Consider the following 144,179-nt stretch of genomic DNA (forward strand, 5'->3'; position numbering starts at 1 on the left):
TAACTCAGCTTTCCAAAAATTTTTTTCAATAATAAAGGAGGGCTCCATGTTGGACACAGTTAAAACAACTAAAACAGTGTAAATTTTGTTTTATGACAAAATGGTTTAAAATGGTGTTTGTTTCACAAAGGTGACATTCTGTTAGAGAATGAAAAAAAAATGCATGAACAAATAAACACCATTAAATGGCTTATCCAGCTTCTTGAACATTATACAGTTCTTACTTAGCAAAAACTTTGATGAGTTAATTGTAAACGAATGTTTCCTTCTGAAATGTACGTGGGTTTAAAATTAAATGGAAAAAGTCCTTGGCAAAATGCATTTTAGATTTTATTTTACCCAAAATGTTTGAATAATAGTTCAAGACGTTCAGTGAAACCAAAACACAGCTGGGTTCCTCCATCCTTAGTAATTATGTAATTACTGGGCATGGGATGAAGCCGTATCTTTAGCAAGCATTCATCAAATATCCAATGAGAATACAAATAGTCAGATAATAACTAGATTAAGCAGTTTTTAGTGAAAATTGCATTCCTTTCATGCTTGAAGTACCATGAAATCAAATTAATTTCAAAATATCAATGGCACAGAATATTCAGGGAACTTATTAGCTAAAGTGTCTCATATTTATGCAATCATATATTTAAACGGACACAATATTTATAAAATTTTATAGCAACTAACACTTTTGTGAAGTTCTACTAATTTCAGTGAGACCTTGAGAAAATGAAGTCATCGTAGCCTCCCTTCCATGAAATCTTGCTGAAAGCTTTAAAACAAACATCTCAAAGGCCTGGGAGGAGGTTTTTTTCATTGTTGCTTCAGATATCTTTCCTATTCTTAAGGTTTTCATTGATTATCCTTAATTATGCATAAATTTGTATTATAGAGTCCAGAAAAGAAGTATTGAGACAAGACTGTTTACTTACCAAGTGTTTAAATTCCCACTGGATGGGAGTTTCTTTATTTTTGTATCCCTCACACCTCATACCCTTGGGCATAGAGAGGTTGCTTAGATGACATAATTGCTTAGACAAGCACTGTCCAGTAGAAATAGACAGTGAGTCATTATGTAATTTTAAATTTTCTAGTATCTGCATTTCAAAGAACACTCAAAAGCAGATAAAACTAATTTTAATAATGTATTTTTAATCTAATAGATCCAAAACATTATCATTTCAACATGTAATCACTATAAAAATTAAGGAGATATTTTATCTTTTCTTTGGTCAAAATCTTTGAAATTTAATGTGTATATATATATATACTTTTAAAGTTTACTTATTTATTTTGAGAGAGAGAGAGAGCATGCAAGCAGGAGAGAGGCAGAGAGAGAGAGAGAATCAGAAACAGACCCTGTGCTGTCAGCGTGGAGCCTGATCCGGGGCTTGAACTCATGAACTGTGACATCATGACCTGAAACCAAGAATTAGTCACTTAACTGACTGAGCCAACCAGGTTCCCCAAAATCTAGTGTATATTTTGTACTTACAGTGCATCTCAGTTAGTACTTATCACATGTCAAGTTCTCAACAGTCACTGTGGCTAGTGATTTTACTACACTACTCAGCTCAAGCTGAGATTCAAGTCTCTACCCCACTTATCTGTCAGCTGCTGATACATTTCTCTTTAGCTGTAAAATTATTTCAAATGGGATTTTTCTCTCAAAATTTTCGTCAATTGGAGAGAATTCTCTCACAAATTGCTGTTCGCACTTACTCTCCACCACTTTAATCCAATTAGTCCTTTACTTCAATTGTTCAACCGAAGCTGCTTGGGTCATGGTCATCGTTAGTTTCATCCACATTGTTAAATGAGTGGTCACTTCTCTGTTCTCTACATATTTGACCTATCAGTAGCGTGAAACACAGATCGTGAAATCTTTCTCTTTTACACACTTGGATTCAAGGATGCGTTCTGTCCTGCCTCAGTGGATGCACCTTTTCTATCTCCTGGGCTGATTCCTCCACTTTTTTCTTCTCTCTTAATGTTAAGAGTCTCCTAAGACTCAATTCTTAGACCTTCCCTCCCTGTACTCACTTCTTTGGTGGTCTCATCTAGTTTCATTGTTTCAAAAATCACCTATATGGAGCTGACCAGAAAATAGAGTTTTCCCCTGAACTCCAGGCTCATATAAGTAAAATTTCCCTTGGTTTCTAGTACGTATGACATGAGCATACCCCAAACTGAAACCCTGAGGGTTTCCCCAAATGTTATTCACCTGCAGTCCCTCATCTTTTTTTTTTTAAGTTTATTTATTTTGAAAGACAGAGAGCATGAGTTGGGGAGGGGCAGAGAGAGAGGGAGAGAGAAATCCCAAGCAGGCCCCACGCCATCAGCACAGAGCCTGACATGGGGCTCGATCTCATGAACCATGAGATCATGACTTGAGCTGAAATCAAGAGTCAGACGCTTAACTGACTGAGCCACCCAGGTGCCCCGCAGTCCCTCATCTTAATAGCAAATCCGTCTTTTCAGTTTCTCACGTCCTCCTGACTCTTTCTCAAATTTGACTCTTCTCTTTCCATCTCAGGCTACATTCAATCAGGAAATGCTTTTGACTAGACCTTGAGAATATGTCTGGAACTAATACACTTCTCTCCAACTCCACCCTTATCAACCTAGCCAGTCTACCATCTTCCCTTGCCCGTGTTATTATGGAGCCTCTAGCTGACTCCCTGCTAACTGCCATTCATGCCCTTTTGTAATCTATTCTCAATAGAACCCTCAGAGGGCGAAATAAAGATTTTTACAGTTAAATAAAATGGGAAGAACTTCCCCTTAAGGGCACTTCTCTAAAGAAACTTCTCAAAAAGATATTTAACGTAAAAAAAAAAAAAATCCAAACAATATTTTCTGTATCAAAAAAAGATGGTGGTGTTTAATTTGTAGGGTTTAAAAACAAAGCACACTGCAATATTGAAGCTAAAATTCTCTAAAATATCTTATTGTTTTTGCAGTTGAGTCTTTTTTTTATTTTATTTATTTTGGACTTTGGACATTGTCAAGTTAAAATTCTTGGTAAAATTTCAAAGGTGACCACACACACACACACACACACACACACACACAGAATAGAAATGGAGTTATACATTTCAAGCAAGTACAACAGTAACAACAACAACAAAAAAAAAATAGGGAAAAGAACAACAACCAAAAAAATCATTTATTCTTTTTAATGGAAGAAAGAGAGGAAAAAAAAAAACGTAATAATCTGAACAAATGGAAATCAGAAGTAAGCAAGTAGAAAAAAAGTTCAAATATACTCATGGGGTAAGAGAGAATTTTTCAAATTTGATTCTTAAAAAAAACAATTCTATGTTGGCTTTCTTGTCTATTTCAAGAAATAAACATAAACTATAAGTACAAAAAATTGAAAAAAATAACTGAAATATATGTATCTGGCAAATATCAAGAAGAAATGAGAGCATATTTATTTTACTTCTGAGGAAAATTGATCTTAAGGCAAAAAAACTTCCCCCAAAACCTTTAAGCATGTTTACTACATAACGCTAGAAATGCGATTCACTAATAAAATATGATCCTAAAGACTCTTACACTTAATAAAATAAACTTGAAATATGAAAAACAAAAATTGCTAGAGACTTAAGGAAGAAATTGACGTATCTACCATTAAACTGAAAAAAGTCAATACATTTCTGAATTTTTAATGGGTTAAGCAAACAAATATAGCAGCAAAGGTGAGGAAGATTTAAATAACACAAATAAGAAATTTGATCTAACAGGCATATGTAAAATTCTGCATGCCATTATTAGAGAATACACATTCTTCTTAGGCAGTTGCAAAAAGTGCCCAAAATTCACCAAGTAGGAGAATACAGGTTAGTCTCAACAAATATCAGAAAATAGATTTCAAAAAGATCGTGCACTGTGATCACAAGGAAATTTTGTTAGAAAGTAATAGGAACAGATAAAAATATTAAAACTCCCAAAAATTTGAAATTAGATAATACACTTCTCAAAATCCACATATTAAAAAATATATATCATAACAGACAATTAAATATACTGATAACTGAATAAATAATATATATATATGTGTATATATATATATATATATGTATATATATATATATATATATATATATATATATATATATAGAAACCTGGGGTGGGTGGTACAGTGCAAGTTGTGATACAAAGGAAAACTGTAGCCTTAAGTACTTAAAGTAAAAAAGACTGAAAATTAATAAGCAGTCCTACTTAAGAAGTTAGGGGAGTAAAACAATAAAGTAAACTCTAAGGAATTTGAAAGCAGGAAATAATAACTATATGATGAGAAATCAATGAAATAGAAAACAAAAAAATACATTAGAAAAGATCAATAAAAGTAAAATGGTGATTTTTCTTAGACTTCTCAGGAAAAATATAAATAAAATGTTATGACTTTGTTAAATTAACATTGGTTAAGTGGAGCACACGGTGCCAGATGGTGAGCAGACCAGAAGAAGAATTAAAATAGAGCAGTTTGTTACTCACAGGTCCTGGAGGAAATGCACATCCCCCTTCAAGGGGCAACTGAGAGAAGTTAATGCAAAATGTAGACAAAGAGGCAGGATCTGGGACACATGTCTTTTATTAGAGTTAGTCAATTCCAACCAGAAGAGTCGGGGTGCAGTTAGCTCCACTGGGGTCTCAGATAAGAGGTGCATAAACATTCAGGTGCTGGGAGGCAGGGAAGACAGCTGATCTGATCACAAGGGCTGTTGAAGAAGTCATAATAGGAAGTTACATTTGCTTGTGACTCTGTGGCTGCTATTCAGGGGCTAATGTCAGTTCAAGGCCCCTGCAAGTCACTTGTCCAAACAAAATGGATGCTGAGGCAGCAGTGCCATGGAGTAGCTTAACTGTGGACCAAAGGTATAAATGAGTAAGATTATAGTTAAAAGAAGGATATACAGATACAAGAGATTAAACAGGCAATGTTATTGATCAATAGCTTGGTAAATTAATTTGAAAGCTTAGATGAAGCTTTAGATTCATTAGATGAAATGAATACATTTATAGAAGAATATGACATCAAAAACTGATTTAAGAATAAGTAGGAAACTCGAATAGTGCCATAATTATAAACTTGAGACAATAATTAAAATCTTTCTACAATGAAAACACCAGGATCAAACCATTTTATGGGATACGTTTATTATTGTCAAGTAACAGATTATTCTAATCTTAGATATATTCTCTAGAGAACAAACTAGGAATATATTCCCATGTTTCCAATGAAGCAAGAACTAAAAAGGAAATCTGAAAGCCTGTTTCATTCATAGCAATTATTAAAGAAAAGCTTAACAAAATAATAGCAATCTGAAACCAGCAAGTGGATACACAAAGATAATAAACCAAGACTCAGTTTATATCCAGAATACAAAGTTAGTTTAATTTTAGAAAATCTGTCTTCAACCAGATCAACAGATTAGAAACAATGAAACAGAAACAACAGAAAAAAATGTCTTCAACCAGATCAACAGATTAGAAAAGTACATAAGATTATCTTATTAAATGAAGGCAAAAAAAATTGTTACTGTTTAGTGTCCATTTATTATATATTTTTATACATCTATAAAATCTTTAAAAATCATTACACATAATAACATAGGTCAGCATGATAGCTAGATATAAAATCAATATACAAAGGTCAATTATAGCTTTATACAGTGGGAAAAAATACAAAACATAATTTAAAATAACACCATTTACATTAGCAACAAAAACAAAGTATCATACCTAAAGAACATACCTAAAAAAAGAGTTGCAAGACCTTGATGAAGTACAGGATAAAATTTGACTTAAAGGAATTAAAGAAGACTTTAAAAAGTGGAGAGTTGGCTCATGTCCATGACTAGGAAAGCAATACATAAAAGGTATCAATTTGGGTGGCTCATTCAGTAACATGTCCATCTCCTGATTTCGGCTCACGACATGATCTCACAGTTCGTGGGGTCAGGTCCTGAGTCAGATTTTATGCACTGTCAGCTTGGAGTCGGCTTGGGATTCTTGCTCTCCCTCTCTCTGCTCTCTAAATAAATAAATAAATAAATAAATAATTAAAAAAAAAAAAAGGTGTCAATTCTCCCAAATGTCTCACAAATCCATAGAACGCCAATTAAAATTTCAATAGTATTTTTCATGGAGTTCAGCATGCTTTTTTGTAAAATTTATGTTGCCAGAATATATCTAAACTAAGTGTTGCCAATTAAGTGTTGCCAGAATATATCTAAACTAGGGGGAAGAAATGAAATAAAGACTTCCAACCAGACAGCTGGCCCCACTGTAAATTATAGTAATTAGGTGAGTGTAGAACAATAAATTACGATTAATAAATTAATTAATTAAAATAAATCAATAAATTTATTAAGAAAGAAAGAAATTAACCAGTGGAAGCTAGTAGAAGGACCCTAACAGATCTAAAAATAGAAGGAATGTTAATATTGTCAGAGGTGCCATGGAAGATCAGTGAAGAAAGGAGAGGCTATTGAAATAACTGAGCTGGGAAAATAGTTAACAGTGAGAGGGAAACAAAAATGTGCCTTTATCTCACTGCTTACATGGATGTTAACTGTAAATAAATTTTGACATAAATATCAAAAGCAAAATTTTTAAAAATTAGGGAATGTGTATCTAATCTTATATAAGCTATAAAAATTGCTACATATAAAATAATGGCAAATTAGACTACGTGAAAACTAACAACTGTTAATCAGAGAAAATGTTTAAAAGGATAAAGCAATAACTAAGATGATTCTGAAACATCAATAACCAGTACAAAATGGTTGCTATAGACGACATACTGAGTTCCTACTAAGCAACTTAGAAGGAGAAGGAGAAACGATAGGAACATTTGTCTTAACAGTAAACAAAAAGGGGGTGCCTGGGTGGCTCAGTTGGTTAATCATATGACTCTTGATTTTGGCTTGGGTCATGATCTCATAGTTTGTGAGTTCCAGCCCCATCGGACTCTGCTCTGGCATCACAGAACCTGCTTGGGATTCTCTCTCTTTTCCTCTCTCTCTGCCCCCCTCCTGAACGCACTCTTTATCTCTCTCTCAAAATAAACAAATGAACATTTTAAAAAGTAAACACATAAACCAATTAAAATCTAAAGAGTTCAACTTTAATTCAGTTTTGCTAAATTAGCAAAATTCAAATCAAAACCACAGTGAACTACCATTTGATTATCGTACAAAGTTTAGCAATAAAAAATTCAAAGGAAAAATAAATCCGTGGTCTTGCTTATAAATTACTAGTGGGAGTGTAAATTGGTACAACTCCTTCAAAAAAAAAAAACAATTTGGCATTTTCTTGCAGACTTTAGTATTTACAAATCCTATAACACAGCATTCTTTTTCCCAGTTTTATAACTGAGAAGACATGTGCACCAGAGGACATGTATGAATATTTATACCACTATGTCATTAAAAAACAAAAGCTGGATATAATTCATATATCCATCAGTAGAAGAATGGATAAATAAATTTCAATATATTTCAAATTAACGATTTTACAAAAGGGAAAATTAATGAGCTATAGCTATATCCATATATCCACTACTAGAAGATTGATACAATATGATACTACTGAAAATTCAAAAACAAAGCTTTAAAAAAATATTCTCTCATATAAATGATAAAACTTTTTAAAAAGTAAAAAGACAAACATGAAATTCAAGATAAAGGTTACTGTGGAATAGAATTGGTGGTAGGGGTGAAGGAGGAGTCAGTGGAGGTATAACTTATTGGTAGCATTCTAGTTCTTAAGTCGAGTAGTAAGTTCCCAGATAATCATTATAAAATTTTAAAGAAAAAACAGAGTCCTACATGGACAAATTGTTATAATGTGTTATAAATGAAGGACTACAATTAATTTAACTGCCTAAATTCCATAACATTATAAAGGGGTGATTTATTTAGTTACAATTATGTTGTCATAAGGCAAACATAATGGAAAACTTTCCTTATTATGAGAGATGTTAAAACCTAAAAGATACTAATCAACGTTACTTAGAACATGGCTGGCTTTTGATGTCACCAGTTCTAGAGACAGAAGGCAAGACGTTGAGAAACTATTAAATGCTTAGGCTCAGAAACGGAATTTCCTGGGTCAATTTGACTCCTATCTACTTGCTGTATGATTTTGCACAGTTTACTCAGTTTCTCTATGAAATAAAGATGATAACAGTCATGGGTTGTTGTACAGTTTAAAATATGCAAAATGTTCGATAGGTTTTATTGTCAAATTAGTGACAGATTACTTGGAAGGCTGTGTCTGTCAACAGGTCTCCTCCTCCTCCTCCTCCTCCTTGCCACGTGTAGACCAGGACAAATGGTGCTCAGCTGTGCTTTCCTGGTTTCCAAAATGAGTATTTCACAGAGTGCCTGGACAGCACTGTTGGGGTTCCTTAACGGGGCCTCAAACCTAGGGTTTTTTCTGGGTGTTCAGAGGAACAAAATGTCTTTCTCTTAAAAAGTAAACCTTTCTAGGGTGCCTGGGTGGTTCAGTCGGTAGAACGTCTGACCTCGGCTCAGGTCATGATCTCACGGTTCACGGATTCCAGCTCCACATCAGGCTTTGCACTGACAGCTTGGAGCCTGCTTGGGATTCTCTGTCTCCCTCTCTCTCTGCCCCTCCCCTACTTGTGGGCGCGCTCTCTCTCTCTCTCAAAAATAAATAAACATTTAAAAAAAAGCCAATCCCTTTTCAAAACTCTCTGGATCTGTGGGAGGGCAACAGGACCCTCTTCTCTTTTTTAAATTATGACTGTCAAACACAGAAAGTTAGGTATAACAAATCAATGCAAGTATCCATAAATGATCATAGTTCTTTGTCAACATGGAAATGAAAATAACCTGTTTGCAGGCAAGAGGTGCTGTGGAACAAATGGAAAGGACCCCAGGTCAGATAACAGTCAGAGTCTGACTTAACTTGTCTGAAACCTGTGTCCGCTCCTGCAAGGTGGGTCTGAATTGTTCTTCCAAGGCACGTCTGAGCTCTAAAATGCTAAGTCTCCAGGAACAATAGAATGTCATTCCTCAGTGGATTGTATTTTCACCATAGACATAATTGTGCATTCAGTGATCCCTGCACATTTGTCCTTGTGTTCACCAAAGGCTCTGGAAGAACAATAGCTAGTGGTGAGAGAGAGAGAGAGAGAGAGAGAGAGAGAGAGATAGGAGTGAGTGTTTAAGGATGGACAGTTGGAAAAAAAATCCTCATTGGACCAGCCTGCAGCTGGTTTAACCCACAGGAATAGCTGTCCAGGAGTACAGATTAAATTATTTATTTTTCCATTAGCTGTCTGAATACAAGTAAAGTTCATGTGGTGGATAAAACCCCATGGTGTTAGCTCAGATATGACATTTTAAAAGAAGCCTCAGTGCTTCCTTAATAAACACCATGAAAATAAATAGAACAGAATGGAGGAACTCACCCTAATACATTTTTAAATGTGTGGTATTTTTCGTTGTTAGGGTGAAGAATAAATTCTGTATCTACTTTGCACACAGCCAAATGTGCTATGAAATATTATTTATGTACTTGACAAATTCCCAAGTATAGCATCAGCCTTGCTAAAATACCCGTTGGCTCGACATTGCACTTCCAAATTTAGCATTATGGTTGACAGCATTTTTCTTGGTCTCTCAAAAAATGACCAGCCAAAATTTCACTGCACTCATTTCCAAAGGATCTGATATTGATTTTCCTCTTTGCAAAAAGTAAATTCCCTGATTATGAAACCAATAAACTCAGATACAACTTTTAACCTTATCAGGTTTTAGCAGAAGAAAAAACTTAGGTTTTAGAAAAGGAAAAAAAAAACTGGAAGATCATCCTGTTACATGTTAAATAATAATGTCACTGAGAGCCATTAAAGGGACATAAAGTTTAGCTTGAGAAAAATCAAATATAGATAATCCAGACGACAAGCAATTTGGGAATTAAAATACCTTCAGTAATTTTATGTAATAATAGCCACCACACCCTTATGTAACACAGGGTTTTTACAATGTCTCGTGCTCTTAAATTTTTTATGGGGAGGAAGGTTGAAAGAGATAAATTATTTGAATAGCATGATTTTTAAGGATATGTTCCAAAATAAAGTCATTAAGAGGCAACTGAAATTGAAATTAAATGCACTTATGAATATTCCCCATGCTGGAAATCAAACTGACATTGTTTCATGTGATAACAAATTTTAAAGCAAATCTTTCAATGTGAAAAAAAAAAGTGAGCAGGGGAATCCATTGACATTTGAATGTCAGCCTCTTGGTCCTTCCAACTGGATGCAAACTTTGTTTTGGCTCAAAGTGTCCATTTCAGTATCTACACTGTCACGCTCGTTTTTAAAAATAGTAACATAATGTTGTGCCAAGAAACAAGGGCAATGCCAAACCTAGAGAAATCTATAAACTCATGTTTAGGAAAGAACCAAATTGCTTATAAATGTCAAAAGCTGTGTGAAAAGTAGTAATTAAAAATGATCACATCAAATCTACTGCTTTGCTCGGAAGATTTAAAATACCCTGAAGCCAATGTGGCCCAAAATTGAAGGTTTAATAGCTTAAAATCAAAAGATCCATCTTCACTCACATTTATAAGCAAATACTGGTCTGTGGGCTGAGGCAGTGTTTCGACCTGCGTGTGTGGTGCATGTGATTTTAGGTGTCACATTCAAGAATACAACGGTCACTAGCTCTATGCTGTCCACTGACCCGTCTCTCAGGACTCTGGTCTGTCATGGCCCATGACTCTTCTCTTAGAGTACAGCCTCAAGAAGTCACCTGAGCATCTGACATCTTGTGTGGACTGTGCCAGCTGCCCATCTCTGAGCCTAAGGCAAGTTATGAGCCTTTGGGGGGCTTTAGGTACACGAGAGAGAACATTGCCCTGAATTACAACCCTAAAGCAGACCAGGAAAATTCCTTCTTGGCAGTGTGAAGAATACACAAGTTTCAACTTAACACAGAATTCTGATAACTGTCTACTTGCTAATAAAGTTCATTTGATTTTGATCTTTACATTAGCATAATAGGAATGATAATTCATATTAACTACCATTTACTGATATACATTATGTGCCAGATATTGTGCTAAACACTTAATATGAAGTACTTCAAATTAATCCTTATAGTAACCTTTTTCATATGAAACATCTGGGGTTCAGTCTTTAAGCTATTTGCCTAAGTTCCCATAACAAGTAAGTGATAGAATTGGGATTCTAAGTCAGTCTGTTTGATCCCAATAAATACTATGAAGCGTCTCCTGTTAGATTTGTGTATGGCATAAAGTGAGATCTTATCTTATCTTACCTTCCAGCTTTATTGAGATACAATTGACATATAACATTGTGTCAATTTAAGGTATTGAACAAGATTTGATATATAACACATTAGCAAATGATTACCATAGTAAATTTAGTTACTGTCAATCACCTCACACAGTTACAAACTTCTCTTCTTATGATAAAGACTTTTCAGATTTACTCTCTTAGCAACTTTCAAATACACAATACAGTATTGTTAACTATAGTCACCATGCTGTATATTACAACTCCAGAACTTATCTTAAAACTGGAATTTTGTATACATTGACCATGGTTATACTTTTTCCTGACCTCTGGCAACCACAATTTGTTCTCTCCAGAGGAGTTGTTTTTGTTTGGTTGTTTGTTTGTTTGTTTGTTTGTTTTATTACACACATAAGTGAGATCATACAGTGTTTGTCTTTCCCTGCATGGCTTATTTCACTTAGCATAATGCTCTCAATTGGCTTATTTTATTAATTAGTTTAATCTACACAATTATTATCTAGTATTACCAAGTTAGTTGAACAATACCAGTGCCCCGTGCATATGCCTGATTAATACTAATCAATATTTATTATGTGTTTTGGACTGAATTGTCTCCTCCAAATTCATACGTTGAAGCGTAAGCCCCACGTGACTGTATTTGGAGATAGATGTTTAGGGAGATAATTAAGTTTAAATAAGATCATAAAGTTGGGGCCCTAATCCAAAAAGACTGATATCGTTATACAAAGAGTAGGAGACACCAAAGGTCTTCCTCCTTCTTGAATTCCCTCTCCCAGGATAGACATCAAGCAAAGGCCATGTGAGCACACAGTGAGAAGGCAGCCATCCGCAAGCCACGAGAGTCTTCACCAGGAACCAAACCTGAAGGCACCTTGATCTTGAACTTTTAGTCTCCAGGACTGTGAGAAAATAAATTTCCATTGTTTAAGTGACCCACTCCGTGACATTTTGTTGTGACAGACCAAGCTGACTAATATATCACTCTTGATGGGGATCTGATGATATCAAAGAACAATGATATCACATGTGCAAAATCATGAAAAGAACAGATTGCATCCATAAGGCAAAACTTAGACCTGTCTCAGATAACTGACACCTTATGTGCATCCCTAAAAAATGACAGGAAAAGACTGGTATACCTTGCAAATCAATTTAGATCTCCTCCTTTATAGCTCCTCTCCTGGGCACTTTGTCCTGAGGCTGTCAATAACGAGATAGTTGTGACAAAGAAAATATTTGGGGTGATATCATGCTTAAAATAAGGAACGGAGTCATAGAAAAGCTAGCTGCTAGACAGCAGAGGCTCTAACTAACAGTACATTGTCATGTTTTGTGCTCCTACCGTTCTGTTCTCTTCCATCTTCAACTCCAACTAATTACTTCATTAAGCACTTGAAAAACCCAGGACTCCTATGGTAGCAGGAGGTCCTGGGAGTTGGTGGGGTTGGGTGCTGCGGCTGAGTGCTACTGTCCATAGCTACCTCGATAGGACTCAGCTCCTTGCCCTAACCGTTTTCATGAGTGGAGGTTTTAGGAGCCTCCAATCGTGTTTCACTATTACTGGTATTGCACTTGTTTTTCTTGCATAGTGCAGTAACATTAAAGTTCTTCAAGAATCTAAGCTGGGTGGTTTGGGTTTCCAAATATTGGGAGATTTTGTTAGCTTTGGTATTTCTAAACCATTGGGGATCTCTGGAGTGATCACTTCCTTGTTCCCAAAGCTTGCTAAAGTGTGAAAGGAGCATTTCTCTTACCCCACATTCTACGTCTGGACATCCATACTATCGAACATCTTTAATTTCTGGAATATTTTTTTGTCTCTCTCTGACAACTGTTGAAGTCAAGGATAGTACATTCAATTGTCAGCTACCAGTGAGGTCTGCTGCTGGGAGGGTGGGGAGGGGTTCTGCCACCTGGGCCATTTATGAAATATCACCATGCCCAGGAGCTGTCATGCACTTTAGACGGTACAGAGGATATTTTGTCATTATACACTGTCATGATTCTAATCGTGCAAACATACAGTCCAAAGGGCAGGTACCTTTTTCTTGCTCTCTTCTAATAACAACAGCCAAAAAAAAATAATAATTATTTTGTGTGTTAGCCTTCTGGCTCTTTGTGGGGAGAACTTTTGTATTCTTTTTTTGTCACTGATGGTTATCTTTAAAATTGATTTTGCGCAGCATAGACAACACCTAACAATTAACTGTGACAGGGCTAATTCACTTTATGGAATTTGCGCTTTAATTTACATAATAGATTTGTACATTAATTCGCATAATTTCTTAATTATGTAAATATGTATATTGATTACATGAATTTCTTAATTTACATAATCTACCTAAATTCTTTTTACAAAAAACAAGCTTTACAAAACAATGTACAAAGGAATCCCTTGATAAAAACTCGGTTTATTATATGCATATATGTAAATCTATGCATACATACTACATGCCCTTTAACTCATTAACCACATATTAATAGAAGATGCCCAATAGACACCTATTGGTGACAAGGATAATTTTGTATGCATTCTGTGCCCAAAAAATACCAGTGAAGTGTGGATATTTCCCATGGCAGTACATATCTGGCTCCAGTTTTAAACAAGCAGTGGTTAGCTTTATTGAGAGGACTAGACAGAGGTCACTCGAGGAGTCAGCCAGAATTTGGAAGTGGAATACTTGCTGGCTTTCAGCCCTGTTTCTAGTAACTACCCCACCCTGTTGTTCCCAAGAGAACAAATGAACACTTGATAGCTGAGCAGGTGGCATGGGATGTAGTAATAAACAGCTCCTTTCCTGTAAGGGAGCAGTGGACTAGGTTTATGGATCCATGAACTTTCCTGTGGGGAAGCCATTGTGTCCAGTTAAAATTGTAACTGAAAACATCCGTCTCTATCAACTTCTCAGTAATTCCACTCATACGTAGTCCAAAGTCCCTCAGCACCGCTCCCATCGTCGGTTCATTTGACCACATGTACAACCAGCTTCTAGGATGAAAAACAGCATGAGGACAGCTAAAAGTTATTTCGTTTGTCTGTATGTGATGAGAAGTGGCTATGGATTTGGTCCACCTGCAAATTAATGTCAGGGAAAGGAAGCCACTTGGGAGTGAATGGTTCTCTTTCCCTGTTTTCCATGTGTTTACTTCCTCTGCTTCCCTAATGAACTCCATAGCTTTGGAATCCTAAACCATTAAATGGAATTAAGAAACAGGCTCATTATTTGGAGTCAAAGGTTACAATCAACTCCTCTCCAACAATCAACCAGTATCCCTTTGTTTACTTGAAATATAACAGGAAAACACTACCTCGTGCTTAAGTGACTTGGAGCGTTATTTTCATAATTGCTTGCTGAATTTTCCTAATTAGTCAGAAGTCTTTGGCACAAAGAGTCCACCTATGGAGACTTGAGATACAGGGCCGGCAGAAAATTTGTCAGCAGAAATTGTCTTTTGTGCAATCTATGTGCTACCTGGCACAAAAAAGTACTTTGTAAATCTTGATTATGATTGCAACACAATGGTTAATTAGCAGGGCTTTTCTTTATCCTTACAAACTTCTTTAGACTCTTTGACATTAATGAATTGAGGAATGAGAGTTTCCCTACAGTTGTATGCAAAAAAAAAAAAAAAAAAGGAGGGCGAGTTTGCGTTGTTTTCCAAAGGATATCCCTTGTGCTGACAGTATTCCATGGCGTGAGCCCTACGGTACCACAGCCAAAGATTCAAGCTGGCCAAAGAAAACGCTGACCCTACTGGACTTGAGTAGGTCAAGAAGTTTTATGGTGAATGGAGAGTGACTGTAAAGTTAATCTCCTATTTATGTTACACTGTGATAATCCTGCCGGAGAGTAACAGCAGCCACAAAAGCCAGGAAGTTAAAAAAAATTAACAGAAAAAAACTTTTTTCTTAGACCATCTTTTTGTTTTGACAGTGATTGCTATGAACTTGATGGAGGGTTTGTTTGTTCAAAGATCATTTTTTGTAAGCATAACTAAATGCACACATTTTATAATAATGTAGATTTAAATGGTCATAACATAGGATATTCTGAATTATAGAACTGTAAATTAAAAAAACAAATATATGTAACACATAACTTAAACATTGGGGATTAAGCGAGAACCTCCGTTGGAAAGCATTCAGAGTATCTCAGAAATGATTTAGGATTCACTATTTAAAAAAAAAAAAAGTTGAGTTAGATTAAAGAAAGTTGGCAAGGAGTAGTTTAAAAAATGGTTTTTCAGTTTACACAGGTTTCTTTACAGACATTTTCAGTGACGACATAGTAAAAGGAAACATTTAAACATATTGTGAAATATTCAGGTTAGATGAGAAATAATTTCCTGAGGGGATTTAGTCATTGGAATAAGTCACCAAAAGTAAGCTCTAAAATCATTTTCTCTAGGGGTCTTTAAAACACGATACATTTCATATCTTCAGGACAGCTCTGTGTGTGAAGACGGATGGTCACAATACATGACTTCAGGGTGAGTATGAATTTTTCTGACTACGAGTAAGATTTTTATTTCTTTAAAAAATACCTAAGATGGGAAAACCCATTAATTAGATTCCAATAGAACAACTGGGAAAACAAGCAAAGTTTTACAGAAGCTTTCATTGCTTCACAGAAAATAAACATCTTCTAGCATAAGTGTTGTTGCTGCAGGCTCTGTAAAATTGTTAGCTTACATTTTGGCTCTTTTTCTACACGAATGTAACAGTCCATGAACTCATATTTGGAATCCCAAGCAATTACATAACTTATTAATCTTGCCAAGATCAGTACTATTTCTTGTTGTTGAATGTGGTTTATGAGAAATAGTGATCATATATCATACCAGAAAAGGCCCTGGAAAATGAGGCTAGATATTAAAATTGCCATGGGACAATTTTTAGAATAATTTCACCGATGAGAAGATTTTTCACTAATGAACAAAGACAGGTTTAACTCCTGTAGTGTAATTTTATACTAATCTCAGAGATGCAGTGCAGTCTTCCAAAGGATTTATGTACCAATAGCCATGCCACTGTTTCCTGATGAGAAAGATCCAAGCAACTTACAGGTACATTGCTCATTCCTCTATGCATCTCTGACACAAAAGGATATGTGTGACAAAGAAGACATTGTTAAAAAAAAAAAAAGAATGGAAAAGAATTATAAAGACAGAACTTAAGACACACGTTCATATAAGAGAAGACAAAATAAAGAAATGCCAACTGAACAGACGGGAATGGTCCCAGCAGTGTAAGAAGCAAGACAAGATGACAGTGCCCCTGAACCAAGAGAGAAAAAGTTTCAGGAAGGACAGGGGTGCACACCTGAATCAAAGGCTGGAAAACAAAACAAAACAACAAGAAAATGAGCACTAAGTAAGGCCATTAGATTTGACAGTGATGGCGACCTTCCTGATCAGACTGAAGTGGATAGGAGAGGAGAGGAGAGGTGGTGACAAGGGAAGAAGAACAGCAATCTAGATGTTTTGTTGGATTATTTATAGTTGCTTGGGGATAGTGGAAGCATTCCTAAGGAGGCAGAGAACCAAAAGAATAAAGGATGCTCATATCAAACAGAAAGGAAAGCTTCAACACTGCACAGCAGGACTGTGTAAATGGACTTGGAATAAATCCTCTTCCGTTTCTTCTCCCTGAGGTCCAGAACGCAATGGCATGTTCCTCCTCCCAGCAGTATCTGTGGCGTAATTGCAAAAGACATTCATATTTTTCAGTGTGATTTTAGATTTATTATTCTTCTGAATGGAAACACAAAGCCAAAGACCTCTTTATTAGGTAAATTTTGCTAAGTTATGCTGATGTAATAAATAGCCCCCACATATCAATAGGTTCTAATGACGGAGGTTTCTGTCTTTTATACGTTACGTGTGAGCTCCATGTGGGTTCTTAATTCATGGATGCAGAATGACAAATGACCCTTATCTGGTCATGTCGTGCTCAGAGCAGAGAGATGAGAGCAGTGACAGAGGCTCACAGTGGTCCCAAAGCTTCTGCTCAAATGTAGCAGACATCACACCACACACATTTAGTTGATCAAAGCAAGTAATCTAAGAGATGGGGTGCGAAAGCACAATTCTTTGACAAGGAGGACAGAGAATACTCGGTAACACTTCAATCTGTCACAACTTTGAACTTTTGGAAAGCATAAAATATGGAGAAAAAACAATGAAAAATTTCTACATCTTTCCAATTGGTTTGCTGATGGGATCCTAATAAGTAGTTTGCATCCTAATTTTTAATTGAAATTACATTATACATATTCCTCCATGTCATTTAGTATTCTTTAAAATATGATTTGAGAGGCTGTGCATTATTCCACTTGTCTGGATGTAATTTTTCAGCCATTCCCTTGACTTTTGCTCTTTCGTTCTTTGTTAATATTCTGCCATTCAGTAGATTAAGACACATTTTCTAAGCTACTCTCTAGTGCGCATCGTGAAGGATGTTAATGACTGGAAACAAATGCTTCCATACCTTTAAAGATGGCTGCTTTATTTTCTCCTCTAGAAGAATTCATACTCTGCTTAGAAAATAAGGTTGGTTTTAGTCCCAGTTGCATTTGAACATTTGCCTGGACAAAATAGCAATGCTGAGGAGTGCTAATATACTTTTGGTGTTTCATTCCCATGATTCAATTCATTGTGAAATTGTCTGGTGGACCAATTAACCCTGTTTTCCAGTCATAAGAATTTATTTCAATCATATAGCAAGAGAGTTAACTGTTCAGATATTGGCCATTTAAAAATCTTTATGAAGAATATAAATTAGACCAGGAAAAAAAAAGAATATAAATTAGAAGTTTTAATTTAAAGATTAAGGGACTTTCTTGTAACAATCTGAAATCTAAAGACATAAATATTTCAGTGATGTAATTGACACTTGTTTGCCTACTCATTATTGCTTTCTCCCTTTTTCTTTCCTTTTTTTTTAATGTTTATTTATTCTTGAGGGAGAGAAAGAGACAGCGAACATGAGTAGCCGAAGGGTAGAGGGAGAGGGAGACACAGAATCCGAAGCAGGCTCCAGACTTCGAGCTGTCAGCACAGAGCTCAATGCGGGGCTCAAACCCACGAACCATGAGATCATGACCTGAGCTGAAGTGGACACTTAACCGACTGAGCCATCCAGGCATCTGCCTTCTTTCCTAATAAAACCTTCCCACTAATGTAAGTGCTTCAGTGGAAACTGACACCATCCTCTGATTTCAGAGTGAGCCCGAATGTTGCAAGATTAACCCTCATCTCCTTGCCAATGACCAATTCAGGAATGAGCACTGTTTCATCCTGTCAATAAGACAAGAACGATGTCTGCCTTATAAGAAATGTTCCCTCTATCCTAGAGAAAGTCACAGGAAAAGTCATTCCTCTTTTCCGCCTGGTATTTTCATGTTCAAAAGGGATATCTGGAGCAGCTGCAGTTTCCCAAAACTTTAGGAGGAAGCTAAAAGTAAGGATATCAGACACAAGAGGTGAAAAAACCTTGGTCTTTGATGACCTTGGTGAGCATTGAATTAACCTTCCTGGAAATTTGCCTGAACTTTTGAAGTCCTTTTATTAAAAGTTAGTGATTTTTTTTTTTAGCTGTTTAGCCAGTGTAGATGAAACCTCAGGATACTTGTAGGAGAAGGCATTCTAGGTTATACAAGTCAGGCAGAGATGCAAGACTCTGTTCTGAAGTGTCAAATGAGTAAGTCAAAATCATCATTGCATTTCTTTTATTTTTATTTTTATTTTTATTTTTATTTTTTTAGAGAGAGAGAGCACATGCAAGCTGGGGAGAGAGGCGGGGTTGGCAGAGGGAGAGAGAGAGAGAGAAAGGGAGAGAATCCCAAGCAGACTCCACACTCAGGGCAGCACCTGATGTGGGGCTTGATCTCACAAGCCTGGGATCATGACCTGAGCCAAAATCAAGAGTTGGATGCTAGGGGCACCTGGGTGGCTCAGTCACTTGAGCCTCTGACTTCAGATCAGGTCATGATCTTGCATTTTGTGAGTTGGAGCCCCGCATCGGGCTCTGTGCTGACAGCCCAGAGCCTGGTGCCTGCTTCGAATTCTGTGTTTCCCTCTCTCTCTTCCCTTCCCCTGCTTGCATTCTGTCTCTATGTCTCTCTAAAAAATAAAAATAAACATTAAAAAAACTAACAACAACAACAACAACAAAAAGAGTTGTTGCTCAACTGGCTGAGCCACCCAGGTGCCCCATCATCATTGGATTTCTAAAACATACTTCTGTGTGATACACATGCACATTACACACATCTATATGTGCTTTCTACCTAGGACTTTGATCCAATTGCTGGAAGGTTTATACGTCATGCTCACATGCGCTATGAATAATGGAAGAGAGGGCAAGTTAAATTTCACACTTAAATCTTGAAATGAAGAGGAATAAACAGGATGATTTCATTCTCAAAGTGAATTCATTTTCTTTAAAACAAATAAAAAAATTCTAGCTCATACACTTATAAATTATTTCCCACAGGGGCACCTGGGTGGCTCAGTCGGTTAAGCATCTGACTTCGGTTCAGGTAATGATCTTGTGGTCTGTGAGTTCCAGCCCCGCATCGGGTTCTGTGTTGCCAGCTCAGAGCCTTGAGCTGCTTTAGATTCTGTGTCTCCCTCTCTCTCTCTCCCTTCCTTGCTCTCTCTCTCTCTCTCAAAAATAAATAAACATTAAATTTTTAAAAATAAAATAAAATAAATAAAATAAATTATTTCCCGCAGATGACCATAATTTGCATTTGCAATAGATCACAGTGTTCATTAAAAAGATGGTGTTGACAATGTTAACCTGTTTCCCATAGGGCAATTAAACAGAACTAGAGAATCACACTTATGAATTAGTCATACAATCATTTGATATGAAATACAGTTTTACCTTATTTGTGTAGAAAAGATATATGAAGAACTTTGGTTGGTGAAAGTCATCAATGACGAAGTAAACGTAGTAACATCTAATTTCCATCATTGGCTTTAAATTCCTTCCTTCCAAGTTTCTTATCCAAGTTTGTGATGGCATATTCATTGACATGTAGTGCCTCTCATGTTTTTGCTTTCCATTATCTAAATCTCATGGAAGTATAAATGAAAAGAACTGGCTAAAACTGAATAAATTTGGGGCGCCTGGATGGCTTAGTCAGTTAAGCGTTTGACTTTGACTCATGTCATGATCTCTCAGTTCATGAGTTCAAGGCCTGCGTTGGACTCTGTGCTGACAGCTCAGAGCCTGGAACCTGCTTCCGATTCTGTGTCCCTCTCTCTCTGGTCCTCTCCTACTCATGCTCTGTCTCTCTCTCTCTCAAAAATAAATAAATATTAAAAAAAAAGTAAGTAATACATTTGTGTCTATAGTTTAGATAACCAAAATAAAATCCTGTAGAATTAAGTCCTAATTAGAAAGCTACACAAGATCTGTCAATAATTATACACATAGTCAACATTTTCTGATTTTCCAACTCTTTCAAGCTTTCCTTTTGCCGTATGTAAACATGTTATGGACAAAGGTCACAATCCATAATCTTGTTTGCATGAACATTTCAACTGAAGAGAAAAAAACGTATTTTGGTTTTTTGTTTTGGTTTTACCTCTGACCATTATAATGAGCAAACTGGAACAATGAGTTAAAGAATTTTTTTTTCAAATGTATATATGTATGTTATTTTCCCTTAAATTTTAACAAAATCAATTGATAGCTATGTCTGCATATAAAAATCACTTGTCCAGAGAATTAAATTAATTTCCAGGTTTTTATTGTCCCAGACCCCTGGTAGAGTCAGAGGAAAACGTGACCTGTGAGTCCTACAGAATCTCTACAAATTAAGATCAAGAAAATACAAGTTGAAAATAAAAGTATCACAAAGAGTTAGAAGAAATAAGCCACAGGGGTGCCTGGGTAGCTCAGTCAGTTAGGTGTCCGACCCTTGATTTTAGCTCAGGTCATGATCTTGTGGTTCGTAGGTTTGAGCCCCGTGCTTATGGTGTGGAGCCCACTTGGGATTCTCTCTGTCCCCCTCTCTCTGCCCCTTCCCCACTTGCATGCATGCATTCTCAGTCTCTCTTTCTCTCTCTTAAAATAAATAAATAAACTTAAAAAAAAGAAGAAGAAATAAGCCACAAGAGTAATGGCCAGCAGATGTCAGAAACAATTGTCTTTAAGGACTTCAGATATTGAAGTAGTTAGATATGGAATATATAATAACTATACATAAGTTTTCTATGGCTGTTGTAACAAATTACCACTAACTGAGTAGTTTGAAAGGAGACAAATTTATTGTATTATAGCTCTGGGGGTCAGATGTCTTAGAATTTCTGTGTGATGGGGTTATGTCCCTTTCTCAAATTTCTGAGGACGAATCTATTTCCATGCTTTTCCCACCTTCTAGAGAGCACCCATATTCCTTGGATCATAACCCTCTTTTTCCACCCTGAAAGCCAGCCATGTTGTACCTCTCTGATATTTCTGTTTCTGCCGTCACATCTCTTCCTCTGCACCCATTCTCCTACATCCCTTTCCCGCTTTTAGTGATCCTTATAATCACATTGGGCACACATAGATAATCTGAGACAACTTCCCTATCTGCTGATTGGTAATCTTAATTCCATCTCCAACTTTAATTCCCTTTTGTTATGTATCCTAACATATTCATAGGCTCTGGTGATTAAAACATGGGTGCTTTTGTAGGTCATTATTCTCCTTACTACACGGTATATCATAAATGCTTAAGAAAATAAGATGCAGAGACACAAATATGAGTAGGTAATATACAACCATCAGTAACGGTCAGAAGACTTTACAAAAACAAAATGTGATTTCTTTAAATGAGTAATACAGTTTTTGAATTAAAAAAAATCTCCATAAACTAGGTAAACAGCTTTTAGACACAGCTAAAGAAATAATTAGTAAACTGAATATATATCTAATGAAACTACCCAGAATGTAGCGCAGAGGGGAAAAAAGAAATACAATACGTAAAAAAAGAAGTTAAGATACATAGAAGATAGAAGTTGAGAAGCTTCAAGACATGTATAGTTGGAAGCCAGAATAGAATAGAATATGGACAGTGGAAGGGAGGAAACATGTAAGTAGATAATGGCTGAAAAGTTGCAAAATAAATGAAATTTTGAAATTTGCAGATTTAGGATGCATAATGAGTCTCTAGCAATATAAATAAAAGAAATCTACACTTAGATATGTTTTGGAAAAATTGCAGAACAGCAGAACACTCAAATCAAAGAGAAGCTCTTAAAGCATCAAGAGAATAAAGACCTATTGCCTAATAAAGACTGAAAGTTAAACGGCAGAATTCTCAACAATAGGTACTAAACGAATCAAATCTTTTCTACCCTGAAAAATTATTTTTCAAAACTAGAAGTGAAATAGTCTTTTTTAAATAAACAAAAACAGAGTATTTACCGCTTTTTTTTTTTTTTTTTTTTTTTTTTTTTTTTTTACTGTAGGAACTCCTAAAAGATATATTTCAGCAAACAGCAAACTATTACAGAGGGACATTCTGAGATGCAAGAAAAACATAATGATAAAATGGCAGACATATCTTAACCTAAACAATAGCGTCTGCATAAAGTAATAAAAATAGTGTCCGATTTTTGCGGTTTTATTTAAATGGACAACTCTAAAATAGTAGACAAAAATAGAATGTCAGAGGGGTGGGTAATCAGTGTTATTGTGTTCTTACTGCTTGATAAAATTCAAACAGGAGTTTAGATACCTTTGGACATTGTAAGTTAAATATGAGTGGCAAAAATTTCTATAACAACCACTAGAAAAAGTAATATATAAATGCTAACATCAAAGAGGGAGAAATGAAATAAGAACTCAATCAATTAGGGGTGCCTGGATGGTTCAGTCAGTTAAGCATCCAGCTTCAGCTCAGGTCATGATCTCGCAGTTTGTGGGTTTGAGCCCCATATGGGGCTCTGTGCTGATCCAGCTCAGAGCTTGGAGTGTACTTCAGATTCTCTCTCTCTCTCTCTCTCTCTCTGTCCCTCCCCCGATCACTCTCTCTCTCTCTCTTCCTCTCTCTTTCTCTCAAATATAAACATTAAAACATTTTTTTAAAAAAGAACTCAATCCGGGCGCCTGGGTGGCTCAGTCGGTTGAGCGTCTGACTTCAGCTCAGGTCACGATCTTGTGGTCCGTGAGTTCGAGCCCCGCGTCAGGCTCTGGGCTGATGGCCCAGAGCCTGGAGCCTGCTTCTGATTCTGTGTCTCCCTCTCTCTCTCTGCCCCTCCCCCGTTCATGCTCTGTCTCTCTCTGTCTCAAAAATAAATAAATGTTAAAAAAAAAAATTAAAAAAAAAACTCAATCAATTAATTAAGAAAGGAAAAAAAGAGCATAAAAAAGTGTGAAACTAAAAAAATATATGGGTAGTAGGAATATGTGAAAAATATATCAATAATAGTAAATCAGTAAAGTCTTCAATTAAAAGACAGACTATTTTATTGGATTTTGAGATATAGCTCTATGTTATTTACCTGTAATATTAGAACATGGGAAGGCCAAAGTAAAAGGATGCAATTAGCTTTTACCTTCTATCTACCTCACTATCAGTATGTATTTAAAACTTAAAGATTTTTTTAAATTTTTTTTAACGTTTATTTATTTATTTATTTATTTATTTTTATTTTTTTTTATTTTTTTATTTTTTTATTTTTTAATATATGAAATTTACTGTCAAATTGGTTTCCATACAACACCCAGTGCTCATCCCAAAAGGTGCCCTCCTCAATACCCATCACCCACCCTGTCCTCCCTGCCACCCTGCCCTCCCTCCCACCCCCCATCAACCCTCAGTTTGTTCTCAGTTTTTTAACAGTAACAGAAACCCATGGGGGAGGGGAAGGAAAAAAAAAAAAAAAAAAAAAAAAAAAGAGGTTAGAGTGGGAGAGAGCCAAAGCATTAGAGACTGTTAAAAAACTGAGAACGTTTATTTATTTTTGAGACAGAGAGAGACAGAGTATGAACGGGGGAGGGTCAGAGAGAGGGAGACACAGAATCTGAAACAGGCTCCAGGCTCTGAGCTGTCAGCACAAAGCCCGACGCGAGGCTCGAACTCGCCGACCGCGAGATCATGACCTGAGCCGATGTCGGCCGCTAAACCGACTGAGCCACCCAGGCGCCCCTAAAACTTAAAGATTTAAAACAAACATGGAGTGTTTTACATTTTCTAAGGATCGGGAATTCAGAAATGGCTGAACTGCATAATTCTGACTCAGGGTGTCCCAAGAAATTGTAGTCAAGATGTAAGCTAGGCCTACAGTTATCTCAAGGACTGTTTGGGGTTGAAGGACCTCTTAGAGGCCTAGTACCCTCAACACATGGCACTTGGCTTCCCTCAGAGTAGGTGACCCAAAAAACTATGGTGTCTTTTGTAAGTTGGGCCTGAAACTATACACTGCCATTTATGCAATATCTTAATGATTATGTAGGTCAAACCTATTCACTGTGGGAGGGGACTATGCAAGAAAGTGATTACCAGAAGTTGAAGACCATTGGGGGTCATCTTGAAGACAGGCTACAATAAAAATACACCAAAATAATAATGTCAAAAGAAAGATGGGGTAGCTAGGTTTGTATTAGATGAAATTAACTTTAAAATCAAACCATTGTTAAAGGTTAAAAAAGATTATTAGATAATGATAAAATTTTAATTTATCAAGAAGATCTAACAAATCTAAACTCAGATCCCTGTGGAGGGGAAAATAGTCTTAAAATATAGAAAGTAAGAGTATATTGAGCAAAAGGGAAGAATTGTCAAATCTACCATCAGGGGGAGAAATTTCAACACATTTCACTCAATTATTGACAATTGAAATAGTCAAAAATTAGTAAAGACAGAGAAGATCTGCACGATAGGATTAACAAGTTTGATTTCAACACATAATAATTAGAGAATATTCATTATGTAATGTGTGTATAAAGCACTTATAAGAATTAATTATACATTAGGCCCAAATCTGGTCTAAAGTAATTTAAAAATCCATGTTATAAGAGCATGTTCTCTGGACACTGCAATTCAGATATGATTACAAAAAACAACATAACAATATTTGGAATCTAAAAACACATTTCTTTTTTTTTAATATAATTTATTGTCAAATTGGCTAACATACAGTGTATACAATGTGCTCTTCGTTTTGGGGGTATATTTCCATGATTCATTGCTTACATACAACACCCAGTGCTCGTCCCAGCAAGTACCCTCCAATGATTTATGGGTTAAAAAGACACATCTTAGTGGGAACTTCAAGGTACTTAGAAATCAACAATTATACAACTACTACATATCAAGCCCTGTGAATTGCTGTGAAAGCAGTACTTTGAAGTACAGATATACAGTATAGCTGCAAATTTTATATTCAAAGGAAAATGAAAATTAATGAGATAATCATCCAGTGTATGAAAACAGAAGAAGAGAGGCCCCTGGGTAGCTCAGCTGGTTAAGTGTCTGACTTTGGCTCAGGTCATGATCTCACAGTTCGTGAGTTTAAGCCCCACATGGAGCTCTCTGCTGTCAGCTCAGAGCCTGCTTTAGATCCTCTGTCTCCCTCTCTCTCTCTCTGCCCCTCCCTGACTTGTGCTTTCACACCATGGTTTGTGAGTTTGAGCTCCTCATTGGGCTCTGGGCTGACATCTTGGAACCTGAAGCCTACTTTGGATTCTGTGTCTCCTCCTCTCTGCCCTTCTCCCATTTGTACTCTCTTTCTATCTCTCAAAAATAAACAAACATTAAAAAAGGAAAGAAAGAAAACAGAAGAAGAACAGAATGTAGAAGTTAGGAGATAGTTTTTTAAATGTAAGAAGTAAGTGACCTAAGAGGATCAACTAAACCAAAAGAAAATCTTTAGAGGGATTGTTCAAGAAAAAGGAAAGAAAACACAACCAACTGGCCCATCATAGGAATTAAAAAGATAACAAAACTATAGTTATAGCAGAGATTAAAAGAGAGTAAGAAAATACCAGGAAAACCTTTAAACTTTTTTTAATGTTTATTTATTTTGGAGAGAGAGACATAGTGCTAGTGGGGGAGAGACGGAGAGAAAGGGAGACACAGAATGTGAAACAGGCTCCAGGCTCTGAGCTGTCAACACAGAGCCTGACGTGGGACTCTGACTCACTGACCGCAAGATCATGACCTGAGCCAAAGTAGGACAGTTAACCAACTGAGCCACCCAGGCGCCCCAAGAAAACCTTTAAATTGTAGAAAATATACTAAAATGAACAAATTCTGAGACAAGTAGTACTTATAAAACTGATTTGAAAAAGAATACTTTAAATATATGTTAATAATTGAATCAGTAGCTAGAATGTGCATAAAATAAACACTAGGCCCAAATAGTTTTACAGCCAAATTAGACAAAACTTTTAAAGTGCCAATTGTTTGATCATATATGCAATATTCATATTATATTATATACATACATTTTTAAAGATAGTTGATGAGACAGAAATTCTCCCCAACCCTTCCTTTGACATTACATTAACCTTGACACCAAAATCAGACTAGAACTATATGAGAAAGGAAAATTATAGACTTGTTTCAATCATGAATAAAAATGTAATAGGCCCAAAATGAATACAGCAGTGGATAAAAAACATAATTCACAGATGACCAAGTTGTATTTATCTTAGGAATCCAAAATAGTTTAGCATTCAAAGATCTATAAATATTAGTTATCACATTCAAGATCAACTATATACAGAACAAAAATTTGTTAAAACGCAGCATTGCAAATGATAAAAAATTTTAGCAAACTAGAAATAAATGGGAATTTCTTCAGTCTTAGAAAGGCCACAGAAAGGCTAAAAGAAACACCATGGCTAATGATTAAACATTAGGAAAATTCCTTTTATAATCATGAACAAGTTAAGGACACACGATCTTACTGCACTATTCAACATGGTACTGGAGATCTTAGCCAACATAGTAATACAAGAAGAAGAAATAAATGTTATACAAACTGAAAAGAAACAAACTTGTCATTATTCTCAAATGATACAATTGTTTGTAAACAAAACAAAACAAAAGAACACCTCCCCACAAATTTACAGATTATTAGTAACACAAATTTAGCAAGCTGGCTAGTGTTATGACCAATTGAGCTGGCCATTGTATTTCTGTATGTCAGCACCAAATGCTAAGAAAATCCAATTTTAAGACTATTGCCATTTACTATAGGAAGAAAAGAAATTGTATACTTAAGAATAATTCTAACAAAAGTTGTGAAATATTTTATTCAGAGAATTGTAAAACTTTTTTGAAAGGTATAAAAGTCAGTGTAACTTCCCCTTCCTCACGTTTGCTGCAGCATTCTTTACAATAGCCAAGACATGGAAGCATCTTGTGTCCATCAACGGATGAATGCATAAAGAAAGATGGGGCATATATATACAATGGAGTATTAGTCAGCTATGAAAAGGTTGAGTTCTTGCCATTTGCACCAACATGGATGGGCCGAGAGGGTGTTATGCTAAGTGAAATATATCAGACAAATGCAGGATCATTTCACTTATATGTGGAATCTAAAAAACAAACTAATGAGCAAATAAACAGAAGCAGACACAGACCTATAAATACAGAAAACAAACTGATTGTTGCCAGAGGGGAGGGGCAAGATGAGTGAAGAAAAGTGGGAGATACAGGCTTCCAGTTAGGCAATGAATAGGTCACAGGGATGAAAAATACAGCACAGGGAATACAGTCAATGGTATTTGGGTTGGATGGTAACAGATGGCAGCTATACTTGTGGTGGGCACAACATAATGCATAGACTTGCCACATCATTATGTGGTACTCTTAAAACCAATGTAACATTGTGTGTCAACTATACTTCAATTAAAAATAATAGCCCTAGGGGCACCTGGGTGGCTCAGTCGGTTAAGCATCTGACTCTTTATTTGGGCTCAGGTCATGATCTCATGGTTGGTGAGATTGGGCCCCATTTTGGATTCTGTGCTGACAGCCCGGAGCCTGCTTGGGATTCTCTCTTCCTCTCTCTCTCCCCCCTCCCCTCTCGCATGTGTGCACTCTCTCCCTCTCTCTCAAAATAAATAAATCAACTTTTAAAAGATAAAAAAAAAAATAATAATAGACCTAAACAAACGAGGATAAACAGCACTTGTTGCTAAGGGGACTCAATATCACAAAGTTTTAATTGTCATTCAAATGTATCTACAGATTTTATGTAATTCTCATCAAAATCCCTTAGAGTTTTGGGTAGAGTTTGACAGGATGACTTTAAAATTAATGCATAAGAGCAAACAGCCAAGAAAACAGACATTCCTGTAACAGAAAACTGAAGTAGGGGAACCTGCCTCATACTTACTCAGATTTACTCATAAACTGTACTAATTTGGAAAGTGTGGTGTGGCATGGTAATAGATCAATTGACCAGTGAAACAGTAGATAACCCAGAATCAAACCCTTGCTTATTTGGACACTTACTGTATGAAACAGGAAGTGTGTTTAATAACTGTGGAAAGGAAAGATATTCAATAAATAGTGCTAGGACAGTTGGGTATCCATGTGGAAAAAATGAAATTGGATCCCACTCTCACAATACATATGAAAATAATTATCAGATAGATTAAGGATTTAGCTGTGAAAGACAAACTTAAAACTTTTAGGGCAAAAAACAGGAAAATACTGTCATGGGAAAGTCCAATCTTCTCAGAGCAGTGAAGGATTTCTGAAAGAGGTCAGAAAAAGCACTACTATAAAATTAAAGACTGGTAAGTTACACTACATTAAAAATTAAGAATTTGTATTCATCACGAAAGACCATAAAGTGAAAAAAACAAGCCACACTCTAACCAATAAATAGTTAGTATGCATAATATATAAGGAAGTCCTACAAATCAATAAAAGACAGAGTATATGATAGAAAAAAAATTGGAAGAAAATATTGACATGCATTTCTCAGAAGAGAAAATAAGAATAGTAAATAGATACATGAAAAAAGTATCCAACCTCATAAATGATCAGGGAAATGCAAATTAAGAACATCATGAGATTCTATTTTATTCTCCTAAATTGGGAAAAAGAACTTTGATAATAGCAAGTATTTGGTGAGGATGTATAAGCAAAAGATTTAGAAAAAAAAATAATCAACATTTCTTAGTAAAATTGAAGACATTTATACGCTACAATTCAGCAGTGCTTCTAGATAATTACTTTAGAGAAAGACTTATTCATGTGCACTGGAAGTAAAAGAATGCTCATAGTATCAGTTTACAATATCAAAAAGCTGGGAGATGCCAAATGTTCATCAGCAAGTAAATAATGGTTTATGCTTACAACCAAACACTGTAAATCAGTTATATACAACAAAGATTACTCTTAAAGATATAATGTTGGGTAAAAAAGCGAACCTCAGAAAATCGTGTGATATTTTGAAAGAGATGAAGAATAAACAAGATGATGTTTAGGACTGTATACATATGCAATAAGACTAAAAAAGGTGGGGGAGATGACAAACAGAAAATTCAGAATAGTGGCTATGCCTAGAGGGTGAGGCAGGACATGGGGTAGGAAAAGAGCTCATGGTCATTCATTTTATTAGTATGCTTTATAAATTAAATCGATGTCACATGCATTCTTTGGAATAACAAATACTGCATGGAAAAGAAAAAAGAAAAATTAAAATACAACAGTGTTAAGAGCTGCTTAAATGGAGGTGCCTGGGTGGCTCAGTCAGTTAAGAGTCCAACTCTTGATTTTGGCTCAGGTCATGATCTCACAGTTCGTGGGTTCGAGCCCTGCACTGTCAGCGTAGAGCCTGCTTGGGATGTTCTCTCTTCCTCTCTCTCTACCTCTCTCCCTGCTTGTGCTCTCCTTCTCTCAAAACTAAATAAACAACATTAAAAAAAGAGCTACTTAAAAAGATCAAAAAGCAGAATTTAAAATGGAGAGAATAAAACTGGTCTGAGTCTTTGTTTCTCTTCTTTGTGTTTTCATGAGAATTTTTGTGGAATGACAAGGGAAACAAATCAGATGTCAATATCCATATTATAATCTAGATTCGTAAATATCAATTATCTTAATATTAACTTGCATGTATAGTGTACTTATTATTCATACTTAACATTTTTTGTATTTTTAACATGTATATGAAGTAGAAGTCTTTTTTAATTTTTATGAAAAAAATGCAAATGAACACGAGTATCTACAAATTAAAAAAATTAACAAACGTGCACACAGATACAGACAAATTAATTATATATATATATATAATATTCTAGGAAACTTACCTCTTAAAATAAGATGATATAAGAAGTATATATTTTAAAGGTAATTTTAGTTTTCATCTGGAAAATTTGAAGAATTGAAATCTAAAGCCTTGGGTCATTTAACCTAATAGGTGATTCTGTAGCTGTAGCTATTGAATCCATAAATCTTAGTAATGACTTTCACAGTGTTTAGGAACACTTGCCATGTGACAACTTTTCTTCAGAAATTTGGTTGGGTTTCTAGAATCTGGTAGTTGACTCATCCCGTGTGTAAATGGATGTACACCAACAAATCCCTTTCTCATTCTTGCATGTTTTAGAACTTACCCCTCCTTTTTATCTACAAAACCACCCACTGAAGAGCTTGAGGCATAAATGTGGGTAATTTGCAGGGTTTTTTTTTTTCTTTTTTTTTTTTTTTTACCGTTGGGGAATAGAGAGAATATGTGTTATCTGATCCTCATACATTGGTGCCTGTTGTGAACAATATTTGTTTGTTTGTTTTTACAACATCTATTCAACATTGCCAACAGCCCAGTACTTCCTAAAGGATCTGTTCATAGGGCTTGACTGAAGCAGGTGGCTGTCACAAGACACTTTAAAGTAGTGTCCCAATAAATATCATCATTAGCAACCATTTCTCCTGGACTCAAGGATATTCTGTTTATAAAATCTTGTGATGAAATATGTTACTGCAAATAATACCATTTAAGTTACCAGCCACACACCTCTTCCAGGCTATTTAATAACCAGCTCAGAGTGAGGTCCTTTGGCTCATGAGAGGCCTTGGGGGCTGGGGCCAAACAGATGGGATAGACAGAGGGATGGGACCAAGGTCAAGTTTTATCTATGTGATAATTGTGAGAGTTCTTAAAGTTATTCCAAGACAAAGTATTAATCTCCTCTTGTTATTACCTGGAAACAAAAAAGAGTATATTCAGAAACTATCTCAGGAAATCAGATTTGCAGATTAAAACAAAAAGTAGAAAGTTTCTAAAAGAAAAATATTCCAAGCATTTCACAGGACAGTCTTGGGAATCTCGGGATAGAACTGGAATCAGAAATTTTCATAATTTCTCCCTTCAGTCAATTTGTTCTAATTGCTTCTAAACACAAGGCGAAAAATCCTGTACTCCTTTATCTGATGGCCTACTTCAAAGAAAGACAATAAAAACTTTTAAAGGGCATGCTAATTTAAAATGTTATCTTTCTGGTAATGGAAAATAAATATGATGATAAGAGATCTAAGTTTTGAGCTCAAAGGCTAAAGAGATTTTTCCCAGTTTTATTGAGAAGTAATTAACATACATCACTGTATTAGTTCAAGGTGCATAGCATGATGGTTTGATTTATATATATTGTGAAGTGAGTACCACATAAGTTCAGTTAACATCCATCATCTCATATAGATACAATAAAAAGAAAAGAAAATAATTTCTCCTGGTGATGAGAGCTCTTAGGATCTGTTCTCTTAACAACTTCACTATATATCATGCAGCAATGCTAGCTGTAGTCATCATGTTAGATGTTACATCCTAAGGGCATTAAAAATATATATTTATTATTTTCATTTGCATTTTTAAAATGGATGCCCAAATGTATTCCTAACTATTTGACATGATCGTGGTTAGACTGCTTTTTCAACTTCATATTTATCTCTAGGTAAGTCAAATTGTAATTTGAAATGCCCATTTGGCTGCTTTAAAAAAAAAATTCTAACTATAGTTTCAATTTGGTGGGGAGGAGAGCTAAAAACAAAAACTAATAAATATATCCTAAGGCGTGTCTGTATATTTTGTTTTGATTTTAATGAGGCGATCATGAATCAGAATGCTGGGAACTTGCTGTAACAAACCAAGGTTAAGAAGATTCTGAGTAGTCAAATCAACCTTATGACATAGGAAATTAGGATTTCCCAGCATGAGGTCTTAAAATAGAGAGCATGAACATGAATCAGAGGCGAAATGGATGTATTCTGAAAAATAGCAGCTCCTCTCAAGGAGAAAAAGAAAATGTGTTAGTAAGAGAAAATGCCAGGCCATCCGTTCATTCATTCATTCACTCATTTAACAAATACTGCTGTCCACATGCCATGTGCCAAGCAGGATATAGAAAAATAATTCCTAATCTAGGGTGTGTGAAGAGGATGAAGGGAATTGTGTTGAAATAGGAGAACTAACAAATTGTGGGTGAAACCCGCGAGCCTTGTGTATGAATCTAGGTTCTCGTGGAGTCATGAGCTGTAACTGGCCTTGCAAAAAATGTTACAGACAAGAGGTTTTGTGCTTGTTTTTTTTCTTTTTTGTCCTCTGAGTTTAAAGTGTAAAATAATCAAAACCATATGCTGTGAATTTCACAAAGGATAATATTACTTGATGAGAAAATATAAGCTTGTCCTGCTAACCAAAATAAAGTGAGGTGCTCGGCCCGAGTCCATTCTCTGATGGGGAAATTGGGAGGTGGGAATAGGGGTAGAGGCTGGTGGCATATATCCTGGTTCAGAAGATCTAAAAGCACAACTAGATCCCATTGAGAGTTCTCTGAATCTGCCCTTATTTTTGACCATTGGCCAATAGAGTAGAGAAAACCAGCTGTAAAAAGATGGTCTTCCTGTGACAGCAGTCTGTATCAGCCAAGAGCAGGAAGTTTTTCCACTCTACCCTTCTTGCCCTTCATGGAAATCTCAGTCTCAGCTGACAATCCAATTCATGATATATATAAAAAATTCATTTATTTGTCCATTAAACAAATATTGATGGAGCACTTTATATGTCAGGAACTGTGGGTAACATTAGGGATACGATGGTGAAGAAAACGGTACCAGCTCTGCCCTCATGGACATTATAGCCCGGTGTGGAATATCATTTGTCAAATATTTGTTTCATTCTTTTAGGTTTCTTGTAATTTGGAGGCTATAAAAGAAGCATGACATCTCTGTCTTCTAGGAGTTCACGGTTTGCAGACGCATAGACACCACGTTTAAAAATATAAGTCAGCACATAATTAACAGCAAAACTGAATATGACCAAGGGCTTGACTGTACAATTATATAACAATTGATACTTCCTCGGTGACAGCTACTGCTTCTCAGCATGACATTCAGAGCACCAACCAGGTAGTGTCTTTTGTCAGACAGGTGGTGCCTTCCTCTGCCATCTGTCCCTGGAGTGCATGTAACAGAGAGGCAGAGACCCTGGAACTTGTGAAAGAAGAAAGCAAGAAAGAAAGCAAGAAGGAAAGAAAGCAAGAAAGCAAGCAAGCAAGCAAGCAAGAAAGCAAGAAAGCAAGAAAGCAAGAAAGAAAGGATTATACTAGTGTGGATAATCGCCAGAGAATCACAATTTTTCATTTAGAAGCCAAAAGTGATTCAGCTGGTATTCAATCAATGAGAAAAACTAAGTGACCGGCTTAGTTAAAAATATCAACCAACCCTAAATCAGCAAACAAACAAAAATACAAAATAATAATAGCAAAAAACAATTTGAAAACAACCATACAACCGATATATTTTCTCCCTCTCTCTCACTCTTGCTCGGAAGCTTAGTGAAACTAAAACAAAAGGTAGGGCATCTTTTCAGGCCTCCATTTACTGTCACTTACTATCTTTTCTCTTCTTCTTACAGTACACTGTGTCCTTGAGTCAGACCTGCCCAGAGAACCCTGCCCAGGCCCTCTTGCCAGAGAAGAGTCCTTCCTCTGTCAGAATTATGTTAATCTACTGTGTGGGAATCCAGCCCTGCTTGTGACTCTTGCCAGTTACATTGGAGCTGTTGATTAAGAACATTCTTCGCCACGTGACTACATAAAACAGTTGGACCATTTTACCCCTTGGTTCAAGTGATTTTTTTTTTCACATTATACAACTATCAGTTTATTTTATTGTTCATGAAGATAGCTCTCTCCTCACAGAGCAGGAAATGTGCTCTGAAGCTGACAGGGAAGGAACTCGCTTTAATAGTAGCAATGACAACAACACAATAACAAGTCTTTTCAAAAATAAGCAGTTAACCACGTCCTCTTCCATCCCATTTCCCCCCACCTACACGTGGCTTCCATCTCCTTCTGTCATTCCAATAAAAGCAGGTTGTACACTGCTCATTACTGAGAGCCCAGAATCCTAATCCTTCACACCTTGGTCATTAGCCAGTCTAATAATAACGTGAGAAATCCAAAGGGCGAGGATGACTGTCACACTTTCAAGCAGCTGTGCTAACTGTCCGCAGTCACCAGGCACAGTTACAGTCTTCTTAATTTGATATTTAGATTTGGGGTTTTGTTTATTTTCTTTTATAGATTGATAAGCTCATTTTCCCCCAACATGGTCAAAATAATGACTCAACTATACTTCCGAAGATGACAAAATAAGGAAACAACCCATAATGAAATTTATTCTAAAGGAACGCAATTGGTGAACACAAATTTTGTAGATTGATATTTGAAATATATTACATGTTAGTTCTAATTAATACACTGCGAGCTTTTTAAAAAATTAGTTATTTTCCATGAGCCAATCATTATACACTCTTCGTCGTGTTTTCTTAAGTCCCAGTATCACAAGGGTCATAGTCAGATTTGAGTTGCTCCTATTCTGTGCAGTCTCAAAGACTATGCTGGACAGAGCTTGAGAATTCTTGAATGAAGCAAAATATGAACAATGAGAAATTATTTCATTTTGCAGTGAGTGACTCTTTGGACAACACTATATATTGTTTAAAATATATCTTGCTGATTTTTAACATGAAACAAATCACAGAAAAATCTAATGCTGGGTTTTTTTTAAAGAAAAAAATAATATTTTGAAACAAAACAAAATAAAAACTGCTTTATCTTTCAAAGCCAGAAGTGTAGAGGTAGTGGCATAGTGGCTGACCCCAGTTTTTAGTATATTCTCCGTTCTAAGGACATTGACAGGAAATGGTCAGCCTGGAGATACAATGAAAGGAAACTCAGCAGTGAAGGTTTCACTGATAACATGTGATTTGAAGTCAGTGAACAGACCTAACGGTCACTCACTCACTGCGGCCAAAGCGTATAATAATCCAAAGGTTCCACTAAAATCTTGTCATAAAAGCACGGGGAGGATGGCGCTTGACAGGAGGCAGGGCAGAACATTTTCCTACTGATAGGTGGGTTGCAATAACTGATATCGATATTAAGATATTATTTCACAACATTCTGTTTATCAAATCTATATTTGTCCTAAATTTCCTTACATTACACAATAAGAGATGACTGATTTTTAACGTAAGCTCCTTTATAATAAAACTGACTAACCAGCACACAGCCCCTATTCTTTCTTATCTCCTATTACCTCTCTCCACCTGTCACTGTTGTCCCCTTGATCTTAGGTGAATAGCTGTTCTTGGTAGACAAAATCACTAAACTTCAATGTTTCCTTTTTATAATTTCAGATAGAACTCATCCTATGTTTTCTTAAATGGAATATGCCCTATAATCAATCACTTAGCTTTTCTTAGATCAATTATATTAGACTACAGAGGGTGTATCACTTTTGTTCCTGCACAAAGCAGGAACATGTTGCCCTCTCCCACAACTTAGATGTGTTGTACTATCTTACCTTCATAGTATTTTTTCATAGTATTCTTTGTGTTGTATTTCTTATTGCCTACCTTGGTACCAGGCTGCCAGCCTCACAAAAAGTGAAGGAGTAGGAGTTTGAATTCTCAAATACGTGTGCTTGCTATTGGTTACTTTGCTCAATACTTGCAGTAGACTTCTTGGAGTTTAGAAAGTAAATAGGGAAGAGACTCCCCGGGTGGCTCAGTCTGTTGAACGACCGACTTTGGCTCAGGTCATGATTTCACAATTTGTGGGTTCGAGCCCCGCATCAGGCTCTGTGCTGACAGCTTGGAGCCTGGAGTCTGCTTTGGATTCTATGTCTCCCTTTCCTCCTTGTGCTCTGTCTCTCAAAAATAAATAAACATTAAAAAAAAGAGAGAGAGAGAGAGTGAATAGGAAAATGTGTTAAACTGTGGATAAAATGAGAGAAAATGAATGTTAGGTAGCAACTTGAAGACTTCCATTGAGAAAGCTTTAGTATTTAGATGTTTATAACAGGTTTTTATTACCCAAACTTTTCTCTTTTGTGGAATTCTGAGGTTTCAGTTCTTTTAAATAGGTAGCAGATAAGTGTAGAGCTAATTTGAGTTAGGTGAAGTCTTTTGTATCTGTGAGTTATAGTAAGGAGCAGCACCCTCCAATGGAAATATATTGTGAGTCATATATTTAACTGTAAATTTTCTAACAGACCCGATAAAAAAGTAAAAAGAAACAGGTGGAATTAATTTTATTTTTATTTTTTTTCAATGTTTATTTATTTATTTTTTTGAGAGAGTGCAAGCAGGGGAGGGGCAAAGAGAGAGGGGGACTGAGGACCCGAAGCGGGCTCTGGGCGATGCGGGCTCTGGGGTGACAGCAGTGAGCCAGGTGCGCGGCTCAAACCCTATGATCATCACCTGAGCCGAAGTTGGACGCTCAACTCACTGAGCACCCAGGCACCCTAGAATTAACTTTAGTACTATGTTTTACTTAACCCAATATATCCAAAATATCATTTCAAGTATAATAATTATTGAGGTGTTTTTTCCGCTCTTTTCTTTATACTAAATCTTTGAAATCGTATACACAGTTTGTAGGTACAACATCTCTCAATTTCGACTAGCCATCTTTCAACTGTTCCATAGTCACGTGCGGCTGGTGGCTATCATTTTCGATTACACAAGTGCAGAGGATTTTTTTTTTCTTTAATCTTTGGGTCTCTGTGCATCTAATCGATAGCCTTTGTAAAAGTTATGAGGGGTTTAATGGAAAGTCATTCTATTTACACAGGCCTTGTTTACCTAGATCTCCCATGTTTAGATTTTTCTATTTAATAATATCTGAAGTGGCTCTTCAAGTCAGCACTTCGTGAAAACGTCCCAAGTATTCACGGAGAATGGCTGAACCCTCTCTCTATGGATATTAATTGTAATTTACAATGCATATTTATATGCAATCAATTTGCCTAATGAATCCTAGTCATGCATTTCTGTGTGACAAGCTTAAGTGTAGAGACCTGAAAACTTGCAAAACCAGACAGTTTCTGCCCTCAGGGAGTACCCATTCCAGTGAGTGAGAAGGAGATCTGAATCAAATAAGCGGGTAAATAAATATAAAATCACAACAGTGGGAAATGCCGCAAAGGAGTACAGGGTCTCATGAACAACACACAAAAAGAGGTTTGACCTGGGAGCCAGGTCAGGGAAGACTTCCTTGAGGAAGTGGTGTTTGAGCTGAGATCTAAGGGACGAGTGACCCTGACCCAGTAGAGAGGAACCGGGAAGGCTACCCAGTGGAGTTTGATATCCATCTCTAGTTTTGTCCAATGAAGAAACTGACGAAGAGAAATGTTTCCCTGTGGCCAAAGGGATAGTTCTCAGCCAGACTGAATTCTTGGCTTTTCTTCCTGAGAGTGTGTCATGAGCCCAGCACTGTCTTTTCCTGTGACTTCGGTGCCAAGCTAGGAGTCTCTGGTGTTTCAGGGATTTTCGTGCTCTTGTTTCCGCTTGGGGATTTAGGACACTCCAGGACTCCTTTGGATGTGCATTTTATTCTCACTTTAGAGTGAAATATATGAAATACATGTGAATGGGAATTTCTATATAATTCATTCACCAAGCTTTGGGTAAAAATGTGGTAAAAGTTTTTGCAACATATTAAAAACAATGTAAGATAAAGAACTCTTACAAAAAAAAAATCCCACAAATAAAATGGACAAAGGACAAAAACAGGCAATTCGGAGAAGGAATGCAAATGACAAAAGCACATAAGCCTCAACAGTTATCAAAGAAAGGAAAATAAAATGGTGTCTGTTGATTTTGTTTAGTTTATCTTATTGAGAAAGGTGATAAAGAGCAGGATGTGTCTCTAAGAAAACTGGCATTCTGATATACTACGAGGCAGAAGAGTTATTTAGGGTCATCTTTCTGGAGGACAAATATTCAATAAAAGACTTAGGGCATCTGCCTACTGACAAGTATTTTAATTCTCAGAATTTATACTGAGGAACTTATCAGGCAAGTGGTTAAAAATAAATGTATCAATTTGGGGCTATACTGGCTATAAAATGCCTGCTTAAATATCCAACAACTCAAGACTGGTTAAAAATTATGTTAATATGCATAAATATATTGTAAAGTCTGATATATATGTGTACTTATTCATAGAGGAAGACATTCACAGATTCTAAGAAGTGAAAAGAAAAACAGAGTATAAAGCAGTATGAATAACATGATCTGGTATTTTTGGTCAAAATTTCTGCACACGTACGCAGTATATGATGTCTTTACGCTGGAAAAAGTCTGGAAAATACAGAAAAGTTTTAACACACAATGACGCGATTATGTATAATTCCCTTTATTTTTATTAATCTAAATTTTCTCCTTGTAATACCAATTCCCTCTCAGACTTAAGAGACAAACATTCTGTTTTGAATAATTTATTCTCATTTAGAAAAATTTATCAAAAGCTATTTTTAAAAGGAAAAGGCAACGAAAAACATTACCCTTTGTAGTACCATCCAATGACCACTGCATTAATGTGGCAAAGTGCTTACCTTCAATTTTTTAAGTATAACTTTTTTGAAATACTCTTTTGATCATATTTAATTGAGCTTTTAAGACCAGTGTTAAACCTTGCCTGAGGAGCAAGCTTTTACAGAGGATTTTCTTACATCCAATTACAGGGTTTTTCCATAATAGGGGGATAACAGTTTATAATTAGGTTGGCTGGATTTAAGCTTTACCCAGATGCCTTCATGAGACACCATCTCTTCTCAATCTTGCTGCATCCAATTCACTCAGATGTGCGTGTGTGTGTGTGTGTGTGTGTGTGTGTGTGTGTTTAAGCCAGTAAGTCTCCTTAAAATTTTTGGCTGAACTGGGTGAAGTGCCTATTAACAGTCACACAGGATAGTCCTGCAAATACCCAGAATCAGCATGAAGAATAAGATTATTACCCATCCCTTATTAAGGGGAGCACTTGTTGTGATGAGCACTGGGTATTGTATTTAAGTGATGAATCACTAAATTCTATACATGAAACTACTATTACACTGTGTTAACTAACTGTGATTTAAATAAAAACTTGGAAAAATAATAAATAAATAAAAGTTTAATAAATCAGATCATTAGGAGTCTTATTAAAGAAACAACGTAACAGGGGCTCAGAGGATGGACCCTCAAGCCAGGTTGCCTCGCTCTGCCTGGCGAATTCTGCCCGGCAAATTTGCAAATTCTAGCTCTGCCACTTTCTAGCTACGCAACCCGAGAAGAGTTATCTAGCTTTTTGCGCCTTAATTTTCTCTTCAGTAAAATTCGAAAAATGAAAGCATCTGCCTCACAAATTGTTGGAAGCATTAAATGAGTTCTTACACTTACACAGTTGAAACACTTACAATGTGTGGCACAAATACCAATGCCCAGGAAATGTTAGTTTTTATTATTATTTAGAAACCATATCGACGTGGAAATGCACATTGGCCAGGTGCACATTGGCTGGAGGGTGTAGGACCGTGTGTTTTGACGTCCGCAGCACAATCCAATGAACAAACACGTGCCCTGCATGGTAGAAGGTATCCTGCATATGCCATCCTAGCAGGCCTTAGATTACACTTTAAAGTAAGTGTTGTTTCTATTTTTAGGATTCCGAAACTGGGATCCCTAAAGTTAAGTAACTCCCCAAAGTTACAAACAGTTAAAAAGAGACAAGACAGGGACGACTGACAGGAGAGGTGTCCTGCTGGCTTTTGCCTTTTATTTATTAATTTTTGGACTAGGAAAATCTAAAAGGCAGAAATAAAGATGCCATAATTTTTGTCCACAGTTTTTCCCTCTTCCTTCAGTAACAGAGAGTTTCTTTTCATTAAGTCAACAATATTTATGGGGCACCGGCCATGGGCCATGGTTTTAAGAACCAAAGCTACCCTGTCCTTTAAGAGTTCATTTTCTAGATGGAAAGACAGGCAATGAATAAAGAGTACGTCGGTTATTGGGCTATTGTCTCCCATCTCCAAACCACCCTTCTACACCCAGCCTTGCGATGGTGGGTCACAAGCTCATCCCTCCTCAGCCGGCCCTGGGTATCTGTTGTCTGGCGTGAGCCAGGGGGGAGTGTGCGCCTGCTCGGCCCTGCGGATCCAGGGAGCACCCTTCCCCCTCACCCCACCCCAATTCCCCCTCAATTTGCCAAAAGCCAGAAGCCAGAAGCCATAGGAGCTGATGAGAGAGAGGATGAACGCGGAGATGGGCAGAGCACAGCTGCCAAGATCTCCCCAAGGTAGAAGCACAGGTAGGGCTGAAAGGTGTGTGCTTTGCCCGCTGGTTCCCCTTTAAACTCTGCCAACAGGGGGCGCTACAGGGAGAGCGGAAGGCTGGAGGCGAAAGCAGCTTCCTGAGAGCTGCCTACCTGCTGCTGCTTGAGCCCTGAACTTCGCCCAAGAGATGCAAGTAGCGGTTTCTTCCCGCAGCAGCAGGTGAATCCAGTTTGCAGTTTCGAAGATTAGAGAGCCAGCTTCATCATGCTTCGCCTCAATACATCAGTGTCGACTGGCTGGGCTGCCTTTTCAGAGGTCTGAACTTCAGGTAAGATGGTAGTAAGGAACTAAGTTTAGTGACTTCAATTTCTTTTCTTTGTACCCCCAGCCCCAGGGGCGATAGGTGTTTCCAGCAGTTAGTACCTCTGTGATACCTTAGAGTTCTCTTTTTGTCCTTTCAGTTAACAATGCAGTATTTCAATGAGTAAATGTACCATTAGTTACCCAGTTATTGGCCCTTGTTGAACAACTACTATTTCTAGATTTTTACTTCTAAACATTGCTGCCATGACGATGAAGCATAAAGCTTTTTTTCCTTCTTTTTCAGTATTTAGGACTATTTCTTTAAGATAGATTTCCAGAAGTGGAATTACTATGTGAAAGAATATGACTGTTTGAATACTTTCCATGTATATTTATACTCACTCACATATCTAAAAAGGCATTTATGTGTGTATGTATCTTTCCAAATGTTTTTGCCAATTATTCTTCTCCGAGAAATGAAAGGCAATATTTATATCATTTTTCCTAACCAGTTCTCGATAAAATTATATATTAAATTCTATCTTGTTTCATTTAATATACTTGTGCTGTATTACTTGTGTGGTCTAGCACATTTTCATGTTATTACATACATTTGAGATGGTGAGTTAATGTTATTTTCAGTCATTTACTGTTCTTCTAAATGCTTTATGTCGGTAGTCTGATGGATTTTATATTTTAAGTCATGCCCACGATAGGAATGAGTAAGACTCTGGAAAGAGGATTTGATTCCTTTTAGCTCTCAGAACTCCAGAAAACAATAGTCATAATTTAAACAGTTCCTTAATGGTCCCAAGGCATTTTCAACAAGTGATCCCTAGAGAGGAAAAGTATAGATTTTTAATAAATGAAGTAGAAATTATAGCCACTTATTTTCTCCTAAAAATAATGTAAGCTTTTTATTGGGTAACAACCAGTACTGCAAACTCCTTAATAGAGAAAATTGTGTGTAACCAGACTTTCTACTCTTTACCAGACTTCTTAGTAAATTACCATGCACCCAGTGACTGCTGGTAAATTCACATTTTCGAGTTCTAGGTCATTGTTTTACTGCCATCATACAGTATTTTGAACGACAGTAGATAACTTTCCATTTTCAACGGTCACCTTCACTAAACTCAATTTGTTTTCTCTGATTACTTTTTAATCAGAGGATTAAATTAATCAGTGATCCTTTTTAATCCCTGAGTGGGGCATTGTTTACATGTAGGGTAATAGTTTGGAGGATTATGTAGATACTGTCCTTAAAAGGAGGGAAATTCTATGTTCCTTTATGGGTGAGTGGCAAAAACAATAAGTTATAAGCCCCAATCCATTCTCCATTTCTGCTTCAATAATTAGTCTCGAGTTTTGCCCCTGTGGTGATAGGTGGCCAAGAGCCTACTTTTCCCATGCACTCTGGCAACTAGGATGGCCTGTGAGATATAGGTGGAAGCTGTTGGGTGGAACTTCTGGAAAAACCTTTCGGCCTTTCTCTTTCCCCTGTATGCTAACAGAAACAGTGAGCTCCAGAAACCACTCTGTGCCTGGGAAAATGGAAAACGTGTGCTGAGTACCGCAGAACAGAAAGAAAGACCCTCTTTCCCTATATATAGTGTGTACACTATATATGTATAATATATATAACATGCTTTCCTCAGCCGTGTTGAGCTTCCTAGCTTCAGATTCCTTTAACATGCCACTGAGCTATATATCTTTTGTTTAGACTACTGTCACTAGTACTAAAATATAATTCTTAACATCTTTTTAATGATGAAATACTGACATCGCATGCAAACAGATACGTTAGATTTATTATTATTTTTCCTCCTAGTTTAATTGGTTTACAAGGATAAACCTGAATATATTTATTTTATGACACAAGTATCTGATAATTTATCAAAAATATATCTCTTAAATATTCTAAGTTATTTGGATCTTTAGATTTTACCTTAACATCATTGGATAACACCTGCAAAAGCAGTCATCAAACATTTGTGAAGTGGAGATAAGAAGAATATCTTCTTTGTAAGACAATATATATGTAAGCACTCAGTAAACATTAAAGGAAGATAAATATTGGCGGCTATCCAACCATATAGATCCCACAAAGCCGAGGTTAATTCATGATAGCAAAAACTAATGACATTAAAGATGAACCAGTGAAAATAATTCTAAGAAAAAAGTAAATATTTCTTATATTCATATGCTTGGAAACACAGTTTTTCCAACAAATGCCTTTATATTATTTGTTTTTGAGAACCCTACCATTAGATGTGGAGGATTGATTTTTTTCATCAGAGATGTAAGTATTTTGTAAAGATTAGACAATCAGCACTGGCTCATTTTTTTAAAAGCCTCTGAAAATATAGCGTATAGAGTCTCATAGGGCTACATGCTGTGCTGTGAAAACAGCAGGGAAGTTTTATAAAAAGTAACTTCACTCACATTTTCCAATATTAAAAAAAAAAGTTTGGTTTCACTATCGTCAACCTGTACCCCAGCTGTTTGTGCATATTTTTGTGTGACTCTGCATTTTCCTTGGAGATTAAGATAGACAATTTGCCTTTCAATACATTGCGTAACATATGCTCCAAAGGAAGTAAGGGAGCATGAGCCGAGAAGAAGACGGCTCTGCAAAGTCCTAGGACCCAAGATCTGCAGGGGAGAAGCTGAAGGTAGGAAATGAACATGCATGAATTTATATTCATAATTATTTAAAGCAGTTTGTATTTTGTACAAAAAAAAAAGCCAGCATTGTTTTGAGAGTTATCAAAACTCCTCCTTTCAATTAGGCTTGGACCATTAAACACACACACACATTCACACCAACTCACTCACTCACTCATCTCACGCACAAAACCTATGAGCCTAGGTCATTGCATAGAACACCAAATTTTACATAATGGATAAATGTGGGCATTCATTCTTTGCATTGAATATAGCAATTTTTGCTGTGCTTAATAAGTTCCATCGATGTGTTAGTAGAGTTGCTTCATTTATTTCTCTTTGTGTCCAATTTTTAAATTAATTATATCAACCAATTTTAATACCTACCTGAAAAAAAACCTCTGTGGACACAAAGGGAATAAAACCTAACCTCCAGGCCATTGCAGTCCATTAAGAGAACGTATATACATCTAGCCACCAGCCTGGCATAAGCAAAACTCAAAGGTATGGTAGTTCAGAAGCAAGAGAAGCAACCAGGCAGACATGCTGAATTGTTGCCCAGACTCGTGTTGTATCCGACTCTCCCATCAGACTCCACCAACCTGTTCATTTCTAAAAGAATGCAGCTTTTACAGAGATCATAAAAGTAAAGTTTGGACAATGAGAAAAGGGGACATGTTACTACTATATTTGAGAAACCAGAGAAAACTTAGTAGATGTTTTGTTAAACAATTATTCTCTTTAGACCTTTAAATAACTATCCTAAATATGAAAGACACATTCATATTTTGTGACTTTGAGGACTTTTGATTATTACATGCCTGCTTATCTTAAGTGAGATTTTATTATGCCTCATTCCCAAGGAATTTTCCAAAGAAATGCATATTTATTTTAAACTCCTTTGAAATAAAACCTAGCATTTAACATATATGTTGGTCCACAGGCAAGATTTCAAGACCATAACTTTTGTGTTACATAAAATATACACATTCCCATCCTGTGTCTATATAACAAAGAACTCTGAATGAGTCAAGTTTATCTAAGTAAGTCAATTTTAGATACAGGACCCAAAGAAATGGGGATATAATTATAAGTAATACAAGACTTTTGTCCTCTAGCTGCCTGCAATATACTGTAATATATAATTAATTTTTAAAGACCACTATGGCACCAGTGTTGAAAATGGACCTACAGGTTAAGAATGGATGAAGAGATAGCAGTTAGACTATTGGATGTTTTCAGATGAGAGTTGGCTAGGACTAGGGTTATGTTAGCAGGTATTCATTAATCCAAAAAAGATTTACTGAATGTCAAATATGTGCCAGGCACTGTCCTTTCACTAGGGGAGCAAAACAAGTGAAAGTCTCTGTGCCCTAAAACTAAAATTCTACCATTGAAGCTATACTACTCCTTCTGTAGTATATTTATCCATAAGATAAATATGGAAAATATGTAGTATTTTACAGAATGATAAGTCCACAGGGGAAAAAAGAAACCAGGGGAGGGAAATGCTATGAGTTGAAATTTTAGGTGGAATGTCCAAGGAAGGCCTCCTCGAGAAAGTAACTTTTGAGAAGATGGGCATGAGGAAGCCTGCCTTCAAGGTTTCTAGGAGAGGATTTCATGCAGAGTGAGCCCCAAATGTGAAGGCTGTGAGATAAGAACATGCCTAATGTGATCAACAATGAGCAGGGAGTCAGTGTGGAAAGAACAGAAGGAGTAGGGGGAGAGGAATAGGAGATAAAAATGGAAGGTTAACAAGGGACTGAGTTATGCAGAACCTAGAGATCATTGCAGGTCTTTGGCATTTACTCTGGGTGAGATAGGGAGCCCGTGTCAGCTATTTACCTATTTTCTTCAATACTCTTGTCTACGGTGCTGGAGCTGAGACTGTAAATTACATTTCCTAGTTAGTCAAATAGCTTCCTATTGACTTTTGTCAGTAGAAGGCAATAGAGGGAGATTGGAAGGCAAGGGGAAAAGAGAAGAGACACACTCTTCTGTTCTTCCTGTCTCTCTTTGTATTGGTTGACAACAGCCGATGGCTTCAACTTTCACCTTTTTTGAGCACTTCCAGGACCAGTCCTGTGGCACCTCCTCAAAGGTTCCAGCAGCAGCCATTTGGGACCCCTTTCTCTGAGGTCTGAGGACCAATGCAATAGGGCTCCTCCTTTAATCTTCTACGTTCTGGTCATTTTCCCACCTACCCCCAGTTCCCAGGACCTAAGAATGGAAGTTCCCTCCTCAGTTATTAACATCTGGGTTACTACAATGTTCCTTTTTTTTCCCCCTTCACTTTCAAACACCTATGTTACAAATTCTCTGTTTAAATGCCCTTTGTTAGGGACACTTGGGTGGCTTAATCAGTTAAGCATCCAATATCTGTTTAGGTCATGATCTCACGGTTGATGTTTTTGAGCCCTGCATCAGGCTCTGCACTGACAGTGCGGAGCCTGCTTAGGATTCTCTCCCCCCTCTCTCTGCTTCTCCCAGCTCTTGCTCACTCTTGCTCTCTCTCAAAATAAATAAATGAACTTAAAAAAATAAAATAAATGCCCTCTGTTAAAAACGCTTAATGTGGTTTCTGTTTTCTTGATGATTACAGTGTCAGGTAACAAGAGTAATCCCAGGAAAGCCTCAAAGTTGGGATTATAGAATTGTTTTAGATATGTCCTTGACCTTGAATTTAATTAATGCTAAGTTCCTTGTCAATAGAAAATGGGATACTGATATTGCCATGGCATGCACTATTTAATTAAATTACCACCTGCAGTTACTTGGGATAAAGTGCTTATTGAAATAAATATCTTAGGGGACCAAGTGGCTGCTGCAGTTGACTGATACAGTGGTAATGATAACTATGATGACTGTGGGGTAGAATGGTATTTATGACTGCACTAGGGATCATATAAAAGGAAAATGACATGCTCAGGGGTTTAACAATCTCAGAACTTCTCCTGTGATCCTAAAAAAATCTCTGATTTTTGTATGAATGCATTTATTTTAATTTGTATATAAAGAGCAGATAGGGCTGAAAATTAAACTCAACATTTAAGTATTTGGGTTAGATATAGAATTACAATGGAAGGTCTATTTTGCAGATTCTCTAAGTGTCCTAAGTGAAAATTATGACACTGATTGGGAAGGAGTTAGGGATATCTGGGTGGACACAAATAAAGCTGAAAATCTTGAATCTACTCTGAGCCTTCCTTTCAATGAGATGCTTATTCTCCTCAAGATACACCATTCCTATTGTGTCTAGTCCTACAGCTAGAGAAATCTGAGCACATTTTAATAGAGACAAGTGAAAAATTTGGCCCAGGGAGAAACAGGTTATACCCCAAAAGCATTAAAATATTTTCCTAAATTATATTGGCATGAATCTAAGGGTTACATGTGAGAATATGTCATAAGGGTGTTAGAACAAGATGGATGGAATGTGACACTGAATCAGGACAAAATAGTCAACATAGGTGTTCTTATTCCAGATTTAATGTGGTAGGTTGACCAGATGAAACTTCTGTCCTAACAGTTTTTTTGGTTTATTTAATTCAATGGTGGCCCTTTTTCAGTAAGGTTGGATGAGAATTTACTAACCTAATATAAAGAAAAGGCTTAGGGATAATATAGGAATATAAAAGAGGACTTGTGAAACTTGCATAAGTACCACCTCACCACATGTCTCAGGGGAGCCCAGGGGATATTGCCTTCACTAAGGCATGCGCCAGTATCCTTGTAAAGCTCTATAGTCGCTATCATCTAAAAAGGCTGAAGATGACAGCGGGAGGTTCTATCATGGAACAGGAATCCCTAATTTCAGTAGATCATGGGATCATAGAGTAGCAGAAGTTAAGTAGCAACTTCAAGAATCAAGATTTTTATCCAAGGAAGGGTTGGAAATCTGAATATCTTGCCTTGCAGGGGTCTTTCACTATGGCTACTTGATTTCTAAGCATGAACTATCCTAGGAGTAAAATATAGGGATAGATTTCTAAAGTGTTAATTAGTCAATATAGTAAATTCTAGGTAGGAATCTAGCTTGAGTATTCACAGCTTCTCACCCACTTCCCAAACCTAAGCCAATTCATTGACCTGGAGTTCTGTGATTACAAAGAAGACTAGATACTTTTGAGAAAAGACCCTACAACGTAGCCACAAGTATAAACTGTAAAACCTTTCCAAGCTTTCTCAAAACATGATTGCACACATTTAATAGGTAACTGTGCACTAGATGTAAGTTGATGCTAATTTATATAAGAACTCAAAAATTATGTTGGACCACTGTTCAAAGTAGATGACTGGGCAGTGAGTAAAAAGGTCCATCTCACAGTAGGCCAGTTGAGGGAGAAGATGTAGTGGGTAAAGTAGAGCTATGTATGTTTCCTTCCTTGTTTTACGTAGCATAGGGCAAAATAGCAATTTCCACAGCCCCTCCCTTCGAGGTAGAGTCTATTTTTCCATGTCTTGAAATGGACTGCCCTTGTGACTTCCTTTGGTCAATAGAATATGGCAGAAGTGACTGTGTGAGTCTAAACTTAGGTCTCATGAGATTTGTATCCTTCTGTTCTCTCTTTTGGAACCCTGAAACTACCACATAAAAAAGCCTCTCCTTGCCATCTGGAAGTTAAAAAACCACATGGAACACGGACAAACCATTACAGCCAAGGCCCCAGACACACAAGAGAGTCCAAAGACCAGCCATCCCAGCTGCTGACCACAGACAGATGAATGAATCCATCTGAGCCCGGAGGAATCACTGATTTGTTTCATCTTTTATTTTATCCCTATTACTTTATGTAAGGATTTTTAGTGAGATTGTAACTGAACAAGATGATTTAACATCCCCCAGAGATGGGACACAGTAAATGTTAAGACTTGAGTCTCTTGTTTATGGGGAAAAGTGCAAGAGTGACTTCATTTGGATAAAAGAATTTGACCCTGCTGGGTGGAAGCATGAGATTGTTTTTTGTTGTTGCATGGAAGTTAAAATATGTGTAGAGGAGTTTTTATGAGTGCTGGGTAGCCAAAATGGATGTCTTTATGGTGCTGAGACTAGGGATGGAATTTTGCAAATTATATTTCCCAGTTACATTTGCCAGCTGACTTCCTTTTAGATTCTACCTTCAGGATATGTAAAGAGAAGACAGAGGAAGGAACTTCCTTCCTGTTTTCCTTGTCTTTGCTAACATTGCCCAGAAGCAGCAGTTGATTCCTGCCTCCAGTATGTTATGACGTTTCTAGCAAGTCCGGGGGCATGCTCTCAGAGAAACCAGCAGCACCCTGGCAGTAGTTCCCCCCTTAGACATATGAGAAACAGCTCTGCAGAGCCCTCCTTCTAAGTTCCTAGCCTCTAGTATCCTAGCTCTTTTCTTTTTGTTCACAGGCCCAACGATGGCATTTGTTGCTCACAGTTATTAATTGCTGTGTTACCCATTCAGTCTTTAAGTTGTCCAACACTTGCCTATGTGAGGGTCCCCTCAGTTTGAAATGTCCAGTGTTGTTTCTGATTTTGTACTATGCCCTCACTGATAGAAAGCCATTGAAGGACTTTGAGATCTGGAATAATTTGTCTTGCATTTTAGTGCGATCACCCTGGTGGCTGTGTTGGAAAAGACCGAAAGGAGATATCAAACAGGAGACTATTTCAGTAGAAATATTTGAACCTGACTGTGAAAGAGTGGTTAGATTCTGTATATATTCAAAATATATTTGAAGGTATTGACAATGGGATTTGCAGAGAGACCAGGTGTAAGTTTTCAGATGAGAGGAAAAGTGTGAATTATTATCAAGGAGAGTAGAAGACTGAATAAAGCACAGAAATTTAGTGTTAATGTCAGGTGATTAGTGATCATGAATTTTAAAGTTACACCAGTTAGCACAGCTTGTATTTTCTACAGACATGATTCTATGGTGGTTCTATTTGTTAAGGTAATAATAGCTGCTGCAACAGATTAACCCTGAAATCATAGAGGCCTAACACAATAGAAACTTATATTTCAATAAGCTAAAGTCTAATGGGTAGTGGGACATAGCAGTGGAGGTAGAAGCCGAGGTGGTGCAAATGTGACTTTCAGTGATCCTGGCTAAAGCGCAACACATGTTTTCCAAGGTTATCCTCGATGTTGACATCTAATTGTAAAATTGGGGAAGGGAGAAAATGGAGGATTTCAAGAAATTTTATTTATGCCAGGCCTGGAAGTGGTATGCAGAATTCTCACAGTTCATGGACTAAAATTCAATGCCCTAGTTCTATCTTAAGTCAACAGAGGCTGGGAAATATTGTCTAGCTTTGTGACCAGATGGAAAGGAAAATAGTTTTGGTGAACTATTAGCCAATCTCTGTGAAAGAAGAGACAAGGTCCGTCCTGCAAGCAGAAATTAGGCAAAGAGTTGGACCAGGTTTGTCATTTTGCAACAGTACCACAAAGGTGAGAGGAAGGCAAAGGTGTTCAGAACATATGCAAGGAATGACTGTGACTGACCATAAATTTAAACTGGATAAGGAGAAAGAGAGGACACAAGGAGAGAGCAAAGATGTGAGGCTTGATGTGCTGAGGTGCCAGAGTCATGAAAGGATTGTGAGAGCCTCCATTCTAGTGGGTATTAGCTGGCAAGACAGGAGGTACTGGTTGAGAATGTATTGCTTAAATTGGAAAATTTTCATGAACTATAGTGTTTTGTTTTGTTTTGCTTTTGTTAACAAAAGCAGGACCCTGAAACTCTGAAGTTTAGTATCTGAGATAGGGGGCAAGAAAGATCACTGGGAGAGAGAGACAGTCAAGGATTTAGAGTCTATGATATTGGAAGATGAGCTACACAGATATCGAAATGTTAAAGACAGTGGCAGGTGCTGAATCTTTGAGGAATGAAGAAATGTGAAAATAAGAACAGTGGAAGATTTAGAAAGCTATTTAGTGGATCAACAGTAACCAAATTATAGGGGCGCCTGGGTGGCTCAGTCGGTTAAGTGTCCACCTTCAGCTCGGGTAATGATCTCATGGTTTGTGAGTTCGAGCCCTGCATCAGGCTCTGTGCTGACTGCTCAGAGCCTAGAGCCTGCTTCAGATTCTGTGTCTCCCTCTCCCTTTGTCTCCCCATTCACACTCTGTCTCTCTCTCAAAAATAAATAAAGGTTTAAAAAAATTTAAAAAAAACAATAGCTAAATTATGGAAAGAGTCCAAATGTCTATCAACTGATGAATTGATAAAGTAGATGTGGTATATGCATATATATATATATATATATATATATATATATATATATATATTTGCACACACACATATACACATACACACAATGGAATATTACTTGGCAATCAAAAAGAATGAAACCTTGCCACTTGCAACAATGTGGATGGAACTATTATGCTAAGCGAAATAAGTCAGAGAAAAACAAATACCATAGGATTTCACTCATATGTGGAATTTAAGAAACAAAACAGATGAACATAAGGGAAGGGAAGGAAAAATAAGATAAAAACATAAAGGGAGGCAAACCAGAAGAGACTTTTAAATACAGAGAACAAGTGGAGGGTTGCTGGAGGGGTCTGGGGTGTGGAGATCGGCTAAATGGGTGATGGGTATTAAGGAGGGCACTTGCTGGGATGAGCACTGGGTGTTATATGTAAGTGATGAATCACTAAATTCTATTCCTGACATCACTATTGCACTATATGTTAACTAACTTGGATTTAAATAAATTAAAAAAAAAATAGTCCAGAAGAAAAATGGTGGCAGAGGATGGATGGAACTTAATTGGGAAAGGTTGATAATTCTGGGGGATGTACATGTAAGTTAGTGATAATACTCCACATGTGTGTATTATTGAAATTTTCCAAAATAAAATTTATAAAAAAGAGAAAAAAATATGTATAAAGCTATTTAGTGGGTAAAAAGTCAATATTTGATCATTGGTTATGGGCAGTGGAGATGAAGGAAGTGTCAAGAGTCAATCCCAGGTCTGTCACTTATACAAGTGAGTGGATAGCTTAGTCATTTACAGAGGAGGAACCTCCAATGTAACTATCTCTAAGAGATTAATGATGAGTTTATTTTTGGATATATGGAATTTGAATGTTCTCTTTTGCAAATATCCAAGTGGAGATTTTTATGAGTTTGTTTGAAATATAAAGTCTAACATTCTTAAAATATTCTCATGTGTATTCCCTAGGTTTATGTCAACATAACTTAGACAACTATTGCAATCTTTTGGAGTGTAAACTATTTCTTCCTAGGTTGGGCTTTTTACATTGGGATGTATTCAGATCTTTCTATTAAAGGTCTGGACACAATAAGGATGGTAGGGATAGGTCTTGAGGAGAATCAGCACCCCACTGAAAGAAAGTTTAAAGTAGATTCAAGATTTTCATCTTTGTTAATGTCTACCCCAATATCCCTACTCTTCCTAATCAATGTCCTATTTCTTACTTAGGGCACTTGGATAGTCTGTGCCTACACCTTACATTTTGATCCTATAACTAACTAAATGTTACCAGATACTAAATGTTGAGTTTAATGTTCAGTCGTTTCTGCCCTGCCATTTACAAATAAAAATAAATACGTATATACAAAAGAATGACTTCTATTTAGGTTTACAAGAGAAGCTCTATTTGAATTGACATTGTTAAACCACTGAGTATGTTGTTTATTTATTTTTTTATATGGTCTCCAGGGCAGCCATTCTACCAAAACCAAGAAAGTGTGAAGTTTAGTTGCCAAAAAAATAGAGTTATTCAAGAAGAAAGGAGAGGTCAATAGAATTAATAGTAGCATTTATTGAGAACTAACTAGGGGCCAAGCTGTGTTCTAAGAACTTCACATATTTTCATTTACTTTATTCTTACAACATACCTATGAAGTAAGTATTATTTTTATCTCGATTTTATAGAGAAAGAGACTGAGGCACAGAGAGATTTCTTTTTTAACTAATTGCTTTCAGCCCCAGCTTGTAATTGGCAGATCTGGGAATCTATCCCAGCCTGTTTGACTCCAGAGCCCACAGTTTTAACAACTACTTTATACTAACTTCTAACCAAAGTGGTCATAACTACACAGAGAAAAGTAGGCCATGAAACACAACATTGATTTTTGGATTTAGTAGCATGAAGGTCATTGTTGATAATAGTGAGAGCTGTTTCAGAGTATGTTGAGAAGAGAATGGGAAGGTAAGAAGAGGATATAATGAAGGTTCTCAACTGTGTCAAGAAAGTTGGCTGTCAAGCTCAGGATAGGAAGAGAGATAAGATGATACAAGTTAAACAGGGTCAAGGAAGGTTTTATTTTTGTTTATGTTTTGGGGTATTTTTTTGTTTTGTTTTTAAGATGAAAACAACTCTTCAAATATTTATGGGAAGGAACTGTTTGAAAGAAGGAGGTTGATTACATAGGAGAACGATGGGATAAGAAACATTGCATGCTTCCTGGGAAAGTGAGAGGAAACTGAATCTAGGGCACTGGTGGAAGGACGGACCTTAAACAGGATCAAGGACAATACTTCCGTTTGGATGGGAGGGGAGGAGAAGTGGATAGGTGCAAATGCAATTAGGTTTATAGGTTGAGTGGTTGGGAAATAATGGTGTGCCCATCTGATAGCTCCTATTTTTCTTGTCTAGGAATTCACCTGCGCTTGAAAAACGATGAGTCTGATGTGATGTAAATAGAGTCTGAGAAAACTATAGAATGTGTGAATAATTGAGGCCAGTGAGAGATTTGGTAATGACCTAGATGAAGTTGGTGATGATAAATTCATAGTGTTACTTTGCTCTGTTTGTTATTTCTTCCGGTATCATTCGCTGCCCAAGACACAGAAAATGGATTCCTTTAGAATTTAGTTTTGCTCAATGAATGCAATGAAAAAAAAAAAAAGGAAGGAATTGGGGTTTACAAGGAAAAAAAGAGTAATTTAAATAGTGGACCATGGAATCTAAACTAAACAGGAAGGCAGAAAAGATAAGGATTATGGTTATGGTTATGGTCATGGTCATGATTGGAGGTGGGGTTGGGATAAAGTAAGGGTAGGGTAGAGCGTGGAAGGGTCAAAGGACTGAAGGCCCTGCAAAGGTTGATGAATGGTCATCATAGATTTAGCTGAAAAATAAACTTATTATTAGCTTCAGGCTATGGCCTTGTCAAGATTATGGCTTCAAGAACGGATGTCAGAATGAAGTAGAAGAGAACTTTGGAAACAAGTAATTAGAGTCCTAAATGGGTTGGCCATGGACCTGGAAATCTTACAGGATAATAGCAGAAATCTAGGGTGGAGGGGCAGTCCATTCGTGACTCAGATGTCAAGGTGTTCAGTGAATCATGAGGAATTATTGAGTGGCTGATAGGTGCTACCTGTAAAGTATGTGAGTGTGTGCTATGACTAAGTGGCGAGCCTCAGAGCAGTAGGAGCCCTCACTGGACAGTGGGAAAAGCAAATGTCTGAAATCTGCTAACATTACTGCTTGATGTCTAATATATGGAGATGACAGAAAAATAAAAGTTACATCTTGAGACCTATAAGTGAAACTGAGTTCTCAAGAGAGCCAGGATCGAGTTGAAGCAGAAGTGGGAGGAATGTTCTAAAAAGAAGCTGATGTTGTAGGCGGACTTTTATGTTATGAAGTAGATCTTTTAGGGGGAACTTTTGTATGGGTGGGGAGAAAGGAAGAGGAGGAGGGGCTAGAAGAAATTGTCTCAGGAAGATAAACAGCATAATGCGGTAGGAAATAGATTGTTTTTTGCAGTAGGTTATAAATTCTTTTAAACAGGTCATTGAAACTTTGAATACTGAATAAATTAAATAGGAATTAAGAGCCTGGGAATTCAATAATTTAGTCGTGACAGTCTCTAAAGTGTGCAGAATTGACGGATTGATAGTTCTTGGCTCACCTAACTTGAGGCAATGTTGGTTCGGCCACAGGAATCTTTGAGCAGAACACAGGGATTAGGTGGTGTAATGGCCCCATCTCTATAAACCCAGCATGTTTATTATTCATCTAAATATTTATTACTTTGACTATAATCTGTTATTGCATGTATCATTTTGCATTGCCTTTGTTTATTTACAAACCTCCCCTGTTAAACTCTGGGTTCCCAGAGGCAAAAACTGAGTCTATGTTTTTATCCTTAACACTTGGTTTAGTGCCTGTTCAATAAATATTTGATCCAATGACTTTAAACACACTATTTCTAGTCCAAGTTCATTGCACTGTCTACTAACCAATATAGTTTATCAATGCTATGCATTGCTTTGGTAGTTCATGATTACTTTCAAAAATTTTTCAAGTCTAGATATCTAGAGAGGTTGGATACAAACAAGAGGAAGAATGTGGAAGCATTAGTTTGTATACGGATCAGTGATAAGACAGAGAGGAAACCAATTAGCATTCTTTTCATTATCAGTTGTTTTCAATTGTGCTATGATGACCTGGATAGGATTTCCCATAAGAACTGAGTAGTGAAAAATAAATAAAAGAGGAATAAGTCAATTGCTTAACTGAATTTGAAACCGAAGTAATTAGCCTGAAAAAATTATTTCAAAAATAAATGGCTTACTGGATTCTAGTTGATTATTTCTAGCTGATATTTTACGAGGAAATACCCTCCCTCATTTGCATCATCAGATATTATGGCCAAACTTTCTTCAAACGAGTTAAATCTCATTCACTATGACAAAATTCAATCAGAGCCTTAAGTTTTTAATGATCCCTAGTTATAATTTACATCTTTCCTTATGAGTGAAAATTTTCTTTCCTTTTCTAGAATTCTGAACCTTTTTTATACTAGTTAGATTGTAATTCCGGACCACAGGCTTCACAAAGGATTTTTTTTTTATTTTTTTAATCTTTATTTATTGTTGAGAAAGAGAGAGAGAGAGAGAGAGAGAGCATGGGAGGAGCAGAGAGAGAGAGGGAGATACAGACTCTGAAGCAGGGTCCAGGCTCTGAGCTATCAGCACAGAGCTCAACGTGGGGCTCGAACTCACGAACTGCGAGTCCATGACCTGAACCAAAGTCGGTCGCTTAACCGACTGAGCCACCCAGGTGTCCCTAAGATGTTTCAAAACAGCAGACAGTGTGCAGTTTCATCAAATATAGCTCTTATCAAATATAGTGCTTGCCAAATTCCGGTGGTGAAACATGTAATAGTCTTTCAGGGAGAAGCAGAATAGCATTTTCATAAGATGAAGTTCTAAGCTGATCTCTGACATAATTATACTTCTCTTTTTAATCAATCATAGATTTTGATGTTAAGGTCTTAATAATACTGTGATAAACTTATTATTATAATTACCACTTATCAAGTGCCTACTCTGTGTTGGATGATTGACAGTATCTCACATTATCCTAAAAACAATCCAGAAAAGTTTTCTTTACAGCTCTGAAATTACAGACGATAAAGCAGGCTCAGAAAATTTAAATTATTTGCAGTCACAAAATTTTTAAGAGAGCACCTGAGATTTAAGACCAGAGTTACTAATTCCCCATCCCAGGCTCTTTGTACTATATCACATTACCTCCCATACCAGACCATAGTTACCAGTGTTTCCTTCAGAATGGAGGCAAATGTGTAATACACACACGTGAATGACAGTAGGCACATGGCCAGCATATGGGAGGCGTAAGACCCAGTTGAATGAGAACTAAGCAGTGATTCTAATGAAAAATCTAAATTTTCTGTCTTCAATTCCATGTTGAGCTTTATTATTTTTCATTTTAATGAAGAAAACTTATTTTCCATAGAAAGATTTTTCATTTCATGTAGCTTTATGATACAGGTACAAATTTTAAAATGAAAATAAATAGTAGAAGGATGTTTCACTCAAGTAAGAAACATTATTTCATCTTCATAGTAAGGCTGCTAAACCAGAAACTTTATCTTCAGCTGGGATTATCTTTTCCACTGAAAGAACAAGGCCATGATTTTAATGTTGGCCAAGATGTCTATACTTGATAAAAGTAAGCAGTTTATCGCTTTATCACTTATATAACTTTGAAACACAGCAGGCATATTCTTTGTTGAGCCATTTTATTAATTACTGGTAAATTGAACTACAGACAGTATTTTACTTGCAATTCCAAAATCCAAAACACTTTAAAAGCTGAAAGTTTTGAATGAATGTGGTACTAGAACTTATTTGGCTTATACACATGCCTTAAACTGACATTAACCTCCTTTATATGAATTTTCACATGCTTCACTACAAAAATATTAACACTTCAACGGATGCTGCACCTAGTATGTAATATATGGTATATACACCACATTACTGTTCTAAAATCCAAACAATTTTGAATACCAAAACACATCTGGCCCCAAGAGTTTTGGAGAATGACCTTTCAAACCATGCATTTCTCTTTCATGTTCAGCTCTGTTGCAATTCTATAAAAGCTACCCTAAGTTTATATAGTAAAGTTTCACTAGCTCAATATATTTTAAATTAGCCTGAAGCATAGGACATATTTTGTAATTAATTTGTTAACGTGTGAATAAGTGGACTCCCAAGGAGAGGGCACCCACTCTCTGAGGAGGCCAATGTGGTGTTTTTTCTGTGAAGTTGTAAAAGTTCAACACTCCAGATATAGGACATCCCCATCACACCAACAAGTCTCTCCAAGCCCTTTTTCAGTGAATCCCCTTTCCACTGGCAGCATGGCCAACCATTTGGCTACTAGAGAGTAGAATTATACAATATGGGCTCTTTTCCGCCTTGCTTTTTTCACTCAGGTTGAAGATTTGGGGGTTCATCATCTTCCTTCAGGTATCAGTAGTTTGTTTCTTTTTACTGTTGAGGAGTAGTCCAGCATATGAATATTTCATGATTTGTGTTTCTGTTTACCTGTTGGTGGACATCTGGGTTGTTTTTTTTTTTTACATTAGGGCTATTTTGAGTAAAGTTGCTATAAACATTCGTGTACAAGTGTTTTGCGGGCATATATTTTCATTTTTTCCTGGGTAAACATCTAGGAGTGAAATCTATGTGTCCAAACAAAAAGGGTATATATAACTGTAAGAAATTGCCAAACTGTTTTCCCAAGTGGTTTACCATTTTACACACCTACTAACAGTATATCAGAGTTTCAGTTGGTAACCATATTCAACACAAGTGTTATTAAGGTTTCATTTCAGTGTGTGTGTGTGTGTGTGTGTGTGTGTGTGTGTGTGTGTTTATTTTTTTTTATTTTTTAATGGTTATTTTTGAGAGAGAGAGACAGAGACAGAGTGCAAATGGGGGAAGGGCAGAGAGAGAGGGAAACACAGAATCTGGAGCAGGCTCCAGGCTCTGAGCTGTCAGCATAGAACCCAACACAGGGTTTGAACCCATGAGCCGTGAGATCATGACCTGAGCTGAAGTTGGACGCTCAACCGACTGAGTCGCCCAGGCATCCGTGTTTGTTTGTTTTTAATAATTTCAGCTGTCTAATGGGTATGTAGTAGTATCTTATGATGGTTTTAATTTGCATTTCCCTGATGATTTAATGAAGTTCAACATCTGTTTCTGAGCTTATTAGCCATTTGTATGTCTACTTGTGAAGTGTTTGTTCAAATATTACTCCCCTTGTTTGGTCATCTTATTGTTGAATTATGAGAGTTCTTTCTGTATTCTGGATTCAAGTCCTTTATTAAACAGACACATGTGTTGTGAACATTTCTTTCAGCCTGTGACTTGGCTTTCATTTTCAGTAATGTCTTTTGCTGAGCAGATGTTTTACTTTAATTAAGTCCAATTAAAATTTTTTGTGTACTTCATGCTTTTTTTTTGTCCTAAGAAGTCTTTGCCTACCCTAATGCTGCAAAGATTTTCTTTGATTATAACTGTTCAAAAATAATACTAACTCTCCTTTTTTAAAAAAATATATTTATTTTATTTTTGAGAGAGAGAGAGAGAGAGAAAGAGAGGAGAGCATGAGCAGGGGAAAGACAGAGAGAGAGAAGGAGGCAGAGGATTCAGATGATGTGGAGCTCTAACTAATGAACCTTGAGATCATGACCTGAGCCGAAGTCAGACTTTTAATTGACTGAGCCACCCAGGTTCCCCCCAGCTCTTCTTATGCTTTTGCTTTTTTTTTTTTTTTTAATTTTTAATGTCAATTTATTTTTGAGAGAGAGAGAGTGCACGAGCAAGCCCGCAAGTGAGGGGGTGGGGGTCAGAGAGAGAGAGGAGACATAGAATCTGAAGCAGGCTCCAGGCTCTGAGCTGTCAGCACAGAGCCTGAGGTGGGGCTCGAACTCTCAAACTGTGAATCATGACCTGAGCCACAGTCAGACGATTAACCGACTGAGCCACCTAGGTGCCACTGCTTTTCCTTTTTTGAGTGAGAAGTTGGGCCAGATAAATGTTAAACTCCTTCTTAACTAGTACTTTTTTAAAAATTAGTTCCTGAGATTTTCTATGAAAATCTATTTCTATGTATTAGTAATTTTTCTAAATAATATAGATAGATCAGAAGTCAATATTTACAGTTCTTAGTGAATATGCACTATATTAAGAGAAATAAAAGAAGCAGAGGTCAAGGGTGTATGTGTTAAGTGCCTCAAGAACAATATAACCATATTTTTGAAGATGTCCTAGGCACCAGAGGATCACTGCTGACTGAGCAAGGAAAGCTTGATGGAAAAGGCAGCACTCAACCCGGGCTGTAGGTGATGGCAGAATTTTGATGAACATGATGAAGATAAGGCATCAAATATAGCATGGCATAAACAGGAGCACAGAGGTAATTTTTTAAAAAATAGGGAGTGTTCAGGCCATAGTGGGCCATGCAGTTTGTCTGGAGACTAGTTCCATTTTAGGTGGATAATGAGACCCAAGACTGGAAAAGTAATTCGGAGGCTTTTCCAGATGGTTCATAGTGTGTCAAGTGCTGCTTACCTAAGTCGTTCTGGATTCTTTCTGAAGGACACCCATGGATGATTTCAGGGTGGTTTCTAGAGTCAAAGGGGTGCTCTAGAAAGGTTTTCACGTACCTTTGGTGACAGTTGTTCAAGGGGCAAATACACTGAAGAGAGAGACACAATTTAGGACTGTAAAGGACTGGCCTTTACTGTTAGTACTATATTTCTCCTTTACTTATTTTCACACATTCATATTCTGTCTCTCCATTGTGATTATGAGAGATTCTGTGTTTCTTTGTTTGTTTGTTTTTTAAGGACATGGCTGGGACTTACTCCTCTTTTCATATTCTTTAGCCTGTAGAGTAAATCACACAGAAGTGTGGATTGATACACAGGTAGCCAAAGAGAGTGTAGGAGGATGGCAGACAGAAAATAGAAACTGCCAGTTCCAGGGAAATATTAATCCTGGTCTCATAACCACCATTGCCTTACAGACATATATCGTGTTGTATCAAAATCTCAGTTGTTGGGGCGCCTGGGTGGCGCAGTCGGTTAAGTGTCCGACTTCAGCCAGGTCACGATCTCGCGGTCCGTGAGTTCGAGCCCCGCGTCAGGCTCTGGGCTGATGGCTCGGAGCCTGGAGCCTGTTTCCGATTCTGTGTCTCCCTCTCTCTCTGCCCCTCCCCCGTTCATGCTCTGTCTCTCTCTGTCCCAAAAATAAATTAAAAAAAAAAAAAAAAAAAAAAAACGTTGAAAAAAATCTCAGTTGTTTAGAAACCAGTTTTGCTTCTGGCCATGTAAACATAGGAAGGTAACATTTACCCTAACTCGCTCAAATTCGCTTTCACTATCTATGAAATGAGAGGTTTAAATGAAATAATTATTAGGGTGCCTTTTATCTCTGAACCTTTAAACACTGGTACAAAATCAATGTGTTATTTCTTTCTTAAAAATTATTTATGTAGGGGGCTTAAACGTGGTCATTTGTGTTCTAAAAAAAAAAAAAAAAAAAAGTTATCCCAGACATAGAATTTAGAATAAGCAATATAGTAAATCACTGAATTTAATATGTAAAGGGTATTTATTCCTTATTTGGTGATGGAGTGATTTTTGTAAGCATTTCTTAGGCTTAATTACATGTTAGCTTTTATCATATGGTACATTGATCAAATATAATATGATCGTTGTACCAAGGTTTTAAATTCTCTATTTCCTTCTCTTATAAGTGACTAAAAACATGCATCTTGCTTGTGGATTTAGAAGATAGTGCTTACCACATATTACTTTCCCACTAGGATCCTCAACCCATCAACATGAAGGAAAGAAAGGAAGAAGAGAAGGAAAAAAGGAAGGACGAAAGGTGGACCGCTGGTCCACAGGGTATTTTAGGGTTGAGAAGGAGGAAAGGACAAAACACAACCCTGCTAGAGCCCCTAAAAACTGGAAGAGAACTATGCTTTCATTCACTGCCCCCACTATTACTTTTCTGTAAGCCTTGAGAGTTACATCCCTCAGCTGGAGAAACTGATTTAGCGTTTAGTTAATAAAATAATTTTTCCAGAAATATATATCATGAGAAATGTTAGAAGCTACAACATTTATGTTAAAAGGAAAGCTGGGTAATACAAAAATATGAGAGAATCTCATGTATGTATATGGTAAAATGATGGAATTTTAATATGTAACTCATTTGCACATTTCTGAATACCATTACCCAAGGAGTTATGTTGAACTTTATTAATTTCATAGCAAAATATATATTCTGTTGTGCATAAAATAATTGCCAAGCTGATTGCTTAATGATTTATACAAATTAGCTTTTATCTTAAACTTAAGAAATTCTAAACTTTCAACACTTCAAGCATTTTATTTTGCTTTTGATAGAGAAAGAGAAATAAGAAACTCTCCAGAGAAAATTTCTGTGCAAGCAAAATGTGTTCCAAAAAGGCTTGTGAAACTCTATTTGATATTGTTATCTACTAAGAGAGAGAATGAAATTATCATTTGATAAAGCCCAAAGAAAACTTGATGGTCTCAGATCAAGTGAGTGATCTTTGCAGAGGAAAAGTACTTCACAGAAGCCGGAAACTGGGATACCAAAGGGAGGAAACTGGTACTAGAATATTTCACTTAATGACTGTATGACAAGTCCATCACAGGTCATTATTTATAGGTCATTTTCCTGTCAATTGTAGGAATCCTGGCCTTAATCATTTGTGTCAACACACACTTCCGTATAAAAACTTCCAACATGATACAGATAATTCTGAGAAACACGATATGTGTTCTGACAATTTTGTGCTTTCCTTTTGACTCTGAATTTGCCAAGATATTTCCTGTTAACTCCTTGGCATGAGTGTTTTTAAGTGTCTGTTACTAATGCCAGCCCTGGGTGTCATGCTGGGAAAATCCAGTGTTTGAAAGGAAAATTACAAAGCATTGTGGTCAGCGTTAAATTTAAAGGAACATCACTAATACTTGTAGAGACACTTTCACAGTTACGTAAACCATTATTTTTGACAGAATTTCTTTTTTACCATCTTTACTGAGGTATAATTAATATACAAAGAACTGCACATGTTTAATGTGTACAATTGGATGAGTTTGGACACATGCAAACACCTACAATACCATCACCACAATCAAGGTAAAGATCTATCCAACACCTCCCAAAGTTTCCTTATGTCCCTTTGTTTTGTTTTTGTTTTGTTTTATTTCTACCTTCTTAACACATTTTTAAGTGTATAATACCATATTGTTAACTCTAAGCAACAGACCTCTAGAATTTATTCATCTAGCATAACTTAAACATTATACCCATTGAACAACTCTTCATTTCTTCTATCTGGAGCCCCTGGCAACTGTCATTGCATCCTCTGCTATTACCAGTTTGATATAGTCTCACTTGTCTATTTTTGGCTCTTGTTGCCTCTACTTTTGGTGTCATATCCAAGAAATCATTTTTGAGATCAGTGTCAAGAAATTCCCCTTCCCCTCCCATGTTTTCTTCTAGCAGTTTTAAGTTTCAGATCTTACATTAAGCCTTTAATCAATTTGGAGTTGGGGGTTTTTGTGTGTGTATGGTGTAAGATGATCCAATTTCATTCTTTTGCATAGGGATATTCAGTTTTGTTAACACTATTTGTTGAAGAGACTATCCTTTCCCCATTGTGTATTCTCAGCATGTTATCAAAGATCATTTGACTGTACATGTGTGGATTGATTTGGGGCTCTCTATTCTATTACAATGATCCATATTTATGCCTTTTTGCAAATGCCATACTGTTTTAATTACTGTTGTTTTGCAACATCTTTTGAAATCTGGAAGTAGGGTGTTTCTAGCTTTCTTCTTTATCAAGATTGTTTGGGCTATTCTGTTTTTTTTTGTGTGTGTGGTTCTATATGAATTTTAGGATTTTTTTTCTATATCTGTGAAATAAAATAAAATCCATGTAGAGTTTGATGGGGATGACATTGAATCAGTATTATGAGCCTGTTAACAATATCAAGTCTTCAAATCCATGAACAGGATGTCTTTCCATTTATTTGTACCTCCTTTAATTTCTTTTGTCAATGTTTTATAGTTTTCAGTGTCCAAGTCTTTCTCTTCCTTGGTTAAGTTTATTCTTAGGTATTTTGTTCTGTTTGCTGCTATTGTCAATAAAAGTTTTTTTCTTAATTTTTTTCACCTGGTTTCTTCTTTGTGTATGGAAATACAGCTGACTTTTGTATGTTGATTATTTGTATCCTACAACTTTACTGAATTTGTGTATTAATTCTAACAGTTGGGGTTTTTGTGTGTGTGTGTGTGGTGTCTTTAGGGTTTTCTACATATAAGATTATATCATCTACAAATTGAGATAATTTTACTTCTTCCTTTCTGGTTTCAATGTCTTTTATTTATGTTTCTTGCCTAATTATTCTGCTGAGGACTTCCAGTACTATATTGAACAGACATGACAAAAGTGAGCATCCTTACCTTGTTCCTGATCTTAGAGCAAAAGTTTTCAGTTTGTTGCTGTTGAGTATGATATCAGCTGTGGATTTATAATATATGTCCTTTATTATGTTGAGGTATATTCCTTCTATACTCAATTTGCCGAGAGGTTTTATCATGAAAAGATGCCACATTTTGGCAGATTCTTTCTTTCTCTTTCTTTCTTTCTTTCTTTCTTTCTTTCTTTCTTTCTTTCTTTCTTTCTTTCTTTCCTTTGCATCTGTTGAGATGATCATGATCCCCCCACCACCATCATTCTGTTTTGTGGTGAATCACCTATATCAATTTGTATGTGTTGAACCAACCTTGCATCCTAGGTGGGGATTAGATATCTCCCACCTAATCACAGTGTATTTGCTGTCGATTTCAGTTTGCTAGTATTTTTGTTGAGTACTTTTGCATCTATATTCATTAGGGATACTGGCCTATAGTGTTTTTTTTTCCTTGTAGTCTGGATTGGTGTCAGAGTAATACTAGCCTCATAAGATGATTTTGGAAGTATTCCCTCCTTCTCAATTATTTAGAAGTGTTTGAGAAGGATCCTTTCTTAGATGATCGTAGAATTCCTCAGTGAAGTCTAGGCCTAGGCTTTTCTTTGTGAGAAGGTTTTGATTGTTAACTCAATCTCTATACTGGTCTGTTCGAGTTTTCTTTTTCTTCATGACTGAGTCTTGGTAAATTGTATGTACCCAGGAATTTATCCATTTCTTCTAAGTTATCCAATTTGTTGGCCTACAATTTTTCACAGCAGTTTCTTATGACCCTTTTTATTTCTGTTGCATCAGTTGTAATGTCTTCTGTTTCATTTCTGGCTTTTTAAATTTGAGTCTTCTTTATTTTTTTTTTTCTTAGTCCATCTGAAGGTTTGCCAAATTTTTTTGATCTTTTCAAAAACACCCAAGTCTTAGTTTTGTTGATATTCTTTTGCATTTTTTCCTAGTCTTTGTTTTATTTCTGTTCTTCATTATTTCCTTCCTTATGCTAACTTTGCACTTAGTTTGTTCCTTTTTTTCTAGTTCCCCAAGGTATGAGTTTAAGTTGCTTATTTGAGATCTTTCTTCTTTTTAATGTGGGCATTTATTGCTATAAATTTCTCTCTTAGTACTGCCTAACCACATCCCACAAGTTTTGATCTATTTATTGTGTTTTCATTTTCATTTGTCTCAAGATATGTTCTGATTTTCCTTTTGATTTCTTCTTGGGTCCATTGGTTGTTTAGGAGTATGTTATTTACTTTCTATGCATGCATGGAATTTCCAATTTTTTTTTCTGTTATCGATCTCTAGTTTTATACCGTTATGGTATAGAAAAGAAATTTGGTGTAATATTTATCTTCTTACATTTGTTAAGACCTTGTTGTGGCCTGACATGGAGTCTATCCTGGAAAATGTCCTATGTACATGCATGGGGAAAATATGCATTCTGTTGCTGTTGAGTGGGATGTTCTGCATATGTTTCTTATGTCTATTGGGTCTATAGTGTTCAAATCTGTTGTTTCCTTATTGATTTTTTTTTTTTTTGTCTGGATGTTCTATCCATTTTTAAAACTGTGATATTAAAGTAACCTATTGCTATTGCACTGCTGTCTATTTCTCCCTCCAGTTTTGTTAATATTTGCTTTATATTTTTATGTGCTCTAGCATTGGGTACTGATATAATTGTTAGATCTTCCTAATGAATTGGAGTATATACTTATATATCATTTATATCTTTTATTACTTTATAATGTCCTTCTTTGTCCCATGTGACAGTGTTTGACTTAAAGCCTATTTTGTCTTATATAAATATAGCCACCCTGCTCTCTTTTGGTTACCATTTGCATGGAATATCATTTTCCATCCCTTCACTTCCAGTCTATGTGTACCTTAAATCTATAAGTGAATCTTTTGTAGGCAGCATACAATTTGGTCTTGTTTTATTATCCATTTATCTATCCCATGTCTTGTGATTGAAGAATTTAGTCCATTTCTTTTTAAAATAAGTAAGACTTTTGCAATAAGAAAAGACTACTATTGCAATTTTGTTAATGGTTTTATGTGTGGTTTGTGGTGCTTGTATACCTCTTTTCTTCTCTTGTTTTCCTTTGTGTTTTATTGATTTTTTTGTAACAATGTTCTTTGATTCCTTTCTCTTTTCTTTTGGGTATCATACATATAAGTAATACCATGAGGTATAAATGGTTACCATAAAGATTATATAAAACATCTTATAGTTATTACAGTCTACTTTAATTTTTTTTTTAATTTTATTTATTTTTGACAGAGGGAGAGACAGAGCATGAGTGGGAGAGGGGTAGAGAGAGAGGGAGACACAGAATCTGAAGCAGGCTCCAGGCTCCTAGCTGTCAGCACAGAGCCCGACACAGGGCTTGAACTCACAGACCATAAGATCGTGACCTGAGCTAAAGTCGGACACTCAACGTACTCAGCCACCCAGGCGCCCCGAGTCTACTTTAAACCCATAATTCAATTGAATCACATACTAAAAGTTAACATTTTACTTCGTCCACACACGCTTTATGTTACTGACAACACAGTTTGCATCTTTTCATATTTTGAATCCAATACAAATTTTTATAGTCACGTTCTTAATTTTGTATCTCATAACTTCTATTCTAAAATTGAAAGTAATTCACACTATTATTGCAATATTGTGTATTCGTTTATATTCTTACCTTTATACTTTTGTGTTTTCATGTTACTAGTTAGCATCCCCTCACTGCAGCTTGAGGAACTCCTGTGCCATTATTGTAAATCAGGCCTAGTGGTAATGTACTTCCTCAGCTTTTGTTTGCAAATGTCTTTATCTCTCCTTAATGTTTGGAGGACAGTTTTGCCAGGCATAGTATTTCTGACTGGCAGTTTTTTCTTTTAGTACTATGACCATATCATTCCACTTCCTTCTGTGCTGCAAAGTTACTGCTTCCTCTAAGGAAGAAATTACAGACAGGGTGGATCTCTCTCTTAGCACCGAGCTGTATAAGCTAGGGGGAGGGGTTGACCTGAGCAAAATGAAACTGCTTTACTTAACCATTTCAAGGTGCTTTTTCTAAATTTTGTTCTCACTTGAGGTATTGTAACTTCTTGACTAGATTCTGGAGTTCTTATTATTATTGTTATATCTATGGGGTAACGAGGCCTGGGACATCCTATTCTGCTATCTTGCTGACATCGTAGTGCAAATTACTGGAAGTTTTCTTTCCTTGCCTTTTTTCCTTCTGTGGACATGCCTATTCCCATTCAGCAATTATTTCATGAAAGAGATAAAACTATTGCACTGCTATGTGTCATGAGCTTTCACTATAGGCATCAAGATATCTCTTGAAAGCAACAGCAACACAATTTTCTGTATGATCAAGGTGGTTAGTACTCTAAAAAGTCAATGTATTTCATTTAGCTATGTTAGGTATTTGGAAAAGGCTGCTTCAGATGATAAAAAAAGGGAGTTCCTCAAAGTAAGTTATCTTTAGATAAAACTATAGAACTTCATCTGCAAAGAATTCACACAATTTCATTTTTCTATATTATAATCACTCAAATTAAAAATTTAATGGGAGTAGTAATCTTTCCCAGTAATGCTTTTGAAATTTATTTTTAAGATCCATAAGAAAAGAGATAAGGAACTCTTCCTGGTTCCTGCCCTGTCTGGACTGAGGGGCTGAGGGTGTGGGTGGTGGATCAGTTAGCAATTCAAAGAAAATTCTCATTCTAGGATAAACTAGATTGAAATTTTATTATCAATATAATATTTTCTAACAGAGAAATTGATAGGATTATAAGTGATTATGTCAACTAGAAAAGTCTAGTTTTCAAATTAACATAATAGTTTACAAACAAAATAAGATATAGATACATTATGGAAGTCATTTATAAATCAAGAACTTTTTTGAAAAAAGAATTGCCACTTCAGTGGAGGAAAAAAAGAAGTCAAAGAACAAGGAGATAAATATTTTCACATAAATTTAATAATTTATGAAGCACAAAATACGAAAGAGCCCTAACTGGCCAGCTCATGATACAAATTAATTAATTTCATAAAAATATAATGTAATTTTTTATAAGACCCCTCAATTAGAACTGCAGAAAAAATTAATCAGAATAATCCATGAGGATTAATTAAATAATCTAAAGATAAAATTGACATAGGATACAAGGTTGTAACTGTAATCTAACCGAATGATTAATTGGTTGATCAGAAGTACCAAATGTCTTTGCTGGCACCAACATTGTGAAAACTACTCTGGGATTTAAAAATTATTAGGCAAATAATCTTAAATATCTTAGAATAGGAATTCAAATTCATTAAGCATGCATTAAATATATACTAAATGGTAAGCACTGTACTAGCTGTGGAATACATGGATGAGTAAGAAGTGGTCCTCATCATGGAAGAATTAATGACACAGTTGAGGAACTAAATACAATGCAATAGGAAGCTTTCATAATAATAGCAAAGAGGGAAAAAAGATATGAGAGGAATTTCCCAGAAAGAGCTGACGGGTCTCAGTGACTCTAGATCCGTGTTTCTCAACCTTAAATTTTATGTGCTCATTTAATTTCATTTGTAAATTCCAAATGTATCAAATAATATAACAAAAATTAAAGCAATGGCAATTTTAAAGTGCCCTTACACAAATTACACTTATACTTCTTGAGATTTTGGTATGTCTTCCACAGAATAATGCCCTTTGCTCAAGAACCATTGCACTAGATTCAGACTAGATTTGAACAGATAAAGAAAAGAATTAAGATACGGAGTATGCTGAAACATAAATTAATCTTATATGCGAAAATGGATCTCTATTCGCCAGTATCACCTACCTCAAAACCACAGTCTAAAGAGCTTCTTTATCCCAAAAGTTAGAGGTTGGGTTGTAGGCCAATATTTGACAAGTAGGGTTCCTTGATATTATGATGTCTTTTGGCTGTAGCAACCCTCAACCTCAAATGATTTCTGCAGCATGCTAAGTACTCAATAACTTTCTGTCATTGAACAGATTTTTTTTTATTATATGATATTTATTGTCAAATTAGTTTCCATACAACACCCAGTGGAACAGATTTTAAATTAATATCATCCCCGTTTGCAAATCTGACATTGTAACCACAACAGGAAGGCTTTACCTGGTAACCCACATGGACAGGACATTTTTCAGGAGTCTGTGAAATACTTGTCCCATCTAGCTTCAGTAGGTATATTTGTTTCTTATTGCTGCTGTAACAAATTACCACAGACTTAGTGGCTTATTACCTTACAACTTTATTATCTTACAACTCTGGAGGTCCAAAGTCCAACATGAGTCTTAGGGGGCTAGAATCAAGGTGTTCACATGGCTGGTTACTTCTGGAGCCTTCAGGGTAGAATCTGTTCATTGCCTTTTCCAGCTTTTAGAAGCTGCTGACAAACCTTGGCTCATGACCACATCACTTCAACCTCTGCTTGTGTTGTTGTATCACCTTCTCTTCTGACTCTGACTTCTCCTGCATCCTTTTTATCAGGACCCTTATGATTATAGTGGGTTTACCCGGATAATGAAGGATAATCTCCCAATCTCAAGGTATTTAACTTAATCAGACTACCTTTTGTCATGTAGGTTAACATATTCACAGGGTCAGGGTATTAGGCTATGGACATTCTTTATGGGCCATTATCTTATCTACCATAGCAGATGACTACAAACATTCCTTTATACTCTGTCTTGAGTTGAATTTTAAAGAAGTCTTTCTCTGAGAGAGGATCTTGCCTTTGGAGGAGGAAGGATGTGGAGAAGGTAAGATGCTATTTGGCCCATGTCACTTTAGTCTCCTAAAGACAGTACCACCGTGCCCCCAAATCTCTGACCAGGGCTGTCGGCAAGATAGTTTCCAATTTTATTTTTGCAATTTTCTCTAATTATGAATGTTCCTGAGAAACACAGTTTAATATCTAAGTTAAATATAGAGTGGTCTTGACTTCTTACAAAACAAAAGCAAAAAAAAAAAACCTCTTAAGTTGATTAGCTGGACATTTCATCAGAACTTTTGGTTTAAATAAAATGTAAATCAGTAAGTTCTCTTGCTTAGGAACGGCTTTACACCGTCTATAGCTACTTGAAAGATTACCTGAAAAATATTAGGCTTGAAGGCTCATGAACTTTATTGTAACAATAGGCAAAGGTTTACTTCACATAGTGCTTTGTACTATTGAGAAAGAGAACAGTGACGTCAGTACTGTGAATTATGTATTAACAGCTGACTTCAATTTTAAAAGTCATAATTAATGTGCTTCAAATCAAAGAAAACCTTCCAAAGAACTCGTTTAAACTTGTTAATAAAAAGAACAAAACGCAAGTTCTGCTCTTCTCAGTATTATCAGAATTTAGATTAACCTCTCCAGAGGAAGTGGTGGAAACAGGTAGGACAAATGTTCCCAAAGAAAGAATGACTCATCTGGAAGTTTATAATTAAAATCTGGGCCAGGCATATGAAACACTCTTACCAAAGCAAGCTCAAGAGCAGACGTTTTCTTCAGAGCAATAGACTGCACAACGTTGCCATGTAAAAAGTACCTTTTCTTGTAAAAAGGATGAATATAACAATCTTTCATTCACAATATCTTTAAGAATGTTTCCATTTAGTTGATTTTTTGGTAGAAAAAGAAGCCAGATGCACTGCAAAAGGAGGCAACAGATTCACTGAGGCCATCAGTTGGTCAACATTTAATAAATGTCATCATTCATTAATTAAACAAATAATTACTGAGCACTTAACACATGCCAAGCAGTGTTCGAGTTATAAAGATAAACAAGAGAGGAAAAAGACTCACCCTCATGGGGCTTACACTGAGTGGGGATTTTGACAATCATACCTAAATAGCAATTAATACCTAAATAACAAATTAATATTTATATTACTATCTTATGAGAAATTATTACATGTACAGTGTTTTGTATACACTGAAAGAAATTAAAGCAAATTAAGCAGATAGGTTGTGATGGATGGTGTGAGGGTATTTTAGATAGAGTGGTCTGGAAAGACTTTTCTGAGGAAGCGACATTTGTCCAGGGACCAGAACCTGGACCTGAAGGAAGTGAAGCCATCAGCCATGTAAAGATTAGGAGAAAGGACATTCCAAGCAGAAGGGACAACAGAGTGAAGCAAGCTTCTGATGTGGGAAGGAGTTTGACATAATCAAGAAAGAGTGAAGCCAATGTGGTTGGCCAGAGTCAGCAAGAGGGAGAGTGGTAGGAGGAAGGAAGTTCTGTATAGCCTAAGACTATGGGGTTTAAGTTTATTCTGAGGACAATGCAAAAGCTTTGGAGTGTTTTCAGCAGGGAAATAACATGTCAAAGGTTCACTCTAGTGAACTATAGTGAATGACATGGTGGAAGATGTGGGACGCAAGAGTAGAAGCAAAAAGACAAGATAGATACTGTACCAGGTGCAAAACAGTAGTTGTGGACCAGGAGGTGCTATTGGAGTGTGAAGAGGGATTGAAGTTCTTTTTTTCTGTGGGGTGGGGGAGAGAGTGCAAGCAGCGGGGAAGAGGGCCTGGGGGGGGGGGAGAGAAAGAGAATCTCAAGCAGGTTCCACTCTGAGTGGGGCTCGATCCCACAACCCTGGGATCATGACCTGAGCTGAAATCAAGAGTTAGACCTTTAACCGACTGAACTACCCAGAGACCCCAAAGAGGGATTGATGTTCTGAGAGCAACTTCTCCATGATTCTGATGGAACGCTTTTCTTAACGAAAAACTTAAAAAACTTAAAAAAGGATCGTAGCACATATACATTTACCATCAAAATTGAGCAAGGGATGTCCAAGTTGATCACCTGAATGACAAACACCTTCCTCGTTGCCCCTGTTGTGTATCAACAGCTGTTCTTCTCCCTCATGATCATGGTCAATTATCTCTGCCATGATGTTAACTCCTCTTCTTGCCTGCTGGTCCCTTAGCCTAAGAATCCTAAAGGGCTTGAGTAGAAATGAAGCTTTAAGTTTAGTGGAATGCGTCTATGTTTCCTGCTGGAACTTGTTGGGAACCAAGACCTCTAAACGCACAGAATCTAAGAGATTTAGGGAAGGGAAGCATAAATTCACCAATAGGATAACAGAGAGTGATGGTTCCCAAACTCCTGAATTCTATCCCTTGGAAACATACCACTATATAACAATTATAGATTTAGAACATGTACACCATCCTGAATGCAGTGCTTTCAACAAGTTGTTTTGTTTTGTTTTAATTTTTTTAAATTTTATTTAAATCTAAGTTAGTTAACATATAGTGTAATAATGATGTCAGAAGTAGAACCCACTGATTCATCACTTACATATAACACCCAGTGCTCATCTCAACAAGTGCCCTTCTTAATGCCCATCACCCATTTAGCCCATCCCCACACCCACCTCCCTCCAGCAATGCTCCGTTTGTTCTCTGTATTTAAGAGTCTTTTAAGGTTTGCCTCCCTCTCTGTTATCTTATTTTTCCTTCCCTTCCCCTGTATTCATCTTTTTTGTTTTCTAAATTCCACATATGAGTAAAATCCTATGGTATTTGTTTTTCTCTGACTGACTTCACTTAACATAATATACTCTAGTTCTATCCACATTGTTGCAAATGGCAAGATTTCATTCTTTTTCATCACTAATATCACTGTCTCAGCCCAACAGCTTCTCAAGGGTGTGGTATGAGATACAGTCACTAGATCTCATGTGCCTGCTGTCTCACTTCCTTTGCTATAAACTGAGTCCCCCCCCCCCCCATGTGACTTTTGGAGCGAATGAAGGGACTCACATTGGGATATCAATAGTAGAGGACATGAGGCTCCCAGAGGCCTGGGCTACACAAAATAAGGACTCCTTAACTCTATATTTTGCAACTGGTATTTCAAAATGAAGTCCAAAACTGTGTACTTTTTACTCCTAATTAAATTTCCTCTTCTTAGATTTGGCATCCTGTTCCAGACTATAAAGGTATTGAAACCTGGTTCCTTGATCCAACCTAGTACTCAGCTGTGAATGAACTATAAAGAGCACTCTGCTAGTGTGAGAAATGTTTTCAAGTCTTGACTTTTACCACTTATTAGCTCTACTGTGTAGGAAGAGCTTTATCACATTAAATCACTGGAATTCTATTAAGATTATGGAATTAGAGACTTCAGCAACTTCATTATCATGCTAATTTTAGTGTATGCATACTATGTTAGCAACTATCGGAAATGTCCTTTAGTTTCAGTAATTAACCCTCAATTATACAAAGAAAAATAGAAATCCAAGGACTTTCGGACCACTTACCTGTAAGAACAAAAGGAAAGGACTTGCAAGTCTGGATGCATGTTAAACCTTTCAGGGAAGCTTCCACAGCCCTCTGGTGGACCTTGAAATACATGTTGAGGGACACATCTGACTTCAGTCTGTTAATCCATGTTTTGAATGTGGTTGCCTTGTCATATAACCCACATTTTTTTTCCATTTCATTCAAAATGGTATCATAAAACACCTCTTTCTTCCTTCTCTTCATCTATGATCAGAAAGAGTTGCTCTTGGCTCATGTCTGGACCTGAGAAGCAACTAAGGTAGCCCAAGAGAAAGAAGAACCAACATGGGCTCCTGTGAACCTCCTGAAGGCTTTGACTTCACTGTGTGCTCCTGCCTGTTTGTCCTAGTAGATGTGACAAATGCCTTCGATTCTGAATATTCACTATCTCAAATACCGCCACTAAAGAAATACATTAGGGGCGCCTGGGTAGCTCAGTCATTTAAATGTCCAACTGTTGATTTGGGCTCGGGTCATGATCTCCCTGTTAGGAGATCAAGCCCTACTTAGGGCTTTGCGCTGAGTGTGGAATCTGCTTGGGATTCCCTCTCTCCCTCTCTCTCTCCCCCTCTTCCCAACTCACACACATGTGTGCACTCTCTCTCAAAATAAATAAACATTAAAAAAAAAGAAATATGTTAATGAATTACACAATTATAATGATGCTAAAATTAGTATCTAAACAAATGGTACAATAGCTGATTTCTCCTGTTATCTTTTTTGTTTTTAGTGTAAACTGCCATTTCTCCATAAATCACAGTCAACTTCATGTTATTTCCTAAACAAGTCTTTGCCCAGCATAAGCTTTGTTGGAAAGCTTTTTTAGTTAGTCTCGAAGGCACATAGGCACTACTCCTGAGCCTACACATTCATAACAAGGATGTTAAATCATTATACGAATTAAAACAGGCCTGGAAAGCTCAGAAAACTTAGCAGTCTCTATAACTCTCTAAGGTGGATTTTACTGCTCAGAGAATACATCTAAATACACCTAAATTGGAATGTGTGTGTATGTGTGTGTGCGCGCGCGTATGCGTATCTATTATGTACAAGTGTGTCTATGTGTATGTATTTTATATACATGGAATATCTATATTATTTCAAAAGCCAGACCACTTTGCTTAGACTTCTTTATTTCAGAAGAGGAAATTGATACAAAGGCAAACAAAAGGAGGCAGATTTTTCTTGGCTCCTACATTGCTGATGATAAAGGAGGGTGTCAAGGGTTCCCACCGCCCTCTTTTGCTTCTTGCTCTTCTCTTGAAATAAATCCTGATGATACCACCATGATCTTTGTAATTAAATTGCTTTACCCAAAACAGATGTTCTCCGGGAGCATTTTCCCTTTTGCAGCCTACTCGTAGTTTCTGTGCTCATTTATCTTGTTAACTCATATCTAAGAGAACACATGGAAGTGGCGTGGTCAAAAAGAAATTGGATACATAGAGAAAGAGTTTAATTGTTGCTATTAAACTAAATTATTAAACTGCAAGTTATCTGAAATGGCTAAGACTGAAAAAGACATAAATCAGCCACCACCTACATATTTTAATTCATGACCTTTTTTTTTTACTGTTTTAGTATCTTGTTCAGTTTGAATAATGAAACAATTAATTGATTTCAGTTTTAAAACAGTGCTATTATAATCACATACCCAAACTGAATAACATTCTGAAATTATATTTTACAGGTTAAAATATATTTTTTAAAGGCAACTCTAACATTTAACACAGTGACATCTCCTTTCCTGTATACCTGAATGCTTTTAGTATATTTTAACTTCCACTGAAATTATTTCTCAGAAATCTTTCTGTTAGGTTTTAAAAATATTTTTCCATTTAGATTTTAAGAAGCCAAAATTGTGATGTAAAATGTAAGAATACTTTAAGTATAAATTAGCTTAACATAAGGCTTAAAATAGCCTTAAAATGTTTTTGAGCTTGGGATATCTGACATTAACACTCTTTGCTCTTGATATTTGAAAAGAAATGCTTTTCTGAATGTGCAGTCATTTAGATTTAAAAACATGCCTTGACCATTTTAGTTCTATCTAGAAATTTAAACTAAAGGCAATATATAATAAAAACATAAAAGATTTTTAAAAAGTTTCATATTAGATTATCTTACATTCTTATGTGGCTTCCATGTACTGAAAAGAGAACAGTCCATATTTTGATCCCAACACCACTGAAAGTTTTATGATTCACTTGGATTTACTCATGGTGAAAATAGCCTTATTCTTCCTTTGAATCATTCCCAAGTTACTCTTAACTAGTATATATTTTTTAAAATTATTGATTTTTATGGCAAAGACTTTTCCATCTGGAAAATAAAATATATACTACTGTGATATTCAAGGATGAATAATACATAATTTGAGTTTTGCAAAGCAATGACATGAGATTTTCAGAGGGTTCTGCAAGGAGGAGAGGAAAGAAGGGCAATGCACAAGGTTGTGCATGATCCTTTTAAGGTGGTCTCTCATGTCCAAACCAAAGTTGAACACCACTCAATGGATATGTTGCACTAGAAGAAAAATAATCAACCTTCCAATGCACTTGTGGGTACAGAGGTCCTGCTACCTACTGGGACAAGTCCAAGAATGGGTGCAATTGAGAAGTCTGTTCTCCATGTTGTGCCTTGCTTATTGACAAAAATTTATTTTCTTTTTTCAATTTACCTAACATTAGCCATAGAGTGACTTTTCCTTAAAAGTTTAAGATTTTCATCACAATATTTACATTTTTCTGAAGAGATAGAGACTAGCTAGAGAAAAATAGAGTTAACTGAAAAACCACACATTATTAATTGCTGTATCCTAAGATTTACTCTCATTCTGTTCTTAGAACCACATGATGTTCCATAACAATACTTATAGGTTTGCTGATATAGAAGAGCTAGCATGGTATAATGTACGCAGGACTGGAATGGGGGACAGGAATCTTTGGTAGCCATTTTGGTTTTGCCATTAACTAGCCGCATGGTCTTGCAAAAGTCAGTGATCTCTCTGGGCCTTGGTTCCCTCATTTATAAAATGAAGAGCACAACTAAATGATTTTTAAAATCTCTCCCAATTCTAATAATTAAGGCTCCTCATTCCACTGTGATTCCTAAAAGCAGATTTTAAATTATTTTCTAGTCCATTTACACAGTTGTTTTGAACTAAGAAAATTGATTGACTAACATATATCTTCATCCTTGATGTGGAAGTTTGTTCTGTAATTACCTTCAATATAGTTTTCTCAGATGATGCTCTCCTTGAAACACAAGGGGTACAATTAAAACTAGAATACAATTACGCTATCTTAATACTGGAATTTATTTTAGTACACTCAATAAATTTTGTGTTGTATCTTTAAAAATCTTTTGCCTCATCAATACTGATTATTAATAGAAATACTACTTTTTAAGGGAGAGTCTAAGAAAAGTTTTGAAGAGAGAAGAAAAGAACAAAATTTGGAATCAAATGGAGGAAATATTTGAGAAAGCACAGACTGAACATAAGAAAACCAAGTCTACAAAAATGAAGTCTGATTCTCCTAATACTTGCTTTTTTATTCTGCAGGATAAGGACTTCACAGTCTCCCATGCCTTTACTGGAAGCCCTATTTCTTTATTTTTCTTTTGCCTTTTAAAAACCTATTTTGGAGGACTGAAATTCATGAGACTGGTAATACTAAGATTGAACCCATCAAGGCAAAGCAGTTTTGTATATGTGTATGTTTGTACCCTAATACTAACTTTTATTGAAAGCATTTTGAATGTGACAAGACACACAGGTTTCCTCCCTGCTTAACCAAAATTTTTGTCAAGTCCAGCTGATAGTTACTAATAAAACCTTCACAAGACCTCCATCACCCAATTCTCTAAAAATAACCTTGTATTTTTTTAATGGTTTTAGTCATCTAATAAAATTCAGTGTTCTGTCACATATTGAAGTTTCATTCTATAAAAGGAATACTGTGAGCAATAAAGTATGTTCTCACCAATGGTATTTTAAACAATTATTTAGTTATATCAAAACTTCAGAGAGAGCTCAAGAACACATAATAGGGTTACAAGATTTCTTTCGTCATTGTTGGCTTATTCATCTTGCTCATAATTTGTCCACTTTTCCCCTTCCTAAACACAAAATGGAAGGTAAGATATGAACTGCAAGGTAAATAATAACACAATGTAATATAGAAGGTTCTACCTGCATAAAATGCATCTGAAGTGTCCACAACTACCAGCTTTAATTTTTCTCTCCTGACTGAAATATTTTTCTCAGGTATTCTTTCGTGTTTTTGTCTCCACGTGACCAACCACTGCAAATTTAATTGAGGATTTGAAAATATCCCCCACCCCTGATAAACTCTGACAATTTGTTTCTCCCATACTATCTGAAACACACTATGACTACAGCACTGTTCCATGCAGAAAACCTTTTAACGGCACAACAAAACAAACTGTAAGAGAGATAAATGAGGTTTGAAGAGCACACACTTAATCAGAATGGAATTCACTTTCACCAAAGGGTCCCTATTTTCAGGTCATTTCTGTCCTAGTTTAGAGTTAAGAGTCTTATGAAAACATAGCAATAAAAACTTAAAATGATCCTTTCAGGAAAGTTTTTCACTGAGAATAACTATTTCTTAAGACACTTAACCTCCTATAATTTTCCAAAGGGTTTTGTTCCATACACACTTGAAGATTATATTCAAAATGTTTTGGTCCAGGTGCTGCCAGCCAGAACCTGCCCAATTAGAAGTGACGGCCAGTGCAGAGCCCCTGGGCACCAGACTTTCCTTCTTCAGGGGACGGATCTGGGAGGTGAGGTGATGGGAGCAATGAGGGCTCAGGAGGTTGTTTGCCAACTTCTTTGAAAATATTACCATCATTTAACAGTCATTCAGCTAATAACAACTGAGCTGGACTGGTGCATTCTCTGCCCTATATTAACTAAAAGTGTATCCTTCAACATTATTCTCATAGGACACATATTGGAAATTTAGACATTTGGATGTTTTGTTTATCAATTCAACAAATGCTTATTGAGGACACAGCAGGTGCCAGGTATGAGGCTAGACCCAGAAGAAAAGACTAATAAGGCAATCCTCTGCAGAAGTTGCACTAAATGGAGGAAACTGTATAGAAAGTCTAACAGCTAAATTTCTGACTCTTTTCTGCCCATACTGGCTTTTATTACTCTTCATCTTCTGGGAATAAAGAAGGACTAATCAAATGTTACCTGTCTTCTCGATGTAAAATAAAGCCAGTTTAACTCTCCTAATTTGAATGTTTCAGGTCTTCTGAATGCATTTCCAGACGGATCTGCTGAATTTTAGTAAGTTTGACCCACAGTCTTTCTTAGATTCCTTTTCTGTTGTCTCTGTCCCATTGGAAGACACTGTTGGAAATAGTCAACTTTGTCCAGGCACTCTGTGAGCTGCCTTCTTGTGACCAGAGAAGAAAATGTTCAGCTCTCTCTTTGTGGAACATTCATCTTTCCTGACTGGTTAGAATCATAAGGAGAGTGAATTTCTCTTGAATGAAACATTTCCTACCCAGAGACAAGCATAGTAGTTTAGGTGATATTCATCCCCTCTGTTTTGTTCTTCTTTTATACTATGTTTGATGAAAGTTAGGGTATTTGCACACACAACAGCTTTCTGTTTGCTCCTATTAGGCTTACGTTTCCCTACAGGTATCAGGAAGCCTACCAGACCTCCAAGGCCTGACTACTCAGAGCTAAGGCAATTCACCTGGGACCTAAAGTTCAGGAAAACATCTCAGAAGTAGACCCCACTTCTTCTAAAATGCAGCAAATTAAACCACAGTCGTCAGTAAGCCTTAGGATGGAAGTGGACACCCTTACCGGAGACTGGTCTACATGTCATGTGGTCTCAGCAAGCATTTTTTTTCTAAGTGTCAGTAGATACAGATTGTCCACCACCCAGTTAACAGCATAACTGGTGCTCAAGCCCCAAACCAGTACTCACCTGCCCACCACCCTAATAGCAACATTCAATAAAACAGAAAGAACACAATTTATCTGTTCTCACCTCTCTGTTTTGCAGGTTGAGGAAAAACCTGATGAGTCGCGTGGAGCAAATCTTAGCATTGTGGTAAATATGTATGGCCCTTTAAGTTTGTGGAACATTCACCTCTGTGCAGGAGAAGGCATGGGAAGGGGAACAGGGGATAGAATAGGGTAAAGATGCAACGACAGTCACCTACTTGGCAAAAAGCAAAAATTAGAATCAATCAGAATCACAACCAATGGAAAATTGTGCAAAAGTGTCTATAGTGTTGGGGCACCTGAGTGGCTCAGTCGGTTAAGCGTCCAACTCTTGATTTTGGTTAAGCATCTGCCTCTTGATTTCAGCTCAGATCATAATCTCATCGTTTGTGGGATGGAGCCATGCATCAGTCTCTGCACTGGCATCATGGAGCCTGCTTGAGATTCTCTCTCTCTCTCTCCCTCTCTCTCTCTCTCTGCTTCACCCCGGCTTGCACACTTGTGCGCACACTCTCTCTTTCTCTCTTTCTAAAAATAAATAAATCAGTAAATAGAAAACATTTTTAAAAAGTATCTGCAATGCATATTTTAACTCATAAAGAAAAATTGTATGGGATTTAGAAAGTCATTTTGTTTTAAGAAATTATATGGCTCAAAGGAATCTCAGTAGATCTGAAGAAGGAAATTCTCACCCTCAAGCCCTCTATTTAAGTCTTGAACAATTCAGTCCAACACAGTAGTCACTAGCCACAGGGATTATTAGGCACTTGGAATATAGTGGGTCCTAATAGAAATGTGCTGTAAATATGAAACATATCATGGATTTCAAAAACTTAGTACAAAAGAAAAATGTAAGATATTTCATTAATAGTTTTATATTTATTATAAATATTATGTAATAATATTTTAGATGTATTAGGTTAAATAAAATATCTTATTAAAATTAATTTCATCTGCTTTTTAGTTTGTTTTGTTTTGTTTTTTGGTTGTTTTTGTTTGTTTTTACTTTTTTAAGATGTGCTAGTAGAAAATTTAAAATTACATGTGTGGCTCACATTTGTGCCTCACATTATTATATTTCTGTTACACGGCACTGGTCTACATTATCATAGTCCAGAGGAAGTTAGCCAATTGTCAACTGTTTACTGAAGAGATAGTGGGGGGTAGTAGAGTACTGACCAGACTGTGCCAAGAACCCCTAAGCAGGCAGTGATTTCTTCCTGAAAAGTAGGGACATTTGCTTTAAATCTTTGGAATTCACTCTGGCTTTGGACCAGATACAGCGTTAAAATCAGCACATGTAACTTCTACTAGTCTCTCAGGGCAATATCAGATGACAGATCTGGATTGAGTTAATGGAGGAGACCAAAATCATTCTAAATTCTATTCCTGTGAAGGACCAACAGGGATCCTTTAAGAATGAAGATTCTGAGCTTAAATTGCGTTTGAGGAAGCTAGCAGAGAAAGCTAAACATTTCAAGAGAATGAGAAGAGCATTAGAGATTATTGGATTATAACCAGAGTTGTGTGAAAGAGAAGGAAGTCATTCTTCCCAAAGGCCTGACTTTATGTGAGGTTGGCAGTCCTTTGGGATCTGGGCCCAGGGCAAGTTGTTCTTTGGAAGTAGGGTGGAACTTTGGGACCGGACAGGTAGGGGTGAGGAATGGTCTCTGGCTCCACATTTTTTCACTCTCCATTTTCTCTCTGATTCCCATTCTGCGGCCTTACAGAAGTTTCTTTATACGTGAAAGAAAGATTCTTGGCTATTGGCCATGAAGCACAGAAACAAGTTACCTCCTACCCTGGAAATAAACCTGACCTAAGGGAGAAATTCAAGAATGACACTAAGTTTGTGCTTCCTTCTTGGAACTGTTAGAAAAGGGCCTTGGAGAACAGTGACTTTCCCCTGACCCCTGTCCTCACTATCCCCTCATTGTTTTCAGTTAGCTTCACCTGTATTCCTGTCGTCAAATTAGATTGGAATTGACAGTAACCAGAGAGAGTGAGAAAAATCAGTTGAGGCTGGGAAAACAAATTTTCTCAAGTTGTTTGTCCCATTTTGGGCACCATATATATGTTCTTTCAGTGAGTTGTTTGCTCTTGCTCTCTCCATTCCTGTGGACACCACAGTGGGAAACCATTTTGCAGGGACTTTGGACTTTGCATCTTGCTCGGCTGTCTCAGTGACTTCTTGGACTTGGTTATTCACCAGGCCATTGAACTATTTCCGCTCTGACACTCAGGTTTGGTCCCTTCTGCTTTTCTTGGCCTGCCTCTTTATTTTCCCCCTTAAATCATTGCCACCCTACATCTCTCTATATAATGAGATTAAATTGATAAAATAGCCCCCTTTTGCTAATGGAAAAATAGGCCTGCATGTGAAACATTTAATTTTCACTTCTCCTTGTCAAATAGGTAACATAGATCTTCCACACACCTGTTGTATCTGTGCAAACATGTAGTTTATTATTAATTACAGAGCTTAAGATTTTAGCTTATGCTTCAGGACTTCAAAACCATGGTTCCTGCTTCATCTGTAGTTATAAATATTTAAACTTTGGCAATGAATCTTAAAGAAAACATAGAATGATTTATTCTCTGAGAAGAGGCCACTGTTAAGAAGTTTGGCACGAAGCATTTTTCTTAGCATTTGTAAGACAAGCCAACTTCTCAGCTCATGCACATTACTGGGATGAATGGCATAGGGCTATTGTGACTCTGCATAAAATTATTACTAACCTCATAGATCTTAGAGAAGCAAGCCTGTGAAGGAGTGAAGTAAGTGCACTAGCAACATCCAAAATTAAAGACAGATAGAGCCTAGAGAAATGTTTCTGCCAACATGCCGTATGATTTATTACTGGAAATAGTTCCCAAATCTGGAAAAAAATATTTTGAATCTGCACTTGAGGTAAACTGAGGGTCCACTTAAATCGCGTAGTTACTTTGAGAGTGACGGTTTCCTATTTTGAGACAACGATAGTGTGATATTGCATATATGCTACCCCAAAATATGTGCATAAAAATTAAGATGGGATAGCATTGCCACATGGAGTTGTAGGTATGTATGGCCTATAAGACTCACTAACTAGTGAAGTAATTAATGTCCTGACTACCAGGCTTCAAAGAGTAGTCTCAACACAATTACAAATTCCATATTCTGTGGATCTTTACGATCATTCACAATGCTAAAAATGTTAAATCCACAATTAAACATAAAAATAATTTTGCCTCTCTTGAAAAATCACCCCAATATGATATATGAAGGCAGGAAAAGTCTTGGTTATGGGTCAGGATGACAAAGAGAAACGACATCCAGCACCCTACCGTGCTTTATCAATATCCCTCATGATCTCAGTTGACACCATGGACTAGATCTTTGAAGCTATGAATGATTAGAAGATGGAACCTTTTCCAACAATGTTGGGATGAATTGTCAGCAGAGCCATTTACTATATGCTCCTAAAAAATTTTACTATATGCTCCTGGAAATAATTTTCCAGTTCACCATTGGGAATGGGGATGCTAGTGTGACCTCAAGAGAAGCATGGGGCTCCTGATGTGGGTCCCAAGAAAGTACAAACTTAATTCAGTGCAAGTGCTCTGCAAAAGTTTTTAAATGCAAAAAAAAAAAAAAAAAAAATCCAACTTGTCCTGGCTAATTTTAAGTTTTAAGCCTCCATAATGGGGGGAGGGATTATACCCCCAAATTTCTAAAGGCTTAAAGTAAAAGACTATGGATTAATAGGGATATATCAGACTGGAGAACAGAGATTGCAACACAAGAGTTGCTTCTCATCGTCTCCAAGGGATTATTGTCAAGGGTTGCCCAATCTAGTAAAATTCAAGGGAAGTCAAAACTCCAGATGATTTTTTATGTGAAATTTCTCTATTACCAAAATATTTTGTTGTTAAAGAAAAGTACACCTGTTTTCTGTGCATCATCCCTCTCTGGCCCGCTGGCTCCCAGTCCCCAACCCCGGGGAATATAGATTCTTAGAGTTACTTATCCTCTATGTTCCCTTATTCATGTTGTAAAGCATTCCAAAGCAATGTTCCCTTAATCCCCAGGACCTCAGATCATGAACATCTTTTTGAAGGGAAAATTCACTTTCGAATTCTTATTCTTCAAGGGCCACAACCACTCTCTTTGGCAGTATCTAACTTTGCAGTTGTGCCTTTGAATGAGTTATAAAACAGAAGTGGCAAACTTCATTTAATTCACATGCGTTTACGAAGTAATTTCTGTGCACCAGGCAGAAAGCATGTCTGTATGGAAAGATTGGAGAAATATAATTTGGTTTGTACATTGAAGGAACTCACAATTCATATTATCATTGTGGACTTAAAATGCTGAGAGTATTATTGGCAAATATGTAATGCAATTTGTCACCAAAATAGGTGAAAACTCATTTATGTTCTGACTTAGCAAGCATCCTGACAATTTCAGTGAGTTTGTGCCTTTTTCCCTCTCAGTTGCCCATTATCTGATAGAATTCTACATGGACAGTGGGAAACCCAAAACCTTGACTGAAAGGTTGAAGAGAAGAGTGAGGGCTGGGAAAAAAAAAATCTCGAATAATTACCGCATTTATACACAGAGACTCATTAAGGTCTCATTGCCTTCCCTGCAAGATGAAAACAAAGATGTGCTTGTTTGTCAGATGTTAGATTTTGCTAATTATTACCAGCTAGTGTTCAGCACTGAAATAACCAATTCTTTCTGAATTACCAGGTCTCTTCAATTCTCTACTTTACTTTGAATGAAAATACCTGCTCTCTTCATTACTACTGCTGAAGAATTCCTGGGAAAATGTTGAAATCAAGTCTCTGATGAGATAATACTAGTCCTAACTCTTAAACAAAATCGAAGCTCACACTTAATGAAGTTCCAATGATGTGTTCTCAGAAAAAGACCAAATAAAGAAGTTCCCAGATGAGTACAACATGCACTTGACTTTTGTCTATAAGAGCAATCACTCACTGAAACGTTTTCCACATGTTTAGGTATTTCCTCATCTATCTATAGGAAAGGCCTCAAAGGAGTAAGACCCATAGTGTTCCACGGCTCGATATATGTGGTAATGATTTGCTATTATAATGATAATTATATATGGAACTGTTCTGCTTCCGGTTCAGGACTGAATGCTATTAAAATACCCATGATCTCATTAGCATATTTGTAAGATCCTGACAGGAAGCTAAAGGACTATTAATCCTTCTAGTGAAAGAAAATTTCCATATGACAGTTACTGGAATGAAAATTCCATGAAGGGTTCAAAAGCATACAAACAATAAATTTAATGTAATCATTTCAAAGAAATTTCTCATTTTGTTAAAAAAAAAAAAAGAGGGTTTTTTTGTTTTGTTCTGTTAAGACGTTTGATATAGTGGAATCGATTGTGTTAGAATCAAAACTGTGAAGTAAATGACAGAGAAACTATTCACCAAAGCATAAGGACACTCGACTGCTTGCTTTTCCTTTAAGGTAAGACTCAAGGATCTTCACAGTGTGGGTCAGGTGGTTGGACTGTTCTCGCGCATCAGTGAGGGGACAGGGGCACAAAAGAGGAAGTGGAGGACGTAGGAGCTTCCGGTACTTCTCCTTGCCCTGGAGGGTGCAGGGTCCACACTGACTCCAGGCTCCGTGGGCCACAGCAGCAGCGGAGGGGTAAGGCAAAGCACCTCTCTCACAATAAAGAGCCCTAGGTCAAATGACTGACCTGGTGGTAGTTAACAGGATTTCCTCCGTGTGTCCATATGGTTCCAGTCCCCAGGCTCTTTAAACCACAGAGTCTCATTAGAACTGTTGGCAGTTCCTGACGAGGTTTCTGGGGCTGGGCCTCTTAGACAAGTTTTGTTTGGCCAGAGTGGTTTCCCCCTTTTCTATCATTTGCCTACAGTGATAGATGGGAAGGGCCTGGAGACCCAAGTTCCTTCTTACCCAGTCCCCCCTACAGAGGAGAACCAAGAGAAAAAGAAGACTCGAATGACTTCTCAAGCTGTCACATTTTGCCTCGAAAATTGTATTCAATGTGGTAGCAACACATTCCAAAATGAAGGCGAAAGAAATGGAGGACAGTCTCCCACACTTTGACATTATCATCCATAAGTGTATGTGACAGAGCAAGCCAATTCCACCCCCCCCCCAAAAGTTTAGTTGCTGTCATTTAAGAGTATCCTAATTATGCCGATTTAAAAATCAGTTTCCTATTTTAAACGCTGGTTGTCCTTTGACATAAAAATAAATGTAACTTGACAGGAACATTAACCAGCTCTTTTGTTGGCAGGCGTGGAGAGCCCCCCTGGCCTACCGTACTGGTCCTCCCATCTCAGCCTGGGTAAGACTCAACGAAAAAACTGAAAAAATGCTGATTATCAGACCCATCCGTAGAAATTCTGATTCAGTAGGTTTGGGCTCTGGCTCAGGAATCTCTTCAACAGCAAAACCCAGGTAATTTGAACGTAGGTGGGCCATGAATCTCTCAAAAACACTGGCCTTAGAGAATGTATTCTCAGAGGGTAGATGTGTAATTATAGCTCTATCAGTGTATAACCTTGGCAGACCATATGTATATAGAAGCCAAAAAACCTCAAGTGCCTTGCTTATGAATCCTCACAGAGCAACGATGAGGTGGGCAGGGGACAGGAAATAATATTCTAGAGACAAGGCTAAGTAATTCACCCAAAGCGACTTAACAAGTCTGTGTTTGAACAGCTGCTGGACCCAGAGCCTCCAGCCTCTTGAGCCCCGTGAGTGCTCCTTTGCCACAGTCAGGGAACACGTGCTGCATTGCATGCTCTCGGTCCCTCAGAAATAGTAAATGATACTTCGAATACATCTATCATAGCTACACCTCACCTCGAGTGCCGTTATCTAATTTGGAAATGTTGTTTTATTGTACAGGCACTTGTCCGTACTTGCCGCCGCGGCCTCTGGCTGCATCCACTCCTCACCCTTCAGCCCTCCAAACCCTCGTTCCTTCCGCCACTTCGTTAAACAGGCTCCCACCGAGGTCGCTCGCGGTTTTCTTGTTGCAAAATCCTAAAGAGAGCATTGGGGTCAAGGCTGTGGAAGAAATGGAATTTTCTATCTCACTTCCCACAACACAATTCTTGAGAAGAGGTGAAGACTTCTAACAAAGGATAAATCTACCATTTCATTAAGAAATGAGGAAGCACGGAATAAGTAAGTCAGAAAATCTGAGGAGCTCTTGAAAGATTAACAGCAAGTGGAGAGGCTTGAGGGAGACTAAGAATGGAGAAGCAGGAGTCAAACCACCACGCAGAAGAAAAGTGAGAGAGGTTTCGGATACTTCAAAGCGAAAAATTAAAACAGTTGCCTAAGAGCTTTGCCTCTATTGTCCCTCTCCACTCTTTCACTAAGCTGTGCAGCACTGTGTATACGGAGGCTAATACCTGAGAATTGTTCTCGAAATCAAGTAGGTAATCTTAGGGGGGTTCTCTTTTAAGAATAATGGGGCCTAATTTATGTCAGCATTTAGATAACATAAATACCAATTTATGTCATCACTGAAATAAAAACATAAATAACAAGAACTACTAATGCTAATAAAGTGCCTACTATGTGCCAGGCCCTGTTCTAAGCAGCTTATGTGTATTGACTCATTTATTATGCACAATAACCCTACAAGGTTGATCCTGCTACTTTCTCCATTTCAATGAAAAACAGAGACATCAGGTGGCCTGCCCGGGGTCATACGGCTACTGCATGGCCGAACTGCACTAAAAGCTCGGGTTGCTACAGAGGTCTGTGTGTTTAGACAGAGGCGCTCCAGATCTCAAGAGCAATCACAGATGGGGAAAAAAAGGCAAAACAGGTAGGCCCAGGAGGAAAGTACATGAGATGCTGTACGGTGTGGACCTTTTTATTCTGGAAATTGGGTGGAGTACTGTTTGGTCCCATTATACATCCCAAACAGTTGACAAAATTCATGCTCACTACCTATCCCAATTAGCCTAGTCCTTCATGCAAAAATGTAGACAATAAAAGACAACATATTTTTGAGAAAAAAAAAAAAAAAAGGAAAAAACAAAGATCAACACACTGTATACCTGATCCTGAAGAAAAGAAAAGAATACAGAGAATAGAGAGAACTTTAAAGTATGTAAAAGCACCCACAGGGATACAAAATAATATTTACTTCATAAAAGAAGAAAAGTCTGCTAATTTAAAAAAAAGCAATCAGCAGGGAGTTCTTAGAAATTAAATATATGATTACTGAAATTGAAATATTCAGTACACAAGACAAATTTTAGAATAAACATCCCTGAAGAGTAGATTTATAATCTAGAAGATAATTTTAGGTAACTTTTTGTAAAATATAGAGCAAAAAGACAAAGAACTTGAAGAACTAAGGGACACGGAAAACTAATAAAAGTTCAATGTCTGTTTAAAGAAACTTCAGAATGATAGAACCAAGACAATAAAATAAAAAATAATACACAAATTTTTCTAGGTTATCTAAGTGCATAGGACTCAGATTGAAAAGGGCCTATCGAGTACCGAACAGTAAAATAAATTCTGGTAATGGGGGAAAATAATGACAATAACAAAATAACCTTCAAATACACAAAAATAAATCCAAAAATCTACTGTGCAAGATATAATAAAATAAAGTTGAAAGATATAAAAGTAGTCCTACATAGATAAGAAATTCCAGTGTCATAAGGTAATGATTCTTCTAAAATCGATCTATAATTCAATGCAAATCTGATAAAAATCCTAAGAGGAATATGTGCAAAACTTCAGAAGATGCTAAAAAAATCATATAAAATAATAAAGGTCCAAGAATAACTAAGATAATTTTGAAGAAGTTTCTGATCAGCTATTAAAATTTATTATATAACTAGAATAATTAAGATTCTCTGGAATTGGTACAGAAGTGGATGATGATGAGTTAAACAGAATAGAGAACCCAGAAAGGTGGATAATGGTATATTACAGAAGTTGGATAAAATCCAGTGTGGAAAAGATAAAAATCAATACATCTTTCTAGGACAAATGGTTTTCCATGTTGAACAAAATAGTGATCCCTGCCTCACACAACATAGAAAATTAATTTTAGATTGATTAAAAATAAAAATGTGCCCAGTGAACTTTAAAACTTTTAGAAGGTAACACGTTGGATGATCTTGAACACACGGTAAAGTTGATTGGATAAGGATGATCTTTGACCTAGCAATTTCATTTCTAGGTATGAAACCTAGAAAATTTTGCACTCATATGCACAAGGAGGCCTATACAAAAATGCTCATTTTATAAGTCCTTGCAATTGTAAAAGACTAGGAAAAAGGCTAAAATAAACAAATATACTGAAGTATATTATACCTCTGGTGAAAAAAGAAAAATAAATAAAATTGCACTATATAAAACTATATACTAAGTATATAAATATTTCCAACAATGTCATGGAAAAAATGCAGACTGAGATATATACAATATTCTTCCACATACATAAAGTTTCAAAACACTCATCATGTCATATTATTTATGTATATGTATGCATATAGTGAAAATATAAAATCATGCATAAGGAAGAAACAAACCAACCTTTAAGAGAGAGGCCCCTTCTAGAAAGGGTAAAAGGTGAATGAATGGGACCAGGAAGAGCAATACAGTCTTCCATTAAATCTGTAATATTTTATTGTATCTCTAAGCATAATGGATGTTATATTATTTGCTGTACTTTTATATCTGTTTATAACATTCAATTAGGAATTTAGCTATTAAGACAAAAGACACTGTACTTATTAAAATGAGTAATATGTTTTCTCATAGCAAGCAGTCAACTTCTCTAGCACCTGGGAATGTCTCAGCAGGAAATGTCTAATAGTAATTCTTCACACAATGCTTTAATATGCCCAGAACGAGAATATAACCTCCTATAATGATTATGAGTAAGCACTTTATATTCCAAGGGCCTCCTGAGAGCAACAAAGGAAGTTCAAGTGGAAAGCCCCATCCAACTGTCGGGCCCCTGTCCTCTCAGGCTATCTGCTACTCTGAGTAGTGAGGGGCAATTACATACACCCTCACAAAGGACTCAGACCATCTTTGGTCCTGTACTTGGATTAATTAATGGAACCATTTACTGAAAAACCTATTCCAGACACCGGCACCGGAGGTCAGTGGTGGGAAAGTGGGAGTCAGGGAGAGTAGTGTTCTCCTTTGAGGTTTGATACATTTCTCTTCTACTTACAGTAAATGTGACGGAGTCACTATCATCCATAGACACAGACAATGCTAAGAGCACACAACTAAGGTGTCAGATGACTGGTGCATACCAAGATGGGGTTCTGAGACCCAGTGAAATGCAGGCCACCTCAGGATTAGTTCTGCACATCTAGTTACAGGACTGAGATTCTGTGCAGCCATGGAAAAGAGACCCCAAGAACCTCATGGCTAATCATCTTTAGAACTGACTTCCCATAGAACAGCCCTGCTCTTATCAAGCAGGTAATCACGTTATGGGTCCCAGAGAATGCTGACTGTGGGACTCACAAATACACATCTAGGGAGGGACATTTGCTGCTGTTCTTGTATATCAGATTGGATTTAAAACAATGCTTTGTTCTCTTTATATGTAAAATACAGCCTTTAACTTTTAGACAACACTTTCAAATTTCATTTCATTCTTACCCACTTTGGTTGGTTGTGCACTGTGGGGAAAAACCACAAAGGCTGATGGGGGACAAGAATAGGGGTTCCAGGATAAGGTGCAGAAACAGAATTTTCAGGAGCTGCGATGCTTCCAAGGGACATTCCTTGGCTTCTGGTCAAGATCTCAGGCACTACCATTCCTTTCTAAAGTCATCCCAGAAAATGGCCTATCTTGTTGCCCCATCCATAATAAAAGGTTGCTTCAAAACTTAACTCAGGAATGGGGCACCTGGGTGGCTCGGTCGGTTAATGATCTTGCAATCTGTGAGTTCATGCCCCGTGACGGGCTCTGTGCTGACAGCTCAGAGCCTGGAACCTACTTCAGATTCTGTGTCTCTCTCTGCCCCTCCCCTGCTCATGCTCAGTCTCTCTCTCTCAAAATATAAATTAACATTAACAAAATTAAAAAACTTAACTCCAGGAATTAATTATTCATTTAATACAGAAGAAAATAGTCTCACAACTTTCCCCAAGCTCTCTAGTAAAAGAAACACATAGCCAGCTCCATTAAGGCTTTCTAATTATGTTACATTAAAAGAGAGAAGATTTCTATCTTGATTCCTATTTTCCTTATTTTGGCCCTATAGGCCAGTATTTCCCAGTGCAGCAGGAGCACTGGGCCGCCTGCCTCCGGGTCATTTGTGGTACGTGCTAAAATAAATATAGATGGACCACATCACTGGGGATTCTCATTTACTAAATATGAGGTGGGGCCCTAAAATCTAAGCTTTTTCAAAGTTCCATTGGTAATTTTTAGGTATATGTAATTTGGGGAATGATCACAGAAGAAAAAGACAAGGCCTCTGTAAATAAAGTAGGGGTTCAAGGTGCACATAGGACTGAAGATTCACCTATATTTCAAAAAAGTTTATTATAAAAATTTCAGCAAGGCTTCCAAATGAAGGGATTTGAAAATGAGATAGCCTTCACACATTTTTATTTTGACACTCAGTGTTATGTTGTAAACAGTGTGCTGGAACTGGCTTATACAGCTTTGTTAAGTTTTCAGGAATTTTGCCATTCAGTTGTTAAACTGTTGATAGCTTGAAATCAGCTATGGTGGAAATATTTACACCATGGAAATCAGGAAATGCTACAAACCGGGGGATCTGACCCCCTGGGGTACTTGTTACAAATTTACCATCCACCCCCACTGGTTTTAGAGGATGTAAGGAATAGTGTGCTATAAATATAAACATCTCTGCAGTACTATTTCATTGCTCTTTTAAATGTATCCAATTAAATCTAATACCAAAAATATTTGATACTCACTGGCCATTACCCATGTAGAAAACACAGGACAATCTCTTTTTTAACAGACCGCAATTTCACACTATTCCATTTTTTCACTGAACTTTTATTCCTTTCCACATGTACTAGAAAATTTTATTTAAATATTATTTTTTAAGCTTGAGACTCTTTTTCATGCTATCACTTTGCTCTGTATAGAATATGTACAGAAATTGAAATTAGAGATTTTTAAACTTTTCTATGATCATAAGGCTGTAAGTTTTAAATGATTTTTCTTCTGGATTGAGTTATCAGTACTATTAATAGTAGTAGACAATTGATTAAAACAATATACATATTAATAATGAATACATAATTGCTAATTATAAAAAGCATTTTTTTGGAAATGCATCTTTTCATGAAATGGATGGGACTGTTGAAATTAGCTTACATGTTCAAGGATAAATATTATTTATTGCTGGAAGGCCTGCAGCCGCTTTATTACTCTTTCCTTATTTAACAAAACACTGGGAGAAAAAAACTCATTAAAAAATAGATAGGAATGAAAAGAATTCAGTAGTGTTCCTTAATTCTCTAAATTCCTTCTCAGGTACAGGCCAAAAATCACATGGTACATCTAGTTACAAAAAAATAATTCTTTGATGTAATATAATAACTTGATTACGTTCTCTTTCAGTTGTGTTGTAAGCAAATACAGTAAAACCTTGGTTTGTGAGCATAATTCATCTCGGAATCATGCTTATAATCCAAAGCCCTTGAATATCAAAGCAAATTTTCTCATAAAAAAAATAATGGAAATTCAGATAATTTGTTCCACGACCCCCCAAAAATCCATATAAAAATGATTATAATATTGTAATATAATACAAAATAATAAATAAAATACAAAATATAAAGAAAAATGAACAAATTAACCTTCGTGGCTAGTGTGAGGGAGACAAGAGAGAGAAGTTATTGTGTAGGACGACTTTCACTACCACTAACGGAATCACTGCTATCTATTGGCTCAATGGAAGCTTTTTCTTTCCGTGCAACTTTAACAAGGAACCTATCCAATGACCTAGAATGAAGCAAAGTATTCCTAACCTTATTACTCTTGTACGGAAAAGCAAAGGACTGTCCATAGGTGCTTTGAAGTGACAACAAACACACTTGTGCCAGTTGTGGGCACTTTCCAATGTTCTGGAAATTCACTGTTTTCTGCCAAGCACCATGACCTGAGACCAGCATCCGAGCATGGGAGATGATCACCCACAATCCCCAGTGAGAGAAAGAGAGAACAATTGGCTCAGTTGTGATCATGTGACGTTTGGCATCATGTACTGCTAGCATTGCAAGGCACTGCTTGTTTATCAAGTTAAAATTTATTAGAAATGCTTGTTTGTCTTGTGGAACACTCACAGAACAAGTTATTCACAATCCAAGGTTTTACTGTACTTGGAAAACGATTACATTTCAAAGGGTTTGACCATACCAATTTATCATTCCCTTTCTCACTACCAACGGCTTTGTTGCTGTTCCTTCAGTCCTTCATTTCCTTCTGGAGATTCTCCCACTCTGGACAGTTCACCGTGGTGAGAATAGGCATGGGCGAGGACTATGCCCCTTTTTCCTTTTTTGGTGAAGTACAAACTGGGTGACTGTGAACAGACAGGCAAGAAAGGGGCGTTCTCAGACTGGCCCACATTAAGAATGATTAATGAAAATTGAAGATTTGGATATTGATTTCCATAAAACTATAGACGTTCTCTCATGCCCTTGAGATAGTCATCATATACACTCAGGAATTTGTGGACCACTCTGAGGACTGTGGCTGTGCAGCCTACCAAGGGTTCAGTCATGCAGCCAAAACCCACCTAATCTCAATAACTAGGCAGCCTGAGCCAGCCACCCTTCCAGCTCTCTCTTTTCAGAGGCACTGAGTAACCTCACTTCTGTGACTTCCTGCGTGTTGCACACAGCACTTTTACACTTAAGTGTTAGCAGCTGATTCAGGTCTGGACTATATAAGTTACAGAACTAACTTCCTAGTAAATAATTATAGACAAGTTTAATTTTATTGGCCACAGAGATAAAGCCTAATTTCCAGGATTTACAGGTCAAATTGGGTGGTTCCAATAAATATTGCAATCTTAAAAATTCTTCATTGTCATTTACCAGATTCTCCTTCCTTTTTTCCCAAATTTCCATCTATTTCAACAGGGAAAGGAGTAGAAAAATGTTGCTGTAAGTTCTCTGAAGTAGTGGAAATATTTTTGAAATATGTCCCTTTATTTTTAAGCAGTAAATTTTCCAACTATTTAGAGCAATAATCCTTAAACTTTCCCCCCCAAGGAATATGATAAGAGACTGGACATTTGGCCCTTTTAAAAATGCATGTTTGCAAATACACATGAAATGGGCCTTCAGCTGCAAAGGAATTTGTTGATTCCGTGAAACTTATCCATGGGCACTAGTTAAGAAATTATTTAGGCCATACAATAGGAATACTAGAATCAGATCATCTCTTAGAATATATAGTGTACAACATTTCAAATAATTAAAATATGTTTCAACAACAAAAAAAGTTTTGGTAATTACCCACAACAAATTGGGTAAGATTTCTTTAAAAGGTCAATTTCTATAGTACATATGCAATTTTGCAATACGTAGTGGCTGCTTGCTATAGAAGATAAAGCATAGGACTTGGAGTCAAATATACTGAAATCGTGATTTTTGTGCCTCATTTTATTGCCTCTATCCCTTTATATGCCTCTTTATGACCTTTCTGAGCCTTTCACATTACTTATTGGCTAAATGTGGATAATATCCCCATCTTGCAGGGCTGCTGTGAGGATAAAGTAAAGCAATCAAAAGAAATGTCTAGTGCCATTTCTTGAATGTGAGAGTACTCAATAAGTGGTAGCTCTTACTTCAAAGAGGCCCAGAGACTCCTTGGTAGATGTTTGGAATCTGGGATACTTATTTTTGGATCTTATATTCTCGTGGTGGAACTAAAGCCACACTGGTGAACTCTGATGGACATGAACATGCCAAGATTTACTCTGACACTCATGCAATAGGATGCCTCTGCCAAATTCTTGTAGTACTTCATGGGAAAGATTGATATAAATCTTTTTTTCAGATCAATAAGAATAGTAAGCATCCTAAAAGCCCTGGTCCTTAGGCAATAGAATGAATCTGTTGTCAATTTAGTGTTATGTAGTCAAGATTATAAACCAGGGTATAGTTAAAAACCCTCATCCAGCAGAGTAGCTTTGGTATAAATTTTTAAGAAAATTGACCTTCTCCTTTAGGTCACTACTCATTCCCTCCAAGTGACACAATGGCAAAATGTTTATACACTTAATAATCTGAATCACACAAAAGAGAAATAGGAAGACTAAGTAGGTCTTATTTCTTTCCCCACACCCTGACTCCAGTGAAGAATTATTCACCAAACAGTATTTCTGAAAGTTTTGACCATCCTAGATTTTAATAGAAAAACCAAATATCTCTGATGATGAATTTTAAGCCAGTGGAAAATTGAAAAGATCAAACTTCAAACCTCTCAGCAAGACAGTTATGAAAGGAAATGCTAACAGACCCACCGCTGGGTGCTGCTATGATAAACAGATGAACCCTTCTGAATTTACCTCAATTCCAGTTACACCCATTGGCCAGAGCCATTATTGGCCAAATCCTGCTGCTGCAACTGCTAGGCACTGATGAGAAAGATGCCAGAAATAATAAGTTGGGGCTTAGGCAAAACCCAAGAGGAAACACTTGATGTCAGATATGAGCTTGCCATTGTTTTGAAGGAACATGGATGGAGGAAGGAGTAAATTCCTGTGTGTTTCAGACTCGATGTATATATGCTGACTGTCAGAATGGAACATATTTTCCCTGGCCATTCACAACTGCCACGAGATCATCTTTTTCTGGTATTTAATGGTGACATTCATTTCTAGGCTGCTATCCAGACCTATTCTAGTGTTAAGAATGCTTTTTTTTTAATGAGAAATAATAAAATATCACACAGATGTTTATCAACATTAGCCAACTCATTTCATATAATTGTGACACTATCCACTCGTGGGGAATTCATTTTGCTGGAGGGGACAAATAACTTCATATACCTCTCATACTTATACTCCATTTTTATCAAGATTAGGAGTAGGGAGGCAGCAAGAGAAGAAGTCTCACAAAATACATGTAGACCCACTGTCTGTCTATGTCCCCATGGTGTCTCCACAAAAACCATAGTTGAATCCTACAGAGAAGGAAGAGACCAGTAGTCTCTCTTTCAACAACCAAAAGCCATATAGACTTTGGAAAGCCAATAAGTGTTAAACTAACCTAGTAGCATACAGTTTCTGGACTGGGATTTTTCTATTTAGCAAGCCACAAGGCAATTTAACTTGCCATTTATTAAGACTTTGTTCAGTGGAGAAATTCCGTCTGAACTGTATAATAATATTTATATTACCATAGTGCCAATGAGAACCATGGGCATTTAGAGCCAGAAGGGACCAAGAAATGATAATAGTGAACAAATACAACTCAATAAGTGTTCAAAAATTACTTAGTGTATATCTGTTATGTACCAGACTCTGAAACTACAAAAATAAATGTCATTGTCCCTACTCTTAGGGAGCTCACAGTCTAGAAGGAAGAAAGGTTCATACAGAACAAAATTATATTACAATATGACCATGTTCACCAATAGAGAGGCAGACATAGGAACACAAAGGCGGTAATAATTAATTTTTTTAAAGTCAGTTACAACTTTTCAGAGAAGGTAGACTTTTGTTCAGGCGGGAAGTATAAATGATATGTCATCCAGCAGAAAGGTGGAGGAGAAAGATGCAGGGAAGAAAGCAAGAGGGAAAAGACATCCCAATAATAAAAATCAGCATGAAGAAACAAACACAGAGGTGTCAACCCACATGTTGTATTTATGTAACGTGAGTAAAATCTGAGTACGCAAAGCATAAGACAGGTGGCAGAGAAATGCCACTTGACTGCTTTGCTAAGAAGTAAACAGTGAAGAACCACAGATGATTTTTAGCAAAGGAACTACATAATTATATCTGGCCTTTAAAACATGAACTCTGATGATAGCGTTAACGGATGAACTGAATAGGGAAAAGTGAGGAAGAAGCTCTAAGCTTACCTAATGAGAATGCAAACTATACAGAAAGTACCAATCAATTCTAAATTGGAGCAATGAATGAAATCAGTTAACAAGGGGCAAATGAATCCTTACCCTCAATAGGATCCCAGAGGTCCTGTTTTCTGTCTGGTTCTACACACTGATAAAACATAATGTGGAAAGTTACCCAAGGTTCGAGTCAAAGTGCAGGACGATTATTTAAGAGTATAAGTTGCCTCATTTGGCACTCTGGCGCTCCATCTGTCTGAAGTGTTTGTGTTCAAGACCCACAGTCAGGAGCCATGTGGGGCACTTGAGGAAAGACGTGTCATGGACAGCCATAGGAAGACATGATGAGGAGCTGCGGATGGAAACTGTGTTCAGCAGGACTTCAGTATTGTGAAATGTTTGAATAAAAACTTAGTCCCATGAATTCCGGGTATTAAACGATTTGTCAGATACCTGGTAGCCAGCACAGCTGGAGCAGTGATATGACTGTGGCTACCTGGGCCGGCTGCTGCCGGGCTCTTGCACTTCCTGCATCCACTTGTAGGCCCCAACAAGGACCTTTCTTCCAGGGAAAAAGGATTGCTTCATGATTGAAGGACTCTTAGGTTATCCCCTTGTACTTACCCTCTAATAGTTTTGTTCACCATCCTGCTTGCCTGCCTGGCTCCTGAATATTCCTAACCTGACACCTAGTCAAGCCCCCTGCCTTGCCCACATCTGGCTCTCTCATTTGGAACTTCTTAACCCAGACCCCAATCTAGAGTTGTCCGGAGTTCCGATATAAAAAACTCAAATGGCTTAGAGATAAAAATATAGTTCATAAAGTGAATTTTTAGTGGTTTGATTTGAATTAAAGGCAGTTAAAGACACAATTATTGTTGGCTTTTACCTTCGTTTTTCCAGAGTCATACTCAGAAATATTTCTAGTTGTTCTGAATGTTTTGCTAAGTATTCACTGCCTCTATTATAAAAGATATATCTACATTTTTCTTTTCCTTAGCTTAATAAAATTAATGAAAGTGATTTATCTGACATAAATAACAAATAAAAGATTATTAAAGATTCTACAGTATCTTAGAATTGTGAGATTAGAGGCCATCAAGGATGATCTATCTCCTAAGATATAAATATTACCTATGAAATCACTGGTAGGTAATTCCTCAGTTTCTTCCTGGACACTATCATCAACAGCAATTCACTTCTATTTAAAAAACCCCTTTCCATTTATTACCTCTGATGGTCAGTGAGACCTCACTAAATGGAGCTGAAACATCTATCTCCCAACCATTGATCCGGTTCTGCCTGTTGAAGCCATATAGAGTGAGTCTGCTCTCCCATTAATAAGATATAGATACAGATATTGGTGTATATATAGAAATAGATAGACGTATATGTATATATCTGAAGAGTATAACTACAATCACCTAAACTTATATTTTTCTGAGTTCTATATGCTCCATCCCACCAACCATTCTTCAGATGATAAGGCTTTTAAATCCCCCCACCCTCTTGGTCACCCCTCCTGCAGAAACTCATCGTCTTGTCAATGTCCTTTTAGTATTTCCAGAGTATTGTGAGAACATCTGGAGATGATACTTCTGTTAATGCTATGTAAGATCTATTTTTTCACCATCTGTGTCACACTGTTGACTCATTCTAAGCTTGGGGCCAAATGAAACCCTTAGGTCAACTATTTACCAAACTATCGGCTCTTAAACCATATGCTAAATATTTCTCCTAGTAACAAACTACTGAGAAAGATTTAAGGACTGGGAAGGAATTAACTCATCAAAGCAAGACTCACAAATTTCAGGGAAATATATTTCCATTTGAAATTCTCTATTTTTAAGGCAATTTATTTTTTCCATTTGGCAACATCATAAAATTGAGCAAGATGGTATTTGGTAAAGTGGTTTGAGTTCTGAGTGACATTACAGTGTGTATCATAAATATATAGCTAATAGGATTAAAATTATTTAATTTTTGAATAAAATTTATCCGAATTTTTTTTTGAGAGAGAGAAAGAGACAGCGTGTGGGAGAGTGGTGGAGAGAGGGAGACACAGAACCCAAGCAGGCTCCAGACTCTGAACTATCACCACAGAACCTGACACAGGGCTCAACCCATGAACTGTGAGTTTATGACCCGAGCTGAAGTCAGATGCTTAACCCACTGAGTCACGCAGGTGCCCCAACTTTATCAGAAATTTTAATTGAAAATTGCTACACAAATATTTACTAGGTAAAACTGAAACCTGTGAAGCACCCTGATATCTTCCATTCACTAATATACTGTTTATTTTGCTTCGTTCAAAATTGCTATCCTGGGACCAGGATCAAGGCTGCTGAATGAATCTAAGAGAGTGCTCTCTGTCCATTGTGTGTTAAAACCCCATTGGCATACTCTAAAAACTATTCACATCTCACCATCCTTGGAGTGTGCTCTTTGTGGGACAAATACACATTTTACTTTGGCTCTGTTCTTTAAGTGCAAATACTTTGATAATATGCATGGGAAAAGAAACTCTTTTCTGCAATTGGCCAAAAACATCATCTTTTCCCAATCAAAAGAAAGTGTCTATTACACTTATAAACCTAAAAGGAATAGTTCTAAAAGACAGTGCTGCAATGGTTTCCCACTTTCATTTCCTAAAAGTATATTGAGTCATTATGCATGAAAGAGTTGTAGCTACTGAGTGCTGTGATTTCCATCATGACAAAGTATCCCATGGTGAAGGATAGATTATCTCCTTCCATGTCCAATTCCCATAGCATGTGCTTTGAAAAGATTCATTAATTTAAGTGTTGAGAAAATACTGTGATTTACTATTTGGCTCCGTAATCTTCAGCACTCTGTTAAAACATTTGGCCCATTTTTGAAGCAGAATTTCTTTGAAAAATCTACTTTCTTTCTCCAGGGGGGGAAAAAAAAGTCCCTTCCCAATATTACTTTCCTTTTTCTGAAAAAAAATTCTTTCCTTTGAGAACATGGGATCTCTGATGCTCTCATGCCCCTGGTAAGTTCCCTGTCCAATTACCTATCATCGCCCAGCTGTGATTCACACCCTGAACTTAGATTTAATGGCTAAAAAAAAAATCACATCCAGAATAGTTCAAATGAAACAGGTCAAAGGGACAGAGCACGGATAATTCCTAGCACACAGATGTTCAGCAGAGACAGTTCAGAAACCAGCATGGAGATATCAATGCATTTGTAACCCCAGCACACTAAGTCATTAAACAATGTGTGTTCACCTGTTTGCTCTGGCCTGCAACATTGACGTTCACTGTGTGGTTGTTTTTGTCTCATTATGCCACAAATTTACCAACTCAAAACTGCTACGGATTGCATTTTAGACACTGAAAAATCCATCTGGAAAGGGGATTCGCTGAAGATTTAACAATAAAAAAGAATGTAATGGAGGTTCCTCTAATGGGTCCTAGTAGTTTACCATAACACTCTATAAAAATATAAACTTGAAGACAACAGCCTTCCCACCAAAATTAATCTCACCAAAAGTAACTTTAGAGTTAAAAATGGCAAAAGGAGGAAATAGAACAAAGCAGAGGAAATATTCAAACTGGTTACAGAGGAAGGCTGTGTCAAATGAGTGTGAAGTCAGAGTTCACCAGAGCGACTTGTGAGCAGAAATCAAAGGTAACCTTTCCAGGCTGAGGTCACACATATTACTTAAGCTCTGGCCAGACAGTGGAGATTCTGGAAGACCTCCACCTGATAGTCATCTTCAGGTTGTTAGCCTCCACAGGACGACAGACGTTTCATACATCTAGCCACTATGCAATATTGATTGTATAACTTTATCATTCTAGGTGCTCTAAGAAATACAAAGATGAGCCAGATTTCTGTTTTTTATTTAATTTTATTTTTTTAAAATTTACATACAAATTAGTAGAACATCCAATATATTATACCCAATATATTACATCCCATATATTACACCCAATATAGTGCAACGATTTCAGGAGTAGATTCCTTAGTGCCCCTTACCCATTTAGCCCATATCTCCTCCCACAACCCCTCCAGTAACCCTCAGTTTGTTCTCCATATTTATGAGTCTCTTCTTTTTTGTCCCCCTCCCTGTTTTTATATTACTTTTATTTCCCTTCCCTTATGTTTATCTGTTTTGTCTCTTAAAGTACTCATATGAATGGTCATATGATTTTTGTCTTTCTCTGACTAATTTCACTTAGCATAATACCCTCCAGTTCCATCCACGTAGTTGCAAATGGCAAGATTTCATTTTTTTTGATTGCCGAGTAATACTCCATTGTATATGTATATCTTCTTTATCCATTCATCCATCGATGGACATTTGGGCTCTTTCCATACTTTGTGTATTGTTGATAGTGCTGCTATAAACATGGGGGGGTGCATGTGTCCCTTCGAAACAGCACACCTGTATCCCTTGGATAAATGCCTAGTAGTGAAATTGCTGGGTCGTAGGGTAGTTATATTTTTAGTTTTTTGAGGAACCTCTATACTATTTTCCACAGTGGCTGCACCAGCTTGCATTCCCACCAACAATGCAAAAGAGATCCTCTTTGTCCGCATCCTTGCCAACATCTGTTGTTGCCTGAGTTGTTAATGTGAGCCATTCTGACAGGTGTAAGGTGGCATCTCATTGTGGTTTTGATTTGTATTTCCCTGATGATGAGTGAAGTTGAGATTTTTTTCATGTATCGGTTGGCCATCTGGATGTATTCTTTGGAGAAGTGTCTATTCATGTCTTTTGCCCACTTCTTCACTGGATTATTTGTTATTTTGGGTGTTGAGTTTGATAAGTTCTTTATAGATTTTGGATACTAACCCTTTATCTGATATGTCTTTTGCAAATATCTTCTCCCATTCTGTCAGTTGGTTGCCTTTTAGTTTTGCTGATTGTTTCCTTTGAGGTCCCATAGTTCATTTTTGCTTTTGTTTCCCTTGCCTCCCGAGATGTGTTGAGTAAGAAGTTGCTGCAGCCAAGATCAAAGAGGTTTTTGCCTGCTTTCTTCTCAAGGATTTTGATGGCTTCCTGTCTTACACTGAGGTCTTTCAACCATTTTGAGTTTATTTTTGTGTATGGTGTAAGAAAGTGGTCCAGCTTCATTCTTTTGCATGTCACTGTCCAGCTTTCCCAGCACCACTTGTTGATGAGACTGTCTTTGTTCCATTGGATATTCTTTCCTGATTTGTCAAAGATTAGTTGGCCATATGTTTGTGGGTCCATTTCTGGGTTCTCTACTCTGTTCCATTGATCTGAGTGTCCATTCTTGTGCCAGTACCATACTGTCTTGATGCTTACAGCTTTGTATTATAGCTTGAAGTCTGGGATTGTGATGCCTCTTGCTTTGGTTTTCTTTTTCAAGATTGCTTTATCTATTTGGGGTCTTTTGTGGTTCCATACAAATTTTAGAATTATTTGTTTTAGCTCCATGAAGAATGCTGGTGTTATTTTGATAGGTATTGCATTGAATGTGTAGATTGCTTTGGGTAGTATCGACATTTTAACAATATTTGTTCTTCCTATCTAGGAGCATGGAATCTTTGTTCATTTTTTTGTGTGTGTCTTCTTCAATTTCTTTCATAAGCTTTCTATAGTTTTCAGTGTATAGATTTTTCACCTCTTTGGTTAGATTTATTCCTAGGTATTTTATGGTTTTTTGTGCAACTGTAAATGGGATCGATTCCTTGATTTCTCTTTCTGTCGCTTCATTGTTGGTGTATAGGAATGCAACCAATTTCTGTGCATTGATTTTATATCCTGAAACTTTGCCAAATTCATGAATCAGTTCTAGCAGGTTTTTGGTGGAATCTTTTGGGCATTCCATATAGAGTATCATGTCATCTGCGAAGAGTGAAAGTTTGACCTCCTCCTGGCTGATTCAGATGCCTTTTATTTCTTTGTGTTGTCTGATTGCAGAGGCTAAGACTTCCAATGCTATGTTGAAGAACAGTGGCAAGAGTGGACAGCCCTGGCTTGTTCCTGACCTTAGGGGGGAAGCTCTCAGTTTTTCCCCTTTGAGGATGATATTAACATCAAGTCATTCATATATGGCTTTTATGATCTTAAGGTATGCTCCTTGTATCCCTACTTTATTGAGGGTTTTTCTCAAGAAAGGATGCTGTAGCACTCTCAACAATAGCCAAATTATGGAAAGAGCCTAAATGTCCATCAACTGATGAATGGTTAAAGAAATTGTGGTTTATATACACAATGGAGTACTACGTGGCAATGAGAAAGAATGAAATATGGCCCTTTGTAGCAATGTGGATGGAACTGGAGAGTGTTATGCTAAGTGAAATAAGCCATACAGAGAAAGACAGATACCATATGTTTTCACTCTTACGTGGATCCTGAAAAACCTAACAGAAACCCATGGGGGAGGGAAAGGAAAAAAAAAAGAGGTTAGAGTGGGAGAGAGCTAAAGCATAAGAGACTCTTAAAAACTGAGAACAAACTGAGGGTTGATGGGGGGTGGGAGGGAGGGGAGGGTGGGTGATGGGTATTGAGGAGGACACCTTTTGGGATGAGCACTGGGTGTTGTATGGAAACCAATTTGACAATAAATTTCATATATTGGAAAAAAAAAAGAAAGAAAGGATGCTGTATTTTGTCAAATGCTTTCTCTGCATCTATTGAGAAGATCATATGGTTCTTGTCCTTTCTTTTATTGATTCAATGAATCACGTTGTTTTGCAGATATTGAACCAGCCCTGCATCCCAGGTATAAATCCCACTTGGTCGTGGTGAATAATTTTTTTAATGTATTGTTGGAGCCATTCGGCTAATATCTTGTTGAGGATTTTTGCATCCATGTTCATCAGGGAAATTGGTCTATAGTTCTTCTTCTTAGTGGGGTCTCTGTCTGGTTTTGGAATCAAGGTAATGCTGGCTTCATAGAAAGAGTTTGGAAGTTTTCCTTCCATTTCTATTTTTTGTAACAGCTTAAAGAGAATAGGTGTTAACTCTTCCTTAAACGTTTGGTAGAATTCCCCTGGAAAGCCATCTGGCCCTGGACTCTTGTTTTTTGACAGATTTGTGATTAGTCATTCAATTTCCTTACTGGTTATGGGTCTGTTCAAATTTTCTATTTCTTCCTGTTTCAGTTTTGGTAGTGTATATGTTTCTAGGAATTTGTCCATTTCTTCCAGATTAAAATATTAGCATATAATTGCTCATAATATTCTCTTATTATTGTTTTTATTTCTGCTGTCTTGGTTGTGATCTCTCCTCTTTCATTGTTGATTTTATTTGAGTCCTTTCCTTTTTCTTTTTGATCAAACTGGCTAGTGGTTTATCAATTTTGTTAATTCTTTCAAAGAACCAGCTTCTGGTTTCATTGATCTGTTCTACTGGGTTTTTTTGTTTGTTTGTTTCAATAGCATTAATTTCTGCTCTAATCTTTGTTATTTTCTGTCTTCTGCTGGCTTTGGGTTGAGCCAGATTTCTGTTCTGAGTCCTACACTACTGAAAGTGTCTAGAAGGGGACATAAAACAGATGCGTAAGTAATAGTAATACAGGGTAAAATCTGCCTAGAACTATGAAAGAGGCATACATTGATGTGGGAATTTTAAAAAGGAAAGGGACCACTGAAGCAAGAACGAAGGGAGAGAAATATGGAAAAGGCCAGTGTCAGTTTCTGGGAGGAGATGGCATTTTCTAAGTCTGGTAATTCACTGGTTGACCTATTCATAAGCCTTTAGCATTATTCTCTGGATTGTTTTGGTGGTCTCTTCATATTACAGTGAGTAAAAGCAGAATGCAGGCTTCATCAATATAGTGCATTGTTAGGTAATATGGTCAACACTTCTTGATGGAGGTATAATTAAACTTAGCTAGTAAAATGTGTAAATCCTTGCTAACCATCTAGCTGCACTGTCCAGTGTGATAGCCAATGGCTGTTCATATCCAAACTAATTCAATTCAGTTAAGTTCTTCAGTTGCGTTAGTTGAATTGCAGTGCTCAGTAACTCTAGGTGGCCAGTGGCTACCATATCACACAGAGCAAATATAGAAGAGTTCCATCATGGCACAGAGTTCTACTGAGCACTTTGTCTTAATGATTTCCGGCATCTCCACATGAATAGTTAAAAAATGTCGTAAAGTATATTCAAGTTAGATATAAATACCATGAAAAATATCATGGGGGCCTAGAAAAATAGTGACTGGATCTATTATGTAATATGATTTAAAATGATTAAGACTGAAATTCTTTGAGTTTTCAAAACATGCCTTAAGACATTTACCTTTGGCAATTTTTTAAGGCAGGAAAATAAATATAACAGTATCCAAGGATACTGGATAAGGAAAGGAATCCAGGATAAGAGATTAGGAGTAGGGGGGAAAGCAACTAAAGAAAAAGCAAGATCAGTAAGCTGAGTAATATGAATTAGTGAATAGAAGAAAAGGGGCAATAAGAAACACACTTTAGTTAAATGTCAAAAGTGTGTGTTTTTTTAATGGAAATGATAGAAACAGAAATACTCTGGAGGTAGAGAAGAAATATTTTCTGAGTGCGCTATTCACATTATCTAATTCTCTGGATATACCTAAATCATCTACAGGAAGACCACTTCTGCTACATGAATTCTCTTGTATGCAAAAAGTGCTTGCTATAAATTTGTCTGATTATTTGTTTTAATTAAAAGAATATCTATATGTAATTTTAATGCTGCTTTGAAATTAATCTTTTAACCTCAACATTATAAATTACAGTTGTAAATCCCCATGGGATTAAAATATTATGTCACAGATCAGTGGAAATTTTCTTAATGATACATAGCAAAACATAACCACCTGAAACTAAGCAAAAGTTTTCTAATGGGAATTCAAAGAAGACATAATAGTTTGCCCCATTTATATCTCTATCCTAATTAAAACAAACTTTGAAGGAACAGTCTAGGATTAAAATATATTTTAGGCATGGAATACTTTTGTTTCCCTTATTTGTGAAGCTGAGGAATGTGTATTTAACGTTTCTTTTAAAAAGCAGTAAATTATCTTGCTAAAGGAATTAACTAATTCTCATTCTTATTGATAAATTGGGATTAAAGAAGAAATATGTGCATTTAGAAGAGAAAACCCAGGACACACAAACTCTAGTGACATATTTCATGTTTGTTAATCAATGGAAGTGAGATTTATTCAAAACCCGAGTTTACAAAGAAGCTCACATTTTAAGTTGTTTGAATAAGAAATAAAAACATATTTTGAGGGGTGCCTGGGTGGCTCAGTTGGTTAGGCGTCCAACTTTGGCTCAGGACATGATCTCGCAGTTCGTGAGTTCCAACACCATATCAGGCTCTATGCTGATAGCTCAGAGCCTGGAGCCTGCTTTGGATTCTGTGTCACCTTTTCTCTCTGTCCCTCCCCTGCTCACACTCTCTCTCTTTCTCTCTCTCTCTCAAAAATAAACATTAACTTTTTTTAATATTTTGATGTAAAGGATCATAAGTAATGAAGAAAGGTTATGGTTTTAAATATTATTTAAGGTCATTTATTATTTCTTAATGTATGTTCTCTTATAACGGGATATTTTCACATTTAAATGTAGGATCATATGAATAGTCAATAGGAAAATAGTGTTTCATGAAAACTTGGGGGGCTAAAGACCAAATATTACCACTGTTATGTATTCCATATTTAAATAGTGCTGCCAAGTTTTCAAATCTCTTTTTACATACTATTGCTTGCATTTAATCATCACAAAAAAAGTATCTGGGAGGAATTATTATGTACTTTCTATAGATGGAGACACTAGACTTACAGAACCATGGGAGGTAGTAGGATCCCCCCCCCCCACCCCAAATCAACAGAAAACCTTCCTAATGGGAAACCCAGTGGTTTGAGCTAAAATGGAACATTGGGATTGCTTCTCGGCCTTTTGGCTGAGATCAAGTGTAAAATGGAACATTGGGACTCTGATGAATCTGGGGTTCCACATTTTCTGTTCACAATTCTATTGTCGTAGATATTTACCTGCCACTCAGAGGTATGTCCAGTTTATCTTTTTCAGAAACATGGAAGGTTTATACTTTGTATCCACCTTTCAAAGCCTGACACGGCCACATAAGCTAGTTAAACCAACGACATGGGAGTGGAAGTGATATCACATCCTGGCAAAAGCATTTAATTGCCAACACAAGACTTTATTCCATGGAATACAACTATCCTGGACCCATGGCAAGAACGAATTATTCATTGTGTGGAGTCTCTGAGATATTTTAATTGTATATTACCATAGCCTAACATGGCTCATCCTGGTTGAAATATTTTTGCATGATTTAAAACCTAACTGGGCCCCAATACTGCCACACATCCAAAATACAGCTTTTCCTTTCAATTACTATTAAAAATGCCTGATGGATGCTTTGGTTCACTCGAAACAAATTATTAAAAATCCTCTCCAAATTTTTACATTCCTTCTACTTTTCATAACAAATCTATTTACCCTTAATTCGATTTTAAGAGATTTCTTAGCATCAAACTACAAAGGAGCCATCTTTTGCTTTTGTCCTTGGAAACAAAAACTATTTGTGGGGTTTCCTTCCTTCCCTTAATTTCTCCTCCTTCTGCTTTTCACTAGACCGTAGACGTAGTTATTCCATAGCTACCAGCCTAAAGTGACAAAAAATAAATAAAAAAAACAACTTTTTGCCACTGAACTGTCCTATAGTGGGTATTTTTTTTTAAGTTTATTGATTTATTTTAAGAGAGAGAGAGCGCACGCATATGGGTGCAAGCAGGGGAAGGACAAAGAGAGGAGGAAGAGATAATCCTGAGCAGGCTCCACGCTCAGCCCAAAGCCAGATGAGGGCATAACCTGAGGGGAAATCAAGACTCAGATGCTTAACTGACTGAGCCACCCAGGCGCTCCTATAGTGGGTGTTTTTTTTTTTTTTTTAATTTTTTTTTAACGTTTATTTACTTTTGAGACAGAGAGAGACAGAGCATGAACGAGGGAGTGTCAGAGAGAGAGGGAGACACAGAATCCGAAGCAGGCTCCAGGCTCCGAGCTGTCAGCACAGAGCCCGACGTGGGGCTCGAACCCACAAACCGTGAGATCACGACCTGAGCCGAAGTCGGACGCTCAACCGACTGAGCCACCCAGGTTCCCCTATAGTGGGTGTTCTTTAAACAGAGAAAACTGCAGCTAAGATCATAAGGGTGCTTCATCCATCTGGACCCTAACTCAAGTTAGCTTAGGCAAAAGGAGGGACTTCACTGGAACAGTGAGATCAAGAAAGAGCTAAATCATGAGAAGGTGACAAGGACAGGGAGACAATTGTTCATCAGGAATCAGTGATAAGATCCTGGCAATTTTTTTTCCCTCCCCTTTGTGTCTATTTCTCTCCCTGTTCCAGCTTCATTCTCTATCATTGTAGACAATTGCTTTCACACGATGGTGGCAGCTCACACATTTTATATTTTACACATTTCTCCTCCTGGAAGATATTCTTCCTCAATTACAGTATGAGAAGTCTCAAGGAAGATCTCATGTTGGCTTAGTTTGGGTCAAACATTTGTACTTGAACAAAACAACAGTTACAAAGAGGAGATGGTACCCAGGAACCAGGTCTCCCTTGAACTATGGGAAAGACATTAGCAGTGGCCCCACAGATGAGAAGACAGCCACCTCGGGAGACAATACCATAGATGCCCACTCTAGACCCATAAAAAAGAATTCTATATTTTTTGCAAAGGGGTGAATTTGATTTTAGTCTGTATAATTAAGAAGTTAAGTATAACTATTGTATAGTTTAATCAAGTTGTGGATTACAGTGGCTTACACACAGCTACACTTGTACTGTGCCTACAAATCTACTCTTATTGTAGGTGTCTATATACTAGCTCACAATTGCTATATTTACTTTTGAAATAAAAGTTAACAGTAATGAAAACTATAATTCCAACTTTGCATGAATGTTAAATGAAAAAAGCAGTTTTGGATCTGAGACAAAAATAACACTGATCCCACCTACAGGTCAGATCTGTTATAGGAATGCTTTTATTCTCACTTCTTGTACTGACTGTTCTCCCCTCTCCTATTTCAGCTACCTCTGAGTTTCTGAGGTTGAAAAGAACTTATTTCACAGTGAGAATCACCTCTTCCAGGAAACTCTCCTATTCTATATATGGGTGAAAAAATGCATAGAGGAGGAGAATTCACTTGCTCTGCTCTTGTATAATTTTTTAAAAATATTTCCATTGAAATAATGCATTAATAAAAGGTAAGTATAAGAACACAATAGGTTCTTTGGTATATTCTTTTTTTATTCTTTTTTAAAAAAATTTTTAAACAATGTTTTATTTGAGAGAGAGAGAGCGTGTGTTGGCAGAGGAGAGGGGCAGAGGGAGAGAGAGAGAATCCGAAGCAGACTCCGTGCTCAGTGCAGAGCCCAATGTGGGATTCAAGCCCATAACCCTGGGGTCATGACCTGAGCTGAAAACAAGGATCAGATGTTCAACCGACTAAGCCACCCAGGCATGCCTGGTAAATTATCTGTTATGAATTAGTTCATAGAAGCTCCTGGATGGACTTCTCTGGGGTACTAGGGATGCTTTTCACTTGGTGGGAGGAATTTCAAACAGTTGATTTCTACACCTTCTTCAATCCTAACCTATTTTCTATATGGCACCATTTAACATATTATGCCTGTCTAAAAATCAAAGCATCCTACCTATGTAATTAAAAGTAGAATGGCCATAGCATTTATTGTCTAAACTTGTATACTTTTGGGACTCAAGGGACACTACTAATAATTATGCCAGGACAGCAGAGTTAACTGAAACAGTTTGCCCAAAACAAATCTTTAAAAAAAAATTTTTTTTAATGTATATTTATTTTTGAGAAAGAAACAGAGTGTGAGCAGGGGAGGGGCAGAGAGAGAGGGAGACACAGAATCCGTAGCAGGCTTCAGGCTCTGAGCTGTCAGCACAGAGCCGGAAGCAGGGCCCAAACTCACGAACTGCGAGATCACGGCCTGAGCCGAAGTTGGATGCTTAACTGGCTGAGCCACCCAGGGACCCCATGCCCAAATCTAGTCTTAAAGCCATCTTACCTAAAAATAACAATTGATCAGTTTGGCTTTCCATTATGCTTTATTTTCTACTGATATTGTAAAAGAAAAAAAAATTTACTTCACCTGGCTTTTTTTTTTTTTTTTCTCCCACACAATGAGGAATGCTACTGTTAACTTTTTTCCCATGAAAGAGTCACATGTAACCGGTATATTTTAAAGCAAGTCTGATTATTTATACAATCTTAAATCATAGAGACACTATTTAGAATCCATACTTAGTTTCTTAGCCCAACCAGGGTTAGTAAATAAGGCCCTAACAAACTGTTAACATTTGGATTTGGCCAAAAGCAAACCAGGCCTTGGAACTCCCCAAGTGCGGTGGACCACAGCCTCTCCCGTCTCCCACAGCTCTGGAGATTTCCAATGGGCTGAGGCCTCTGTCCAACAGCAGAGCTAAAGCCATAAATCAGACTTTCCTTGGGATCATGGTGAGAGGGCTGGGACCATTCTGGCCTATTTTTATTCTCAACAAAGACCTTTCTATCCTGAGTTGTTGAGAGACGATACTTTCAGATTAAAACAGAAAGGAACACATCGTCTGAGTGCTGTATGTACTTATTGTGAAAAAAGAAAAGCAAAAATCATTTTGAAGTAATCACATTTGCCAAAATTGCGTATGGTTTGAACTTCCATTTCAACTCCCTTTCAGTTCCTATCACTATGCTGCCATTACCCAGTTACCATATAGAACAGTATGGATATCCATACCAGGCGTTAATGGCAACATAGGCTCTGAGTGCTGTGTTCCTGCCCATTAATTTCAGCATTTCCTTTACTCTCCAAAAAATGTGAAGATCAAATATTTCTTAGTATTGATCATCATTTAGATCTTTTAGAGATGTTGAAAAAACTCTTCTCTTTGTAAATGTCCTTTTCCCCCTGTAATCTTCTAAGAAGTTTTTTCCCACCCTCTATACATAAAGAAACAGATTTCATTTAACTATGCAGCACATTTTTTATGAACTTCATGGCCTTGTAGCCCATAATTCTGAATCACTGAAATAGAGATGCCGGACTTTAGATATATTTCATTCTCTTCCTAAATGGAAGGTAAGGAGAAACAGGTAACATTTTAGAAACCTGTTTGGAAAAAAATCTCTGGTCAGTAACTGAATGTTGAAATATTAAGGCCAGCGGTGCGATCGCACACTATAAAAACTCTATGAGTGAGTAGGGACTGGTCCCTTCTTCAAGATCACCACTGTGCCGGATAAAGCCACTTAGAAGTGAATTTTGTCACCTTGTGAAGACAAGTTCTCCAGTACTCTAAGTGTCTTTCAAAGTATGATTTATTACGTCTAATAATGCTTAAATATAGGGTGAAATTATCCAATCATTTTTCAAATAAATTTGTCAGGAAGGTATAAATCATAGCTCAGTGAGAGACAAGGAACCTCATAATATCCTGCTCTGTATCCATTTGGAGTACGAATCAATCGATCATGCTCAGAATGAAGTGAAAACTAATGTGCTTCAAACCATTAAAAATAACTTTAGTTTGTGAATCATGTAATTTTCTCATCAGCATGCAATAGACTTTTGTAAGTTTGTGAAATATGTTAAATGTTAGAGAGTGAGGTGATCGAACACGTTCACATAAATATGCTCATATATGTATATCTGTTTATGTATATATATATATATATATATATATATATATATATATATATGTATATGTTTCCATAGAGAGAGATACAATGAATTGGTATAGATATATATAGACCAGAGTAAGGGGAGCCCTATATATTGGTATAGATATAGATAGAGAGAGAAAATGAATATATAGAGATGTTTGAGTGAATCACAGACAACAACAACAACAAAAGGTGTCTCAGGCTAAAATAATTATTTGCCAGTGAATTATATGATGTAGTATTTGGAGCATGCCAGCTGAGTAAGTGAGACTTTCTCTGCCAAGCCTGTGGGTCTCTATACAGTGCTAAGTTTTTGAATTCAGTTTTCCACGATTCTAAAGCCTGAACAGGATATGCCCAGTTAATCGTCATGAGTGCTTAACTTTATAAAATGTAAAGAGTTCCTAGACACCTGACCTATGCAACCTAAGTCATCTCTTCAATAATAAGAGTCACTCTGTGTTCATTTTAGTTTTAAAGTCTTAGGATTTTTATGTATTTAGAAAACTTTTCAAGGGATCATAAAACAGAGTAGAGATGCCTTCCACAGTTTATGTTTCCTCTAAGCATCACGACTCACTGTGACTAATCCCCCAAATTAATTTAATTTCATAGAATGAAGCATCTCAAAACAGGGCAGAATCATTTTCTTGAAGATGAGCCAGATCGTATATTCACTGTTCCTGAATGCTGTGAATTCAGCTGGGGACATTTAACATTCCATAGTTCAACAACGCTGGCAAATTTTTATTTCTAGGGAGTAGTAAACTTTCACTTTCCTTCTTAGAATATTTTATATCTGAATATAGTTTATGCCCCAGTTTTTACTTTCTTGCCTTATTAGTAACTCACTTTTAAATTGAAATAGAGAAAAGAGACTTAAGTTGATCTTAACAAAAAGGAATGACACACAGAGAAGTGGACACCAAAAAGGCCTCTTTTCTTAATTTTCCATTTTAAGTATTGTGAGTTTGGGGTTTTGGGGGTGGTTTTTTTTGTCATTCTAATAATACCTTTACAGAATTTGGCTTTGTTGTCTTGATATTAAAAAATGGATGAGAATTTATATTCTAAAGCATAACATACCCACATAGCAATGAGATTGGAAAATATTTTCTTACTAATTTCTGACTCTCAACAATTCACCCCAAGCTACAAAGGCAGGTAAAATAAATTACGAGTAGCAAAAGAGAAGGTAATAAATTTTCCATAATTTAATTATTATAATTGGGTTACCTACCTACAGAAAAATGCAAGTTTAAATGTACAATGTTCCAGATGCTAGGTTGATAAAAGTCTGAAAATTAGCTTTTAATAAAAACTGGTAGTAATTTAGCCCAAGGTATGCCAGTGAACTGAATGAACATTATTGAAACTTAGGGGGAAATGTTCTCTTGGAAAAGAACATCTTAATTTTTCTAAAAAGTATTTTGTGAACATTTCTTTAAAAGTTTTATAATTTGACTCATTATAGAGGCCTTCCAATCACTCCCAAATTACAGCCAAAACTCAAACAACAAAAAATAAGTCTTTTCTGTTGCCAACGTTGAAATTGCCTTTCCTGTTCCAACCCCCTTGCTATCTAAGGGACTCCCCGAGGCAAACATCTGAATGCATGCAGGGAGGTTTCCCTTGGACGTGAGATTGTATTTGCCCAAAATAAAAACTTAATTTCTCCCCAGATTATTTCCTAGGAATCTTATTGTTTATTTTCATAATATAGGCAAGCTTACCTATCTCAATGTGATTCTCATTCATTGACTTGGTGGTGTCTATTTCTCCAGTCATGCTAGTATCCTAACCCCTTACCTCCCTGAGGCTCACAGTTCACCACCCAGCAATTTGAGAATAGAGTGTATCTAAACTCCTCTGGGTAACCAGCAACCCCCTGCTGAATTCTGTGGAACCCCTGCCAAGGTTCAGTAATGAAATGCATATTTTGCTAGCTAGTACCATCCAGATTTAGGAAACAGCGTTTTCTTGTTTTCTTATTTCCTTGGTTTCTTTCTTTTCTTTCTTTCTTTCTTTTTCTTTCTTTCTTTCTTTCCTTCCTTCTTTCTTTCCTTCTTTCTTTTCTTCCTTCCTTCCTTTCTTTTTTTTTCTTTTTTTCCAGTTTTTTTCTTTTTTTCCACCATAGAAAACTACCAGAGAAATATTTTTCCTTTTTCCTGACACCAGCAAAGGTATCTAGATCCCTTGGATGTGGAGAGGAGATTTGCCTCCACTACCTAATAATGGTGATCATTATGTATTTAAGGGATTTTTTTTCTATTATTCAAATTATTCTATTTCTTGGGAGAAAATAGGACCAAAAACTAAGCAGAGGATAACATCATCACTATTAGAACCATTGAAGAAAACGAACAAACAGCTATTTTCAACTTTTTTCTAATTTTTACTATTCCTACAAACATGTCAAAAGTCCTATATGGATCCCACTACATTGAAATAAATATGTACATTACAAGGAATAGTTTAAGGAAGAATATGCTATAAGACCATCCTCCTCAACAAAAGAAACAGGAGTGAATCTTTTTGCATGTGTTTATCAAAAGCACTGGGAGAATATGCTGATTCAGTTTTAGGACTCCCAGATATGCAAGAGCGTAAGAATCAAGACACATTTGGGTCCACTCCCTAGTGGCTAAACATCCCCACTTGGGCATTGGCACACCTGCATCCATGCCTTGGTTTTGCCACTTCACTGACTGTACTGTGTGGGGCCCATAAAGGGCACAAAGTATAAAGGCTGCTAGCAGAATTCCTCAGAAGGAGAACTACTTTTTATAAGCAAATCCATTTGACTGCTGAGTTGGGTTTAAAAGGACAGCCCTTAGCCCATTGTCAAGATGGTTGAAGACAGAAAAAATATTAAATAATGCTACATAAAAATAAATTGTATTTCCAACAGCAGCCCAAGAGGGAGGGGATTGGGGTAGCAGTAGAGAGGAGGGCAGAGGCATGTAGAGGGGAGTGGGCAGGAGTGAAGCTGGACCAGCCAGAGGGCAAGGGCTGGCCTGGGATGCAAGGGGACAGAACAGTCTTTGACCGGTGGCCCCTGGAAAAATGGATGGCTGATGGAATTTTAGGAACAAGGATGTTTAATATTCAGTGTTAAGATTATTTTTTTTTAATGTTAGGCTATGCTGTAAAACTTAAACAACTAAGGAAATAATTGTTCTTAAACATCACTCCCCCAACCTGTCAAATGACCAACAAATCAACTTATCTCTTTCTGTATTATATGAGTGGTGTTTGAGGACATGAAATGTGGCTGCCTCCCACTGACATGGAGAAAAACGGAGGCCACAGGTAGTGGCAAGAACTAAAAAGAAAGAAACTTCAAAGGGAAAGAATTTTAGAGGAAAACGTGACTAGGAGAAATTGTCATCAATTCTGTGGGGGGCGCATTGGGGCTTCAAGTTATTTTTATTGAATATGAAGGGATCATATTCCCCCACATGCTGCGACTTGAAGAAGTCCAGGCAACTGGCATCTGGGCTACAACATGAAGTAATTAGCTTTGGGGTCTTGAGTCCAGTTAGCGTTCATAAGTCAAAGGAGAGCCACAGAGTGGGTACATGTGACTATTCTGGGGCTGTATTAATAATGTTTACTTTATTTTTTTAATTTTTTTAAATGTTTATTTATTTTTGAGACAGAGAGAGACAGAGCATGAACGGGGGGAGGGTCAGAGAGAGAGGGAAACACAGAATCCGAAGCAGGCTCCAGGCTCCGAGCTGTCAGCACAGAGCCCGACGCGGGGCTCGAACTCACGGACCATGAGATCATGACCTGAGCTAAAGCCGGACGCCCAACCGACTGAGTCACCCAGGCGCCCCAATAATGTTTACTTTAAAAGTATACAGCTACATCTTCTCTCAGCCCATCTACAGGTAAAAATACTGCTTAAAATAGCAGAGTCACCTCTAGTTTGGTAGAAAATGTGATCATTCAGGAACCACAAGCAAAATAATCCACTTTGGTCAAACTCTACAAGGCGACATCTCTAAAACCCTTCAGGTTACTAGGTTAATAATAAACCAGATTCGTAAATTAATTAACAGAAAGGGAAATTTATGTGTTCACATATCAAAAAGTGTTGGTTCCTACAGCTGCCTACCCTCTGCTACAAGAATGTGAAAATGAAGGAAATAATACTCTATTCTGGAAAATAAATGGTAAATTCAATCTACAATGATTCAAAGCAGAAATAGAGCAAAAGTCACTTAAAGAGTTGTAATAACACCTCCAAAGAAAGAAAATATTAGCCATGAAGCAAAGAAAAATAAAAAGGAGATTATCAAAGGAAAATGCTGTGAGCACTTGCTGATGAAATGGTGCATTACCCTTAAAGTCTCAACTTGTTGAATCAATGGATATCAGGTGCATTAGGCTCCCTTAGTTGGGCATCTTGAAATGTTCAAATCGTGAACCTGATTCCGCAATTACTCAACAAGCAAACTCCTGTGTAGAGTTTGGCTTTCCATGCAGCTTCCTTGGAAGAAGCTAAAATATTACTGTAGGTTAATAAATTGGCCATTCTGTTTGTACATCAGGGTTTTAAGTTCATAGTGTAAGTTTCTCCCTGAGAGGAAAAACCACTTGCAGAGAGTTGAAAAACCAGCCACTGAGTTTAGAAAGCTGAAGGCCAAGTTCTGGATCATTACAAACAACTCAAATAATAACCACCCTAAGAAATACCTGGGGAAGTAGCAAGAGAACCTCCTCCCAGTGCTACCCTCACTGTTCCAAAGGTTTATCTTGAAATTTAACAGGAAAACACCCCACTAATAATGTTCATCATTCACTTAATCTATGACTCAAACTACTGCTCAGGGCGCCTGGGTGGCTCAGTCCGTTGAGCGTCCGACTTCGGCTCAGGTCCTGATCTCACAGTTTGTGGGTTCAAGACCCGCGTGGGGCTCTGTGCTGACTGCTTGCTCAGAGCCTGGAGCCTGCTTCAGATTCTGTGTCTCCTTCTCTCTCTGCCCCTCCCCCACTCATGCTTTGTCTCACTCTGTTTCTCAAAAATAAATAAAATGTAAAAAAAAATTAAAAATAAATTAAAAAATAAAATATAAAAAAAAATTTTTAATAAAAAAAAACTACTGCTATCAAAATTCTTGTTCCAAATAAAGAAATAAAATAAAAGAGCTGTATCTTATATTGTGCAATGAGTAAGTTATCAAAAACAACAGAAATGGAATGACTAGGTTAATATGTATATATTAATATTATGTATTTAATATATATAAAAAACGCTGAGAAACTTAACTCACCATTTTGATGTAGTTTGAAAACTCATATTTCTTCATCTGTTACTACAGTACAATTTAGCTAATTGTAACATAATATAGCAAGTTCAGTTTTTCTGGTTTTTTTTAATATGTTATTCTCAGAGATTTAGGTAGCACCTTTGTGATGTTTTTTCTATTACTTCCCAAGTAGAGAAAAACTTTGTTATCTGGGAATAACATTATTTTTGGCTTGACCTTATGTGGAAGATTATGATGACACATGCAGCTGTTGAAATGTAAATGAGAAATAGGCTGACTGCTTTTGGAAACTAAATTTTTTACTCTAGCCTTCTGGTCCTTTCTTATAGCCTGATAAGCTGCACTTAACCTTTGGTTAATATAGGACACTGTTAGGTATAAGAGATTTAACTTAATTTCTGATATTTCATATTAATTATTCTACTTTCAGAGAGGTGAGAATTTAAAGAGATCAGATAGTTAAACTAAAATGTGCATTAAATGATATATCCATTGAAAGATATATGGAGCACATTTTATTCCCTTGTCTGGAAAAGTAAATATCTCTCTGTGTAGAATCTGTGCAAACTGATATAAGATATATTCCCAAGTACAGTTCATGACACCCACTGACCAAAAGAATCAAGATAGCAGTCACATGGTTTTGAGACCAAAACTCCCAGAATTTACCATATGAAAGTGAAATACAGATTATAAAACTTCTCTAAAATTTGAAAGCAGTTTTTAATTTACTTAATAAAGATTTATCTTCAAAGTGCTACGCCTTATTTTCGTGGGGGAGAACAAAACCCCTGATGCTTTCATTCTTGCATGGAGATAGACCTTAAACCAGATAAATTAAAATGGATTGTCCATCAGATATGATAAACGATAAGGAGGAAAACAAAGAAGGAAGGGCATAAGAGTTTTGGGGTGGCGAGTTTTGTCATTTTAGATAGGATACTAAGGAAGACTTTACTAAGCAGAAGACATTTGAGCAAAAACTGAAAAACATGGGGAGTAAGCCACACAGATTTGGGGACGATCACGCTAAGCAGAGAGAACAAGCACGAAGTTTCTGAGGTGGAAGCAAGCCCGGCCATAAACAGGCAAGTCCGCGTGTCTGGAGCAAGGCCAAGAAGGGAAGAGTAGAAAGAGATGTGGCAAGAGAAGAAAGAGGCCAGCGCAAGAGGGAGATTCTGTAGGATCTTCTAGGTAACGAAAGGACTTCGGCTTTCTGCATAAACGAGAGCCACTGGAAGGTTTTGAGCATGAGCGAAAGGATCTGAATTACTTTTAAGAGGATTTCCCGAGATGCTGTGTTAAGAAGATAATGAAGGAGTCAAGAGACCCACAGTTGAAAAATGACGGTATTTGGAAAGTGGCTCATAAAATAACCACTGATTGGAAAAAAAAAAATTTTTTTTTTTTTTTGTAGCAAGAGTATATTAGGCTTCTCCAGAGAAGCAGGGCCAATAGGATGTATATATACATGATTATGGTGTCTGAGGCTCCAAGATCTACAGGGTGAGTTTGCAGGCTAGAGACCCAGGAAGAGCCTGATATTTCAGTTCAAGACTGAAGGCAGGAAGAAAGCCAAAGTTCCAGTTCAAAGGCACTCAGGCAGAGAGAATCCTCTCTTCCTCTAGGGAGTTTCAGCCTTTTTGTTCTATTCAGGCTTTCAAATGATTGGATAAAGCCCAATTACATTAGGAAAGGCACTCTGCTTTACTCAGACAGCTAATTTACTTGTTAATCTTATCCAAAACAGTCCCACAGAAACACCCAGAACAAAATTTGACCAAATAGCTAGGCATTCCAGGCACAGTCAAGTTGACACACAAAATTAACCACAAGTGCACCCTTTATCAACTTGGCCTCATACACATCTCCAAAATTATTTGGAGACTATGCTTAACCTCCAAATATATATAATAACAGGTCATAATGCTATCTAACATGATACAACTATCCTGCATACAACCAAGTATGCATGAACCCCTTCCGCAAAAGAAGAAGTAAAGTCTATGAGTGATGTTTACTCTTCTTATAACTTAATACCATGATATAAATTAACAACACTTAAATATATATCATGTCAATGCATCTTATGTTACATGATAAGGGGGTAAGAGAAAACAAAGGCGTTCATTATGTATATTGTGAATATTTTGTTATAAATTATTTTTTGTGTGTATATATACATAAATATATTCCTTGTAATATGTATATATACAAATATATTCACAACATAAGGAGAAAATATTCATGACAATTATAGTCTTCATTTCTGTAACTGGTCATATGGTCATAATTATTATGACCATATATTATATATACCATATATTATTATACCGTATACCATATATACCATATATTATTATATAATTATTTATTCTGTCTTAATCAAGCCTCTAAGCTGGTCATGGTTCTTTACCTGGTAGGGTACCATGGTTCTTTACCTGGTTCTTTACTTGGACTTTCATTCCTGAAGGGTCTGGATCATTGGTAGTCCTGCCTGGAATGTGCTGTGGTTTTTCATTGCCCTTAACTACAGGGCATGGTAACATCAAGAAATGGGTTCATACTCTCCCTTACCCCTATTGTGGAGTAGTACACCAATTTCTTCAAGGTGGTCAGGATCAGTCACTCTAGTCAGCACAGTGACTATTGATTCAGAGGCTTGAAGACCCCAAAATATCCAGGCTTCAGTCTTAACTTTCAGTTCAATGAAACCATTGTGTTTCTTGGTGGAAGCATTCCTCCCTCTGGAACTCAGACCTCTAGGCCAGCAGAGCATAATGAGGTCGTGTGAACAGGAAGCAAAACTTTTGCTGTGAATCACCAGGAGTAATGATAAATGATGTCACTCCCATTTCCACCCGTTGATTCCTGGACCCATGAATCCTGGTTATCGAGAAACAGCACCATATATTGGATAATGATTCAGAGAGCATGCAATCTTGTGGAAAATTTTGTCCCAGCCCTATGAGGTATTGCCATCAAGCTGGCACTGCAACTGAGTCCTCAGTGGCCATGCCAACCTTCTGTCAAGTCAGCTGCTTTGAGGATGGTGGGAAATGTGGTAAGACCAGTGAATTTTGTGAGCATCGGCCACCATTTCATTTTCTGTGAAGTGCATTCTTTGATCAGAGGCACTGCAGTGTGGAACACCATGGCAGTAGATAAGGTATTCTGTAAATCCATTTTGAGAAGTCTATCCACATATTTCTTCACCAGGTTTCCCTGTCACTAATTTTCTAATCATGTTCCTTCCAAGTCTCTGACCACCCAACTGAACCATCAGCAACAGTTAAAGCATTGGTATATAACCATACGTCTAACCATTTCTCCTTTCAAGTAAAGTGGGCAGCCAGGTTCACTACTTGGAGTTCTGCCCACTGGGAGGATTTCCCTTCACTGCTGTCCTTCAGGGATGTCCCAGAGAGGGAAGGGACAGTAGTGCTGTAACTGTCCACTTTCATGTGGTGACTACATATCATGCTGAACTATCTATAAACTAGGCCTGAGTCCCCTCTTCCTGTTCAGCCAATCACAGGGAAATCCCTATGAGGCCATAGGTGAAGGCTTAGAAGAGAGAAGGTAGTGTAGTTGGATTAGGAACCATGAACATTTGGGCCGCTTCTTCATGTAACTTAGTTGTGCCTTCAGGGCCTGATCAATCTTAACCATGTATGTATCACTCCTAGTAGATGATGAAGTGCTTCTGTGCACCAACTTTATGGCTTGGTGGATCATAACACACAGTTCATGATGGGCAGATCACATGATAACTTGGGGGTCGACAGTAAAGCATTCAATCTCTACTAAGTCCTAAGAACAGTCTAAGAGTTGTTTCTAAAAAAAAAAAAAAAAAAAAGTAATTAGCTGTGAAAGATGACAGGACTTTGCTCCCAAATCCTAAGGGCCCATGATGCAATTCATCTATAGGGCTCCAAACAGCATCTCTATCAGGTGGCAAAGCAGCTTGTAGAGTAGCCTGGATCTGTTGCAGAACCTTCTCTTATTCTGGGCTTCACTCAAAACTAGCAGCTTTTTGGATCACCAAATAAATGAGCCAGAGTAACAGACCCAAATGAGCACTATGTTCCTTCTGAAACCCAAAAAGGTCACTAGGCACCGAATCTTTTCTTGCTGTAGAAGGGACCAGAAGCAACAATTTATTCTTGATCTTAAAAGGGATATAGTTCGGGTGGCCTGGGTTGCTCAATTGGTTAAGTGTCTGACTTGAATTTAGCTGAGGTCATGATCTCACAGTTGTGAGATCGAGTACCATGTTGGGCTCCAGGACATGGAGACTGCTTGAGATACATTCTCTTCCTCACTCTCTACCCCCCCCCACCCCACTCACACACATGTGTGTGCTCTCTCTCTCTCTCTCTAAAAAAAAAAAAAAAAAAAAAAAAAAAAGGATATCTCAACATGTCTCACACCACTGGACCCCTAGAAATGTCACTGAGGTAGAAGGTTCCGGCATTTTTGTGGGATTTCTTGTCCACACTCTGAAATGCAACTATCTTACCAATAAGACCAGAGAAGTTGTTACTTCTTGCGCACTAGTCCAAGCAGCATGATGCTATCAGTGTAATAGACCAATATAATATCTTGTGTAAGAGAAAAGCTATCAAGATCCTTGTGAACTAAATTACAATGTAGGGCTAGAGAATGATACACCCCTATGATAGGACGGTGGAGAGGTACTGTTGGCATTGGCAACTGAAAGCAAATTGCTGCTGGTGGGTCTCATGGACAGGTATGGAGAAAAAGCCATATTCATAGCTTCATATCCAGTACCAGGAGATGTGTTAATTTGCTCAAGCAATGAAATGACGTCTTGTATGGCAGCTGCAGTTGGAGTCACCACCTGGTTAAGCTTATGAAAATCCACTGGAATCCTTCAAGATTCATCTGTCTTCTGAACAGGCCAAATAGGCAAGTCGAATATAGATGTGGTAGGAATCTCCAGTCCTGCATCTTTGAAGTCCTTGATTATAGCACTAATCTCTGCAATCCCTCCAGGGGGGCAGTGTTGCTTTTGATTTACTATTTTCTTTGATAGAGACAGTTCTAATGGATTCCACTTGGTCTGTCCCACGAGGATAGCCTTTACTCCACAGGTCAGAAAACCAATGTGGGGATTGTGTCAGCTAAGTATGTCTATTCATAATGATGCATTATGGAAAAAGAGAAATAATCACAGGATGAGTATGGGGACCTACAAGACCCACTGTGAGGACAGGAGCTAAAATTCCATTCATCACCTGACCTCCATAAGCCCCTACTAGTAGACCACAGTGATGTTTTGTCTCTTGGAATCAAATCAGAATCAGTATCTAGTGGTTCCTGAAATGACTGGTTATTTCCTTTTCCTCAGTATACAGTTACCCTGGAAAAAGGCTGTAGGTCCCTTTGGAGAAGGCTGAAGAAAAATTAACAGCATAAATTCTTGGCAGTGTTCCAGGGTCCTTCCTCAAGGGAACTTGGTCTTCTCTTCATTCAAGGGGCTTTGGGTCTGGTTCAAGTCTGGGAATTTGTTGAGGGACCATACTCTACTTTTATGAGTCAGATTAGACCTTTGTTCACTTAAACCAGAATTTTTCTGCTCATAAATATCAGGTAAGAATTTAGTAAGTTTCCAGCCATTTCATTTCTAGGAACACCATGACCAACTAGCCAACACCTTAGATCTGTGTGAATCAGACTATTCCGATTGCTGTTTTCATTCTTCTCTCCACTACACTAACCACAACCATCTTGCTTTTGGTGATTAAGTGATGCCACTTGACCCTAAGACACAAGGATCCACTGCCGTGCATTTAGGTTTCTCAATTCGGTGTCTTCCTTTCCCACCATGAGAGATCTGTCTTACAGAGAAGAATGGTCACAGAGCTCTTCAAGGATGCTTGGACTCCCCTCACAAATTTATTACTCAGAGAAGTGGTGAAAGGTATGACTTCTGGACCCTCCCAGAGTGGGTGAGTGGGTCTTAATTCATTAGAATTTGAATTTCCTCCTCATATTAAAGAAAGATAGGTCAGGCATTTCTAACTGACTCACGGTGGTCCACCTTTTGGTCCATGTTTCAACACCAAACTGTTTGACCCCTTTTAACTCCCTGAGCTACAATATTAAATGCAGAACGTCTGTTTATCAGATGTCTGATAAGTGTCAACAAATTCAGCCTGATCCAATTTAACAGTTCTTCGACCATTATCCCAGACCCTTAATATCCATTCCTACAAACGTTCTGCATATTTGTCTGTAAAGATTAGAAAGCTCAAGTAACTCTTTTAAAGTATCACCCACCTCTGTGTGAGTCACACTTTGTGCCTCATCTTTAGGGGTCTTGCTGGGATTTGAGTCTAATTGTGGGTCTAGAAGCAAAGATGGCTGGTGGAGGTGGTCCTGAGGAGAATCAGCAATGCCTTGCATGGCAACAACTTCAGAGAAAGCCTCTATAGTTTCTTCAGGTGATGCAGAGCTAATCCCCTCAGTCAGGGTGGAGAGGCCTCTTCCATTAGCAAAGAAGGCTCATCAGATTTTAGGGGTCCAGTGTCCCCAATTTCATCAATCTTCCCACATGTTCCCACTCCAACTTTTGGGAATCCCACTTTTTCCATCAGTGCTCTTACTTTACAAATAAACACACTGCAAACCTGGGAGTTTAACTTGGATTATAATTCAGCCAGTTGCTGGGTGAGATTCTGGGTTGGATTCATCAGTCTCACCCTGCGGCTATACAAAATAAGGATATCCTTCAAGGAATACACAGAAACTTTAAGGTCGCTTATGCAACTAAGCTGGGAATTTGTGTCTCTGAGCTCATCCGTTTCTTTCACTATTTTGACCGAGACATTAGCCAACCTTATTATATTCATTTGTTTGATTAAAATATCCAACAATAGTTATACATAGTCACCCAGATACTTGCTTCTTCTAAGTGTCAGATTACAGTATCTGATGGTAATATTTTGCATATATCTATTGACAGATCATGCCATAGACTATTTGTGATCTCTTTACTACTAGAAATAGAGTCATTAGCATTTTTAAATCTAACCACATTAGAGAGCCAATCTCAGAAACCCCAGCACCAATTCAGAAAACTCATTCTTAAAGTTCTGTTTCTCTAGAATCATTCTTGGTACCAAAAAGTGTATGAGTCGGGGTTCTTCATAGAAATAGAACTAATAATATATAATACATATATGAAATATTAGATTATATATATATATAATATATATATCTTAGAAAGGGACAGAAAGAGATTTATTATAAGGAATTGGCTCACACAATTGTGGAATCTGGCATAAGTCCTAAGACCTGTAGGGTAAGTCGGCGAGCAGGAGACCGAGAAAAGCCAGTGATACAGTTCCGGTCTGAAGGCTGGCAGGCTTCATATTCAGGAAGAGTTGATGTTTCAATTTGAGTCCAAAGCCTGGAAAAAGCTGATATCCCAGTTCAAAGGCAGTCAGGCAGAAAGAATTCTCTCTTGCTCAGGGAAGGGTCAGCCTTTTTATTCTATTCAGGTCTTCGACTGATGGGTGGTGGTTCACTTTATTTAGTGAAATCTACTTTATTTAGTCTGTCAGCTTAAATGCTAATAGTCAAAAACACTCTCATAAACATACAATAACGTGTGACCATGTATCTGGGCATCTCATGCCCCAATCAAATTGACCCATAAAATTAAACATCACAAAGAGGTTTTAATGATTAAAAAATTATCAAACTTTTCTCCTTCATATACATGCTACATACATAGAGGCCTACCTCATTTTATTGTGCTTCACTTTATTGTACTTCACAGATTCTGCTTTTTTTTTTTTTTAACAAATCTAAGATTTGTGTTAACCCTGCATCAAGTAAGTCTGTTAGTGCCATTTTTTCTAACAATGTATGCTCACTTCGTGTCTCTGTGTCACATTTTGGTAATTTCCACAATATTTCAAAGTTTTTCATTATTATTATTTTTCTTAAAGTGATCTGTGATCAATGATCTTTGATGTTAATATTTTAATTGTTTTAGGGTTCCACAAACCATGCCCACATAAGATGGCAAATTTAATATATGTGTGTGTTCTGACTGATCCATTGACCAGCCATTCCCCACCTCTCTCATTCTCCTCAGGCCTCCCTATTCCGTAAGACCCAACAATGTTGATATTAGGCCAATTAATAACCCCACCATGGCTTCTAAGTGTTCAAGTAAAAGGAAGACTCATAAATCCCTCACGTTAAACCAGAAGCTAAAAATGATTCAGCTTAGAGAGGAAGGCATGTCAAAAGCCAAGATAGACTGAAAGCTTGGCCTCTTGTACCAATTAGCCAAGTTGTGAATGCAAAGGAAAAGTTCTTGAAGAAAATTAAAACTTCTGCTCCAGTGAACACACAAATGATAAAATATGAATGATAAAATGATAAATGATAAAAATGTGAAACATTCTTATTGCTGATATGGAGAAAGTTTCAGTGGTCTGGAGAGAAGATCAAAGCAAAGCAATCACAACATTTCCTTAAACCACAGCCTGATCCAGAGTAAGGTCCTAATTCACTTCAATTCTAGGAAGGCAAAGAGAGGCGAGGAAACTGTAGAAGAAAATGTGAAAGCCAGCAGAGGTTGGTTCCTGAAGTTTCAGGAAAGAAGTTATCTCCACAACATCAAAGTTCAGGGTGAAGCAGCAAGTGCTGATATAGAAGCTGCAGCAAGTTATCTAGAGATCTGGCTCAGGTAATTAACAAGGGTGGCTACACTCACCAACAGAATTTCAATTCACAGAAACAATCTTCTATAAGAAGAAGTTGCCATCTTGCACTAGAAAGAAGTCAATGTGTGGCTTCAAAGGACAGGCTGACTCTTTTCTTAGAAGCTAATGCAGCTGGTCACTTTTAGTTGAAGAAATGCTCATTTGCCATTCTGAAAATCCTAGGGCCTTTAAGAATTATGATGAATCTATTCCACCTGTGCTCTGTAAATGGGACAGCAAAACTGGGATGATAGTACATCTGTTTACAACATAATTACTGAATATTTTAAGCCCACCGCTGAGACCAACTGCTTAGAAAAAAAGATTCTTTTCAAAATATAAAAGCTCATTGACAATACATCTGGGTACCCATCCGATGACGATGGATAGTGAGATTAATGTTGTTTTCATGCCTGCTAACACAACATCCATTCTTCAGTCCATGAATAAGGGAGTCATTTTGACTTTCAAGCCTTTTTTTAAATTTTTTATTCTAAATTTTTAGTATAATTTATTATCAAATTGGCTAACATACACTGTGTAAAGTGTGCTCTTGTTTTTTGGGGTAGATTCCCGTGGTTCATCGCTTGCATACGACACCCAGTGCTCATCCCAACAAGTACCCTCCTCAATGTCCTTCACCCATTTTCCCCTCTCTCCCACCCCCCCATCCACCCTCAGTTTGTTACAGCAGCACTTTCAATAATAGCTAAACTATGGAAAGAGCCTAAATGTCCATCAACTGATGAATGGATAAAGAAGATGTGGCTTATGTATACAATGGAATACTACTTGGCAATAAGAAAGAATGAAATCATGCCATTTGCAGCAACGTGGATGGAACTGGAAGGTATTATGCTGAGTGATATAAGTCAGTCAGAGAAGGACAGATATCATATGTTTTCACTCATGTGGATCTTGAGAAACTTAATAGAAGACTATGGGGGAAGGGAAGGGGAAAAATAGTTATAAACAGAGAGAGAGAGGCAAACCATAAGAGACTCTTAAATTCAAATCTTTCTAAGAAATACATTTTTTAAGGCTATATGGCTGCCATAGATAGTAATTCCTCTAATGGATCTGGGCAAAGTCCATTGAAAACCATCTGGAAACGATTCACCCATCCCAGATGTCATTTAGAATATTTGTGATTCATGAAAGAGATCAAAATATCAACATTATCAGGACTTTGGAAGAAGTTGATTCCAATCCTCATGGATGACTTTGAGATTTCAGTGGAGGAAGTAACTGCAGATGTGGTGGAAATAGTAAGAGAACTAGACTAGAAAGAAGTGGAGCCTGAAGATAGGACTGGATTGCTGGAACCTCGTGATCAAACTTGAATGGATGAGGAGTTGCCTCTCATGGCTGAGCAAAGAAAGTAGTTTCTTGAGATGAAATCTACTCCTGATAAAATGCTGTGATGATTTTTGAAATGACATCAAGGCAGACAGAATATTATATAGTTGATAAAGCAGCAGCAGGGTTTGAAAGGATTAGTACCGATTTGGAAAGAAGTTCTACTGTGGGTAAAATGCTATCAAACAGCATCACATGCTACAGAGAAAGGGAGACTCAATCAATGCAAAATATATATTATCGTCTCATTTGAAGAAATTGCCACAGTCACCCCAACCTTCAGCAACCACCACGCTGATATGTCAGCAGCCATCAGCATCGACCTCTTTACCAGCAAAAAGATTACAACTCTATGAAAGCTCAGATGATGTTAGCATTTTTTTAGCAATAAAGTATTTATAATTAAGGCATGTACATTTTTGTTAGACATAATTCTATTGCACACTTAATAGACTACAGTATAGTATGAAAATAAATTTTATATGCACTGGGAACCAAAAAACTTATTTGACTCACTTTACTGTGATATTGACTTTACTGTGGTGGTATGGGACCAAGTATCTCCAGAGCATGCGTGTTGTCAAAACTGATTCATAATCTGAATATTAATTATGGTATCCAATTTAAAGCAAATGCCTGCTCTTATGGACATACTATATTAATTTCTCTTTCAAAGTATGCCACTGACATTTTGTGATAAAATAGTACCGGGAAATGTTTATTATGATTTATCTCCAACTCTGAGAATGATTTCAGAAACTTTTCAGCTAAAAAATATCTTATAAATGTTTTTAACACATGAACTAAAATTTTGAATCTACTTTTAGCTTATTCTTCATTTTGCTGATGACGCATTTATTTTTTTTTTCCTTTTTATGGAAATAATTGACTTGTCAGAGATTTCACTGAATAACTTTGAGAATTATATAAAACTCTGGGTTCCTTCTACTATTTGAAAAAGCTCTATAACAAGGGCACCTGGGTGGCTCAGATGGTTAAGTGTCTGATTCTAAATCTCCACTCAGGTCATGATTCCTTGGTTCATGCGTTCGAGCCCCACATCGGGCTCACTATCGACAGTGAGGAACCTGTCTCTCTCTCTCTCTCTCTCTCTCTCTGTCTCTCCCTTATTCATGAGCGCACGCTCTCTCTCTCTCCTCTCTCTTTCTCTCTCCCACCAAAAATAAATAAATTAAAAATTAAAAAAAAAAAAGTTCTGTAACAGACAACACACTAGAGACCAAGGTCAAATGGTGCATTGATCTGATAAAGTCTGATTTTCCAAAATTCATTTTTTTTTATTTTTTAATATATGAAATTTACTGTCAAATTGGTTTCCATACAACACCCAGTGCTCATCCCAAAAGGTGCCCTCCTCAATACCCATCACCCACCCTGCCCTCCCTCCCACCCCCCATCAACCCTCAGTTTGTTCTCAGTTTTTAACAGTCTCTAATGCTTTGGCTCTCTCCCACTCTAACCTTTTTTTTTTTTTTTTTTTTTTTCCTTCCCCTCCCCCATGGGTTTCTGTTATGTTTCTCAGGATCCACATAAGAGTGGAACCATATGGTATCTGTCTTTCTCTGTATGGCTTATTTCACTTAGCATCACACTCTCCAGTTCCATCCATGTTGCTACAAAAGGCCATATTTCATTTTTTCTCATTGCCACGTAGTATTCCATTGTGTATATAAACCACAATTTCTTTATCCATTCATCAGTTGATGGACATTTAGGCTCTTTCCATAATTTGGCTATTGTTGAGAGTGCCGCTATAAACATTGGGGTACAGGTGCCCCTATGCATCAGTACTCCTGTATCCCTTGGATAAATTCCTAGCAGTGCTATTGCTGGGTCATAGGGTAGGTCTATTTTTAATTTTCTGAGGAACTGCTTTCCAGAGCGGCTGCACCAATTTGCATTCCCACCAACAGTGCAAGAGGGTTCCTGTTTCTCCACATCCTCTCCAGCATCTATAGTCTCCTGATTTCTTCATTTTGGCCACTCTGACTGGCGTGAGGTGGTATCTGAGTGTGGTTTTGATTTGTATTTCCCTGATAAGGAGCGACGTTGAACATCTTTTCATGTGCCTGTTGGCCATCCGGATGTCTTCTTTAGAGAAGTGTCTATTCATGTTTTCTGCCCATTTCTTCACTGGGTTATTTGTTTTTCGGGTGTGGAGTTTGATGAGCTCTTTATAGATTTTGGATACTAGCCCTTTGTCCGATGTGTCATTTGCAAATATCTTTTCCCATTCCGTTGGTTGCCTTTTAGTTTTGTTGGTTGTTTCCTTTGCTGTGCAGAAGCTTTTTATCTTCATAAGGTCCCAGTAATTCACTTTTGCTTTTAATTCCCTTGCCTTTGGGGATGTGCCGAGTAAGAGATTGCTACGGCTAAGGTCAGAGAGGTCTTTTCCTGCTTTCTCCTCTAGGGTTTTGATGGTTTCCTGTCTCACATTCAGGTCCTTTATCCATTTTGAGTTTATTTTTGTGAATGGTGTGAGAAAGTGGTCTAGTTTCAACCTTCTGCATGTTGCTGCCCAGTTCTCCCAGCACCATTTGTTAAAGAGACTGTCTTTTTTCCATTGGATGTTCTTTCCTGCTTTGTCAAAGATGAGTTGGCCATACGTTTGTGGGTCTAGTTCTGGGGTTTCTATTCTATTCCATTGGTCTATGTGTCTGTTTTTATGCCAATACCATGCTGTCTTGATGATGACAGCTTTGTAGTAGAGGCTAAAGTCTGGGATTGTGATGCCTCCTGCTTTGGTCTTCTTCTTCAAAATTACTTTGGCTATTCGGGGCCTTTTGTGGTTCCATATGAATTTTAGGATTGCTTGTTCTAGTTTCGAGAAGAATGCTGGTGCAATTTTGATTGGGATTGCATTGAATGTGTAGATAGCTTTGGGTAGTATTGACATTTTGACAATATTTATTCTTCCAATCCATGAGCAGGGAATGTCTTTCCATCTCTTTATATCTTCTTCAATTACCTGCATAAGCTTTCTATAGTTTTCAGCATACAGATCTTTTACATCTTTGGTTAGATTTATTCCTAGGTATTTTATGCTTCTTGGTGCAATTGTGAATGGGATCAGTTTCTTCATTTGTCTTTCTGTTGCTTCATTGTTAGTGTATAAGAATGCAACTGATTTCTGCACATTGATTTTGTATCCTGCAACTTTGCTGAATTCATGTATCAGTTCTAGCAGACTTTTGGTGGAGTCTATCGGATTTTCCATGTATAATACCATGTCATCTGCAAAAAGCGAAAGCTTGACTTCATCTTTGCCAATTTTGATGCCTTTGATTTCCTTTTGTTGTCTGATTGCTGATGCTAGAACTTCCAGCACTATATTAAACAGCAGCGGTGACAGTGGGCATCCCTGTCGTGTTCCTGATCTCAGGGAAAAAGCTCTCAGTTTTTCCCCGTTGAGGATGATGTTAGCTGTGGGCTTTTCATAAATGGCCTTTATGATCTTTAAGTATGTTCCTTCTATCCCGACTTTCTCAAGGGTTTTTATTAAGAAAGGGTGCTGGATTTTGTCAAAGGCCTTTTCTGCATCGATTGACAGGATCATATGGTTCTTCTCTTTTTTTTTTGTTAATGTGATGTATCACGTTGATCGATTTGCGAATGTTGAACCAGCCCTGCATCCCAGGAATGAATCCCACTTGATCATGGTGAATAATTCTTTTTATATGCTGTTGAATTCGATTTGCTAGTATCTTATTAAGAATTTTTGCATCCATATTCATCAGGGATATTGGCCTGTAGTTCTCTTTTTTTACTGGGTCTCTGTCTGGTTTAGGAATCAAAGTAATACTGGCTTCATAGAATGAGTCTGGAAGTTTTCCTTCCCTTTCTATTTCTTGGAATAGCTTGAGAAGGATAGGTATTATCTCTGCTTTAAATGTCTGGTAGAACTCCCCTGGGAAGCCATCTGGTCCTGGACTCTTATTTGTTGGGAGATTTTTGATAACCGATTCAATTTCTTCGCTGGTTATGGGTCTGTTCAAGCTTTCTATTTCCTCCTGATTGAGTTTTGGAAGAGTGTGGGTGTTTAGAAATTTGTCCATTTCTTCCAGGTTGTCCAATTTGCTGGCATATAATTTTTCATAGTATTCCCTGATAATTGTTTGTATCTCTGAGGGATTGGTTGTAATCATTCCATTTTCATTCATGATTTTATCTATTTGGGTCATCTCCCTTTTCTTTTTGAGAAGCCTGGCTAGAGGTTTGTCAATTTTGTTTATTTTTTCAAAAAACCAACTCTTGGTTTCGTTGATCTGCTCTACAGTTTTTTTAGATTCTATATTGTTTATTTCTTCTCTGATCTTTATGATTTCTCTTCTTCTGCTGGGTTTAGGCTGCCTTTGCTGTTCTGCTTCTATTTCCTTTAGGTGTGCTGTTAGATTTTGTATTTGGGATTTTTCTTGTTTCTTGAGATAGGCCTGGATTGCAATGTATTTTCCTCTCAGGACTGCCTTCGCTGCATCCCAAAGCGTTTGGATTGTTGTATTTTCATTTTCGTTTGTTTCCATATATGTTTTAATTTCTTCTCTAATTGCCTGGTTGACCCACTCATTCGTTAGTAGGGTGTTCTTTAACCTCCATGCTTTTGGAGGTTTTCCAGACTTTTTCCTGTGGTTGATTTCAAGCTTCATAGCATTGTGGTCTGAAAGTATGCATGGTATAATTTCAATTCTTGTAAACTTATGAAGGGCTGTTTTGTGACCCAGTATATGATCTATCTTGGAGAATGTTCCATGTGCACTCGAGAAGAAAGTATATTCTGTTGCTTTGGGATGCAGAGTTCTAAATATATCTGTCAAGTCCATCTGATCCAATGTATCATTCAGGGCCCTTGTTTCTTTATTGACTGTGTGTCTAGATGATCTATCCATTTCTGTAAGTGGGGTGTTAAAGTCCCCTGCAATGACCACATTCTTATCAATAAGGTTGCTTATGTTTATGAGTAATTGTTTTATATATCTGGGGCTCGGGTATTTGGCGCATAGACATTTATAATAGTTAGCTCTTCCTGGTGGATAGACCCTGTGATTATTATATAATGTCCTTCTTCATCTCTTGTTACAGCCTTTAATTTAAAGTCTAGTTTGTCTGATATAAGTATGGCTACTCCAGCTTTCTTTTGGCTTCCAGGAGCATGATAAATAGTTCTCCATCCCCTCACTCTCAATCTAAAGGTGTCCTCAGATCTAAAATGAGTCTCTTGTAGACAGCAAATAGATGGGTCTTGTTTTTTTATCCATTCTGATACCCTATGTCTTTTAGTTGGCGCATTTAATCCATTTACATTCAGTGTTATTATAGAAAGATATGGATTTAGAGTCATTGTGATGTCTGTATGTTTTATGCTTGTAGTGATGTCTCTGGTACTTTGTCTCACAGGATCCCCCTTAGGATCTCTTGTAGGGCTGGTTTTGTGGTGACAAATTCCTTCAGTTTTTGTTTGTTTGGGAAGACCTTTATCTCTCCTTCTATTCTAAATGACAGACTTGCTGGATAAAGGATTCTCGGCTGCATATTTTTTCTGTTTAGCACACTGTAGATATCGTGCCAAGCCTTTCTGGCCTGCCAAGTTTCAAAGGAGAGATCAGTCACGAGTCTTATAGGTCTCCCTTTATATGTGAAGGCACGTTTATCCCTTGCTGCTTTCAGAATTTTCTCTTTATCCTTGTATTTTGCCAGTTTCACTATGATATGTCGTGCAGAAGATCGATTCAAGTTACGTCTGAAGGGAGTTCTCTGTGCCTCTTGGATTTCAATGCCTTTTTCCTTCCCCAGTTCAGGGAAGTTCTCAGCTATAATTTGTTCAAGTACCCCTTCAGCACCCTTCCCTCTCTCTTCCTCCTCTGGGATACCAATTATGCGTATATTATTTTTTTTTAGTGTATCACTTAGTTCTCTAATTTTCCCCTCATACTCCTGGATTTTTTTATCTCTCTTTCTTTCAGCTTCCTCTTTCTCCATAACTTTATCTTCTAGTTCACCTATTCTCTCCTCTGCCTCTTCAAGCCGAGCCATCGTGGATTCCATTTTGTTTTGCAATTCGTTTAAAGCATTTTTCAACTCCTCGTGACTGTTCCTTAGTCCCTCGATCTTTGTGGCAAGAGATTCTCTGCTGTCCTGTATACTGTTTTCAAGCCCAGCGATTAATTTTATGACTATTATTCTAAATTCACTTTCTGTTATATTATTTAAATCCTTTTTGATCAGTTCATTAGCTGTTGTTATTTCCTGGAGATTCTTCTGAGGGGAATTCTTCCGTTTGGTCATTTTGGAGAGTCCCTGGCGTGGTGAGGACCTGCAGTGCACTTCCCCTGTGCTGTGGTGTATAACTGGAGTTAGTGGGCGGGGCCGCAGTCCGACCCGATGTCTGCCCCCAGCCCACCGCTGGGGCCACAGTCAGACTGGTGTGTGCCTTCTCTTCCCCTCTCCTAGGGGCGGGATTCACTGTGGGGTGGCGTGTCCCGTCTGGGCTACTTGCACACTGCCAGGCTTGTGTTGCTGGGGATCTGGCGTATTAGCTGGGGTGGGTAGGCAAGGTGCACGGGGGCTGGAGGGGCAGGCTTAGCTCGCTTCTCCTTAGGTGATCCACTTCAGGAGGAGCCCTGTGGCAGCGGGAGGGAGTCAGATCCGCTGCCGCAGGTTTGGCTCCGCAGAAGCACAGAGTTGGGTGTTTGCGCGGAGCGAGCAAGTTCTCTGGCAGGAACTGGTTCCCTTTGGGATTTTGGCTGGGGGATGGGCGGGGGAGATGGCGCTGGCGCCTTTGTTCCCCGCCAAGCTGAGCTCTGCCGTCCGGGGGCTCAGCAGCTCTCCCTCCCTTTGTCCTCCAGCCTTCCCGCTTTCCGAGCAGAGCTGTTAACTTATGACCTCCCAGACGCTAAGTCGCGCTTGCTGTCGGAACACAGTCTGTCCGGCCCCTCCGCTTTTGCCAGCCAGACTCGGGGGCTCTGCTTGGCCGGCGAGCCGCCCCTCCGCCCCGGCTCCCTCCCGCCAGTCCGTGGAGCGCGCACCGCCTCGCCGCCCTTCCTACCCTCTTCCGTGGGCCTCTAGTCTGCGCTTGACTCCGGAGACTCCCTTCTGCTAATCCTCTGGCGGTTTTCTGGGTTCTTTAGGCAGGTGTAGGTGGAATCTAAGTGATCGGCAGGACGCACTGTGAGCCCCGCGTCCTCCTACGCCGCCATCTTCCGGAACCCCCTGATTTTCCAAAATTCATTAACATGACTCCCAGTTTTGCTCCTTGGCTATTTTTATAAACCATCATAATTGTAATTTCACTTATCCCAGTAGCAAAAGATTCACATTCCATAATGAAACTATAGCCTTCTTCATCCTTAATGATTATAAAAACTTTTAATTACAGCAATTGTATGATTATTTTGTCATTAATTTAATAATTCAGAAAAGTATATTTTAATTGTTGATCTGTTTTGTGATTCAGTACATACTCAGCATTATGGTCTCAACAACAAAAAAATAGGATAATTAATAAGCAAAGAATAATACACAAATGATGTGAATATAAGTTATTTAAACAAATTGAATAATTCAGAGCTTGTGGAACATATACCATCTTTGAAAACATAATGATTATTCAGAACATAAAGACATTTCTGTTACAAAAACCAATATTATTGTTTTATTTCAAATTTATGACATGCATGTGAGCAAATATTTCATGTTCTCATCCTATATCACCTAAATTCCTATGAATCACCCATACACTGTCAGGGACCACCCATGTTCCATGAGCCACGCTTTGAGAAACATTGCCCTAGAGGTTCATTGTAGATGCCCTCGGGAATGCACCAAAAGGCAGGAGAAAGGAGAGGCTGGCAGACCAGGAAGACTTCTCATTTCAGTAAGAGGATTCAGCTTTCATCTAATTTGCATATTGGGTTGATGAGGAATTCTTTTACTTCCAGAAATGTTTCTACTGATTTAAAAAAAAAAAAAAAGTTTTAAAAAGTGTAATCACTAAGTTTGCCCAGAAGAGGTACTATGAAACAATTGAAGATACATTACTTGAACTGTGTCATATTATTAGCTAATTGTACAGTAGTGTCTCTATGCCATGTTCTCTTCTTCAGACGAGAAAAAGGAAAAAAGGAGTAGGATCCACCGAGAGAAAAAAGCTCTTAAAACTGTATAAAGAAGATCTAGGGATATGACTAAAGTAAGTAACATGCTGCATACCGAGTAATACACCTGACATGAACAATGTAAAGGAAAGAAAAATACATGCAATAGTTTTTATGTTATTTCACACTCTGAGGAAAGAAAGAAAATTAAGAAAGTCACTCATATACTGTTTCGGAAGTTAAAACGAAATCTATTCAAGAGATTATCTATTGGGTTAGCAGGTTTTGAGATACCAAACTGATTGTTCAGTAAACTTAATGGATCCATCACCTTTTTCATCCATTCACTCATTTTTGCTCTGATTTTTTGCACTGGAAGGCTTCAGAATTCACTTGTCAGAGTTCCAGTCTCTGAACATGCCATTTCCCAGCCAAAACGACACTAAAAACAAGCATCAACCGCTGACCTTTTAAATGCATCACTCTTTGTAACTCCAATCACAGAAAAATACTTAGGAAAATGTGGCCCTTTCATCTCTGTGTGGCAGTGGCTACACAGCTCTTCCTACAGAAGCTGGCAACCCTCAGTTCCTTTTCTCACTTGTGAGAAATGCTTTGAAAGAGCCAAAGTTCCCAGCCTTCTATTTCCTTCTTTACTTAAAATGAGGAAATGATTTGTAGAAAGGGGGAAAAAACAATAAAAGGATTCATTTAGTGTCTACTTAGCTGGTCCGAATTATCTCCTGATCCACATCTTTGCTGACTTTGGGAACTCCTTGAGCCCCTTCTCAGCCCTTGACAGAGCCAGCCAGCTATTTTGCGAATGCTCATTCTCACAGCCAACCTGGGAGTTGGTAAAACAAGATGCTAAACTTGCTTCAACATAGGCCAGATGCTTAGGCTAAAATTACCACATAGAAGGGAGCCAAGGAACAGATAAAAATCAAAATTGTGTGTGTGTGTGTGTGTGTGTGTTTAAAAACATGCATTCAAGGCTGTAGTGCTTCACATTATTCTTACATCAAACTACCTTTGTAACCACAGTTATTTGAGCTACCATTGACGTGTCTTTGAGTTCCCCACATAACCACAGATTAAGAAGATCTAAAAGCTGTCGAGCGCTTTTCATGTGCCAGGTGTTGTGCTGGGCATTTTATCTACATTGCCTTATTTATCTCTCATCTCAGCCGATGAGGTGGACACACTTTACAAATGCTAAATGTGGACGTTAAAATAAGTTTCTTGAGGCCACATAGCTAGCCAGAGCTATGTACAGACCCTGGATTCAACTCTAGGCAAATAGAGGCAGCCCACATCTATATGCTGTCCCATACCAGATAAGGATGCTGCAAGGATATTGCTCATTAAATTGCATTTCTTCTTTAGGAAGACTCATAGGTGATATCACTGCCAGTCTTAGCATCGAGAGTAATTGAGCTTCTTCTAAGCAAATGATTATTCTTATCCTTATATTACCTTATATTACAGCCCAACTTACAGCCCTCTTGCAAGCAGTGAAAAAATCTTAAGAAATTTACTCAGTAACATCCTCCTGACATCTGCATTTTGTTCCTATTCTCATTTTCTTTGAGTCCATTTTCTTCATTGGCATAATGTGTTTGTCATTTTATCTTGTTTTATCTCTAGTGTCCATAGCACTGATGTGAAATGTTTTCTAGAACAGAAAGGAGATAAATGTATAAACAAGTCAACAAAACTGGGATGATAAGAGTCTAGAAATGTAAACAACTGGGGCGCCTGGGTGGCTCAGTCAGTTAAGTGTCCAGCCTCGGCTCAGGGCATGATCTCGTGGTTCATGAGTTCGAGCCCTGCATCAGGCTCTGGGCTGACAGCTCAGAGCCTGGAGCCTGCTTCAGATTCTCTGTCTCCTGCTCTGTCTGCCCCTCACCCACTTGCACTGTCTCTCTATCTCTCTCTCTCTCCAAAAATAAATATTTAAAAAATTGTTGTAAAGAATTGTGAATGACATTACTACAGACAAGCTATCACCCCATGATGAAAACATTGTTCCAGATAACTGACACAGTGGATAATTGACAAGTGTCAACAAGAGACTTTCAAGTGACTAACATGTTGTTGGTAGGATTCCTTTCTCAGATGGTTAAACTTCCAATTTTTCACAAAACTTTCAACAGAAAATTGGAAATTTTGACCTTAGCTTTTCTTCTGAAGCTGTCTGGAAAGCATAGAAATGGAGACGAGGATGAGGGAAAGCTGATGAGACAACATGTTGCTGCTGCTATCTTCTGAGTTTTTCCTTCAATGAACAAAACAGGTGAACCATGCTTTTCTCTCTCTCTCTCTCTCCCTCTCTCAAACTTTTTACTGGAGTATATTTCTTAGCATATAAGTGAACACTTGCATTCCCCTTCTCTTTAAAAAATTAAAATAAAATTGCAGAAAACCCCAAAACAAAGAAGCTCTGATCTTTCTCCTTCCTTTGGCAGGAAACCAAAATAAGGCACTATTTCTCCAGTATAAAAAATGATTTATTTACTTACCAATTCAACAATGGTAACATTTTGTAATTATTTTGAATTCATCAATAATATGACATTGTAAGATTTACTGTAATTATCAATACTTTTCTCATTACAATAAAAAAAGGACCACACAAACAAATTCCCAACAATTAAAGGCTTTCTCTTTCAATATGCTGTATAGAATTACTATTAAAATCATTAAAGGATAGTGTATCTAGGTGAACCCATGCAGAAAGAAGCTCTAAAATTCATCAGATTTTCTCTCTCTTCCCCAAATATCCCTTATGATACCTTTTTAAATAGGTAAAATTACAAAAATTTAATATTCTGCTTTTTTGACATTCACAATATCCTCCCTGTAACTTTAATTTATAAAAAGTTGACACTTTAACATATTGTTGAACAATATTTGTATTGCATTGATAATAATATATCCCCCCAAAAGAATTCATTCTACTTATTCTAGATTAAAGAATATAAAAGAAGCTTTTTTATTTTTTATTATTAGAAATTTTATTTTTTTAATTTTTTTTTAAAGTTTATTCATTTTTGAGAGACAGAAACAGAGCATGAGCAGGAGAGAGGGAGCGGTGGAGAGGGAGGGAGACACAAAATCTGAAGCAGGCTCCAGGCTCCGAGGAGTCAGCCCAGATCCCGATGTGGGGCTCAAACTCACAAACTGGGAGATCATGACCTGAGCCAATGTTGGGTGTTTAACCAGCTGAGCCACCTAGGTGCCCCATTTTTATTAGAAATTCTCTAAGGTAGAATTATACCCATAGAAAAAAATTCATAATTAAAACCATTTAAAAGAATAATAAAAGTTCTGAGATGAGCTATTAGCCTTTAGGTCAGTACTTTCCTTGGGTGGCTTACATCTGGATTCTAAACCTTATTTTCATCTAATTAAAGTTCTCAACTGAGAATATTTTCAGTAAATGTAAAATAAAGAAAATGTGTCTGAGGATTCCCTGACCATTTAATCATCCAATTTCTCCCAAATCCTTGGAATGAAGGTCAATGAATCGCCTGAGACCTTCCCATCATTCACATTTTCTACCAAAACGAATTGATCCCAAGATTCTTGTAAAAAGGAGTAAGCAGCCACAGCCCAGACCAGATTGGTCCACTGGAATACGTACTAAGCAGCCATCCAGAAATTCAGCCTGCTACAACAAACACCCCAAACCCAACATGTCTTTTTTTCATTTCTGCGTTCATCTTTCTTTCTTAAAGACTGACTTATTTTCTTTACCGAGGCTCTTAGATTAGAATCTTCCCTGGAGAGAATTCAAGCCTGGGCTGAATATGGCTAGCATGAGCCTGTAGAGAGATCACTCCGCTGACCACTGAAACAAACACTACCTGTGGACTACCACAGCAGTTGTTTAATTAAGCACAGCATCACACGCAGAGCAATTTCTGATGGGAAACGAAGATTCCACGTGAAATGGCTGGGGGCTTTCGACAAGCAAAATGTCATTATCTGAACTGAAATCCAGCTGACATCTCAAACAACAAATACCAGGGGATCTTTAAGGATCAGATGCTTCATTTTAAGTCAGTGCTTCTGCCCTCAGCATCCTCTACTCCCTGCCCCCCAACGTGGAGAGAATGAACACCTCACACTGAGCCACGACCACCACTTAGTTTTGCTGCCAATTCCTGCCAGCAAAAGGAGGCCAGGTTTATACTAACAGAGTAACTGAGACAAGTATCTAGTTTAGGCCAAATGAATTTTGATTCCTTCCGAATTAAAAGGTTTATATAATATTTATAGAAGCTAGAATTCTGCCTTGCCGCCCTTCCTATTCCCAGATAAAACCAGTTCCCCTTGCTTTTTAAAGTATACAGCAAGAGATAGGATATCTCAGATTGGTCTTTCTCTGGCGCCCAATGAAGACACTTTCACTTAATTTATGTCTTTGGTAAGTTAATATTTTAAGAAAGAATTCTTGGGAATTTTAGCCATAGACTCTGCTTTTTTTAGGCAGAAACAAAGTGAACAAATGAAAAGTAAGATATGATCAGAGTTGTACCGATGTTTGTTCTCAGGATTTTCAGTGCCTTGAGTGTGATTAGTGACCACAATCACTAAGATGCACTCTTTACCCAAACAAAAAAACAAAAAAAGGAACTTTTCAAGAATATTGAGAATTAGAGGTAGAAAAGATCTCTCAGGGGATGCCTGGGTAGCTCAATCGTTGAGCATCCTACTTTGGCTCAGGTCATGACTTCCTGGCTCAGCTTGTGAGTTCGCACCCTGCCTCAGGCTTGCTGCTGTCAGCCCAAGAGTCTTCTCTAGATCTCCTGTCCCCCTCTCTCTCTGCACCTTCCCCACTTGTTCTCTCTCTCTCTCTCTCAAAAATAAATAAATCTTAAAAAAAAAAAAAAGATCTCTCAGTTTAATTATCTTTCCATGGTGAAGGCGTATTTCTTACAGTGTATATATCACACGTATTCCCCATTTTAATTTTCAATATTTAAGCTTGTGTTGGTTAAAATACCTTTCTCTAGGAGTATCTTTTATAATCATTCTTGGCTGTTAGAAATTTTTCCTTGGTACTGAGCTCAATTTTTCCTTTGTTTAGCTTCATGCTATTAGTTTTAATTACACCCCATCAGACTTCTCTAAATAACTCTTTTCTTTGCCCCTTGATTCATCACAGGAAAAGCACTGTTTACTTGCCAGACAAATTTATCATTCTCCTTCTCATCACTTTTCTACTTTGAATCCTCTGTCTGCTGACTTTAAAGACAGTGACCATGATCCTTTTGGTACTCATTATCCCAGCAGAATCATTAACACCAGGGAACTGGTTGAATGATAAAGAATACAGTTACCTTAATTTTATAGCAATGTACTTGAGATCACTGTCACACTGAGCTCAGTGAAGGTTATGAAACTGAACATAATGGTCACCCTTTTATGCTCCACTTACTTTTTGAAATGTTTATTTTTTATTTTTGAGAGAGAGAGAACATAAGTGGGGGATGGGTACAGAGGATCTGAAGTGGACCCTGTTCTGATTTATGCTCTACTTATAGCATCTATCACAACGCTAATATAGTTAGTATTAATTATATAACTTTTTAGTATCTGCTTTCTTCTGTAGACTGAAGCTTCATGACAGCAGGGACATACTTCTCTGATCTTTTCCACTATCCTCAGAACCAGCACAGTGGCCATGATCTAATCGGTATTTAACAAATAATTGCTGAGTAAAGAAATAAATAAATTTGGATCTCAGAGTCTTGCGTCACTGCAACCCCCTTCATCTCCTCGGTATCACTCCAGCCTCACCAACCTTGTGTTGGGTTTCGTTTGGTTTTATAAAGTTATTTGTCCTCTGACTATTCATGGAAATATGGCTAATTATCAACCAACTTCATTCCGACCTTCCTGTATTCCTGAAATTAAACTCAAAGGAATTTGTGGTCTTGGATTACTATGTGTCAACTGTTCAATAGGATGAACACATCTAGAAATCTTAGATACTAGAAGCAGAATTAATATTATTTAAAACCCTTATTTATAATCCACCCATTCACAGTGCAGAATCCTAGATTTTATTCTTCCCCACCTGCCAAATGATGTTTTGCTGAATATATCCATCTCCAACAGCTCTTTTCTTTACACCCTGTTTGAGACCCTGTATTGACTCCATCCCAACCTGAGAAATGTATTTTCTTAATCTGACTGCCTTACCTAAGTAATGTGCTCTTTCTCTCTTCCATTCATTGCCAGACTCTAAATTAGAGACGCCTGGGTGGCTCAATTGGTTGAGTGCCCGACTCTTGATTTGGGCTCAGGTCATGATCTCACAGTTAGTGGTATCGAGCCCTGAGTCGGGCTCTGTGGTGACAGCGTGAGTTGGGACTCTCTGTCTCTCTCTCTCTCTCCCTCTTTGCCCCTACCCTGATCAAACACTCTCTCTTGAAATAAATGAATAAACATTTTAAAAAATAAAAATAGATTCATGGTCTAACCTCTAATTGAAAATTTCCACTGAGATATTCTGCTACCAGCTCACCTGGAGCATATTGGACACTGGTGCCCATTGTCTTCTGGTTTCCCACTAACTTTCTTCTCTGTCAGTACTATCACCACAGAGTTCTTCTAATCAAGACTCTAAGATGGTCTTTGGACGAGCCCTCTCCTTCATCCTCTAGGTCAAATTTACTTTGCCTTTCATTCTCTTTCTGAAGAGTTTCAGATCCATGACTTTATCTTCATCGCCACTGATGACATCTCAGTGCTGACCTTTATCTTCTAACACCTGGAAACTATTGCATAAAAGTTCCTTAGAGAAGCATCATAGATTTTAGTTCACCCCGCTTATTTAAATGTTACCTTCGTCATGTACAAAGCATCATTCCTGACTTCAATTCCTGTTGCTATTCTCATTTTTCCTTTCCTTTTTTTTTTTAGTTTATTTATTTTGAGAGAGAGAGAGAGAGAGAGAGCACATCAGTGGGGGCAGAGAGAGAGAAGAGAAACAAAATTCCAAGCAGGTTCCTCATTGTCAGCGCAGAGTCTGATGCAGGGCTCAGCCTCCTGAACCGTGAGATCATGACCTGAGCCAAAGTCGAGAATCTGACACTCAACCAACTGAGTCACCCAGGCTCCCCTCTGATTTTTCTTCTTCTTTCTCAGCTACCTTAGGTTGCCTCTTTCAACTCATTTTCTCCATGCCACAGCATCTTTCTCCCTCCAGCCCTACTGGCATAACCTACCCCAGGATGTGTGTACTCTTCCTCCTGCCTAAAATGCACTGTCCCTTCATCTCAGAGCTTGGTCCTACAATGTTCAGTTTTCTTCTTGCCTTACCAAAAAAGACTGTCTCATTCTCTACCACTTTTTATCTCCAACATTGCACTTACTGCCTGACTATGATGTATTTGTGTGTTTGCTCTTTATGCATCCTACTCTCTAGGATGCAAACTTTATGAAAACAATTTTCGTTTCATTTTTTTTATCTTTGTTTTCTGAATCATCTCCAGAAACTATAAGAGAACAGGAGCCCATACATATTTGTTGGATGAATAAATTGCCATTTTGTTCTTTATATAAAACAATAAATTTTAATATTTTCATGTTCTTCATTATTCTGGGATCGTCATTTCCTTTCCCTCACTGTAGCATAAAGTAACTGATGAATGTTTTTACAAAATTCAGAAAGTTAATGCTTTAGAAGACGGGGGAATTACTTAGCTTCTTGTCAATGGTTTTCCCCTCTTGCATCAAACTGTTATAGCAGGTTTCCCTTCAATACCTCTGGCTGTCATATAAGCCACAACTCTCACTCATTCTCATTCTTTCAAATCTACTTTCTTAGAAAAGGTGGGCCAGTCTCTTAGACTTCCTTTGCCTAAACAGGGGGAAGTTTAATAGGGTCCCCCAAATAATCAAACGAATCTTGCTATCATCTCTATATACTATGAATGTCTGGCAATTTTCTTCCTGCTACAATGGGTGATTAAAAACTAATAACTCGTGGGGCGCCTGGGTGGCGCAGTCGGTTAAGCGTCCGACTTCAGCCAGGTCACGATCTCGCGGCCCGTGAGTTCGAGCCCCGCGTCAGGCTCTGGGCTGATGGCTCGGAGCCTGGAGCCTGTTTCCGATTCTGTGTCTCCCTCTCTCTCTGCCCCTCCCCCGTTCATGCTCTGTCTCTCTCTGTCCCAAAAATAAATAAAAAACGTTGAAAAAAAAAATTTTAATAAAAAAAAAAAAAAAACTAATAACTCGTAATAGTGATTAACATGAATTATTTACTAATTTCCCAACACACACTCAGACCTCACAACAACTCAAGGAAATAGGTGCCATTATTAAAGTTCACAGTAACAGATGAAGAAAATTAGTCTTAGAAATTTAACTAGCTAGGTTAGTCATGACACAAGTCATGTGACAATGTCATGACACAAGTGTGTGAGTTAGCAATTGAACTGGGAACTGTGTGACTGCAAAGCCATATGCTACTTCCATCATAAAGTGTACTAAATCTTTTTTGTATCAAGTGGGCAGTGAATTAATGAGTTAATGAATTGCATCTACTCTCCATCTTATTAATGATGTTTAATAACCTACTTTCAAGGTAAACCAGTGGAAAGGCTGGTAGTCAACCACGGAGAGCAGCCTGTGAATGGTGCCCATTAGGCAGACAGAGCATGAGTGGCCTTTGCCAAAGATTTAGCAGAGGATGTTTCTGAACTGTGTGGGAGACATAACTCCATACTTTCTAACATCTCTTCAAGATCAAGTGATGCATTCTGTGATTCCAAGAGGTTCTTATAAAGTGGAAAATTTAGAATCATGAATGACTGGCTATAGTCTACATTAAAAGGAGTAAAATCAATCTAACTTGGTCTTTCTTTTATGCTCTTCTAAAAATGAAAAAAAAAATCATTTTAGGTTGAACCTAGGAGATAACAATCAGAATATCAACATTTTGAACTCTATCAGCTTTAATTCATTTTTTCATTTAAGTTTGCACTTTTGTAGCACTGACTTTTCTCAAGAGTCAGAGAAAATAACAATGGTAAATAACGAGCACTTCATGTTCCTGGAACAAACTACCCAATGCTAGAAATGTCGGCTTCAGCATGTGCTGAGAAAGCATCCAGATGTTAGCCAGCTGAAACAATATATCCCAGTGCATCTAAATAAAAAAATTCATTTTCATTTAAAAATTGGAAATCAAAATGGAGTTCAGAGTTTCCAATAGAAGTCAAGAACCTGCAAATATTAATGAATCTGTGAACCTGTGTTTGCCAGAAGTGTCCATATAGCTCCCAGAACACTAAAAATGAAAAAGTAAATACAATTCTGGATACAATAGCTTACCTTCTGATTTCTGAACATTGAGCTAATAATAGTAAATGTGCCTCATATTTCTTTAGTTACTTATTTGTGATTTTCATGTGCCAAATCCATACCAGGGGTTGCTTGCAAGAGAGAGATCATATGCCTCCAGCACCAGGAGATGCAGGAAAGAAGAGGAGAGATGATAGACAGATTGTGTAGACCACTGGAAGAGCTGGAATGATGAGGTAGATCCCCACACTCCTCACAAAACTCTTGAAGAGGGCAAATGACTAAAACCATCAGACAAACAGAACAAAATCCTGAGGAACCCTGAAAACTTTAGAAGTAGGCATTGGTGGGGCTCCTGGGTGGCTCAGTCAAGTAAGCATACACCTCTTAATTTGGCTCAGGTCCTGATCTCACGGTTGGTGAGATTAAGCCCTGAGTTGGGCTGTGTGCTGATAGTGCAGAACCTACTTGGGATTCTCTCTCTCCGTCTCTCTCCCCCCCTGCCCCACATGTCAGCATGTGCACGTGCGCGCTCTCTCTCTCTCTCTCTCTCTCTCTCTCAAAATAAAAAAATAAACTT

The 144,179-nt window shown here is 37.3% G+C and overlaps 3 long non-coding RNA genes and 1 pseudogene across 3 annotated transcripts; 3 read left to right on the top strand and 1 right to left on the bottom strand.

The window, feature by feature from the left end:
• Positions 1 to 4,739: 4,739 nt before the first annotated feature.
• On the top strand, positions 4,740 to 84,045 carry LOC122216935. Its single transcript, XR_006201197.1, has 7 exons — positions 4,740 to 4,881; positions 15,739 to 15,820; positions 40,995 to 41,230; positions 77,704 to 77,797; positions 78,272 to 78,311; positions 79,045 to 79,092; positions 83,722 to 84,045. It is a non-coding gene; the product is annotated as an uncharacterized LOC122216935 (long non-coding RNA).
• Positions 8,885 to 12,257, top strand: LOC122217727. The gene is made up of 2 exons (XR_006201647.1): positions 8,885 to 8,973; positions 12,106 to 12,257. It is a non-coding gene; the product is annotated as an uncharacterized LOC122217727 (long non-coding RNA).
• A 341-nt stretch (positions 84,046 to 84,386) lies between the features above and the next one.
• LOC122217726 lies at positions 84,387 to 86,553 on the top strand. Its single transcript, XR_006201646.1, has 3 exons — positions 84,387 to 84,657; positions 85,277 to 85,440; positions 85,894 to 86,553. It is a non-coding gene; the product is annotated as an uncharacterized LOC122217726 (long non-coding RNA).
• A 32,639-nt stretch (positions 86,554 to 119,192) lies between these two features.
• Positions 119,193 to 122,496, bottom strand: LOC122218389 (annotated as a pseudogene).
• Positions 122,497 to 144,179: the final 21,683 nt, after the last annotated feature.

The sequence above is a fragment of the Panthera leo genome, chromosome B1, assembly GCF_018350215.1.
Source record: "Panthera leo isolate Ple1 chromosome B1, P.leo_Ple1_pat1.1, whole genome shotgun sequence".
Classification (NCBI taxonomy): Eukaryota; Metazoa; Chordata; class Mammalia; order Carnivora; family Felidae; genus Panthera; species Panthera leo.